Consider the following 142,368-nt stretch of genomic DNA (forward strand, 5'->3'; position numbering starts at 1 on the left):
GCAATGGAGCAATAGTCATACGGTGTGTTCAAGTACTTCTTCATACGGTGTGTTCAAGTACTTCTTCATACATGTGTCATTCAGAATGCTGACTGTTAAGTTGGTTATACTCCCTGACAAAATTCCCAAAGTAAAATTTATTGGCATGCCGGGAACGGAAAACACGGGCTATTGTATACATAGGAGTGAGAACATGCGACCGTATTCCTCGCAACTATGACAGATTGTAAGGACACGCAAGGACCTGATATTTTGCTCCATTACATGTTTGTCTTGGAGTCCTCAGCTTGTTTTCATCTTCAGTGTGCTCACCCTGACCTGCCTGAAGGTACTGCACAGCCAAGAACAGGCTTGCAAGTGTTGGTCAGCGTATCCTAGACTCAACACAGCTAAATGTCACGTCATTGAATGCCAGTATCATCAGTCAGTAGTGTGCCAAACATCGCATGTTCTGTCTCCTCAGTATCATATTATAGTAGCCAAGACTTGGTGCACAGCTGTACACAACCAGTAAAGCGTAGGTACTTTCATTCCTTAAAAGTTTTATTCTTTCCTTCACATTTGAGGATATGACTGTAGTAGAGGTGGTTAGATTTTCGAGTTTTCGACGTTTCAAGCAGTCGGACTTCTGCAGCAAAGTAGTCAAACCTTGATCCTTCTCTCACGTTTTAAATAGCACCCTATTTTCGAAATAACCTAACCATGACATAGTCATACACATGCATAGCACCGAGGAAGAGTTTCCCACTCGTACTGGCTTGTGCGACTGTATAGTGTGCACGTGTCACCAACTGGGCGAAGCAGTAAGACCTGTGTTTGCCAGACCCCCAGTCAGCAGCCAGCGGAATTCTGTATTGACCAGACCGATTATTATTTTCATGCACCAAAGTGCAGTGGATCGATTGTGCGTCCCTGGTTCAAGCGGAATCCTGTCATATCAGAACAGTTTCCCCTGCACTAAGGGTGTCTGGTTTATACAGGTTTTACTGTACTTTGAAAGTTTCCCCAAACCTCGACTGTAGTTTCGACTCTCAAACCCAGTATTCGTCGAAACTAACTCCGAAACTCGAAATGCTGACCAATAATACAACTACAATCATGTACATAGAATGTTATTGCAAAGATTCTTCATACCTTGCATGCATCCGATCTGCAGTAGAGTGGAGCAAAGGAGGAGTGCCGTCCACGATCGCCTGGTCCTTCTCATGGTCGTTCTGAGAATCACCACGCACATTAGGCAGCGACACCAGTAGATCTACGTCGTTGAGGCCAGTCACACTGGAAACACGGCGGTCATGGCAGCTCAAACCAGCACATACTGCTGGTAATTACTGATGATCGGTGAACATGCGGCCGGTGGGTCGACACTTGGCTATGCTAGCGCTAGAAATGCGCTGGGAATCGCAGGTGCAAAGTACATGAACCCTCACCTCCAGCTCGACACGGTAAACTGCCGGCGGACGGGCACAGCGTCGACATTTTACCCGTTCAGCTCGATGGAGAGCATATGCACATGCACATCCTAGATCCTGTCCACGATACGACACGACGGAGTTGGGGATTTCTAAATCAAAACTCTCGCGTTGGCCGGACTAGTTTCCTGCTTGCGGAGTAGACCAGGTAGTACTGGTAGACGACAATCCTGCACCAGAAGCAAGAAAAATAATAGAGGCCTGTAGATCCTATATACTGCGACAGTGTGAGTAAACAAGTTACTTGAAAGCATCCCATCTCCCTCAAGCACCTGGGTCTAATGGTTCTGTCAACACTTAGCTGCCGCTGGCCTGATTTGAAGTAACGAACACTGGTACTTGGCTGAAAGCAGCTGAACAGTGAACGAACTTCTGTCAGGCCACACTGTTCGGGTGGTTGTTGGTAATGCTGACAGCCACAGGAATGATCCCAGAATCGTGACCGGTGAACGATCACGATTTCAGAGTCATTTTGTTGTTGACACACCTCAGCTCAGCGCCCCCGACTGTTGGATTTCCCTTCACACGACCAGGACGGTCGCAAGCACTGAACGCAGTGTCTGAACTATTACTACATTGTAGTTACTTCACTGCAGCAGGCGAATTCCGGCCGAGTCGATCGAGTCGTAGATCTACGAGCATGTGTGTCGTGATCATGGCGCGTGTGAGCCCGCGAATCCCTGGACTGGTCACAACGCTCCGACGTCCGTGCACTGGATCATCATGATCATGGGCCGGGGTGGTATGGAACCTGGCTGGAGACTAGACACGGCGGATAGTGTAGGTCTACTCCGAACACAGTCTGCGGCATAACACCTTGACCGCCGCCGACGATGTCGGCACTGCTACGTCCCGGGACGATCCCGTCGGAATGCATGGCCAATAGGCACCGGCGGATTCTGCTCCAAAAGGTGGCAGATTCTGCTCGAAAAGCAGTGAAATAAATTGGCAGAACCATACAAAACTTATGGCGGGCAATTCCTCGAAATCTGCTCCATTTCTTTATCCACATACCAAACATGCATGAAACTTACCAGAAAAGTTCCGAATTCTGCCAATTTTTCTGCCGGCATTATCCGCCGGTGCCTAATGGCCAAGCTGGCCTGATCCTCCTCCCGGTGAATCGCGGATTATACTCACACTGTATATTTAAAATTGTTGCTGTGTGACAGCCGAGGAACTTTTATCAGTGCACGAGCCGCCAGGTTGCAGCTGGAAGAGTTGGTCAGAGTTGCAGCTGGCTGAGTCCGAATGCAAATCTCCATTGCTCTCTACATGGACTACTACTAGTACTAGTACGTACATGTATCTAATATTGACTGAGTACGAGGTCAATAGGAAATAAAAGCCGAGTAAAAGACCGAGGCGAAGCCGAGGTCTTTTACGAGGTTTTTATTTCCTATACTGACCAAGTACGAAGTCAATATTAGATTTATCACGACAAACAGTCCGTATTTCAAATTCCAGAACGATAACCTCATGAATCCCGGTTTTATGATGGCACAACCGTTGCACCACCACCTACTCATGCAGTGACAATGCTGCACTAGGCACCGTTCAACTGCGCAACCCCCCCATAGCAGTCAAATATAAGCAGTCAAAATAGCCCTAAGGAGTGAAATATGCAGGAATATTTGACTGCTTAGGTATGGCAAAAATCTATGTGAGTCAATACTAAGGGAGTGATAAATCACGGTAATGGTCAATGCAGGGCTGAGGCTACCAGTATAATCAAGAGTACATACATGTAAACCTGTATTGTACTCTTGATTATTATTAATCTATTCCACTAGTGAGTACTACTAGTATTCCAGTGGACTTACACCAGCACATTCATCTACAATTGCAATACTTCAGGGACTTTACATGCAATAATAATATTATCCTGAACAAGGACAATACACTGTACAAAGTCAAAGTACTTTGTAGTGGATGATCGGTCGAACATGCAGCGTCAGACTATTAAAGCTTCAGGTGCTTCACAAGCAACAGTCCAAAGCTTCCAGGAGTACTTTTTGAAAAGAGTACAAGTCATGCACTTCTATTCCTTCTTATCAGGCGGAATACAGGCAGCATGGGTGTCAGAAACAGCAGAGAGGTGTTAGCGACAGATAAACGGTTCAAACAACAAGGTACTGAGGTAAAGTTCTTTATTTTTAAGCAGAACGTCCTGTACATACAAATGTGGAAGCAACGGTACATACTAGTAGCCGGAGGGAGGGGGGGGGGGTAATACAATGTAGGTGACTACACTGTATCTTGGGGTTTATGATTAGAAGGAATGACTACATGCACTCAAGTACATGTATGTATGACTGCCAAGGTGCAAGATGCCAAGAGTGCAGAAACCTAGCCAACCGAATCTCTGCAAGCAGAAGCAAAATTTAATAAAATTGATGATTCACACTTGGCCTGTTACGTGCAATGTGCATGTAGGTCATCAAAAACTGGTTACAATTAGTTACTACAATTCTCCATTGGTACTTTGAAGCAGTCACAATTACATGTATAGTACTATTGTTAGGCCTCTTCACCCTTGCACTTTTCCATTCCTTTCTAGGTGCTGAATATTTTTTTTAATCACATTCCGTGTTGTTTCTAGCTACTCGTCTTTGCGCTGTTTCTATAAACTCTCTGCTGTTTAAAATTCATTGTGCTTGCTCAGTTTCTTTTTATTTCCTGTATTCCAATTCGAAAGTACTGGCACGCGTGGACGACTTTGGAATATTGCTTGTGAAGAGCCTGACGCTTGTCCCTTTCCTCAGCCTAATTTTAAGAGCCTCATTGGCTACCCAATGTACGTCGCTTTGGCTACAAGTACAACCCTGCCAAGTGCTGCAAGTGCCGGTGAGTATGTACCGTTTCTAGTACTGATTACTGCAATACTGGGTATGCTGTAGGCCTAGCCCAAATTTGCTCGGGGCGCCATTTTGCTGGCAAATTTTGGCAAGCACTTTCCATATTTTGCCTGGCATTGCCTTTCGTTTCCGATATTTTGCTCCATTTTGCTCCTGCTTTGTGGCAAAAATGGCTTCGAATGAACCGTCCACTTTGGTAAAAGTGGATGGTGACTCTGATGAGGGAAGCAAAACTGAAAATGGTGTCAGTATTACGGATTTTGCAGCATGATTTCAAATTGATGTACCCCTGACAACCTGCAAGAGCTATTTTAGCACGACGTTGGCCCAGTGAAACCAAAGAAATTTGAATAAAATTGCCAAAACACACCTGGATCCTCTGTAAATTCGATATTTTGCTCGGAATTTGCCAGCAATTTCTTTTCGTGAGAAACTTCGATATTTTGCTGGAAGAATTGCCGGCAAATTTGGGCTAGGCCTAGTATGCTGTCGGGATAGCCACAGTCTGCTCCGCATCTGAAGCAAAAAGTTGCGGGGAAATCCCAAACCCGGTGCGATTTTGCATGAGCCCAAATGTTCAAGTTACCCACAAAGACGTAAGCTTTCCAACTCTCTTTGGCCGTTGGACAGCGTACCTTATTGTACCAAACTTGTCCATCATCGTTACAGTCATCAACATGGAGTCTAGTAGGATATTGGCTTTCGGTTTGTGACAGTTCGTTTTTTGCTTGGCTTCCCCTCTTTGTGTATTTTTAGTACCTTTGAGCCTCCCAAGTTGGGTGGTCGGTTGCCTTGTAGTTAGACCGGTTCGTCCAATGGTTACTAGTCTCGTAATCATCATCCCGTAACGTTTGACATTCTTTGTTGCCGAGGGACATAGCTCGTGCACATCTTCGTGGCGCATCCCTTCCCCTCATTGGAACTTTCCGCAACTGAGCCTTCCAAGTTGGAAGGTTGTTGGTTTGCACTTCGTAGATGTGTTGGAGCTAGGTGTCAGGTCGTCGAATGTCTCAATATCCTGTCAGTTCTGTGCCTCGTTGTCGCACTATCTGACTGTATAATTATTATCTCGTTACCTTGGTTACCTTGGTGGACTGTTACCAGGTTACCATAGTCATAACCAGTAACTTATACATGTAGGTCCTTTTCTCTTGACAAATTTATGAAAATCGTTCTATCATGCAACTGTTACTACTTGATAGAAAGAGGGGTTGCGATCTGGAGTACATCAACAGTGCAGTTCAGCTTCAGAATACTAGGTTTAAAAAAAGTACTATTGTACCAAGACTCCAGAGTACAGTCATGTAACCTCGCCCGGCGTTACTTGTACATGTACATCATGAGAGTAGTCTTGGTAACATGTACTGGTGCTACATTATTAATTTGAAACATTTTCCGAAGTGACAACAACAAGAACAAAGCTACAAATGCAAGGTGTGGTGGAGAAAGATCTGAACTTAAAAGTAACCTAAACAACTGTAGTTTACTTGCTGAAGTGCAGATGCCGGTCAGAACCTAAACAAAGGTTCTAGTATACCACTCTTCCACTATCATACTTTTCTTTATCGTGTAGCAAGGACTTCGAAGTATTGTATCAAACAGACTATCAGACAGACTACTTCTATTGTCTGCGTCAACTCGTATAGCTACATTTGTACATGATTGTACATGTACTGTCACTGTATCCTTGTGACCTGGCCATAAAGGGGTGGAAATTCAACATACTAGTACAATCACAATAATGATGATATTCTTGTTTGTATTAGTTTATGTGACACCATTTTCTATTTTTCTTTGCCTGCCTGCCTGCTGGCGGCCTTTTTTCGCATGGTTCGGTGCAAGCGAATTTGGGCGAGCCCATTGACGCGGGAGCACAAATAATAATAATAATAATAGTACAATCACAAAGGTCAAAAAGAATGGTTTCACCAATTATAGAAACATACGTTGTAACACCCATTCCCATAGCGCTGCATATCACATCCGAACCAGTTCCGTTATTTTTACAACGTTTCGGCACTTGGCCATCGTCAGGTAATAACAATGAATACCGTGGAAGCCACACAAGAGCAGTATATACGCAGAGTGTAGCGCCAAAAAAAGATGCGAATTATGTCACCTAGTATGCAGAAGGGGGGGGGGGGGGGACAGAGAGAGAGAGAAAAGGCGCAACTAGCACATCACGGAGGAGAAGCAGCAGAAGGTAGCGCGCATTGTGCTCTGTGAATGGCGTTACGCAGAGTGTAGCGCCAAAAAATAAAATGATGTGAGTTATGTCACCTCTATACAGAGGGGGGGGGGGAGAGAGAAGGTGCAACTGTGCACATCACGGAGAAGAAGAGCGCGCCGTTGTCCTCTACGAAGTGAGGGTACATGCCAAATAATTATGGTGTTAATTCTAGCACAGGAGGGGAGCACGGAGCCCCATGAGTCAATGCACTATGAGGTTAAACTTAGGGACGTGACGAGGCATCAGGAACAGAATGGATTTGAGTGACCCGCCTCATATTATAATTATTCAGTGATATTGAAGTAGCAGCAGGGGAAGCTGAGAAAATTCACAACAAATCCCATCCGGTGCTTATGTTCACATGGGGCTTGGCATCACGAATCTCAATTGCCTCGCGCAGTTTGCGACGGGCTCGATCAGGCTCTCTTCCTATTACTTCAACTGCAGAGAATGCACTTTGCCCATAGTTAAGCTTACATCCAGGGTGAGTGGCACGAAAATGTTGGCCCCATGGCTTGTCGAGTTCCTGGCGTCTTGCCTCACCATTATGTTCTTCCAGGCGAGTTTCCAGAAAGCGGCCAGTCTCACCAACATATTGTTCCGGACATTCTTTGCACTTCAGCTGATATACAACATTCTTCTGTCGTCTCGCGCTGGCGTTGCCATCCTCGTCAACAAGAAATTTTCAAATAATGTTCTGTCGTACCAGTTCCACTCTGACCGAGTTGTATCTGTACGAATGGTACTCAGCCCGCGACCTGACAGTCGAGCTGTCACGGTCGTGTGCTGCTATGCCCCAACTCTTCAACGATCCACCATCAACCCTCAGGAAGCTGACAACTTCTACGAACTTCTCAACAATGTTGTATTGAAAACGAAGAACCGTGACGAATTATGGATATTAGGAGATTTGAATGCTAAAGTTGGGAGTTCGAGGCCGGGATCTGTCAGCCCTGTTGGATGCTACTCTAAACACACTACATCAAACTCAAATGGATGCAGACTTGTAGAATTTTGCGAGGACAACCGGCTGGTGCTAACCAACACACTGTTCAAGCACAGGATGCAACATCGCTCAACATGGTTTTCTGATGGTTTAGTGCATGCGGATGGAAAGCCTGTGCGGAATATGATAGATTACGTGATAGTAAAACGTTCCACCATGGCCGCGGTTCTAGATGCAAGATCGTTTGGAGGCTTCACCACGCGCTCTGATCATCACCCTGTTATTGCAGTTCTTGGCATCGCACTTTCTAAAGTCCATCCGACCGTCAAACAACAAGACCCATGTTTCAATCGCTACAACCGTCCAACCGTTGAATCGTCGAAACTGTTCTGCGACCGTCTCAAGGAGAAGTTACCTTCTCTGCTTCCACTCTCCGCAAACATCGACAATGACTCCGTGGATAAGGCGTGGCGTGGATTCGTCTGGGCTACGCATGATGCAGCGCAGGATGCATTCGGGAAAGTGCCCACTGGTTCTGCTCCGAAAGCAAGCACGAACCCTCGCGTTGCATCCTTATCCACTGAACAGAAGAATCTGCACTGCCGCATAAACGCTGAACCTGATCCAGAGCAACGTAAAGCTTTAAAGATTGAAAGATCTGCAAAACTCCACGAGATTCGAAGGATACTACAGAAGGAGGGCGAGCAATATTGGCAACGTAAGGCTGTTGAAGTAGATGCTTTACGCCCTGACCCACGGTCCTACTTCAACGCCATCAACAACTTACGCCAACTACGCTCTGGGAAGAAGGCTGCGCCTGTGCGTCTTGCTGACGCAGACGGCAGAATCATGGCAGACATCTCATGGAATCTTAATGCCTTTAATGAATATTATGAATCGGTATTTTACACTGATGGCCAGCCACTCGACCTCAGGCAGCAATCGAATGAGGAAGATCCATTCACAATCGAAGAAGTACGGTGGTGCTGTCGGTCCTGATGGTATCAGTGCTGATGCTTTGAAGTCAGCTAAAAACCTTTTCGCACCCTGGCTGACGAATTTCTTCAACGCTGTTCAAGCTACAGAGTACTGTCCTGACGACATGCGCTGCGGCCTCATCGTTCCCATCTACAAAGCCGGCAAGCCTCTAGGACATCCAAAAAGCTACCGCCCCGTTATGCTCCTTTCCGTCGTCCGTAAGATCTTGACGTCAATACTCACCCGACGACACACACTCCATGTGCAGTCATATGTGGCAGAGAGCCAAGCTGGTTTCCGCCCTGGCAGATCGACCACGGATGGTGTCTTTTACGCCAGGACGATGTGTGAGCGAGCACTACTTGGCGACTGGTCGTATTCATCGGCACTATTGGACTTCAGCGGTGCGTTTGACACTGTCATTCGTCAGGTTGCTCTGGAGAGGTTAGCCACTGCTGGCGCACCAACGTCCACCACTGCAGTCCTAGTATCAAACACAACAGCCCGCACGAAGCTTGGTAAACAACTAAGCAAACCATTTCCAACGAACATCGGCGTCGTCCAGGGTGACCCAATGTCACCAATAATGTGTATAACTTACGCTGAAGGTTCCATGCGTAAGATCCGAGAGCAAGCTCTACCCGCGTCAGACCTACCAGCAACTTTCACACAATACGCAGACGACACCACTGCCCATCAGAACGAGCGATCATCTGTGGAAGAAACCGTCCGTGTGTGTGAACCCGTTTTCTCGGATGACAATCTGAAGCTGAACGTGGCAAAAACTCAATATTTCACTGTGACCAAGGAAGATGATTCCTGGAAATCGGTGAAGCTGCTGGGGAGTATGCTAGGCACAGCAGAAGACATAGCAGCCAGAGTGTCTGCTGCAAATCGGGCATTTGCAAGCATTCCATGGAAACGCCACAACCTGAATTCCAGGCTGTGTATGTTTTCCTGCCTGATATTGCCTGTCTTGCTGTATAATTGTGCGCTTTGGACCTTATCGCAAACATTAACCGACGTCGTCAATGTATGGCACCGGAAAAAACTACGTACCATCATTGGTATCACGTACCCACAACGAATCTCGAACACAGCGCTGTATGCCAGAACCGAGCAGACCCCACTATCTCAAGTCTGCAGGCAACGGAGACTGCTGTGGTTCGGCCATGTAGTGAGGGAAGGCGAAGAATCGTCCTCGTTCCAAGCCCTCCTAATGTCAATCAACACAACAGACATACGACGACCCCGAGGACGACCACGTCTGAGATGGATCGACGTTGTCAAGAAAGACTTACAATGCATTAATCTGTCGCTTCTGGATGCTGTGCAATCTGCTTCTGATAGAGCTGCTTGGCTCGAAATTGTTAACAGATGCGTTGACCTCATGCAATGAGTGAAATGCGAACTGTCATTATTATTATTATTATTATTATTATTATTATTATTATTATTATTATTATTATTATTATTATTATTATTATTATTATTATTATTATTATTATTATTATTATTATTATTATTATTATTATTATTATTATTATTCTGCATATATACATCCTGTCCCCCGGATATACACGAGATACACGGCCCCTTTGGGCGACCTCTCTTTTTCGGTTGTAGCGGATTTGCAGCCTTGACACATAGAGGAGGAACGAGGGCGGAGCGACACAATGTGCGCCTCAGGCTACCAGTGTGCTCATATACGACTCTAACCGGAATTTTATACTTTCTGATTGCTTTATTCACTGCTTGATGTACTTTATCTGACTTAAATGGAAGCTTTAGAAATGCGCAGCATGGGTTGGCATGGCGACGACGCTTTGGCCTTATGGAGGCAGTGCGTGCCTCTTCAATGATTCTCTCTGGGTAATTGTTCAATCTTAATTGTTCATGAACCCTCGCTTCACTTTCTGCACGCATTCTGGTATTCGATGAGAGCCTCTGAGCTCTTAGGAATTGTGACGAAGCAACTGCCAATTTGATATGGTGGGGAACTGCCGAAGTATAATCAATGAGTAGACCACTAGCACATGCCTTCTGGTACAGCTTGTATGCCAGCTTGCCTTCCTGGATCATAATTGTGATATCCATATAATAATTTATGGAGCCACTCACCTCGCTGAGCTCATATGTGAAGTTGATACTTGGGTGTGCAGAGTTGAAATGCTGCACAAACCGCATCAAGCTCTCTCTGCCGTGGGTCCATAGCAGCAGGATATCGTCGATGTAGCGTTTGTAGAGGAGCGGTACTAACGGAGAATCCTGCAGAAGCCCGGCCTCAACCGTATGCATGAATAGAATCGCAAATGGTGGTGCAAGATTGTTACCCATTGCAACCGCGTCCACTTGGTGATAGATCTGATGGCCGAATCTGAAATAGTTGTGGCTGAGAACAAACAGCAGCAGATTCCGTACCCCGCTCACACTCAGCCCAAACATGTCGATCCGCTGGGAATACTGCTGCAGCATATCCACCACTGCCTGAACGCCCTCCCGAATAGGTATGCTCGGATATAACCCGACTACATCCATGGACATAACAATGGTACCATCGGGGGCGTTCAATCCCAGACATGCGTCACAGATGTGGGTTATTGCTTCCGTCGTGTTAGCCAGGTGGGCCGGGACAAATTGAATGAGCTGCTGTAGGATGCGCTCCAATACAATAGATACTCCAGTCGTTGGGCTGTCGCACGCTGCTACCACGGGTCGCAATGGTAAGTTCTGCTTATGGTCCTTTGGAAGACCGTACCACTCGGGGAACTTCGTACTGCTTGGTAGGATTGACTTTAGGAGTTTTGAATCCATGTTCTTGCACTCTGACAGTATTACTTCTCGTGTCTTGGTCTCGTAGGACTCTATGGTCAAATCTACTTTCTCATACATGATCATGTTCGATAATATGTCTTCTGCTTTCTGCAAATACAGCTCCTGTCTCATAGCGACGAGTTTTTTACTTTTATCCGATGGTTTGATGATGGTTTCTTGGTCTGTGCGAAGTCGCTTCAGCTCCACCCGCTCCCCCTGCGTCAGATTGGGCTTAGAGGGTGTGTGTCTGTCGTAAGCCCGTAACACCTCGTCGCGGAAGTTGGCCATGTTCCTTTCGTCTTTGTCGTCCATCTGTGGGGGCTGCTTAAAGCCACGCTTCATCAGCTTCCACAATTTCTTGTCCTGTCTGATCTCTGGCGGTGGGTCCTCCTCTTTGAGGTCCACACCCTGAGGCTGGGGCTGTTGCCACCGGAGGGTGAACGCCATCCTCTCTACCGATGTCTCAACATCTGTTCGTTCTTGCTTGGTGAGCCTCCCCGTCGACGGGACAAAGCTAGGTCCATGTTCCAGCAGACGCCTTGTCTGGTCGGACACACAGTCGCCCACCACCAACGCCCGCTCATGGACTGGCTCAGCATTGGTCGTATGCCCACTGGGTGACGCAACACCAACGGCGGCAACAGGAGTTGGGCCGCGGGGTGAGCTGTTGGTTCCCGCCACACGTTGATCCGCCTCTCGAAGTCCAGAAATCTTCCGATTTAGTCTGGCGTTGGAACTTATTCGTTCTTCGGTAACCACTGCACGTTGAAGAGAACGGATCAATAGGTAGTCCGACTGTGTAAACGTCCACAGTTGCTCTCTGGACTGCTTGTATCGCCTCCCGCGGTAATCTTTCTCTGCGCATTTGTCTTCGATGGACTGCTTGTATCGCCTCCCGCGGTAATCTTTCTCTGCGCATTTGTCTTCGATGGCATCGCAGAGAAGACGGCGGCAGTACTGATGTCTCCTGTGTTCTCTGATGGTCTTGTGACTCGTTGATGCTGGCTTCCGCACACAATTCGAAATGAATCTGGGGATCAATCCCTCTCGCCGGCACTGCAAAAGAAAAGACAGTTGACACTCGCTCCTCTGCAGCTTCCAAGACCATTGTACAAACCGCCACGCTGCCTCGCTCCGGGAAGAGGAGAACCAAGTTTGAAGAAGGGCTGAGGCTTCCTGCAGCTTCATCTGCGAAAAGAATTCGGGTGGACACACCCATTCCCATAGCGCTGCATATCACATCCGAACCAGTTCCAAGTGCCGAAACGTTGTAAAAATAACGGAACTGGTTCGGATGTGATATGCAGCGCTATGGGAATGGGTGTGTCCACCCGAATTCTTTTCGCAGATGAAGCTGCAGGAAGCCTCAGCCCTTCTTCAAATACGTTGTAAGGCTGCGTTTCATGCCCGTAGCTAAATGCTAAGGCAATCATCAGACAACTAATGCTTTTTGTCGCGGGATAGCTTGTTCTTATTGTGGGGGATACGCATGGGCATGTAGAGGAGGTGTGAGCTATCAATGCAGGGCATGCATGGGAAGAGCGAGTGATAATAATTACATCACTGCATGGGCATGCGCAGTAGGCGCGAACTATGCATGGAGCGTGCAGAGGCGGAGAAACCACCAGGCAGGACAAGGGTAAGCCATGGGGGCACTGGGCAGGGGGTGTGATGTGTGGCGGTGGAAGCACACTGTGGTGTCCACATTCAACAGCCGCGGGTATTCAGAGGATGTGGCGGTGATAGTGGTAGCACGCGGTGGCTATGTCATGGCAGAGTAGGTGGAGAGGTAGAACTTGTTTTGGTGTCTGCACTTTGATACCAACTCCGACCTCTTGTTGAGCAGAGTGTGAGGCGTCTTGAAGGTGATGATGCGCAACTTTTCTGCTAAACACAAGCAGCACCTTTTGGATATGTTGCTGTAGGACTTGGCCCGATCTATGACTGCCCATTTGATACTGTATCCCTCACCTTGGTCAGCCAGCGCCCATGTGTGCTTGAATAGCTCGGTCTTGGTACGGTACTTTTCATGCCGCATGCTGGTTAGATGGTTGCCATAGCGCACCTTGAAGGGCGTCTCGCACAGGCCGATGTATTGCCTTTCCTTGCCGGTGCTTGGGGTTGTGACGGAGGCCTGGTACACCACTTCCCCTCCAAGCATCCGCCGCCCAAAGGGCATGATGGCTTGGCTCGGCAGTTGCACCCTGCCGCAGATCTCTCTTCACCAGGCGTTAGTACCTTTTGGTTATGTCCCTTCATCAGGTAGGACATGTTGGGCATGCAGGAGTAGCTCAACTTCAATGTATAAGTTTCTGGTTTTGTCCGCTGGGACCCCCCCCCCCCCCTTGTCCTGCCTGGTGGTTTCTCCGCCTCTGCACGCTCCATGCATAGTTCGCGCCTACTGCGCATGCCCACGCAGTGATGTAATTATTATCACTCGCTCTTCCCATGCATGCCCTGCATTGATAGCTCACACCTCCTCTACATGCCCATGCGTATCCCCCACAATAAGAACAAGCTATCCCGCGACAAAAAGCATGAGTTGTCTGATGATTGCCTTAGCATTTAGCTACGTGCATGAAACGCAGCGTTACAACGTATGTTTCTATAATTGGTGAAACCATTCTTTTTGACCTTTGTGGTTACGCTCCGCCCCTGTGGTGTTGAGCACTGTTGAAACCTGGGTATACTCACTTATGTACTAGTACAATCATGTAGCTGCATTGATGAATGCACAGCGTGTACATGTGTACATATACTATGAAACAGTGACAAGTCAAGAATAATTTTACTTCATTGTAACCCTACCCCCTGAGAATAAAATTGGTTGAGTCCCTGAAGGGAAAAATGTAACGTTCATCCAGGATCTAGGAGGTGTAACATGTTCGGGTATCCCCCCCCCCCCCGGCAGGTAGATGAGAACGTGATTATACGTGTAGCTAATCCGCACATAATTATGTACACTAGAAAATGAGTAGAAATACTGTCCAAAGAGGATGCTCGGGGGACGTTGAACCATCTTCTGGCGCCACAAGATGCACATACGGCTCTGTGATTTTTGACTGAGGCTTCATATTCCATGGGTGCAATGGCACAGAGACTAGGTCTCCAACAAAGACTCCAAGCCACCAAGTACAATGACACTGCACTATAGCCAGTGGTTGTTGCAATAGCTCCCTTTGTGCGCTGCTGGAAGCAAATTCATCATCCCCCGTGAGTTCCAGTAGCTCTAGCCTCTACTGGCTCTAGGTCAATAACCCGATCAGCCACCTCCAAACGTTAGGGGTCACACTGACCTGGGTGGAACGAAGATGATACTTCCACCGGCCTGCCAAACTCTCACTAGTGATCACAGACAATGTGACCTGTACTCTGCATGTGCCGGGCTGAGTCCTCGCCATCACACTACATGTACAGGACTGGTTACCAGGGCAGGCTGTGGAATTGATAATAATATCCCCAGTCAGAGACTTGAGCTCACACGTCCTATGATGTGATCGTGAGTCTTGGCTGCATTCTCGAAAGTTACTCTGTAGACCCCAGTACACCTTGTTCTCATAAAGTTCTAACCAGGCAGTAGTCACTAACACTTTACTACTCCCTGGTTTCAATCCAAGCTCTTTAACCAATAGTATACTGTGTCATGCACATTATTGTACTACAGTAAGTACACGTCCACCATCATTGGATGTTATTTCAGTTGTATCCGGACTGGGACGCTCAGCAGAGAACCTGCGATCCACATGCCGCGCTCTGTGATATCCGCTGGGAACCTTCATGTACATCTTGCCTGCAGTTTTCATTCCTACTCTGATTGAGTGAAACTTTCCGAGCTACAGTACGACAGGAAGAGCTATAACAGTTGGCTGAATTCTGCCGCTGACAGATGGCTTCCAGACACTCGTATGCGGTGAAGTCCATGGCGGTGTTACTGTATCACCATGAAGGCGGGGACGCGGTCGCAGTCAGCGACCTGTAACACCATGACCACTAGCACTGCTACTGTCTGTACTGGTGCTCTATGCTGAAAGCTTGGCTTCGCGGAAGGAAGTACATGTACGCAGGCAGGAATACCCATGACCCAGCCATGACCCAGCCATGACCCAGCCATGACCCAGCCTTCTCGGCGTTGGCAAACACTGCACTTCTCCGAAATGATTAATTTTTACACACCTTGACACCAGAAACCTTGATATTAGCCGGGTAGGTTTCGTGTGATCTGGGACACAAGACTTCAACTTGTTTTTCAAGATAGTGGGCCCGGGATTGGGAAGAGCGGTGTGTGGGGGGGGGGGGGGGCTGAGTTCAGACAGCATAGTTACAATTTCTTATTTCTTTGTATCAAGGAATTACATGTAGGTATCGACTTTTAAGTTTTTGTATGGTGAGCAGACTCCTTTGCTGCCAATTAGCTGCCGGATAAGGACAACTCCCAACAGATGTGTTCAACACATCTGCAACACTGTTGGCTACTTGGCGCGATCGTGAGCTGTCGGGAAGTACGGCGGATGTGCGGACACCTGGACCAGTGCAGAGCGGCCTCAAGCACCAGCGGTTGGTTACAGTGCAGCAATGAAAATACATTGTACTGTGCTTCCAAAGCATACCAATACATGTACAGTCCTTACTACAAACACGGTACAGTACTAGTATACTATAAGTATGGCATTGCAATGATCGCCGGCGGGGAACGTCCACACGACCACAGCCATGACGATGTGATGTGATGTCATGGCGTACTGTAATGGGGGCAGACACCGGCTATACTATAGAGACATATGGGTGCCGTATACCCGCAGAGAACATCAGCATCATTGTGTTTTTCTTCTATGCCGCCGATGCATTCTGACATGTACCGGTACTAGCAGATGACCAATCCTGGGGTGCATTGACCAGGGCGGTTTTCAAACAATACTCCCACCCGAGACTTTTCTACCGTCTTCTGGACATCTACCCAGATCCGACATCAGTTAAAATCAGCGCTCTGGTACACATCGCAACTCACTTAGCGTTTGGGAATAAGAACACGATAAGTGTGTCGTTGTGTGGGTCTTCACTCTTATGAGTACGACTGTAGTGCAAGTCTGTAGTTGAGATCTTGAGAAGGTGGTGGAAGGATGGCCGGGAGTGCGCCTAGGCAGTTCTGTCGCGACTGCTGGCGCCTTGCGAGGGCTGTGCTCGTTTTGGTGATGCTCGCTGACAACGATCATTTGTTCGATGCTACTGTTAGCGCTAGTAGCAGTAGCAGTAGCAGTAGCAGTAGCAGTAGCAGTAGCAGTAGCAGTAGCAGTAGTAGCAGTAGCAGCAACTCTGAACATACTGTGTTGTTTGTCGCTCCTTGGTCGGCGTCTCTGAGGAGCTCATCGTCCGCAGAAGAATACAAAGAAGATGTCAGAGCATGTGGCTCACCGCAGACTGCTTGCCCTTCTATTTCCGACGCATTGGCCATCGCCAGCATTATTCGAAGTCGGAACGCAGCCCGATCATCTGAGGTTGACTCCGAATCGCCAAAGTCAGAGGTCGTCGGTACAAGCACCATAGTGATACACCTATTGGCCAATCAGAGGACGCGATGTCGTGTCTCCTTGGGAAGCAACAATGCAAGCTCGGCAGTGGCTGCGTGGAAGCTGAACAAACCTCTCAAACTGACGAAACTTGTGTTGGACGGTCGTAACTCGGCGGATGGTTGTGAAAGAGCCATTCTTGTGCCTCCAGCCAAAGCCAAGTCAGAAACTGACAAAGAGCGGACTGATCAGAAGGAAGGGTTCCTCTTTGTCCTCGAAAGAAGCTTCGCTGTGGTGTTCAGACGTATTGAGCTGAACGAAGAAGAAAGTCTTTTGGCTTCTACTGCGAATCGGCCTTTGGCTTTCGTACTGTTGGAGGGTTGTAAGCAGGTAGCGTTTGTTGAGTGTGCTTTCAGAAGTACGTTCGCCAGTCAACAAAACATCGTGATCAGGAATAGCTTCTTCGTGCAGTTCATCTCTTCGGTGTTTGAAGGACAGGGACCCAGCCAGTTGGAACCTGTCCACATCGCACCGGATACTCAGACATCAGTCGTGTTCGCCAGGTACAGCGAGGACCAGAAGTCAACACACGTTTCCAGCGAAGAGTTATCCTCGTTTCAAGAATGGAGGGACCTTGTGTTGCTAGCACGTTTTTCGATCGATTGCGGTGTGCAGGAGTCGGGGACGTTCAACCACCACACCAAGCGGCGGCCCTGCGGAACCCCTGCTGGTCCCACTATCTGCTTGCCACATCTTCTTTTCTTCGAATGCAGCTTCTCCGATATCCACCCGCATCGGTTTCAGCAGATTGGAGAAGTTGGCGGCGGTGGGAGCGAAGACACGGACCCGTCGATGCAGGCCGACTACGGTTCAGTTCTGTCGCTAGTTGTTTCCAACGGACCTGGCGTGACGAATTTCAGGGCAATGGTGGACACCTGCACTTTCGCAGAGAACAGTGCACGTTTCGGCAGCACACTGTATGTCAAAGTGTTGCAGTACGATGATGATGTTGCTGCTGCTGCCAATCATGGCAGTCAGCTGCCTGCAGAAGCCGCTTCATTCAGTCGTGTGCATATCAGAGACACTCTATTTTGGGGAAACTCGGCGCACAGAGGCGGTGCCCTTCACGTGAAAATCGACAATGGTGAACGCATGAGCATGCCCATGCCCAGTGGAAGTCTCGTATCTGTTGAAAACTGTCGCTTTGAACACAACCATGCGTGGGAAGAGGGCGGTGCTGTTTCCGTGCACTTCTCCACGATTCCATCACAGCCGCAGATATGCTTGCGCAATGTGACGTTCATCGACAACACGGCCAGAAACAGTGCCACACCACAGTTTGGCGGTGCACTGCTAGTGGCAACATCGAATTGCAATTCAAAGAAGAGTTCAACACGGCCAGCAGCCCGGGCCAGTACTGCCATCCCTGTTCAGGTCCACGATGGCACGTTCTTCAATAATTCCGGACTCGGCAGTGTGTTTGTGAAGTGCACCACGATGCAGTTTACGGGAAAGAGGTGAGACAGCAGCCATTATAGCACGCAAGCGCTCACACGCAGTTATTGATTGATATAAAAAGACACACAGTTATTGATTGATATAAAAAGTGTTTACTTGCCCGGTACAGTATGATTATATGTTCTGATTTGTAGGTAATTCTTACTTCAAAGTAGTTGCCGGCAGTGCCGGTCCCAACTTGCCAGGGTAAGGGTAAAGAAAAGAAGTTTTCTAATGGAAGTTTCTGGAGGAGGAAACTGTAGTTATCACCAACCCTCACCGCGCCCAGCTCACGCCGCTACCACGTGCGACCTGAGCTGGGCGCCCTGCCGTGCAGCATGGGACTTTCCTCAAGCCAGTCACGTATTTGGCAGCCCAGTGTGCTGTCTACCAGATCGCAGCATTTAGCAGCGCTCAATGCGGCAGGGTCAGCCTCAGGCTGGTCGCGTACGCGGCAGGCTGGTGGGCGACCTGCAAGGCTGCATTCGCATTCGGATCACCGAAGTGATACAGGTGCTTTGACTGCACTCTGTGGCGCATCAGGGAGGCTTCTGGGGCCCAGGCAGCCCGTAAACCCACCACCGAATCAGGTGTGCGCAGGTGGAGCAGCAGGGCAAGATGTGTGCTGGAAGCTCACCGTCATCCGGTCGACCTTATGGTTGTGTGGCTTTACACAGCCGGCGCTCATTACTTGTTATAGCTTGCAGAAGGCCAGGATTTCTTTTCTTTTTCTTTTCGCTCTTTCCCTTCTTCCAGGCACGGCTTCATGTTAGAGCAGTAAATAGCAGTTAGGGACTCAGCTGAGTCAAGCTGGACTCAGTGTGTCAAGTTGGCATACTATACAAGAAGCACGCTATCTCCAAACAGTTGTGTGCTTATTGTGCGAGTGAATGTGCAGGAGTCCGCGGTCACGTGAGGGGGGGGGGGGGTGATACCTGTGCTTTTGCACAACAGCAGAAGAACTTAGAAGTACATAGGTGCAGTAAGTGCAAGCACAAGTTTCTGCTATGTGCTAGTTTTCTTGTTGCTTCTATTTTATAGCCCTGTACTGAACATCATTATAATTGTAAACGGTGCCATTCCGGTTGGCTGAGAGAAAATGCAGAAGGAGGAGAAGAGGAGAGATTGTTGCATTACTGAAGTTCAGGGGAGAAAATTTCTGGTTGTATCATTGCAGCAACTTCACCAAGAATCAAGAGTCGGCTGTCATCTCCCAAGCGGCCCGCATCTCCTTCCACGGAACATTGCATGCAGTGTCCAACAAAGCCATGGATGGCGGAGTGTTCGCTATCCGCAAGAGGAATTCACAAATCGACCTGTCCCAGGTAAGCTCTCCGGCACAACAGTACTGAGGCTGTATTAACGCAGTTCAATGAGACGCTTTGATCCGTGAGAGTGCCTGTGGCATCTCCATACATGCAGAACAGTCAATAGGGCTTGAAAGTGCTACGTCACAGCATAAGTTAGCAACAATTTCAAAAATTCAAAAACTGGATCCACTTGGATCCAGTTTTTGTATGGATCCAAGCACATTTCAAGCGGTCTTACTCACAGCAAGGTGATGTAGCCAGTGAAACTGACTGATTTGGCTACTGGGGGCGGGGTGACAACTGGTGGCGAAGTAAAAGTCACACCTGCATACGACATGAGTGGGTTGCTATGCACCCACATACTGAGGCAATAGCGAAGTCACACCTTAGTGGATCCAAAATAGAAATCTGATGTCAACTTACTACTCCCTGGCCGTTTTTGACGTCATCACTTTCAAGCCCTATCCAGCTGACTTTCACCTCACATGAGCCATGACATATTTTTCTTTTTGACTCCTCAAGTTCTCAACATCAGTCGAAGATTCATTTTGCACTGGTGTTTCCTAGCTCTGTTTGATTCCGAATTTCTTTATCCTTTCTTTCTTGTCTTCTCTCCCTCTCTTCTGTCTGTCTGTCTGTCTCTCTGTCTGTCTGTCTGTCTGTCTGTCTGTCTGTCTGTCTGTGGACACATGTTGCCATACGTACATGCATTATATGGTTTGAATGTGTATTTGCTGCTGCAGGTAGTTAACATCACTGTTAGTGGGAATAAGGCAGTCGGTAAGGGTACTGTGGTGTATGCCGATGCGAATGCCTTCACCAAGAGAACAATGAGTAATCGTGTTCAAAGGAGGACTACTCGTTGCCCGTTTGTTCTTCCCAAGAATTGCCCGCAGAACAAAGCTCAGTGCATGGTAGGTACAAAGCTCAGTGCATGGTAGGTACAAAGCTCAGTGCATGGTAGGTGCATGGTAGGTGCATGGTAGGTAGATATGTTTAGTAGAACGGTACTACTAGAACCCCAAATGTAGAAGTCATGTCAAAGTCTCCGACACAGACACACACACACACACACACACACACACACACACACACACACACACACACATACATACACACACATGCACATACACACACACACACACACACACACACACACACACACACACACACACACACACACACACACACATCCCCATGCTCTCTGGTACACTCATGGCAGAGGTTTGCACATTGTTATATGGCATGTATATTTTGGTGGTATTCAGGAGGGTAACAGTAGCAACTCCTTCCCCCCCCCCCCCCCCCCGCCCCCTCCCCCCTCCCCTGCCCCGCCCATCCCTGTTCATCATTAGCCAAGTTGGTGATGTTTAAAAACAAATTGATACGACTTTTATCAATGGGGTAGGAGTTATAGACCAGGGAATACAATCACAGTTGCAAATGAACATGCTATGCTTTCTAGTCAGGGCAATGTCTTACCTGAACCAGAAACTTATGAAAAGAGATGACCCAACACTCGTAACAGTCCTTGCTTTCAGCAGCAATGGGGAATGGATGAAGTTAGGCAGCAGGGGCTTTCCAATGATCCAATGGGTGCTTTGATGGTTGGAGAGTTAGTGAACTAGTCAGAGAATAGCATGCTTTCCCAAAGGAATTGGATGTGTTCAACGGCAAGGTCATCCAACTGTACAGCAATGATGGACGGATGCAGCAAGCTGTAATGCAGTCCGCACCAGAGTACTCAGCTGATTGTGACCCATGATTTGGAACTGACTATTGATGACAATCCCCAGGTCTCAGTGGCGATGGTGAGCATGTGGCTAAACTCGTTGCGTTACTTCTATGTAATACCCCCCACTCCCCCCCCCCCCACACACACCCTCCCCCACTCCCCAGGCGTTCTTCACAGGGAACGGCAAAGGACACTCTGGACTGCATCTGACGTCGGTCATGTACCTGGCTCGCCTGTATCCTTGCATTGTGGCGTACCAGCAGCTGGCACACATGATCTACAAAGTTGAGGATCCTCGGTACTGTATGCCGTATGGACCAGCTCACTGGGAACTACAGAGTGGTTAGTTTCTATTGAGCCTAAGCCTATTAGCCTAAATGAGAGGATGAGTAGAATGATACTAGAATCACTTGTCTTTCAACTGCCCAAAAAAGCCATGTGGTGCACGCAATGGGAACATGCAGCAGCCATGGTGGTGGGGGTCAGGTCTGCAACGCTTCTTGTTTCACCCTGTCCATGCCTGTCTTATGTTTGCCGGAATATGATCTCCGATGAGCATGGTTTTCTAACGTTTCAACCCGCCAATCATTTCCAAGATATGAACACACACAGCAGTGTATGTAAAAGGCTTACCAGGCATGATACACTGTGTCATACGCGACCGAGTGACAAGGCAAACTGGTCCAGTCTCTCCGAACTTACACAAGTAGTTAGTTTACAGAAGTAGGTTTTACAAGCGATTCAGAGGACTAGGTAGCACAGAAGTAAGTTAGTTAGACAGAAAACAAGACTGAAACGGAAGGAAAGACTCAACTGAAGGGAAGACTAAACAACAACTGAACTGGGAACTGAAAAACGGACCTATATAAAAAATTGAAGTGAAGCTACAGCTTTGAGCTAGCGAACTATGAATAATGGCAGCAAAGAACAATGGCAGTTATGCATCACTGGTCCCATTGTCTGACAGAAGAATAATAGATACTATCTAATGTAGGTAACAAGAGACCTGATGGTGCCAGCAATGAATAGTGCAATACACAATGTTTTGTGTAGGAAGAAGTCCGTCTACTACACACTGGATGAGCCGCGTAAAACGGACTTGTCTGCTAATGGACCGTGGTGCTCCATTTCCTGCACTGTCCCTTCCCCGGCCTCGTATATTCAAACACAGTCCATTGTTTGAGCAGCATGGTCTACTGTTTGCTGAAATACAGTATACAGTACAGGAATGGTGCCCCGCCCCGCGGTGGGTATAATACCGTAACTAACAAAGGCGAGTTGAGTTGCGGCCATCAGATCTGTTTGCTACTCACTTCTCTGTGCAGAGGCTTGTGGCACCTGAATTGCAGTTGTAGTCTTCGGGGTGCTGAGTCGAATGGTCTTGGTCCGAGGAAGCTGAGATGCTCCCTTCCTCCTTTATTCCCAATCAAACTCGCGCACTTCCACCGAAACTGGGTGACTGCACCCTACTAGACGGGGATTTGTGTGCGAAATGTCACTAAAAGCGCCATTTCGTTCTTATAAAAGCACGGATGACCGCGATTGGCCCATATGTTGGAGTCTTTTGGGCGCTGAGTCGGCTGGTTCTGGTCCGAAAAGGCTGCGATGCAGCATTCGGTCCTTGTTCCCAATCGAACATTGTTGAACAAGCAGTCACGTGCTCCTGCGTACACCAGTCACCTGGTCACCGTGTCTGCAGGATACAACTTACAGCCTGTTTGGGTGCATTCTTGTCACTTGAGTTGAACTCGAGTTGAACCTTGGTGTGAAAATTGTCGCATGCTGGCGTGGTGACCAGGTGACTGGTGTACACAGGAGCACGTGACCGCTTGTTCAACCATGTTCGATTGGGAATAAGGACCGAACGCTGCATCGCAGCCTTTTCGGACCAAAACCAGTCGACTCAGCGTCCAAAAAACTACAGCATATGGGCCAATCGCGGTCATCCGTGCTTTTATAAGAACGAAATGGTGCTCTTAGTGACATTTCGCATACAGATCCTCATCTAGTAGGGTGCCACCCAGTTTCGGTGGAAGTGCGCGAGTTCGATTGGGAATAAAGGAGGAAGGGAGCGTCTCATCTTCCTCGGACCAAGACCATTTCACTCGGCACCCCGAAGACTACTGTAGTAGACGGACTTTCTACCGTATCATACCGTATGTACCGTATGTACCGTATATCGATAGATTTACCATATCGTATATAGTACGTTATTTTGTGTACGTCGTGTGTACATCATGTTGGCGCATGCGCGTGTTGCTGTAGTATGAAAAGCAGTCTTCGTCTTGAGTTCATCATGTCTTCGTCTTGAATTCGTCTTGTCTAGTTGTGTTTCGTCGTCGTGTCAATAAACAGTCTTCTAAATGTAGTTATCGTCGTCCCTTTGAATAAGTGTGGAGATGGCACGGGACTGGGAGCAGGTGGAGAAAGGCCAGTTACTACAACTACAACTGGTGAACATTTTGATTTTAGGCTTAACTTCCCCTTTAATCCATGCATTTGAACGCCCAGAGTTGTTCTTGATAGCTACAATCAATTCAAAAAATGACAAGCCAGGCGGCTATGTTTATTTTTGATCTGCACTAATTAATCATCTTGGATGCTGTGTTGACACTGTGCTGACATCGTGCTGACATCGTGCTCTGTTATGCATGGACATTGTACTACAGAGTTCTTGCAGAAAGACCCACTCTACTGCTACATAGCTGATCAATTCTCATCGGATGCACCGTGTCAGGAAAGTTGTGCTCTCCTGCTCAACGCCAGTTTACCACAGAGGAAATCATGCGAGTTGAACGACTTCAAGCAAGTCAAAGTAGGCACGAGCAGCAATTTGACCACAATGCCTACTGGCCAAACACAGCTGTCTCTTGCACAGCACTCACAAACTCACTCGGCAGCAGCAGATGATGAAGGTACATGTTGCACCAAGCATAGATGTGCATCAAAATGTAAAATCAGTGCACTCAGGGCCACGGCACTAGCCAGGCTTTCAAAAACGTTAATTAATGTTACGAGAGAGCTTTTTTCGGTTTGAAACTGTTCTTGAAGTGCCAAACCTATTTTAGCTGTTCATCAATTGTCCAAGCCATAGACAATTTGAAAACAATTTATGCCTGGACTGTTGTTCAACTAGTGTTGAACACATCTTCATGGTGTGTAGAGCCTGCTTGCTTCCCTGAGTGATGCCTTTTCTTCCATAGTCTACTTCTTCACCACTCCTAAACCTGTTCAATAGGGCTGTGTAACTTCGAAATCGAAGCATGCATCCACGTGTGTAGAATACATGTGGGTGCTCATTGCTCAATCAAGCGGAACTCAGTCAAATCCCAACCACATTTTAACAATATGTCCAGGTAGCGCAAAGTTTCAGCTGTCAGCAGCTTGACTAGTTTCAAATCCTATAAGATGAAGCTTGAGCTAAGTAGGAGAGACCAAGCGTGTTTGCACTTGTCATGCTTTGGTGTGGGATGAACGTTTCTTCCGGGAACGCAGCAATGCACAGTCACACCTGCATCTACATCTATCTAGACTACACAGAACAACTGCGGAACAAGACTTGTCGTTTGTTGCAACCGTCTGAGTTTCATGCTTGTTACAGTGCTATCGTAATGCAACATAAAATGCTTTTTTTCTATCTGGACTGACATCGTTATTAACTTGCTCTTTTGTTAGGTGCCGCAGCGGAGGAAGATGATGAGTCATCTTTTGATCGATGTCTAGAATACCAGAGGTATATGGATACAACATCCCCAACTGATTCCCACAAGGCCAGGGTAAACGCATCCATGCAAGCTTGGAGAGATACTTTCCACTCAACTAGAAGAGGAATATGTAGGGATCACCAGGAGAAGTGTCACACTCCTAATGCTTTTCTGTACCAGCCACAGCAGTTGTGCGTCAGTCATGCCCAGATGTTTGTTGTGCAAAACGAGCGCTTTGATGCACAGTCGGAGCTGTCATTCATTCCGCTAGATTCACTGACAACATGGCTCATCTTTGAGAAGACCACAACGTCGTGCTACAAGCAGATAGGAGACGATATCTGGTACTTTCACAAGGGGTGCAGTTATTCCAGCATCTATAACCAAGCATTGCTGTCCAGGTGAGAGACCGTCCGTGTATTTCCCTGCTACATGCACATATCCACGCCCACCGTCAGTGCTTTCCGAGGCTTTGTTTGGCGGCGGGATAAGCGGTGGGAATACTGTGCATGAACAAACGTGCACTGTTAGTTAGCGGTCCGCCAGACTTTGCATCTACTGTAAATATACAAATTTTCGACAGCTATTTAATTTCGGCTATATTCGGCACCGACCCAAAACGGCTAAATTAAAACGCCGATGACATTTTTCGCAGCATCTGTCGCACTATACTATGCCCTCTACCCCACGCCGAAAATAAATTGCCGCCGAAATGTCAAAAATCGTGAAGTGCCGAAATTTTGCAGCGCCGAAATTTTGTATATTTACAGTACTCGTTTCCAAACAAAGCTAGTGTGAGGTGAAGCGTGCGTTTTGCTGCTGCTGCTGACACAATGGTTTCTTTCCTTCTTACTTGTTTCACTTGATTGATGAAGGAACGGATCAAAGTTAAGTTTACGTACTATGGTAAAGAAGAAGAAAAAAGGACCAAGAAACTACAAGTTACAATGTTATCGCACGAGCTGATGGTTTAGTAGCTGGTGGTGTTAGTGGACATTAATGCGTAACTTGTAGTTTCTTGGTCCCTTTTTTCTTTACTATACATTTATCCTTGGCTCTCCATCCGAGTCCATTACGTACTAGGCGTTGTTGTTCACCGAAGTATTGCCAAGATACTGTAGGGTAGGAACGTGCAACATTGAGCACAATACTGACGGACGATATGTTTTGTTTCATTTGGCCTGTCCCTGGAGCAGCAAGCCATTGCCAGTGGCGACGGACTGCACACTGCTAGATCTGGCTCAGAGGTACGGCGAATACGACGGAATTCACCTGCTGCCTGTGCTGCCGGGCTACAAGTTTGTGATGGCGCCCTGGGCCTCCACCATTCTCTCCTGGCTGAGTCGTCCGCAACGGAGCACTGTACACTCCGATCACCGGTGTCGTGTTGATGAAGCCGGCCGGTTTAGCACAGCATCCTGGCAGCAGAGCCTCGGCAACATCACCTTGAACCCAGCGCCGGGAGAACAGTTTGATCTGCATGTCAGCGCATTCGGCGAAATGCTCAATCCGCACGATATTCCGCTTTTTGTCTCGGTAAGAGTTCCATGTGGAAAAACATCTAGTGGGTACTTGCACTACTGATTTGGGGCTGGATCATGATTGGAAGCAGACCTTTGAATCAAGGGAAGTGCAGTTGCATGCTATGCACAATGCACGATGACGAAGTGCATTTTCCTGGGAGCTGCCGGTAAGCAAAGGCCTACGCTGCCAAGGAAAGCATCGGATAGGGGACAAAGAGATGATTCTTTTCAGGGCACAACTGCTACGGTATAATTCTGGGACCCCACCCTGGTGCAAGCAAGGAAGTATCCCAGTCTGGTAAAATGTGTTTCACTAGCCTGGTATAGAGTTCCGGCACTCCTGCAAGCAGATAGAGAGTACTGGCTGGGAAGAGGACGTGTAGTAAGTTGAAGGACAATTTTCTGCTTGACTACAATGAGGCAAGCCACTAGATCCCTCCTCCAGGAATTTTTTAGTGGCTAACACTATAGTGTCACATGATACCACATTTAAGGCACCGGCAACAGTGATTATACACTTGGCTGCAAGACTGTGCAAAACCATGTCCTGATCTGTTTCACAATCTACTTAGCTCCTTTCTATGCGCAATATTCTAGGGCTAAGGGTCTTTAATTGGAATTTTTCAAAGTACTGGGCTTTTCCTGTTTGCAACTTTCTCTCAAACAAATGAATACTAGGCTGTTCTTCTTGTTTTCAGGTTGTGTCCGACCATGAGGATGTGCTACTTGGTCGGCCGGGATTCATCTTTCAGGCCACAAGACCGGAGATATTTTGGTCGCTGGCAGGCATGCACAACCTGGTTCTCTACGGCATTCCCGGAGCTCAAGGGTACTTGACAGTACGGGCTAAAGGTAGGCTAGGAACAACCATGTTCAGTGCATCACCGTAGACCACCCACAGGCGCTTACCTGGAAGGCTGTGGGGGTTGGTCCAAGTAGGGGGGGGGGGGTATCTTTGGTCGGGGTCGAGGGGTGTGGGGGGGGGGGGGGAGGCTTGTTAGCCGAGGCAGAGTTCCTTTGAAAGCTTTAGGGTATCCACCAATTACATCATGAATTACATCATGCATTAAGCACATTGCTGGCAAGTAGTTGCCAAAATTTACCCTTTCTATTTGTTAGAGAGTGAAAAAAGAAGTGCTGTACCCAATGTATGTACTAAAACACCCGTTTGTGATCGTCAGGAAAAATGCAGTCGATCCGGGAACCCCAAACCCATGACTAACTTTGTTAGACCTAAAACGTTATTGTGAAATTGTCCCCCTTATTGTGTATGGTCTGCTCTGGCCCAGGCCTATCCATGTATGGTGCCGCCCATTCCAAGCCGGTTGTACTCAAGATCCCATTTCGTCTCCGCAATTGTCACTTGGGATACACGTGGCCAAAGACATCACATGTTGACGTGAGTTGAGCAACCAAGCCAACAAGCTGGTGGTTTGCCAGGACCATAGCTATTCCCAGCCCTGTAAATGCATGTATTTTTGGTCACATGTAATTTCGGTACCTTTGGGTTGTAGTAGAACTACCCAGTGTTGTTCATGGCGGTGACATACCCCAAACTGTCTTACTCTAGTCAAGTTCATGTGGATATGAGCATGCGAGATGTTGTAGACCATATTCGTCCTTTTCCAGTGAGTTTAGTTTCCGTCATGTCCTGAAGTATTTTTTAGTTTGTCAGCATAGTGGTATAAAGAAGTTACAGAGGTTATGCGATTGCATCATCAGTTGAGAGATTTGGCAAGTCGCGGCACAGCAATACGATTTTTCAACCAAATCCGCCGACTCGCACAGTAAACATAGCGCTCGTGAGCGGTTTAGCTGATGTGCGCTCATATACATACCGTAAGCGGTTCCATAGGCACACCACCATGACCTCATTCGCATAACCCGAGGCTGTAGCTACTTGCCCTCTGGAATCCTACAGCCCGGGTCTGCTGTCATGGAATGGCCATCATTCCGTGGCATAGTACGCAGTCCCCAGCCATCCCATGCAGGATACGACTGCATGTGTAGTCGAGAGTACGCATACCGGCAAACATTGTTTGTTTGTTTTTTGATGCAGTGCTGTACTGAAACCTGGTGCAGCCTACGGAAAGAGATGCTGCAACTCAGCTTGGAAACATACGCTACGTGTAAAAATGGTAGAGTAGCTCAGTGAAGCTCAGTGAAGCTCAGTGAAGCTCAGTGAAGCTCAGTGAAGCTCAGTACAGAGGTATTTTCTGCTGATGTTGAAATGGTTGTACAGGCACAGGAATACACGAAGAGCTTCAACTCTGACGTCCACGACCCCTACTTGCAAAACCTTCGGGAGATCGTGGAACAGAAACTTGCATGTAGATGCAGGCGTGAGTTACCCTGCGTTCGTGACTGCGGCCAAGGAAAGGATGTGTACATCTCGCCTTACTGCTGGGCTGGACGTAATGATAGCTCCAGTGTTCCCGGCCAACCTTTCAACTCTTCTGCACTGGACGGTATTGGAGGCGGCTTTGTCATGTCAGAAACAGCGTTCCTCCGCGCTGGCAGTGACCCACTAGGAACATTGGAGCAGAGTCGATCGCCAGATGCCTTTGTCGCAACCTACTGTGACAAAGGCACATGCTCGCAGCACCTTGGCAAGAGTAAGTGGCTTCTGGGACGTGATGAGCCATGCAGCGTGCAGTCCCACTCACGCGGCCTACTGTGTAGTGAGTGCAAGCCAGGATACTCTCTGAGACTGGAGCAATTGGTAAGCATGGTTGGATTTCACCAGTGATGCATTCCTCTGAGTCGCCATGTTTACCTGTTGGAAACATCTATCACACGGGGCTTAGTGCCGGTATCTACTAGTTCTACACGTACAATGTACACAACATACAGTTTGGGGTATTAGTGCCGTTATCTACTAGTTCTACACGTACAATGTACACAACATACAGTTTGGGGTATTGTTAATGTTCCGCTGCAATTATGGTTCCTCTTTGTCCAACATTGATAGCCAGCAATTTTCAAAAGCAGGCAAGCAGGTTTTCCCAACCTACTTCAAAGGACTTAGAAGTTGCGTCTTCGGCGGTATTAGTCATGAAGTTGGTTGTTCCAACGAGACACAGCACTTCAGTACTTCAAAGAAGTCACATGATCTGAAAAAAATGTATCCCTCAGTTCGGAAATGTGTACACTGAGTCCCGGTTTGTCCTTTTGCCTTTCCAGAGCTGCAGTGATTGTCGCAAGCGGCCAGGATCATTACCACTATACGCCGTCATTATTCTCCTGTTCCTCGTAGTGATGTTTGTCTTCTCGCTTGCTCTGCTGTTCAACATTGGTGTCACTGCTGTCATGGACATGTGGCTATTCTTTGCCTTGGTATGTCACTTCTAGAATTTAGGCAGAAATCATGTTACCGTATTTTCCGGTTGTGAGTTGACCCGGTTATAAGCTCCCCTCTACCCCCTACCCGCAACCCAGGACCTCATTTGCCAGCTCAAACGCAGTTAGACCCCGGTTGTAAGTTGACTTCCCCTTTATAGTTCGGCTTTTAGGTCATAAAAAGGCTCACTTACATGTGTATAACCGATAAAAACGGTTTGCATAGCATTGGGTGAAGGAGGCACTTTCGCCCCATTGCCGATCTCTGTATCTGCTACAGTAAACCTGTGTTTAGTAATCACCCCCGTGAAGGTGCACATAAAGCTGGTGGTGGCGGACAAGTGGTTGCACCCTGCACAGCAGGGGCGGATCCAGGGGGGGGGGGGTTGGGGTTCGAACAAACCCCCTGATTTTTCCGACCATAGTTCGGGTGTGACCACGAACCCATGTCAGTGCGACGTGCTCGCCCCATGCTATGGCCTGCAGGCCAGAGCGGTCCGCTAGCTATGCAGCTTGGTAGATCTATAATTATGACATAATTGAACATTGTTGTCTTGTACGTAGCTGTAGATAATACAAAGACTAAAGTAGATCTGCACTGAATGTAGATCTATAGCTACGCGTTCGCTTCGGAGAAAGAGGTGCATGCATTTGTTGAGCTGCTGCGGAAACTTCGAAAATAAGTATTAGTTTCAAAAACTAGATCCTGAATAGTGGCCGTGGAGTGCTGTAATTGTCGTCATGGCCCGTGCTTTTTGAGCCCTTAGAGTTCGTCGAAGCGTCTAAAAGAGGCAGGATCAAGACCAGCTGCCATTGAATTTTGGTGACACTCCAAAGAAAGTGTCGCCACTAGTATCGAAGGTATTAAAAACAAAGAGCGAAACTTTGAAAATCACCTTCAAGTTCAACGTCCTATCGTCCAATAATCAAAATTTCTCCGAACTGGGGACAATTATGACTGAGACACGAAAGATGCAGGAAGCCTGCCTTATGGAACCTACTGTAAAGTGGAGTCAACATCAGGCGGCTCGGAGTACAACATTGTGGACAATTATTACAGACAAGCTGCTGGAGTCGGAAAGTACCAATCAGCTATTCTGCGGACCTGTGGTAAAGAAATTAAAAATGTCTTCCTTGTGCTACGTGTCTTCAATAATGTTTTAGCTGCAGAGTGTTGAAAACAGGGGTACTGAAGTTACATTTGTATAGCAGCTGGCATGCTCAAGTATTATTTGGTGCTGTACCGATAACGCAAACGTGTGAACTTGTTATACAATCATGACCTGCACAGGTCTGACTGATTGTGTAGGAGTTGCATTGTGGATGCATGCCGGTTTGGGCCCCATGCTGGATGGTTGTCCAAGAGAGGATCAAAAGGACGTACCCCGCAGTGTAAGAGCAGATATCACTGCATAGTCATGGTGTGCATGTGGAACCTAGTACCCGGTTCAACACTGCATAGTCATGGTGTGCATGTGGAACCTAGTACCCGGTTCAACACTGCATAGTCATGGTGTGCATGTGGAACCTAGTACCCGGTTCAAGAGTACATAACAAGAGAGTGCAGCTCAGGCTATCTCGAGAGCTACGATATGAGTTCACACACGGTGGACTTTTATTGCATCATTCTTCGGCAGAAGTATCATCAAGTGCACGCGCTTTCCCGCCCTTGCCTGGCAGATACGGTGTCAGTTCATTAGAACACATGAATCCGACTACCGTTTGTTGGATGGCTGAGTGGGTGGGTGGGTGAGGGGGGGGGGGGGAGGGGGCATTTGATTCACATACTGTGCTCACATGTGTAATCATCATCTGCAATAGATACAGGGCAGGTCGATTTTCTCTTCTGTGATAAGTTGATAACTGATAAGAAGTTTTACTTGAAGAAAGTTTTAAACGTACTTCAAGGTTAGCTCGAAAGGTAGCTTTTGCTCAAGTCTATCCGTTGGGGCAAGAAGTGCTGGAGACCTTTTGTTAGCGCATAGCGCGACCCACTATGTGTACGCTTCTCGTTGGCTGAATTTGAAATAAACTCTTTTTTGTCTTGCAATATGGCTGCCCGCAGCCAACCCTGCACTTGTTATGGCTGATGTGAGGTATGAGAAAGAACTGTTGTTTCTTGTCCTTCATGCTTCATGTGTTGCGTTGTGTTTTTAAAGAGGTAAAAACAAAACATATACTTGTAAATCTGTTCAAAAATGCAAACAACGGGACCAGCTGGATCGATATACAATGATACCTTATTGAATTTGGAATTAGCACTAATATCCATGAACCTTCCAAGTTGGAAGGCCGTTGGTTAGCGCTATCGAGCAGTGCTCAAGCTGACTTTCATGCCGTGGAATCTCTCAGTACTCCCTGTCAGTTTTGTGCTAAATTGTGCACGTCTGACTTTTCAAAATCTGGTTTAGTTGGTGGACTCAATCGCATAACTGGTGCCCACAATTTCCAATGTTACAAATTTTTCCTTGGCTCACCATCTGAATTTGGAACGATTTATAGAAAAGAAAAAGGACCAAGGAACTACAAGTAACGCTATAATGTCCACTAACACCACCAGTTACTAAACAATCAGCTCATGCGATACTGACCGACGGTACTGACGTTCTACAACTAACTGAATTGTTCAGTAACCGGTGGTGTTAGTGGACATTATAGCGTAACTTCTAGCTCCTTGGTCCTTTTTCTTTTCTATAAATCAATCCTTGGCTCTCCATCCGAGTTCGGAACGAATAAAGTATTCTTGATAAGTGGATCCACTGGTACTAAGTTATTGTGTGCGCTTTTGAAAAGTTTCCCCTCACCACATATCCATATTAGAAATATGTGCCACTGCTTTGTTGTCTTCTCTGCCATCCAGGGCCACTACTGCATCTATGGTTCGAATGAAAGAACAAAGGCTATGTATGTAAGCATCATAAACTTTGGCATGTCCCATATCTGCTTATCGACTGACTTGACACCGCTGCAACGGCAGACGGCCATGCTGATCTCACCAGTCATGTCAATGGTCTGCCTGATGGTTTTCTACGCAGTGGGTAGAACACGTCACGGTCGCACACTGCGTGTACTGCAGCGCCTGCAGCGCCGTCACTCCATCCGCCATGTCCTCTGGCTGGTCTTGCTCTGGTCCATCTGCCTGATCACCTACTCCTCATTCACATTGCTGCGCTGCATCAACATTCGTGGCAAGCTGGTCGTGTTCATCGACGCCACCATGACCTGCTTCAGCAAAGAGCATGCACTGTACGTGGCTGTTGCCATGATATCGGTTGTTTGTTTTGTTCTACCAGTACCAATCTTACTTGTCTGGCAACCTACTCACCGCTGGCCAACACTGATTGGTCTGCTGGATGAAGCCAAGCATATCTACGAACCATCTTGCCAGTGGTGGGCTACCTACAACATCATGAGGCGAATTGCATACAGTATACTACTGGCCATAGTCACTGGTGGACCACACAAGAGAGCTGTCATATTGGTTATGCTGGTGTTGGAGTTGGCCCTCCACGGCTATATAAGGTATGCAGGGGGGGGGGGGGCTATAATAATACGGCATGTGCCTGCGATGGGCTGTAATAGTATAAGGTATGCAGAGGGGCCATATAAGGTATGCAGGGCTATATAAGTTAGGGGCCCGCAGCATTGTATGAGAATATAACAGTGTAATTCTGTTGCTGCATCCACCCCAAACAAGTAAACATAATTACCTTTATACTGGACCACGTCCTGTTCCTGAAGTTCTCTACTAGTGTGTGTGTGTGTGTATGTGTGTGTATGTGTGTGTGTGTGTGTGTGTGTGTGTGTGTGTGTATGTGTATGTGCGCGTATGTGCATATGTGTGTATGTTTGTGTGTGTATATGTGTGTGTGTGTGTGTGTGTTTGTGTGTGTATGTGTGTACATGTGCATGTGTGTGCGTGTAGCGTGTGTGTTAACGCGACACTGGCGTGCCTGCTCCTATTTCTCCTCCCGCAATGGGATCACATAACCGTCACGGCAGTGGGTCAACAGGACAGGATAGGACAGGACAGGCATATATTATATATATATATATATATGTGTGTGTGTGTGTGTGTGTGTGTGTGTGTGTGTGTGTGTGTGTGTGTGTGTGTGTGTGTGTGTGTGTGTGTGTGTATGCATGAATGTGCACACATATTTGTGTGACAATGCCATGGCAGGAGCTAGTGTCCTGACTGCTCAGTTTGTGTCTGCCCAGTGTCACCTTGCCACTTGATTGACAGTGGTTTGTTTGTGTGGTAATTTTCACCGTCACCGTACAGACCGTATCGCCGGAATAGAACACTGGGCAAGCTGAAAGACTGTGACAACACATTGATGTTCATGCTGCTGCTCGTCCTCATCGTCGAATGTGGATTGGACATTGTACAGAATGACCTGGTCGTGGCCCCAATTCTGAGTGACCCACACTCCGTGATGCCCTGCTCAATCTTCCTTGGCGTGTCTGCCCTGCTGCTGGCCGTGTACGCGTATCGCTTTGTGGACAGCTGGCGCAGCACGATCCAGCAGCGGCCACGGCAAGCGTTGCTCTCATTGTGGAGAGGCAACGATGCCTCACAAACACTGCAGGTTATTGATACTGTTGTGGATTTCAGAAGGGACGCCACCAATGAGAGTCTTGCTCTGCAGACGCATGCAACGGCGACAGAGAATGGTGGCAGTCGTACGCGATCAAACCAGATGAATATGCCCACATGGAAAGTAAGTAGAAGCGGCGGCATTGTCCAGTCCAGACCGGTGGTGCAGTACTGAACCAGTGTTACAGGCTCGGGAGCAGCTCACCTGGCCTTCGGTCCATGAGAGCTGAATACCCCCCAATAAACACCAGCTTATTCCTACGTAGAATTCATAGGATGCAAGCAAACATAACATGCACCTTGTATAACACTGTTAGTTAGGTAGGAAGCTTTCTAAAAGCCCTTAGTGTCAAACACTGAAGCTGAGAATGTAAACACAGTCTAGGAACGTTGTGACTAGGAACCAGTCACTGTATATGTCAAAATCGATGCGTTCAACCCCTTTTATAAGCGTTCCCTCCCTTTGTGCCGTGTGTTTGTCCTCCTCTAGAATGTGGACCACTCAGAAGATGACTCTGCAAAAATAGCACTGAGAGAGCCGCTGCTCTGGGATGAGTTAGTGCAAGCAGCTCAGCAATGACGACCTCAGAGACCATGTCAGCATGCAGAAGTCACTGAAACTTGTTGCGATGCTGTGCAAAGTGATATCTGAGTGGAAGATGCACTGTCACTGGACTCTGCACTGGATAACTCACCTCAGAAGCTTAGTTCATGTGTAGCTACTAAGCAGCCGGACCCTGTCGTTATCTATTTTGAATACCTTATCCGGCCACTAAGTAATTAGTTAGACCAATTTCCATTTGTGGACAAGCAGCAGTGTCCTTTCTGTAGCAGGGCTACATGCACTCTGATTTTGAGCACATTAAAGTAGGCCTAGTTGCCCCGAGCTGCCACCTGTACCTAAGTCAGGCCTAGTTGCCCCGAGCTGCCACCTGTACCTAGTTGCCCCGAGCTGCCACCTGTACCTAAGTCAGGCTAAAGTAAACAGTGAGGTGCAAGAAGAGCATTTACTGAGAGCTTCAACATTGCTCTTAGCCTTTCTGTGATTTTTCTGCTTCTCATTCTTCAAATGGAAAACCTTACACACGCACACCATCTTCAATCTTCATTTGCTTAAAGGGGAAGTATACCCTAAAATCAAATTTTCACCAGTTGTAGTCTTCTGGGTGCTGAGTCGAATGGTCTTGGTCCGAGGAAGCTGCGACGCTCCCTTCCTACTTGAATCCCAATCGAACTCGCGCACTTCCACCGAAACTGGGTGACTGCGCCCTACTAGATGGGGATTTGTATGCAAAATGTCACTAAAAGCGCCATTTCGTTCTTATAAAAGTACGGATGACCGCGATTGGCCCATATGTTGTAGTCTTTTGGACGCTGAGTCGACTGGTTTTGGTCCGAAAAGGCTGCGATGCAGCGTTCCTCCTTTATTCCCAATCGAACATGGTTGAACAAGCGGTCACGTGCTCCTGGGTGCCCAAATCACCTGGTCACCACGCCAGCAGGTGACAACTTTCACACCAAGGTTCAACTCGAGTTCAACTCGAGTGACATGACTGCACCCAAAAAAGGTCAAACAGGCTAGTAAGTTGTACCCTGCAGGCACGGTGACCAGCTGACTGGTGTACGCAGGAGCACGTGACCGCTTGTTCAACCATGTTCGATTGGGAATAAAGGAGGAACGCTGCATCGCAGCCTTTTCGGACCAAAACCAGTCGACTCAGCGTCCAAAAGACTACAACATATGGGCCAATCGCGGTCATCCGTGCTTTTATAAGAACGAAATGGCGCTTTTAGTGACATTTTGCATACAAATCCCCATCTAGTAGGGCGCAGTCACCCAGTTTCGGTGGAAGTGCGCGAGTTCGATTGGGATTCAAGTAGGAAGGGAGCGTCGCAGCTTCCTCGGACCAAGACCATTCGACTCAGCACCCAGAAGACTACAACTGGTGAAAATTTGATTTTAGGGTATACTTCCCCTTTAATGGAAGGTTCTGCCTTCTGTCAATCATGCAGGCCGCTTCTACTACTACATGTACAGTATGGTTACTACGTCATGTACAGTATGGTTACTACGTCATGTACAGTATGATTACTACGTCATGTACAGTATGATCACTACTACATGTACAGTATGATTACTACGTCATGTACAGTATGATCACTTCGCCGAAGAGCACTTACATGTAGGCTGGAAAATGGCCCAGATCAGAACAATCCAGGCTAGATTTGCAGATATAAGAACACCTGTAGCTGTACTGCTTTATCCATAATGTGATCGCATCGCATGATGCTCTCCATGATCGCAGAATAAGAACTTGAAAACGACTTTTAAAGTTGACCATTTTTAGAACAATGCCAGGTATTTTCCTTGTTTTCAATTTTGTATTTCTTTGGCGCCCCATCTCACCTTCCCCTCTTTGGAATTATCACTGATATCCATGAACCTTGAAGGCTTCCAGAAGCGGGCCGTTGGTTAGTGCTATAGCATAGCAGTGCTCAAGCTCACTTTCATGCCGTAGAATACGGTATCTCAGTACTCCTTATCAGTCTGGTGCTAAACAGTGAGTCTTTGCATGTTCACAAGACAGTTTTAGTATCTGTGTGGAATGCATACAGTACTGTCGGTTGCAGAAGAAATAGGAGGTCAACCTCCTAGCCTCTTGGCCGTTTTTATTTTCTCTACAGTCTCAATCGGATGCACAGTTGAGTCACTCAGTGCATACCTGACTGGTATATGCTTGGTGCCGAGGCTTCCCTGATTGTTCTTCGCCTTCGGCACTCCGCTCTTGGACACCCGGCAGTACTGTAGTAGCGTAGCATTGTACATGTAGTCTGTAGCCTGCAAGTAGGGTAGTAAGGTTTATTGTGGTCACTCAAGGCTTTATTTGGGAAAACCACAAATTGTGATGTGAAATGTGAAAACCAAGCGGATTAAAAATGTTTATTGTGGTAAAGCGGGATTCACAGAAGCTTTTTTTGCGATGCGACAATGGATGCGACGCGATCTGCGACGGACGCGTGCGATGCGAACTAGCGAAATACCATTCACAGAAGAAGTCAGTGATGCGACAAAATCTTGCTGATTTGGCTACGTCACCATAATATTCGCGCGGTTTGATACAACTTGTACAAATTTATAGGCAACTCTTGAACCTTTGTACAACTTTGCTGTAATAAAGGTCAAAATCGTACGCCAAATCGCTTGTCGCATCGCATCGCATCGCAAAAGTTGAGCCAAGCTCAACTTCTGCAATGGCCTGCGATGGGCCAGTTGCGGCAGTTGCGTGGAGTGCGACAAAGCTGCGATTTGGGGTTTTCCCGGTTTCGCGCCTGTCGCATCGCAAAAAAGCTTCTGTGAATCCCGCTTAAGGCGTAGGGTGGTTGGTGTACACGTTGGCTGAAGAATATACAGTCGTGTGAGAAATAGCAGGGAAGTGATAGAAGATAACAAGTAGGGTATGGTGCGAAGGAGGTGTGAAAAAGGAAAGGTGTTTTCTCTTACAGTTGGGGCACATTGTAAAACATGTGCGCGGTGATGGGTGATATTAAAGACCAAGAAATGATCTCTGGTTACTTGCAGCAATGGTAACACTATAACCAACGTAGCAGCTGCATTCCAGCTGGTAAACACACTCAGACTCAGACATGCATTCCAGCTGGTAAACACACACTCAGACATGCATTCCAGCTGGTAAACACACACTCAGACTCAGACTCAGACATGCCCATCGCAGAAGCGATGATAGAGAACAGCTATGTTAGACATACAAGTAGCAACTTGGGCTAGGATTACACCATTCAACAGCTTAAACACGCATACACACACACACACACACCACACACACACACACACACACACACACACACAAACAAACACACCACACAGACACACACACATACATACACACATACATACACACATACATACACACACACACATACACAAACACACACACATACATACACACACACATACACAAACACACACACACAGACACACACCACACACATACACACACACACACGCCACACACACACACACACATACACACACGCACGGGCGCTCGCACATGCTCCTTCATGGGCGCCAGTGGCACAACCAAACAACAAAGGAAGATTCCAACACATCCTAAAGAGTTCGTCACATCACACATGCTCTTGTTTATCTTATTGTTAAAATTCATATGCTTTTCCGCGTTGGTATGCTCCTGGATTAGTACAATGCGTGTTGGCTACTTTTGAATACTCAGTGTTCTTCTCCGGCCTTTACTACACTAGTTACAGCTGCCAGTCAGAATACACAGGCAAATCGGACTGCATTGGTGAGTCTTTTTCAATACAACTCGTTGCAATGGCGGCTAAAAAAAATCACGGTTCGCGTGAGACTCGGCCAAAGGCCCAGTTTTCCGCATCCGCAGGAACGCCACCACCCTCTTGGATCAAGGCGCAGATGCAGCTCCTAAGCGGTGGGAGGTGAGTAGATCAGACCCATCACAAAGTGGTCAAAGACCGAAATCCCATTCACTGCATCCATGTTTCCCTCGTGCCAGGCCACGAGTTCCCAATTAAAGGGGCACTCCGGCTTCATTTTCGACGTCGAGTTTTCGATGCCAAGACGAAGGTAGGTGAAAGAGAAGACCCCTCGAACAAGAACGAGTCTCCAGAAGCGATCGAGTCGAGCAGGAAGACGACTTTTGAATTTCGGCCGAGCGAGCGCTGATGACGTAATGAGGGATTAGCTTGCCAGTGGAAATGCATCTGCGCACATACATTTCACACACTTTTTGGCCAATTTTCAATCGAAGAAGAGGTTGTTTGCTATGTTCTCCCAAAGCCGTGAGCGATCCCGTCTTCTATACCCTTCCAGGTACCCTGAAGGTCCTCCAGAGGAGAATTTATCTCCATCGAAGCGTTGTTGATCCGCTAAATTCGTCTCGAGACATATTCACCTAGTGCAGTGCTGATAAAATGTAGAATGTTGAATCTGTGATAATTGTCGACGATGGAGGGAGAGGCTGATAGCCGCTGTCGCAGGGAGAGTGAAGCTGCTGGAAGTAACAACGGGGAGCCCGTTTGTATCACCTGAACAACCAGAATTCAAAGCAGCTTGACCAAATCGGAGGGTGCCTCGTTGCTGATCGTGAATATTACACCGACATGAATTACTACAAGTATACTGGTGAGTTTTTATCTTGTTTTGTTCTTATGCTAGTACCCTGGCCTGGAGTGCTCGTTAGCAAATTCCTATTCCCTGGCGTTTTCTAAACATTCCGTGTAGGACTGAATACGTGATCAAGTATTCCGATTTGGGTAGATGTGGAATTTGGACATGTATTTTATTTAAAAAAAAATCCAAATAGACCGTTTGTAGAGAAATGGTTGCCCAAATACAACAAAATTTATTTTGCAGTTCTACAACTAACTTGTACTGAAATCCAGTCAAAGTAAAAATGATTCTTCATGACAGTTGGGGTCAATGAAATCTGATCCAGGCATAACGAATGGTGACGCCTGCCACCCCGGGAACGAATGCCCATTTGGTGGGGGATACCAAAGTACTCGAAAGTAGTGCGTGTTTCAATGTGGCATGGAAGTTTTATATGATCTCTGGTCAATGCAACATATGATAGCCATCATGAATTGCAGGCCTCGAACGCAACTCCGACCAGAATTGGCAGTTCCCTAAGTTAGATGCTTTATAATTCCATGGCCCCAGCTGTAGTTATAGAGGTTTTTTTGCACATTATTCTTATAGTCGATAGGTTTGTACTGATGGCCACAAACAACGGCAGTTCAAACTTCACTGATGTGTTCATGAGCTGAGAGATTTCTCTCCACTATTTCTGTTGTGCACACAGGTCTGTCCAATATGCATTGACCGTATTGGGTATGGTACCTGCTCTGAGAAGGGAATCGCTGGAGCCACAGTCCAACTATACAGGCTTTCAAGAAACAGAGAGGAGCCATCTTTGCAAGCTGATACCTGATGTGTACCGACAGAATTCTCACGAGATACCTTACAGACTACGCCTGGGGTATACTTCATAGTACTCCTTCGACTACTGTCCAGAATCAAGTCGACTGAAGCAAGTTCAAACAACTCTGGCTTCAAACTAGCCGTCGATTAGACAAACAAAACATTCTCTCATATACTAGAGCACTCTGACAACTCACGACCTATTCCTAACGATTGCCACCACTTATAAATATGTAGAGTACTGATTGGAATGTGCTCATAATCTCAACAATTCAGTGCTATAATTATTTGAACTATGTGTTCCTTCCATAAATGTTGTATCCACATATAATCCACAGTGCTGCAAAGTTTCAGAGTTCTCAGGGTATCAAACAAAATTATTTCAAATACAGTGAAATTGTTCGTGTACATTATAGCGTAACTTGTAGTTCCCGGGTCCTTTTCTTTGCTATAATTCTTTTCTTTGCTTTGCTCTCTAGCCGCCGGCGAGTCCAACAGCGAAATTGTTAGTTCATATTTATGTGTGTGTGGGGGGGGGGGGGAGGGTTGAACATAATTCTATATAAGGGACCTGCAACTGTAATACCACAGTACAGTAGATAGCAAATATGTAGAAAACAGAAATGCATGTTCCCATCATTGTACATGGACGGGCGCAGCAGGCCGAAGCTATCAGCAAGAACAGGATTTACAATCGCCTAGAGATACTTGAGCTATTCCAGTATTCTCCGTGAGCTGTCCGATTCCACAATGGTTCATGCCACCATTATTTCTGGTAGTATCCATGTGCATAATTCCAAGACCATCTCGGATTCTTCAGCAATTTGTGCCACGGCAAAAGACAACGCTTGACTCGGTCACTGGGGCTGTCAAACTTCGCATCACAAATGAACTTCAATTTCTCATCTGGTTCAAGTATATGTACTGCCATGACTTGACCATGCTTCATCCACAGCTAGGTGAAGATTGTGGCGTTGAATTCCATAGCGCACCTTCTTGCCGCCATGCAGGAGAATGTTGAGAGAAGTGAACATATTTTTACTAAAAAAACAACAGCCACTGAAGAGGCTAGCATTAGCAATAGCCTTGGGTGAATTTCCTGCAGGTACACGTTGTTGGTAGGTCTACTGGTCGGTCTCCATATCGTCAAGTTCAGAAATCACCTGTACTACACATCTTGTAGAAGGGATCCTGATCGAAAAATTTTCTGATCATAAAATTCACTAAACTGAGGGCGAGACAAATAGTCAGTACTCCCCGATTCCGTCTAGCTGCTTTGATCAAGTGATGCTAACAAGCTCCCCGTTGTTACTTCCAGCAGCTTCACTTTCCCTGCGACAGCGGCTATCAACCTTTCTGTCCATCGTCGACAATTATCACAGATTCAACATTTTACATTTGTCAGCACTGCACTGGGTGAATATGTCTCGAGACGAATTTAGCGGATCAACAACGCTTTGCTGGAGATAAATTCTCCTCTGGAGGACCTTCAGGGTACCTGGAAGGGTATAGAAGACGGGATCGCTCACGACGTTGAGAGAACATAGAAAACAACCTCCTCTTCGATTGAAAATTGGCCAAAAAGTATGTGAAATGTATGTGCGCAGATGCATTTCCACTGGCAAGCTAATCCCTCATTACGTCATCAGCGCTCGCTCGGCGAAATTCAAAAGTCGTCTTCCTGCTCGACTCGATCGCTTCTGGAGACTCGTTCTTGTTCGAGGGGTCTTCTCTTTCACCAACCTTCGTCTTGGCATCGAAAACTCGGCGTCGAAAATGAAGCCGGAGTGCCCCTTTAACTGTGGGTCGCAGCACGGCTGGAAAAAATCCTTCCGCTTCCAAGCGCTAAGATAATAATTTTTTTCTAAACCGTTATACTAACTTATAGTACGGGCGGCACACTTGATACGGATCCTCACCGGTCTTCCGGTCCTTGCCCTACACTGATATGGCATTGATCGCTGGTCAGGTATCCGCGCGGCTACAAGAAGCATTCTTCTTCAGCACAACGATGTTACGTAGAGCTAACAAGTCACGGAGCCCCGTCAGGATGGGGCTACCATTATTGCCTGGCTGTGCTAGCTCTTGCATTATTCAACCAAAAGGCAGCCGAGAGTCCGCGTCACTTCGGGCGGCTGCTAATGTTGGCGATCGATCGAAAGAAAGATGTTCTTCTTCCGTGATAAAGTCCCCAATGGCGGACCGAACTGCATTACCTTGCCGCGAACAGTGCTACTTGTAGTGGCCGGCTTGTTGGCGCTGCTCTTGAGCCACCCCGCAACGATAGACTGCCAGACTCAAACCACGTCTAGCAGTACGAGACCGTCTTCGAACAGCCCACAGACTGTGCTCTACGTAGCTCCCTGGTCCGAGTCGTTCGCGAAGGAAGAGTTCACGGAAGATGAAAGAAATGTAGGCCCTGGCGCATGCCGCTCGCCGCAGACTGCTTGCGCTTCTCTTTCCGACGCATTGGCCATCGCCAGCATTATTCGAAGTCGGAACGCAGCCCGATCACCTGAACTGGACTCCAAATCGCCAGACCCAGAGCCAGCAGACCCAGAGCTGGCAGAGGTCGGCACAAACACCATAGTGATATACCTAATGACCAATCAGAGCTCACGATGTCGTGTCTCGATGGGAAGCAACAATGCAAGCTCGGCAGTGGCCGCGCATCCGCAAGCGCAGTCGACCTCGTGGAAGCTGAACAAACCTCTCGAACTGACGAAACTTGTGTTGGACGGCAGTAACTTGGCGGATGGTTGTGAAAGAGCCATTCTTGTGCCACCAGCCATAGCCAAGGCAGAACCTGACAAAGAGCGGACTGATCAGGAGGAAGGGTTCCTCTTTGTCCTCGAAAGAAGCTTCGCTGTGGTGTTCAGACGTATTGAGCTGAACGAAGAAGAAAGTCTTTTGGCTTCTGCCGCGAATCGGCCTTTGGCTTTCATACTGTTGGAGGATTGTAAGCAGGTAGCGTTTGTTGAGTGTGCTTTCAGAAGTACGTTCGCCAGTCAACAAAACATCGTGATCAAGAATAGCTTCTTCGTGCAGTTCATCTCTTCGGTGTTTGAAGGACAGGGACCCAGCCAGTTGGAACCTGTTTGCCTCGCACCGGGTATACAGACATCCGTTGTGTTCGCTAACTACAGCCAGGGTCAGAACTTACAGCACATCCCCACAGATGACGACGAACGTGTCTCTCAAGAGTGGATCGATCAAGTAACGCTGGCACTTCCGGACGTTGATTTCAGCATTGGCAATCTCAACAGCCAAGGTCAGTGGTTCGAGCAGCATCACACACGATCAACCTGGGGGACTGCTGCTTCCGTCATTGCTTCACACTTGCTCTTCTTTCAATGTAATTTCTCGCGCATTGAGCCGTACCGATACCAGCTGAACGAAGAAGGCATTGGAGCGTTTGAGCATGGCCCACAGGCCGAATATGGGTCTGTGCTGTGGGTACTCATGGCCTATGCGAATACCGGTCAGTCCCTGCAACCCAGTGCTCTCATCCAGAGTTGCTTGTTTGCTGACAACATTGCACCTATGGGCGCCGTCTACATTCATTTATCCGCAGATCGAGTAAAGCCGCCCAGCAAACTAGACCGCAGTAATACTGGCGGCGCTCGGAGGCCAGCCTGCCCCCTGTGTAACGTTACCGACATCTTGTCGTTGGCCATCATCAATACAGACTTTGTCAACAACTCGGCATACCGCGGAGGCGCCCTTCACATCGATATTGAAAGCGCAGAGTCATCGGTCAATGGCAGCGAAGAACTCCTGATAGCCGACTGTGTGTTTGAGCGCAACACAGCTACAGTGTGGGGTGGTGCCGTTGCAATACACACCGACCAGTCGTTAGTGCACCCAGGTACTCGACTTGACATGAGGAACGTCATGTTCTCCGAGAACACTGCCAGAAACGGTGCAGCATTGAAGCTTGGTGGTGCCCTGTTGATCGCAGGCACATGGCGAGGTTTTGCAGGTAACCATGGCAACAGGTCTTTACTTCATCTCCACGATGCAACCTTCCTGAGCAACTCTGGCTTGGGTATTGTACTGGTCAAGTCCTCCCGAGTGCACTTCAGTGGGAAGAGGTATGTATGGTGACAGATTGCCATTGGTACTGTGAGGACATACCAGGTCCGTCGCACCGACATTGGAGGTGGGGCGGCCATGGAAGGGGGGTGCGGGCGTATGCCCCGGAAAAAATTTCAAAATTGAAGCGAATTGCAAGCATTTCCGGATTTCCGGGCATTTTGTGCCATTTCAGTGTAACTGCAATGAAAGACTTTTTGATTCTGCAACAAACCAAGAAGACGCTACGATTCTTCATTACCCTCCTCCGGGAAAAAATTTCAAAAATTGAAGCCAATTGCAAGCATTTCCAGGCATTTGATGCCATTTCAGTGTAACTGCAATGAAAGACTGTTTGATTATGCTACAGACCACGATCGGGGACAAGGATTCTTCACTATTTGCCATGTTTGGGCTGAGCTGCGCGCGATCATCCCGCTTTGTTGCTGTGTGCTCCATAAAAAAAAACGGCTGGCAAAGTGGGGCAACCTCAGCCGCCCCAGCTGTGACGGCCTTGCATACAGGATGCTAGGTTCCAGTTTCACTGCAGTAGCTAGCACCTGATCAATGTTACAAGTATCTGTGTGTAGGTGTGTGTGTGTGACAGTACTTCAGTATGACTGTGCACATGTTACAAGTATCTGTGTGTAGGTGTGTATAGGTCACGTGTGTGACAGTATGACTGTCCACATGAATACATACATGTGTTTCTTTATGCAAGTCACAGTGTGTATCATGTTGTGACACTTCAGTGTGTATCATGTTGTGACACTTCAGTGTGTATCATGTTGTGACACTGCAGTGTGTATCATGTTGTGACACTTCAGTGTGTATCATGTTGTGACACTTCAGTGTGTATCATGTTGTGACACTGCAGTGTGTATCATGTTGTGACACTGCAGTGTGTATCATGTTGTGACACTGCAGTGTGTATCATGTTGTGACACTGCAGTGTGTTCGTGGGCAACAAAAAATCAGCCATCGTCTCGGTGGCAGCGAAGATCGTGTTCCATGGCAGTGTGCATGCTGTGTGCAATTACGGCACAAATGGCGGTGTCTTTCTAGTGCTGGAGAAGTCGTCGCAGATTGACTTATGGCAGGTAAGGAAGCTCGCTATCACGTTCAATCATCCGATGTACATGTAGGTGACATATGCACACCACAGTGAAACTCTCTACTGTGCATGCCGTGGTGTCTTGTAGCGGAAGCCTGTCTCATAATTATACAAACCTTTTTTAGTTTTTTTAATACAAGCCTGATCTTCAAGGTGGACCCAGCGGCGGATCCAGCGCTCTCTACAGGGGGGGGGGGGGGGGGGTTCCAGTGTAGTCAAAACTGAGTAGCAGATACATGTACATGGACACGCATATGGTTACCAGTAGCAGTGGCGTAGCTCGGGCTATATTTGTATCTATATTTGTATGGATACTAGATATCTTTGGCCAACCAAGTCTAGATGTATTGGAGGTCCTTGATAGAGATAACACATGTTATTCCACTAGAGGCTAGGCAAAATATCTGGCAGTTGCAATATACAATACAGAAGCGTGTAATTGATAGCAAAAGTTAGCACAATGTTTCAATTTATATATAAATACAGCCTCTGTGCTACGCTTACGAGTCCACAATGGACGAAACAGTTCCGCCCGAAGAGTGAGTAAATTGCAGGTTATGTGTGCAGCGTTAGCAACAAATACATGATACTGGTTCAGAGTGGTGTGAGCCGTGGTGTTCACACAATACTTGGGAGAATGATGCTCCGTGGTTTAGTTGCTAGCGACTAGAAAACAGCTGGCCTAGTTAATGGCCAAACTTGTTTCTCTCTCCTCCAAACTATGTGCATGTGAAACAAACCCCATCACTCACACACTTGGAAACAGTCAGCCAGGCGTAGGTCTCCAGCCAGTAGCAACTGAACCTTATTATGTTCTGGCCAGGTGCTTTCGTCGCCGAGAAGCTATACCGTATGCATGGACTGGTAAATCTCCTAGGTGGTCGGAAATGGTGCGGCAGTAGCTCAAATGTCTCCCTTGAACTTAGCGGAAACTGGCAACTTCAGCCACAAGCCCTGCGCACCAGCCACTGTCCTTGCACTTCTCCCTGTTTCCGGATCATGAAACGTTCACAAAACGCCGGCATCGTCAACCAGTTGCTGAAGAAGAGCACCGGCTTCATGTCGCGCTGCAGGTTCCGGACCTTGTACAAGACAACCGGGACCATCCTCGGGTGACGACAATTCCCCCGACGTTCCAGACTGATTGAGAGTCGGAGATTCTCGGAGAGTCCACACTTTAGGGCTGCCCTGAAGCGAATTCGCCGCCAGAGTCGACACAATCGAGCACCGACACAGCGTCAGCGCTTGAAGATTTGTCTGAACACCCGCTATCATGACGCTTCGAAGAAGTCGCTGAAAACAAATCTCCAATTTTCGTTTGGTGAAAGCGCACTGAAAGAACTTGGAAATGTGGCGAAGAATAAAAAGAAAATGGAAACAAACTGAAAGCTTTCGAAACAAAAAAGACCGTGACTTTCCAACTTCCATTTCGACTCTGGTTTTGCTAGTGCAAAAAGTGGGTGTGAATCCATACTGCACCGGTGCTGCGCAGCACTGTTGCAGTGTGGTTCGCTCAGCGAATGCGAACAGCCGTTCAAAGAAGTATAAGCCTATCCTCGAGCTTCACAGATGTACATACATGTAGACTAGATGTCCTACATGTATGTACATCTGTGAACTCTTCTTCAGTCAACAGTAGACTCCAAGTGTGAAGTCAGTGCCTGTACTGTAGACCTGGGCATGAACTGGTAGTAGTGATGTGCATGTCAACATGTCCTGGCCAACCACGTATGGATACCTGACTGCAAAGTATCCACTCTGAGATCTGGCCACGCACCTGAGTAGTACGTTAAAAGGAAATTTAGGGGATTCCCCGGAACCCCTGGAACCCCTCCTGGATCCGCCCCTGGTCTGACCGTCGGCACCTGAGCCTGGTTTCAGTGATGACACACGTAGAAATACATACGGGTCTGAATACAAGCCTGATTTGAAACCTAGCACTGAAATCGGCTCAGTCTACAGGAATATGCCCGGCTTCTATAAAGCGACATTACGGTATTCTGTGTACATGAGCCTCCCAGGGCGAAGAAAGCTGTGCTGTACGTTGGCAACCTAGGCGACCAATGCACCGAGGAACGCCTCAGGGAGTTTGTGCAACACAGAGTAGCTGCGGTTGGGACATCTGCGGATGTGCACGACTGCAGTATGCACGAATCAGCAACCGGCAAAATCTCAGCGAGACTGACAGTTGACGCTGTAACAGTTTCTACAATTACCGCTGCAAACTTCTGGCCCCGGCCACTTAATGCCAGGCAATGGCGTTTCAAAGAAAGCACTGGAGCACGCCATGAAAATTCTAGCCCACCTGCCAAAACTGATGACATCACCAAGTCTGACCCTCCTCCTCAGAACAATGATAGTCTCCCACCTGCCGACCCTCTCCTGAGCAATGACCAGTAAGACGTTGAAATTGCTGGTTACGAATGCCTTTGGTATCCGTTCAAAGTTTGGCGAATTTCAGCATACCCTTCTGGCATCTGATGCTGATATTGCTGTAGTCACAGAAACCAAGCTGACCCTGGATAAGATGACGCAAGCCGAAGTGACTCTTCCTGGGTACTCCCCTCCAGTAAGACGAGACCGAACACCACAGGGTGGAGGCGTGGCTGTGTGGGTGAAATCCCACCTAGCTTTCCAAGAACTGGAAGCTGTTCCAACCCTTGATCAAGAAGTCGTATGGCTTTCTATCCGCATAAGACCTGGCCGCAAAGTTGTCTTGTGTGCTGCCTACCGCCCAGGGTCTCTTCCTGGCAACGATATCAGTATGGTAGAATACTAAGACCAGACCATTGACGTTGCCCGAGTGGATGCACAGCACCTCATCATCGCTGGCGATTTCAATGCGCACAACACTGCCTGGCTGGGCAGCAGTAGAACAACTCCAGCTGGGGAGAAACTGGAGGACCTCTGCGCACTACATCACCTCCAGCAGCATGTGACGGAGCCAACTCGTGGAAATGCCCTCCTCGACCTCATCATGAGTGACCTGGGCAACCCGACGGTCCGGCTCGGCCCCCCAATTGGTAGATCTGACCACGCCACCATCTTGGCAGAATTCAAGACAGAACTATTTCGAGAGCGCAAGACGGCCAGAACAGTCTGGCAATATGGCCGCGCTGACTGGGATAGACTAAACCACCACCTTAGGAGTGTGGACTGGGATGCCCTCATGTCTGAGGATGCAAACAGCAGCTGCACCAATATTACCTCTGCCATCATAGATGGAATGAACCAGTTTATCCCATCCCAACTTCTCTGTACTCGGCCCTCTGATCCCGCTTGGTGAAAGCCAGCTTGCAGCAAGGCCGTGAAGGCGAAACAGAGTGCCTGGAAGTCCCTCAAGAGACGACCAGACTCGCCCCAATGTCAAGCTAACTATAATCTCGCTGTCCACCAGTCTTCTGATTGCCTACGTGATGCCCAGAATCACCATCTAGCAATAGTCCGTGCACGACTCCAGACCGGCAGCCTTCGAGACAAACAGTGGTGGTCAACCATCAAGCAGTCCATCGGAACCTCCCGAAATAGCTCCATCCCGATTCTTGTGGACCCTGCTGGCAAAGGACATGCTACGAACATCGAGAAAGCAAACTGCCTCGGTCACTACTTCGCGGAGAAATGTAGCCTTGGTGCCAATGACCTGCCAGACACACCTCTGCCCCCTATTCGCCAACGCACAGGCAATCGGCTGAAGACCGTACACTTCCACCCTGCCACAGTCCAGCGAGCTCTCAAGAACCTGGACGCTTCTAAAGCAACTGGCTCTGACGGCATTCCGGCGCAAGTGCTCAGGAAGTCAGCGCAGTCACTCGCCAGCCCTCTGGCAAAGCTATTCACCCAGTGCTTCCGGGACGGGGTGCAACCTGCATCCTGGAAGATTGCGAACGTTGTCCCTATTTTCAAGAAAGGCTCCAAGTCTTCCCCCAAGAACGTGACTACCGTCCGATTTCCCTCCTCTCTATACTCTCTAAGGTGATGGAGGCCATCATCAATCGCAGCATCACTAACTTCCTGGAAAGCAATCAGGTCCTCTCCGGTCGGCAATTCGGGTTCCGACGCGGCCTGGGCATGACTGATCTTCTCCTCTCACGTCAGCATGAGTGGAGTCGGATGTCCAATGCTGGGGGTGTGTCCCGAGTCCTTGCTGTCGACGTGGCCGGCGCATTTGACAAAGTGCCGCACCGTGGTGTAGTTCACAAGGCCAGATGTCTTGGGCTAACTGGCCACCTGCTCTCATGGTTGAAAAACTACCTAGAGCCGCCAGATCCGGGCCGTAGTTGGTGGACAAACATCAGCCACACACGTCATCCGAGCAGGTGTGCCTCAAGGAAACATCCTGGGGCCCACTCTCTTCTTGCTCTACATTAATGACGCTGAGGACCACCTTCCCCAATCGACCAGCCTTGCCACGTACGCAGATGACACAACGCTCTACAAGTGTATTCGGTATCTCGGCAACCTCGCAGCTGACTGTGATGATCTCCAGACCGCCGTCAATGCCCTTGCTGCCTGGGGTGCGACCTGGCGAGTGACATTCGAGCCCACCAAGTCATACCTACTCCACGTCAGCCACCACCGTCGGCCCTGGGATTGCCCTCCGGTCACATTCCAAGGTGAAATGGTTCCTGAAACCCAGTGCCTGAAGCTACTTGGGATAGCCTTCGACAGTCAACTGACATTCTGCCAGCAGATTCGACAGTCAGCCCTGCGCGCCACACAGCGACTGGGCTTCCTGAAGAAGGCCTCAGCAGTGCTTGACCCTGGCTGCCGACTCACGGTCTACAATGGCTTTGTTCGCCCAGTCTTAGAGCATGGCATGCTAGTCTGGATGGGTGCTTCTCAGACGGTGCTGGCCCAACTCGATGCTGTACAGCGGAGAGCCCTGCATCTGATCGGCGAAGGCGTATATCTGCCAAGCCTCGAACTCCGGCGCAAAGTGGCTGCTCTCTGCTATCTCTACAAAATCCACTGCCTGACAGGCCCACAGATGCTAACCCGAATGCTGCCCCCTCCCAAGCAGTACCAGACCACGACCAACATCCTGCCAACACCAGGCAGCAGGCGTGGGTGGCGGCCGGCCACCACTACCAGCTGCAGTCTGATATCCCAGCCATTTCTCGCAACGACGTCCGCCGTCCCTGAACGAGTGCTGGACACCTGGAACCAGTTGCCTCGCCAACACCTCCTGGATCAGCCCGACCAGAAGAGGTTGCAGTCCTTCAAGTGCAGCGTCCACCGATTCCTGCGCTCGAGCCACTGGGACTGGGCGACCGACCGGCTGTAGGGACTCGGTGTGGTGGTTTGTGGACGTTACTGTGAGAGAGTGAGTCTGTGCACAAATATTATGTATGACTATGCGTCTGTGTGCATGTGCACGTGTGTGTGTGTGTGCGAGCATGTGTGTGTGTGTGTGTGTGTGTGTGTGTGTGTGTGTGTGTGTGTGTGTGTGTGTGTGTATGTGTGTGTGTGTACATGGTTGGTATGTAGTGTTTATGTGAGCGTATGATAACAATCTCTTTAATAATATTAATATCTTTATTTCAAGATTACTTAGATTACCCAACGCCGGTGAACGCCTATCAGGTTGATCTCCTATTTGAACATGCGCATATGTGTGTATGATGTGCCCAAGCTCACTTATATGTTATACACGTGGATCATGTCCATGATACCTTTCCTCTGCGCAGGTCCACCGCACTATTGTTTTTAAGATTAACAGAATTATTACTTCTGCATATGCATTACATACTATGATCACGCTGGCTCCATCCCTTATCTCCTAAGCTACCCCCCCCCCCCCCCCCCGGTGCGTCTGCCCAGTGTTGACTCCGAGACCCACGGTCGGACGAGCTGCCCAGGCCTCACCACCACTGCCGTTTCCGTGCTGCCTTCTCGATACATACGTATGTACACTGTATATCATGTGCACATTCACATGTCTGAAGGTTTGTGGTTTTTCAACAAAAAAAAGTATGTACCTGATCGCGGATGCTGATATATTATGAAAGGTATATTGTGAATGTATCAGGTCAACTTTCAGCAGGTCAAAGGGAGGGTGCATAAACCTGATTATTTGCTCTTGCGTTGAGCATGATACTAGGGTGGAGGTTGCCTTCTAAAAAACTAACTTTTTCCTTCCAATCCAGAGTAGGCCGGGTGCACATCAGACAGTTAAAAAAGAACAAAGCAGTGACACCGGAGTAGGTGTGCTGCAGTTTGTGAACTCTGGTAAACTTGATGTTGGAAATATTCTACCGGCGGGTCAAATTGTTGTGCACCCCTATGTTATACTCGTATCCATTATCCCCATTTACGTCGTTGTTCACACCTATAAGTGTATAAGTGTTCAGTAACGACTCAGAATCTATGCTGTGCGAATACAGGACAGATATGGGGTATGCACGGGTTCACTGGATTTGCACCATAGAGGACCATGGAGCGGTCTCTTATCTCATCCCCCCCCCCCTCCCCCCCCGGCAAATCACCAGACCTGGGAGGACTGGGTGTGGTGACAGAGCTCATGCACAGTTTGCCAGGGTTCCTAGTTCACCGTATGACCTACTCTGGCAGAATTTGACCTTTAAAACCAATATCAGTGATGTATGGCGGGTCCCAGGGAGAATTCCTGCAGGACTGCAATATGGTGTGCGCAGTTTTGCATGCCTGCACAATAACATGGCCGGTGTTTCTTCTTTCAGGTCAGTGACTTCCTTGTGCTAAATAACTCAGCGGTCAAGAAGGGTGCGGTGGCATATGTGGGCATCGCTGCCTGCTCTACTTCGATCCTACCCCGTAATGCCAATGCCACATGCCCGCTTGTTCTCCCAGAGAACTTTCTCCGGAACGAAACTCAGCAGAAGGTTAGTATAACTTGATAACTCGGTCACCATGCTGTGAGGTGAGAAATCGTATGATAAAAATGTTATGTTTGTGTTCGGCATGACACATGATTGACTAAGAAAGAGGAAGTATGTGAGGAAATGTAGACTGAGCAAAGCCGGAACGGTGCAAAGCCAATGCCTTGGTTGAGACCTGTGTGTGTGTGTGTGTGTGTGTGTGTGTGTGTGCGTGCGTGCGTGCGTGCGTGCGTGCGTGCGTGCGTGCGTGCGTGCGTGCGTGCGTGTGTGTGTTCATACATAGATCCTCAAACATAGATCCCTTTCTTAGGGGCCGTCCGTAAATATCGATGTTTTTTTAGAGACGATATTGGTGCTTCTCTTCCTTGACCCCCCCCCCTCCCCCCAGAAGACGCACATGTACATCTAGATCATGGAATCAATATTTTTGGATGCTCATTTTTTCAAATCCTTGTTCAGACAGTGAAGACTGGAAACTCTTGTGGAGTTCGTCCGTGTTTGTTCGCACTGCCTCTACGTCTTGAAAAAGGTCTCCTGCAGGCATCGTTCGGCCGATTTCCACAATCAATAGCTCATTCTTTTGCTCTTGAAATTCGCCATGGGCGAACAGCTTCCAATTTTTGATTTTGTTCTTGTGTCGCGAGTTTTAGCTCCGCGAACGGAAGCTGGTTTCACATTTCTTGTATAGCCATTTAGACGTCCGTGTGCAGGGATCGGCGAAACTTCAGATATTTACATCGAAAAGACGCACATGGCTCAAACCCCCTCCCCCCCCCCCCCCCCCAGACGCACCAATATCGTCTCTAAAAAAACATCGATATTTACGGACGGCCCCTTAGTCAGATATGAACTGCTGGCGCATATGGTAATGCCTTGGAGCTTGCATGACTACATACAAAACATCTTGGGTTTGATGGCAGATTGCAGTGCTTTGCCCGCACTGTTTCGAGGCATCCCTGCGCGTGCAAAGTTGTGTTCTTGTTTCTTCATTGTGCCGGTTTTGGACGACTGTGTGATAATTTGTGGCCCGGGACAGGCCTGAGATTGGGTTTCTCATAATAACCAACTATGCGTGTGTTGAAAATTATTTTTCGTAAACCCTTTCTTTTCCCCTCTACTGATCTATATAGTTTGGCCTCCACCAGCCCCATCTCTATCCTGGCGCAGAGACAGTCATGCGTTCTGGTCCATCGTATTAAACTGAACATTGTCCCCGAACATCTCAGCAAGTCACGATAATTGGTTTGCTTTCGCACGGGACACTCGCAATGGCACAGTACTTCCCAGAGCTTTGTCAACTATGTTCACCAAATCTCCTATCTTCTCTGCATACTCGTATTGGCTCAAGCTGCCCATGGAAATGAAGACAATATCCAATATTAGACAGTTCATAGACCATGTTAAATGTCATGCCACGTTGTAGGCTCGCTCGCCTCTTTTGCTAGCTTATCTCGCCGCTCTCCACCATGGTCCACATAGTGATAAATTTCACCCCACTGATGAATTCTTTTCTTCCGATTATCATCTTCTTTCCTTCTTTCTTTCTTTTTTCTTCTCTTGCCATGGTTGGCTAACGCCCCCTGCTTTGCATTGGCTTCTGCCATTGGACGGTGAAATAAAATTAAAATAAAAAATAAAAAATGCAGCCTGTGCGTTATTGGAGGCTTTGTAACCGGTTGTCTATTGACAAGAAGGAGAAGAAGACAACGACTGTGTGAGTATGCACACAGCTTACAACGAAAACAGAATGGTGGAGTAGTTGTGTGTTTGAGAATTATGTGTGATATAAAGTACCTGTATTATGTAGTGTATGTACCAGACATGTATTCATCTAATTGCAAGTACTATTGATCCACCCTAAAACCACAACCGCTTTGGCATGAACTCTCTATAGCAATTCATTGTACTGCCACCCAACACCCAACGCATCCCGCACCCGGGATACAACTTCTATATCCTCTAGCACAATCATACCTCAACGCTTCTTATTGCTTTGCAACCGTAGAATAAACTTGTATGTAAACTCTACGTGTGAACCCACAGTCTCTTGGTTAGAGACACAACAACTGGCGACGAAGATGGCCGTTGCAATTGGAGCCATGGAACCATTTTCGGTTGGAACGACGGATTGGTCTACGTACTATGACCGCGTCGAGCAGTACTTCGCTGCCAACAATGTGGCTGAAGACAGGCAAGTAGCCACCTTCCTGACCCTGATTGGTGGCTTGACCTACAAACTGTTGGCTGACCTGGTCAGCCCGGACAAACCGAAGAACAAGACGCTGAAGGAGCTGTCCGACGCGCTGGCTGCGCATTGTGCTCCGAAGCCCTTGGTGATCGCGGAACGATACCGTTTCCACAAGCGGGATCAATGCCAAGGAGAGTCAGTAAATGCCTACCTCACGGAGCTCCGACGGTTGGCACGATTCTGTGAGTTTGGCGATGTCCTGGATACCACGCTGCGGGATCGTTTCGTGTGTGGTATCAGGAGTCAAGCTCTCTGCAAAGTTCTGTTGGCAGAGAAGGACCTCACTCTGAAGACCGCCATCGAGAAAGCCAACAGCCTGGAGGTAGCCACTCGCGATGCATCCGAGCTCGCGGGCAGTGCCACTGCTGCTGGTGTACACGTTCTGGGCACATCGCAACATCGTCGTGCTGGCAGACCATCGTTCGGAGGTGCGAAGTCCGCGAACTCAGGTCAATCCCGTACGAGCTATTCAGCATGCTTCCGCTGTGGCTCGACGGCACACGGCGCAAGTGAATGTCCCTTCAAGGCATATGAATGCCGCTCCTGCAGGAAGACTGGGCACCTCCGCAAGGTTTGCAAGAAGCGCCTCGCGGAAAGATCGACAGATTCAGCGAAACGCTCAAGTGGTAGCAGCGCCTGCCACAGCTTGGCTGTCGATGTCGCGGACGACGACGAGTTCAATTCACTTTCTCTTCTAGCCGCAGACGTCCTTCAAGCACCAGCAGTCGCCACGGATGAAACGACACCCACGACCGTGCGGAAGGCACTTTGGATTGATGCTATCGTCAATGGCCAGTCGGTCCACATGCAGGTCGACACTGGAGCTGCGGTGTCAATCATTCCGAGTGCGATTTATCAAAAGTCGCTGTCGCGCCCATTGCCCTACGCCATGCGGCCAAAGGTGGAAGCTGAACTGGACAGGCTGGAAGGTCTGGGTATCATGAGTAAGGTACAGTGGAGTGAGTGGGCGACACCTATTGTGCCTGTGATGAAGCCCAACGGCTCAGTTCGTCTCTGTGGAGATTTCAAAGCCACATTGAATCCACACCTGAAGGTGGACCAGCACCCACTACCACGCGTGGAAGATGTCTTCTCCACCCTGGCTGGAGGCCAGCGATTCACCAAAATCGACCTAAAGCAGGCATACCTCCAAATGGAGATGGATGACGCATCCAAACCACTCCTCACACTCACGACGCACAAGGGCCTGTATCAGCTCAACCGACTTGGGTTCGGTGTTGCCTCTGCCCCAGCGCTCTGGCAACAGGCTATCGACCGCATCTTGCATGGCGTCCCAAGCCAGGCCTGCCTACTGGACGACATTATTGTCACCGGCCGCAACGACGATGACCACCTGGACAATGCGGAAAGCATCCTGAGTCGTCTGTCGGACCACGGCCTGAGAGTCAACCCGGCCAAGTGCACGTTCTTTGCAGACCAAGTCGCAAGACTGATGGCAAGGTCAAGGCTATCAACGAAGCCCCAGCACCGCACCGCACCGCACCGCAGAACGTGTCCCAGCTACGGAGCTTTCTGGGCATGGTGTGCTACTACCAGCGCTTCCTCAAAGACTGCTCCACGACCCTGCATCCACTCAACAACCTGCTCCGGAAAGGTCAGTCTTGGCACTGGACAGCTGAATGCGCGGCTGCATTCAAGGCTATCAAGGCAGCCATCGCCTCGGATCAGGTCCTCATGCACTTTGATGCCGACCTGCCCGTGCAGTTGGCAACCGACGCATCGCCATATGGCCTGGGGGCGGTGCTCTCGCACATCATGCCGGATGGTACGGAAAGGCCGAGTGCCTTCGTGTCACGGTTCCTGACGGACACCGAGAAGCGGTACGCCCAGATCGATAAGGAGGCGCTCTCTATTGTCTGGGGCGTCCGCAAATTCCACACGTACCTGTTTGGCCGACCGTTCGTCCTGCTGACGGACCATGAGCCGCTGACAGCCATCTTCAGTCCTAGCAAGGGATTGCCAGCCATGACGACGGCCCGCCTACAGCGGTATGCTATCTTCCTAGCAAGCATGAGTTATGAGATCAAGTACCGCAAATCAGCCGAGCATGCAAACGCTGACGGCCTGTCACGACTACCGTTGCCACACTCACCACAGGATGAGAGCCTAGACTGGGCAGACGTGTTCAACATGGCCCAGATCGACCCGCTTCCAGTCACGGCAGCTGAAATTGCGCGTCACACAAACCGTGACCCAGTTCTCGCCAAGGTCCTAACCAGTGTCAGCACCGGACGGGCCCTGTCAACAACCGACGGTGACATGCAACCGTTTGTACGACGCAAAGATGAGCTGGGCCTACACCAAGGGTGTGTCATGTGGGGAATCCGTGTCGTCATTCCTCCCCCACTGCGCCACCGAGTACTGGAGGAGCTGCACAGTGGCCATCCTGGGCTGGTTCGGATGAAAGCACTAGCCTGCAGCTTTGTATGGTGGCCAGGCATCGACACAGACATCGAGCAGACCGGCAAGGCCTGCCTTGGCTGTCAGGCACACCAGGCGGCGCCACCGAAGTCAACGCTACATCCCTGGGAGTGGCCGTCCAAGCCATGGCAGCGCCTCCACATTGATTTTGCCGGGCCGTTCCAAGGGCACATGTGGCTGATTGTGGTGGACGCCCACAGTAAGGGAGCATCTCATAAGTTCGCATTTATTTTGCAAACGTAACACATTTCGAATAGACTTTACCCCCCCCCCCCTACCTCCCCCTCTATTCGAAAGTCTTATCGCACATTTTCTTTGTTTATCTACTGTACACGTCCATGCCCCATGCTATGGTATGCTTATGTACATGTACATGGATATTAATGTTTTGCTAGAGCGGTCGTGAATGGCATACAGTAGTACCGCATTTACCATGTTTACTGAGTACAAGTACAATCAATGACATGTACACGCACATAAACATAGTTCCTGCGCAACAACTGTACTGCTGTAGCTGTAAACGCTGCTGGCCAGGTACATGTACAATCATGTACACAGTTTGATCAGGCTGGTGTGACATTTGACACCTCTGAGTAGCCTGCATGCATGCAGTGCAAGGGTTAGCTGATCTGCAAACACAGGTAGATCTCCACCTAAACACACTCATTTGCTGCAGGGATCTAGCACGGTAGTAGATTGTACAGTTCCAGAAAATGTGCGAACAGTCACTTTTCTATTCGAAAAGGGTGCTACCCCCCTACCCCCGTTTCGAAATGCGTTACGTTTAGAAACAAAATGCGAACTTATGAGATGCTCCCTAAGTGGCCAGAAGTGCTACCAATGAGCAGCACCACTGCCCCGGCTACCATACGCCGTCTCCGAGAAGTGTTTGCTCAACATGGCCTGCCGGACCAGATCGTGAGTGACAACGGCCCGCAGTTTACTGCCGATGAGTTCCGCCGTTTCACAGAAGCCAACGGCATAGCGCACACGTTCTCAGCACCGTACCACCCAGCGACTAACGGGTTGGCTGAACGATTTGTGCGTACAATGAAGCAGGCGCTCAGGTCCCATTCTGCCACAGCACCGCTTGAGTTCTTGCCTCGCTTCCTGTTGGCCTATCGCACCCCACCCCATGCTACAACGAATGCCACACCAGCATCCCTGCTAATGCACCGGGAGCTACGCACTCGGCTGTCGCTGGTTCAACCCAGTGTCCAGGCATCTGTTGCCAAGAAACAGACAGCTCAGCGTAGTGCAAGATCAGCGAACCGTGAGCGCACGTTTGCTGTGGATGACACCGTCATGGTACGTGACTACCGCACCAACGCACCACACCCGTGGATTCAGGGCACAGTGCAAGCGGTACACGGCTCCCGCCACTATACAGTGGAAGTTGGCCCAGACCAGCAATGGAGGCGCCATGTTGAACAGCTCCGGTCAGCCGACTCCGCTCCGCAATCATCCGTACCGATGAACACAGCGCCTTTGCCGTCCGTGGCAGAACCGGATCACAGTTTGTGCTTTCCGACTGCTCATTCGCCAGCTAGTGTTCCGACACCACCCAGTGTCCAAGCCGCTGCTACTCCAACACCTCCGCCTGCGCAAACACCAGTAGCAGCAACTACGGCAACGCAGCAGGTCCAGTCGCCGCTGGCACAAGATACGACTGAACCCCGCCGTAACCCGCCGAGAGCCCGAGTCCTGCCGGCTCGCCTGAGAGACTGAATTGCTTCTTGCTCACACAATTGCTGTCCCGTGCTCTCAGCTCATCCGCTTCTTCTTCTTGTGCATTAAATGTTATGCCGTATAGGAATACCTCGTAGCTCAACATGTACCATAACATTTAGGGGAGGAATGTAGTGTATGTACCAGACATGTATTCATCTAATTGCAAGTACTATTGATCCACCCTAAAACCACAACCGCTTAGGCATGAACTCTCTATAGCAATTCATTGTACTGCCACCCAACACCCAACGCATCCCGCACCCGGGATACAACTTCTATATCCTCTAGCACAATCATACCTCAACGCTTCTTATTGCTTTGCAACCGTAGAATAAACTTGTATGTAAACTCTACGTGTGAACCCACAGTCTCTTGGTTAGAGACACAACACTATACTTTTTTTGAAGTGCAACGGACCTTCTATGCTTAGAAACACACGGAACCCATTCATAAACTGCAGAAATTTTGAACCTGTGATCATGCTTTTGGTACCTGTGTTGTTCTATGACGACATGCAGGATTTCTTGGAGAAAAATGGCAGGGGAAGCTTGGGACAGCAGCTGACAACGGTCTTGTTCATGGCCAGCCTTTATCCATGCATGAAAGAGTTCTGGGCCCTATCCACCATCTTTTTCCGTGTCCAAGATCCTCGCTACTGTATGCCATATGGTCCGTCTCACTGGGAGCTACATGCTGGTTAGTCGGTTGTTCTTGCCGGTGCAGTATTGTCGGTCGCCGAAGAATTGGGGAGGGGGGGGGGTGGGCAGTCTTGTAGCCTACATGTAGACCGTTCGTATGTTCATGTCACTACAGTCTATGCACAGTTGAGGCACCGTGTATACATCGCTATGCTGTGCTTGGTGAGATTGTTAGTAAGAATAGATACACACTTCACGCCCATGTTATGGTTATGAAAATATGAGGGTTCATTCTTGTAGGCAGTATATCCTCTTTCTTTTACACGACCACTGTGGCACACTATATCCGATTCGTACTGTACTATGCTGCAGTGTGCCGGGCACTGTACTCAAGACCGATGCCGTATTTCTTTAGCTGCTATTGTTGTATTAGTCTGCGTGTATGTATTTGTGTGCACGTGTGTGTGCACATATGTGCATGTGTGTGTGCACATATGTGCACGTATGTGTGTATGACAGAGTGTGATGTACGCAAGGATCCACTCTACTGCGCTGTGGCTGACCAGTTCTCATCAGATGGCTCGTGTCACGAAAGCTGCGCTCTTCTGCTTAATGCAAGTCTTCCGAAGAGAGTCAGCTGTGATTACAGCATCACTACTCTAGTCAGTGTGGACCAGTCAGCTGATCCCAGGGGGTACTATACAATGAAGCCCAACACTGGACCAGTGCGGCAGGTAACAGCGGCTGCTACGGATGTTCTCATGCCAAACGCTACAGCAATCACTGGTAAGCTGGGTGTGAGAGAAGGAGCATTGAACACTCCCATCCGATCATGTGTTCAAAACCTGCAGCCCGCAGTGCAGGTACAGGCATGGGTCAAGGGTTGATGGAACGCATATTCTCTCTAGCTGCCTCTTAATCTTACTGATGCTTCAATAACACATGGTGAGTTACTGCAAGAACACGGCTCAATAAACGCTGAGTTCTGATGATGGCTATTCTGTCGCATTATGACATCGTATGATGTAGAGGAGACGGTTTCAAATAGGAAATAGGTTGCAAACCGGAAAGGGCTCAATATTCACTTTCTCTCTTGGTATTTTGATTAGAAAACATATGTCACAGTGAGGCTACGATGTGTTTTACTCCGAGCCAAATTTTCATGGCTCTGCGATGACCAGAAGCGCCATACCAAGCAGGTGAGTTTTTGACGTGTTGCTTCGCACTGCGACTTGAGTTTTACGTCTTTCGAAAAATCAACTTGTCGCAGGTAAACAGCGGCTTGCCTCTCGCCAATAAAGCACTGTATACCAATGAAAACTAATGGAAGCACACACAAGGCCTAATGTTGCTCTGTACTGGCCGTCGTGGAGCGATAGCAATTACCTAATTTCAGAACTCAGAGTGAACTTGACATTGATGTGTATGGTGACGTGACGTCATGGAAACCGCTTTGCCACGGGTCAGGGCAACCCTGCCCGTGAGCTCATAGATTTGTTTGAGTTTCTTGAAGAAGTTAGTTTGTTTGTCCCTTGTGTCGGCTGTGAGTGTGAGTCGGACACGCAGAGCTAGAGGCGAACATAACAGACGTGCGCTCCAAAACCTTTCCGGTTTGGACTCACCTCTGTGTGGAACGAAAAATCGGGGAACTTGGCGGCAACGGGCCAACACAAAGGAGTGGCTCAGTTCAATCGACTCTGACCTCAGAGCAAACTTCAACGTGCCAGTTCCCTTCCACAAACATATTTTGAGTGAACGATCCATGCTAATCTTGCTGTCAAACCGTTCCTATTTGAAACCATCGCTTCTACACCGCAAGGCTTTCGCAGTCCAGTGTGAGTTGTGTCTACTGACTGACTGGTGATTGTGCCAATAGTTGTGTCTACTGACTGGTGATTGTGCCAATAGTTGTGTCTACTGACTGGTGATTGTGCCAATAGTTGTGTCTACTGACTGGTGATTGTGCCAATAGTTGTGTCTACTGACTGGTGATTGTGCCAATAGTTGTGTCTACTGACTGGTGATTGTGCCAATAGTTGTGTCTACTGACTGGTGATTGTGCCAATAGTTGTGTCTACTGACTGGTGATTGTGCCAATAGTTGTGTCTACTGACTGGTGATTGTGCCAATAGTTGTGTCTACTGACTGGTGATTGTGCCAATAGTTGTGTCTACTGACTGGTGATTGTGCCAATAGTTGTGTCTACTGACTGGTGATTGTGCCAATAGTTGTGTCTACTGACACTGACTGGTGATTGTGCCAAGAATTATGGGCCGCATGACCGTACACAATGTCAGAGCCTGTTGTTCTGTGTGTGTGTGTGGATTGTGCACACAGATGGCCCGCAATGGCATGACTGTTGTTCTGTGGATTGTGCTGTGGATTGTGCACACAGATGGCCCGCAATGGCATGACAATGATGGTTCCGCTCTGTCACGGTGCCAGGCAGAGTTGAGGGACTTTCAACGCCGCCTTCCGTGCAGAACACGCCACGGCCCCAGTGCAATGAATGAACCGGTTCCCGAGCGGAGAGTTAACTCTAATTATGCTCCAAGGGGACTTTGCTCTGACTTCCAAGAAAAATGCAATGTTTCCAATGCCTTCTTGTATCAACCAGACCAGTTATGTTACAGCTACAATCAGGGGCTTCTTGTTCGAAATGAGCGCATTGATGAACATCACATGAGCATGCGTGACTCTATTGATACCATGCCAACCTGGCTTGTCTTCAGACAGGCCACGACGTCCTGTTACAAACAGATTGGTGATGACATCTGGTACTTCCACACGAAATGTCATTTCTCAGAAATCTACGAGCGTGTATTGAACTCAAGGTGAGATTACTCGGCGTACTGTGTGAAGTAGAATAGAGACCCTGATGTCGCTAATTATCGCAGCACTGAGGGAGCAGCACTGAGGGAGCAGCACTGAGGGAGCAGCACTGAGGGAGCAGCACTGAGGGAGCAGCTGTGTGTGCAGCAAACTGTTGTTATGTGCCGGGGAGGGGGGGGGGGGGTAGAGGGCAGTGCTTTGTGCTTAGTGGCCAGGGCCTAGGGCAGCATGAAACTCTTCTTGGCCATCAGTATTGTTGTGTCGTTCCCTGTTCTCCTTGTTGGGTTTTCGTGGCAGCACTCCACTACCGGTGGCAACAGATTGTATTCTACTTGAGCTGGCTGAAAAATACCAACTATCGAACGGCATTCCTCTGCTCCCTGTTCTTCCGGGCTACAAGTTTGTAATTGTTCCCTGGGCGTCAGCCATCCTGTCCTGGTCCACTTCTCCACAACAAAGTAACAATAGCCACTGTCGTTGGGATGAAGCTGGCAGGTTCAAGAAGTCAGCACAGCACAGCATCAGTAACATCACGTTGAATCCTGCACCGGGAGAGTATTTTGATTTGTATATCAGTGCGTTTGGAGAGATGCTCAACCGTCTTGATGTACCGCTACTTGTGCGGGTAAGTTTCATGGCACTGTTCCAAGGTGGTGCCTGGTGGCATGTTATTTTAAGAAGGGGGCTAGCTATTCAGGCTTTACTGCTCAGCAGCTTGACTTCACAGCGGGCCTAGGGTCAATGTACAGTAGAACGCTAATACAGTCGTCCCTCTCTAATCCGGCACCTTTTGCTACGGCGTTTTCTGCTGGATTAACGAGGGTGCTGGATTAAGAAATCCTGCCCTCTGACCCGGCCCTACCCAAATGTATCATATGTACGTCAAAACGCAGGGTTTTTCCGTGTCGACCCAAGTATTTGGTGCACGGCTTTATATTCTCAATTGTTCTCCGAGAATATACACAGTGATAAAGTGATAAAGTAAAACAGAGAACATGTTCACATTCACTCTTGCACACACACACACACACCTGAAAATTGGCAGGACACTACTCCTTGCTAAAATAAGAAAGTATGGTTGACAGACCGTTGTCTCCTGGACAACATTGACCAGACTGGCCTAGCGTGGAGTGCACCTGTGCGGTACGCGATTTACGACTGCCGGATTATGAAATCAAACTACGTGCAGTTTGAGCGATTCGTTTCAAAAAGTCACTGCCGGAGGCGGAATTCAAGTGCCGGATTAAGATGTAGGAATTGAACGAAAAAAATTGGTTTCGTCAGAAAGTGCGCCGGTTGGCAAGGGTTCCGGATAAACAAGTGCCGGATTAGAGAGGGACGACTGTATGACGTACATACCAGGGAGCCCTACACACTATATGGTATGTGTGGGGCTCTGTGCTATATATGTAGCACTCAGTTGTCCACCAGCTCTCACTCCTCTATTATGTCATCATCACCTGTTTACTTCGTGCCTATAATTATGGCTTCACTCCAACTTTCTCTATATAACTCCAGGTCATTCTCTTATTATAACTCCAGATGCGACTTTCCCTATATCTCCACTCAGGTTGAGACTTTCTCTCTACGACTCCAACTCAGATTGCCAACTTCTCCATACAAAACCTGAGTTGGAGTCATACAGTGAAAGTCTCAACCTGAGTGGAGATATATAGAGAAAGTCGCGTCTGGAGTTATATAGGGAAATACCTGGAGTTATATAGAGAAAGTTGCAGTGAAGCCATATAGGCACGAAGTAAACAGGTGATGACATATAGAGACAGTGACGACAAATAGAGAAATGATGCCATACCTTGGCTGCGTTTGATTATGCACTTGAATCGATTCATGAATCGATTCAAGTGCATTTCACCGTTTGAGCCCGGGCCCATTGAAAACCTCTGCCATGCAGTAATTTTTTTTAATTCACTCTATGTGAGCAAACTTGATTTCAAACGATTCTTTCATGTATCCTGAGCACAGAACCTTTTTTTGTTTTGGAAATACAACAAAAATTACAAAGGTTAACCCGACTGCTGCATGGACGATAAGTGCTGCGAATAGTGATCATGCGCCCTGGCCTGAGTAGCTCGCTTGGCTAATTGAAAGTCTGCCGACCTGGGCCACATTATGTTGCTAAGGCATGCACAACCCCAGTCACAGCGCGCAAGTTGGTTGAGTTTGGCCGTCAGGAGGCCAGCGCAAGGTATCCGGGGCGCGGGTCTGATTCCAGCGAGGGGCAATGTGGTACCCCGCAGCGCAAGGGTAGCGTGATACCCTAAGCCAGCGTGCGCGCTGCATGAGTAGCGTGATACTCGCTGAGCGCTTTTGCTGTTGCCTAGCAACGCGTTTCTGTCTTTCCTGGGCCCCCAACGCATGTTGGGTGGCCCTGCGCATGACTGCACGTTGTCATAGCAACCTTGGAAACCTCAAGCCGGTTACCAACAAGCTAGGAATCAGACCAAGCCGCCGAATGCCCCCGCCGGCCCCCGGCGCTTCATTGCAATTGAATTAATATTTGTCCAGAATAGTGAGCTAGGACAGATCAAGAGGCGTGGGTGGGAGGGAGAAATTGCAAAACAGTTGGATGCACGCAGCAGCACAGCTAGCAAGAGAAAGAGCCGTGGATGGGTTTGTTCCTGTTTTTGATGGCTGTGGCCATCCGTTGGCCCAGCGGTCTCGTGTGAGTACGGTGTTTGTTCGTGCTGCCAGCTCGCGCCCGGCATTTGTTTGCGCTGGCAGCTCGGGCCCGGTGCGCGAGTGAAACCGAACCGTGACAAAGGCTTTCGCTCTTTAGTGCTATTGACTGGCTTTTCATACGATGCCTATTGATGTCTAGAGACATGCTGTCTAGCCTTCCCCTAGTACGCATTCACGGGGCTTTGTTGAAGTTCGTGCCGTGAACTGCCAAAGGGAACTGTTTGAATGGTGCTGGGGCGAGTGCGACATTACGGCGTCCCTGCAGCCGGCCTAATCGCGTTTGTCGCCACAACCGATTTTAACCCGACTGCTGCATGGACGATAAGTGCTGCGAATAGTGATCATGCGCCCTGGCCTGAGTAGCTCGCTTGGCTAATTGAAAGTCTGCCGACCTGGGCCACATTATGTTGCTAAGGCATGCACAACCCCAGTCACAGCGCGCAAGTTGGTTGAGTTTGGCCGTCAGGAGGCCAGCGCAAGGTATCCGGGGCGCGGGTCTGATTCCAGCGAGGGGCAATGTGGTACCCCGCAGCGCAAGGGTAGCGTGATACCCTAAGCCAGCGTGCGCGCTGCATGAGTAGCGTGATACTCGCTGAGCGCTTTTGCTGTTGCCTAGCAACGCGTTTCTGTCTTTCCTGGGCCCCCAACGCATGTTGGGTGGCCCTGCGCATGACTGCACGTTGTCATAGCAACCTTGGAAACCTCAAGCCGGTTACCAACAAGCTAGGAATCAGACCAAGCCGCCGAATGCCCCCAAATTCCGCGTTGGTCAGCCGAATGACCTTAGTGTGGTATTCAAGCGCTTCAGCTACATGTACGTAGTTCAAATGCGTGCCCTTCGCATGTTTGTTTTCCCTTAGTGACACCGAGAAGGGTTTGAATCGCATGTAGTCGGAGCGTGCGTGCACACATGGGGTGTCCCACACCGCCATGGCATGGGGTGTCCCACACCGCCATGGCATGGGGTGTCCCACACCGCCATGGTCTGGGGTGTCCCACACCGCCATAGCATGGGGTGTCCCACACCGCTAGGTGGGAGCTATAGCACAGCAACAGAGTGGTGCAGATAACTTATCATAAGTATCAGAGGCGTGCGTGCACAGTCAGTGCTAGAACGTGAGTGCCTACGTCCGCGAATGGGCGTACCAGCGTGTGCGCAGCGTGTGTACCTGCATGCATGCTTGTGCGGTGTCAGACTGTGGGTGCGTGTACGCGTGCATGCATGTGTGTGTGCATGCGTGTGTGTGTGTGCGTGCGTGTGTATGTGTCTGCGGGTGCGTGTATGTGGGTGTGGCTGTGCGCGCTTGCGCGCCTGCGGACGGCGAACAGTTACTTTCCACAGCGTACATAGTTCTTGTAGCAGGCACTTCGCCATCTGCCGAGTTTCATGATCTCGGATTCGGTGAAGCCGCTCATTGCTCCTGTGGTTGCGGCTCCGGCTCTGAGGCCGTGCAGTGAATACTGGATAGGTGGGTACCCTGCGCTGCTCAGGAGCTGACGGATTAGACGGGTGAGTCTTTGTGCAGTTAGGAACTTGCCACAGCTGTCAACGAACAGTGGTCTATTGGGCAGGTTGGGGCGTCTTGATAGATAGGTATGCATGGCTTTGACCGGGCAAACCGTTGAGTTGGTGGTTGTGAGCCGGACGGAGTGACCCTTGCCGAGTTGGTCGGTCTTGGACTTCTTGATTGTGACCTGTATTGCCTGCGGCGTGATGGAGAGGTCTTCTGTTCGGAGGCCACCGTCTGACATGGTCGTGGCGGTTGTGGAAGTGTACTCACTTGCCCGGAGACACGCAAAGAAGCCCAGGCAAATAGCTGCCCATACCATGGCTCGGTCGGTCGCGTTGAGGTTAGACCGTATCAGGGCCCTGCGCATAGCTGCCATGTGGGGCAGGAGGATTGGCTTACTGGCGTTTTTAGTTCGGTTGGCCTGTGCACGTGCCACTCCTTGAACTGCGAGGTCCACTCTTCGCGACGAGAGATCTTTGCCGTTTTCTTTGGCAATTGCCCGGATCGCCGACACATACAGGCGGACGGTTGACGCGGCATGTTGACGCGCCAGGTAGGCTACAAACGCCAGCATGATGGTGTCTGTAATCACCTTGGTGCCGACTAGTTGGCAGAATTGGTGCAGTCGTTTCCAGGCTGTCGCGTATGTGGCACGTGTGGACGCTGACAGGCCTAGCCACTGGTAGGCCTGACCCTCCAACATCAGAGGGAGTAGGTGCGCTCGGGCACCGGAGATGGCGTGTCTTCTGCTGTGGGTGCCAGTCGGCGAAATCGGGCCATCTGAAACCGAGACAGAGAGTCAGCAATCGCATTGTCAGTGCCGGGGATGTGGGAGACTATGACGTGAAAGTTGTGTCGGGCAGCAATGGCAAACAAAGTGCGTACCAGCGCCATTAAGTCGGGGCACTTTGTGCGTGAGCGGAGCCAGATGTCGCATACGCTACGGTTGTCGCAGTGGAAGCGGATGCGCTTCAGATGCAGCTGCGGTGCCCATGTGGATGCTGCGGCCACGATGGCAAAGAGCTCCATCCACGCGATGGATCTCTGGGATTGGTGCCTCTGCCACCGGTGTTGGAGCCACCGGCCGGCGAAGAAAGCACCATAGCCGATGGCTCTAGATGCGTCCGTGTAGAGGTCCATATCGGCGGCGGCTGACCACGTGGGTTCTAGGAAGAAGGCGACGCCATTCCAGGCAGGGAGGAAGTCAAGCCACCACTGGATGTCTGCTTTGGCGTCTTCTGTGATTCTGATGTAATCATTTGGATGCGGGACCGTCGTGCTGAGATCAATGAGGCGGCGCAGAAACATGCGGCCCGCAGGGACCGCCTTGCAGGCAAAGCTGAGGTGACCTATCAGGGACAACAATTCAGACTTGCGGGCGGTAGGGCGGGTATGTTGCCAAGCCTTGAGGGCAATGAGAAGGTCTTCTAACTTGTCGGATGGGAGGCGGATTTCGAAGCGCTCTGTGTCCAGCATGACACCGAGGAATGTCAGGGTTGTACTAGGGCCTTCCACCTTTTTTGGATTGACCGGGAAGCCTAAGTCGTGGCAGGCTACCAGGGCACGGTCAAGCTGGTGCTGTGCGCCGATAGAGTCCGTCGCTCCACCAAGGTAGTCGTCTAAGTAGTGGATGACTGGGGCTACGTCGAAGTTGTGCGACATGACCCACTGGAGGGCGTCTGCGACTTTGTTAAACAGCGACGGTGATGAGCGAAGGCCGAAGGGTAGGCATTTGTCCACGTAATATTGCCCGCGCCAGAACAGGCATAATAGTTCCCAGTCCTCTTTCCGTACTGGACAAATGCGAAATGCGTCTTGGAGGTCGACCTTCCACAGATGGCAGCCACGGCCTAGGGACCGTGCGAGGTTTACGCCGTCGTCGACCGAACAGTACTGTACAGAGAATTTGTCGACAGGGATACCATCGTTCACTGAGTGGCCCTGTGGTGCTGACAGATGCATAATCAAGCGCCATTTTTGCACCGACCGTGACTTCTTGGGAACCACACCCAAACCGGAGACCTGTGTAAGTGTGAAGGGGGGCTCTTGGTAGGGACCGGCCATGCGACCTGCGGCAATTTCACGACCGATGGCAGCATCGACAATGTCAGGGTGCTCAATCGCTGATTTGAGATTACGAGAGACTCGGAAGGTACGGGGACCAGCAAACCCAATATCGAACCCGTAAGACAAAGAATGTATTACGAATGAGGCAAAAGCCGGATCAGGATGCTGACACAAAGCGTCCTGCAGGTAAGAAACGTTAATGGGGGTTACAGGCGTGTGCAAATGGATTGGCTCGTGAGCGAGGGTGCGTGTAGGAGAGATGTGAGCAGCTGGGCAGAGTGTGTGAGTGCTATTGGCCTGGGTGAGTGTAGAGTTACCGGTTAGTGACTGGAGTGACCGAGTCTCCAAGCTGGGCAACTGCGAGCTATTGGTCGCGGCTGGCGGCGGCTGGCTTTCCTGGGCATGACTTGGCGGGGTGGCTGCCAAAGCATGTGCTGCACTGGTGGCCGTAGCGACAGGCTGCGCGTTGGCAGCGGCCTTGGTTGTAGTCGCGGCAGACAGCTGGGGCGTTTGGGTGAGCGGTAGCCCCTGACCGCTGTGCCGGAAAGGGGCGTTTGGCTGCTGGCCCGTCAGACAGTGAAGCTAGGCTACGGGCGCGGGGGCAGCGAACTGTTAAATGACCTTGCCGGTTGCAGTGACGGCAGGGAGGCAGGATGGAGTTTGTAAACCACTCCGACCAGAGTTCCGGATCTGACGTGGCAAGGCTAGATTTGCTGCGTGCAGCTCTTGCACGGAACGACATGTCGAAGCCAGACCACGCACCGAATGTATAGCGTGCGGCCGCTTTCACGATTGTGCTTTGGTACTTGAATAATTCCGGACCTCTGCCGGGGTCGTGGTGGAGGGCTACTTGGGCGAAGGCTGAGAACGCCTCCAACCACGATGTCAAGTCTACAACTTTCTTTAGACGGGATGACGACGACATGGCAGATGGCACAAGGGTGATGTGGTCCCCCGTCCCCTGCAGGGTGAACCCACTGTCCGGACCCATGCTCGTATCAAAAGCCAGCTCTCCCAGTACCCTACCAAAATCAACGTACTCACGTTTGATAATCTTGTCCGTGAGATGGTCGCTGAGGGCAGGTAATGGGATGGATGGTGGACGCTCTGGGGCGAGCAAATCGCCGTCCAGGAAGAGACTCTCCTGGTCTGGTCTTAGTGCTGAAGCCAGTGAAGGCTGGACATATTCAGGCTCAGAGTCAGGCACCACAACATCACCAGAGACTGGACCAGCCCGCTGTGCTGCTGTTGCTGCTGCTACAGTTGGCTGTGCATGTGGAGGTACCACCGGTAGACCCATCGAAGTTGTCAATGACGTCATGCAGGACGCCACTGCATCTTGCACGACCCGAGAGATCTCGGCAGATTGCTGCGACGTGAACGCGGGCGACGAGTCAGGCTGGGTCGCGGCCGCGGGGCTTTGAGTGGCCGGGACTGCAGGACTAGCCCGCCGACGCGTGGTCTTTTTTGCGACCTGGCTCGTAGACTTAGCTTTGTTTCTTGCCTGGGCCGACAAATGCTCATGCAGACGGCTCACCTGGGCTCTAAAATTGCCTGAGCAAGAAAGCCCCAGTTCTCGCAGTCGAGTTTCAACTCCGTCGACTTTGAGTTGGCGGAGATCGGAAAGTGATGGCACGGAGCTCATGGTGACGGCTCAGGATCTCCTGCGACTGCGGAACTTTAGAAATTTCAAATCTCGCCGAGTAATTGCAACAAGGAAGAAAGAAATTGCAAAACAGTTGGAAATTGCAAAACAGTTGGATGCACGCAGCAGCACAGCTAGCAAGAGAAAGAGCCGTGGATGGGTTTGTTCCTGTTTTTGATGGCTGTGGCCATCCGTTGGCCCAGCGGTCTCGTGTGAGTATGGTGTTTGTTCGTGCTGCCAGCTCGCGCCCGGCATTTGTTTGCGCTGGCAGCTCGGGCCCGGTGCGCGAGTGAAACCGAACCGTGACAAAGGCTTTCGCTCTTTAGTGCTATTGACTGGCTTTTCATACGATGCCTATTGATGTCTAGAGACATGCTGTCTAGCCTTCCCCTAGTACGCATTCACGGGGCTTTGTTGAAGTTCGTGCCGTGAACTGCCAAAGGGAACTGTTTGAATGGTGCTGGGGCGAGTGCGACATTACGGCGTCCCTGCAGCCGGCCTAATCGCGTTTGTCGCCACAACCGATTTTATGGCCGTTTTCAGAAAGTTAGTTATACACGAATTTGATATTTTGAAATGTATGCACGCGCATGTAACTCCAGTTCAAACTTACAGAGCGACTCGCATTCTCTGTCCACCCTGCACTCACTCGTTGCGCACACATCCGCACACTCACTCATACGTGTACACCACTATTGAACACGTGAACATTGCCAGTGGGGGCCACCACAGCACAGCGCCCCAACTTATTGTCTTTGCACACAATTCCGTGGTCATGACTATACAGAACCATTGCCTTGTCTAACAAAAACTCCAGTTACGTACAACCAGAAAACCACACCCGACCATTATGCATCCGCACACTCTAGAATAATCAAATCACTAGAATAATCAAAGCGATGATGTATGAAATTACATGATGATTACTGGGGTGGGTGGGTGGGCACTCTCACTCAACTCTCCGCACAAAGACAAAAGAGGCCGACCCTGCACTCGTCACCTCCTTTTATCCCACACCATGCTCCCTCGTACCCGTTCCCGGGTGGACAGAGAACACTACTTCTCTGCTAATTCTTATACTGTGACGTCAACCGCAGAGAAGTGACATTTCTCTGTCCACCCTGCACTCACTCGTTGCGCACACATCCGCACACTCACGCATACGTGTACACCACTATTGAACACGTGAACATTGGCAGTGGGGGTCACAGCACAGCAGCAAAGCATAGCCAGGGGCCTCTAATATAGTGCCAGCTAACGGCACTAGATGGCAAGAGCATATTGTCCAGACTCTCTTTGATGTAGGAGTTGACTGCTTCACTGTGCCAGCCACCATGCCGTTTCAACAGTCGCTGTGGAACCTTGGCTGCGGCCGCTGCCGTCGTACCCCCCCCCCCCCCCCCCCCGATCGGAGGCTGTGCAGGCCGAACATCTCTGCCTGTAGGCCTGCTCCTGCCACTGCCTCCAGGAACAGCTCCCTTGCTCTGGAGTACTGGAGTGACCCTTTCTTCGTCTTCCAGCCAGACTTCGCTTTCACCAAGTTACTCAGCAAATGATCATCAGCTTGAAGGTTCGTTTCTTCGATCAGCCTCTGCGTCAGAGCTACCGCTCCCAGCTCACCAGGCTGCGTGCTTATGAGGACCAAGCTGCATTCTCTGAGCTGGTCATTCTTGCGCTTATCCAAACGAACCTCCATGTAGTCTCGACGGAATGCAAGGTCCCGCACCCGGATTCTCGCCAAATCGTCCCACCTCATGAAGCCAGCAAATCCAATGGCAAACATAACCGCTGTCCGCAGCTTCAGACAATCGTCGCTCCCGGCAAGTTGACCCACGATCGTAGCCAACTGCTTCTTGTTGAGGGGCTCTTTCCGCCTGGGGGTGCAAGCTAACCTCCTTTTTGCCGCTGCTGCAATCTGCTCCACCATGGCATTGACAGGAAGCTGTACGCATGCCTTCTGATGAGCCCATTTGATTGCGGACAGAGCTGCAGAAATTGGGCTTGGGGATGCGCTCGTCTCTACGAGGTGGATCAGATACAAACTGACTGCCACTGGTGTAGCGGGTATCGCCACAAACCCATGCTCCATAGCCCAGCTTTTCCAACGCGAAAATGCCGACTTGTATGTCTTCACCGTAGATGACGCATGTGTCTCCATGACCAAGTCCTTGGCTCGTTCCGACAAACTCACTAGGCCCTTGCCTTCAGCTACTTCCTGTAGCTCCTTCCAGCACCCCTGGTCCCAGATCTCTAAAAATTGTAGCGAGCACATGGAAAGAACCACAATATAAGCCTCGTTATTCAGACCGCACAAGCTTGTGCTCCAGCTACAAGCCTCCTCCTATGCCACGTTACATAATAATGGCTAACATGCACCAACCATACACAACCACATGACCTGCCAAAAAATACAGCTAACAACAATAATAATAATAATAATAACAACGACTACACCATAGCTCAGCAGTTAGAGCATTGCTAGCTACAAGCGAGGGTCCCTGGTTCGAGTCCTGGTGGTGACAGTCAATTTTTTCTTCAGACTTTTCCCGTTTGTCTCTTTCCCTCAAGCTAGTGTAGATTTTATGACTTGGGGCTCCCCGCGTGCTAGAGTGTACGTGAAGTGTGTGGGTACAGTGAAGGCTGCGTCCCACTCGCCTATGTGGATTCACAGGAAGTGTGAGTTACGAAGTCTAAAGAGAATGTTGAACAGTCTCTGCTGGGATGACGACTACACCATAGCTCAGCGGTTAGAGCATCGCTAGCTACAAGCGAGGGTCCCTGGTTCGAGTCCTGGTGGTGACAGTCAATTTTTTCTTCAGACTTTTCCCGTTTGTCTCTTTCCCTCAAGCTAGTGTAGAATAATAATAATATTAAGCAAGAACCTAAACAAGACTTCCCTGTGTTGATATGTTGACAGCTCCATGGTGCAAGATCCACCTACACATTCCCCCGGACCCTGCAGCCTGCCTCAGGCTATGCACCCTGTGCGTCTTACAGAACTAGCCTCTAGATTCTGCAGCCAATCAACAACACATAGCAGAACACAGAACCTTCTGCAGATACCTAGACATCGTGTCCCACAACGCCAACACCCCATGATACTACTGGACCTGGTTGCCATGACTTCACACCTTGGAACATGCAAAAACACAGCTAACAATAATACAAGGCAAGTACCAAACCAGACTTCCCTCTGTTGGTATGTTGGCAGCTCCTTGGCGCTGGATCCACCAGCACAGTCCCCAGGACCGTCCAGCCTGCCTCAGGCTATGCACCATGTGCGTTTCGCAGAACTAGCCTCTAGAATCTGCAGCCAATCAACAACCAACACACAGCAAAACACAGAACCATCTGCAGACACCTTGTCTTTAAGTTCAATATCATTCCCGACATTCTGTCTCACAGCACCGACAGCCCATGATACTACAGAACCTGATTGCCATGACTTCACACCTTGGCACCTTCCCATCAAACCAATTCCATTGGCAAGAGCCACTGTCAAACAGACCTGATATTCTAGGCAGGAAAATAAAACTCCTCACCAACGTGGAGCTTTCAGTACCTTTGAATAAGCATGGCCATCACCATGCAGATGTCCATTTTGGGACAACCAATGTCCCATGACTGACAATTACTGAAATTCTGCTAATAACGTCTCCGATAAGGTAAATGGGGGGGGGGGCACAACCATAAGTTCTCCCCTTCCCAGCACATCGTGAAAGCATCCACGGCCAAACATCCTGGATTCCACCAACGTGAGCAGAAACGAGGCAACTGTGCCGACTCTGCACTGGCAGAGCAGTCAACAGTGTGCGGGCCCCACAAACCGTCTACCTCATCGAATACCTCAGACGACAATTTCCAGTCATCAGTATCCACTACCTTGGATAAAAAATCTGCCAGAAAGTTCTCCTCCCTTGGAACCCATTTTGGCACAAGTCGAATGCAATTTTGCCTGCAAAACTTGAAAATCCGACATGCAATCTCTTGCAGTTCTAGAACTTTGCTGCCCACCTGCAGAATACGAGCTGCCGCCTGATTATCCGTCCGGTGCCTACATTCCTTGCCTGCCAATTATTGGACCACCGATTGCAGCACCAACTCGGTAGCCCTCAATTCCCTCCACGTAGAACTCTTCTGAGCCTCTAACACCTCTTCCGGCCAATTCCCTCTTGCAATCGTTTCCCCGCAGGACACCGCAAAACCTCCCCAGGCTACATCGCTAGCATCTGACCACGTGTCTACAACTGCTGTTATCTTGGGATCACCCACAACCAATCTTCCATGAAACTCATCGAAACAATACCACCAGAAGCTCACTTCTGCAGAAGCCTCATCAGACCACTCCTGTCTATGACTTGAAACCAGCTTTTCCTCCTGAGAATCATGTCATACATTGCCCTGGTTCTCAACCTTGCACCTGGCCCAATGGCGAAAGACATTGAAATGATGAACCCAGCCAGCCTAGCACACTCTTTGGCATTCGGTCTCCTCTTGCTATGCAAAACCCTCAAATGCTCCAAAAACCTCAGAACTCTTGCCTCCGCCACACTTACTCTCCCGTGAACCAGGTCCAACACAAAACCCAGAATGGTAGGCTTCTGAGAAGGCACAAGACACGATTTCTCCACATTGATCTTCCAACGTTTCCGTGAGCACACCTGCTACCCTCAATGTCTCTTCCACAGTGCCCGCTCCTGCAGAGCCATCGTCAAAGAACATCATGCACTTAATGCCCTGAGCCCTCCAGTAACGAACCATCACACGGACCAGTTTGTTAAAAAGATACGGAGCAGTGGAGAGCCCAAACGGCAATGACTTGAAACAATAAAATTCACCTCCCCATGAGAAACCCAAATACTTCCAATGGTCCCTTGCCATATCAACATGGTGATAACCACTCTTCAAATCGAATGTTACAACAAAGTCGTCTTTCTGAAAAAGCTTCACTGCCATCCTGATATTATCCAATTTAAACCTGAATTTTGCCAAACATTCATTCACTTGCCTCAAGTCTAAAATCAGTCTCAGCTTCCTAGCACCTTCCACGACTCCCAGCGGGCTAACACAATTTAACTAATAATCCAAGATGAAGCCCCCGTCTCCCTCCAAAACGGTATGCACCGCTTCAATCTCCCATGCATCACAGTTTCACCCTCTGCCCAGATTTCCCCTTCCCCTTCCGCACCATATCCGCTTTCAACCACAACATCTGAATAAGTTTGAACACTCTTTTCATCATCCTCATCCTCATCATCATCATCAACATGCACATCAAACTTATCTTGTTCATCGTGGCTGCTGTTGCTGCTGCACCGGGAATGACCTGGCAGGTGCTGGGCCTGGGGCAGGCTGCTTGCAGTCCCGCTGCACGTGCCCCTTCCCTCCACACCACCAACAGGCCAGCTCCTTGAACGGTGCGCAGAATCCGGGTGGCTTCGGTGCGGCCGGCATGGTCTGGGCTCGAGCAGCCGCTCCGAGCCCGACCCCGGCTGGGCGGCCTCCTGGAAAGGGCTTGCCACTGCTCCTCTTCCCCTCCTTGGCCTCCGCCCTGGCCCTCCTCATCCTCCGCTCATCGTCCGTATCGGACCCGCTGTTGTGTATCCACGTACACCCTACATGCAGTCTCACACGCAGCTCACCAGAGTCAACCAGCCGGCATGGATACATGTAGAGTAAGACCATGATCAGAGCATGCGCAATGAGTATATACAAATGCATACAGAGTACATAATATATTACATCAGAGTGCATATATAACAATACCCCGCACTCCATTTTTCCGTCATATATGTTTGCGGCCGACCACCCTTCGGCGTCCGCAAACAGCAATAGCTTGACGCGCCGCTGGAGGACGCTCTCACCTTCCTCGATGTTTCTGGCGATGTCTTTCTCGCCTCGACGCTCCGCCTTCTGCCTTGCCTTGGCTAGAGGCTCCAACGCCTTACTGATCACGCAGAACTGCTCCTTGTGGGCCTTGGCCTTCCAACTTCTCTTTCTTGCCGCCGCCATCCTCTCGTCCTGTCTCTCCCTCTTCACCTGCTTACTTTCCTTGCTCCTCTTGCTCTTCTTGCTGTTTCTCCTCTTGCTACTTCTACTCCTGCCACTTCTCCTGCTCCTGCTCCTCTCTGACTCACTCTCACTGTCACTGTCACTCCTATCCTCTCTTTTCCTCTTACGACTAGACTTCTCCAACTTCCTCTCCAACGTCTCCAATCTCGCAGCCATCTCTCTCATCCTCCCACTCTCCTCAACATACCCTTCACTCTCGCTACCACTACCACCCGGCGACACACTTCTTGACCTCGACATTCTTTTCACAAACCAAAACTTTCAAATTAAATAATTCACAACTCTCACTCAACTCTCCGCACAAAGACAAAAGAGGCCGACCCTGCACTCGTCACCTCCTTTTATCCCACACCGTGCTCCCTCGTACCCGTTCCCGGGTGGACAGAGAACACTACTTCTCTGCTAATTCTTATACTGTGACGTCAACCGCAGAGAAGTGACATTTTTTTACTGTTCTCGTACATCCTAGTAGTACTCTGTGCAGCGGTACAGCTCGACGCCAAGCCACGGAAGAAGTGCGGAATCGCTGTAGTTCCGTACAATACTCGTGACGTTCTAGAACGTCACGCGTGTCACAGTGGCAGTGGTCATGACGTGTCAGAGTGCTCAAAAGGTTAAATTAAGAAAGGTAGCAGCCTACGCATAAATTTCATATGGCATTCAATTGACCGTAACTTTGGTGTCTCTCAATGGATTTGAGTGAAATTTTCACCACACACTCCTGCCACTACAGTATGCTGGCCCTCAGGACATGATTTAAAAAGTTCTTGCGCCTCACTGACAGGCTTTCCAGGCCGGAAAAACTCAAAATTCCGGCATAGTGCCACGGTGTGCAAGCCACCCAGGAGCCAAAAAAATGCATTTACAATTTCTTCACATTTTCTTGCCCATTCTGTCCGTGCGCGGGATATAAACCTAAAACAAGTCCAGAAGCAGCCATGGGTGGTGGGATAGGGCCCCTCAACGTGGCCCTGGAATCTGTCACAACGGCACGAGTGGGTGTTCTCTCACTGACTCCCATAGACTGAAGTCAATTTTTGATTTTTTTAAGGTTTAGGGTGCTACGAGGTCGTACCTTTGATACAACATCCAGTGCTGGGACCTCCACGACAAGCCATTTCCACAGTGCTGCACACCAAACCCAGGATACCCTCAAAAATCGGCAAAGACTACCACTCACGTTCCACTACTGCCTAGTACTGAATCTTACCTGACTTCTTGACACGACTCAAACTTGCCAAAGTCACTAAATCAACGTCAACTACAATAATCAAGCCACATTTATCTGCAACGTCACGAGGGTGCTGGCAAAAGTCCTGCTTCGCCCACCGCCGTGCAGCCCAATACATGGCTAAAAAAAACGTGATTTTTGGACTTGGAGCAAAATTCTGCACACTTTCGCGTGTTTCCATGATACGACAAGTTGCGCACGGTCTGCTCAGATTCAAATACAGTGCTACCAAAATATGACAGCGTGCAACAAAAAAATCGTTCCTTGCAAGGGCACATTTTCGGCCATAACTCTTGAACGGCTGGTCAGATCGAGACAACATTTTCTGAGATTTTGCAGCTATTCATGCTCTTTCAACTGATGTAGCACTTGACATGAATTTACAAATTCGATTTTTTAGGGATTTGTGGGTGATATGCCACCTTAAGTCGTTCGATTTTCATATCCATGAGCCCTGGAATCGATTCGGAATCCATTCACCCTATTCACATGGGGTGATGTGAATACCGCGAATCTATTCATGAATCGATTCGCGGTATTCATAATCGAACGAACTCACTGAGTGTAACATATACCCCCATGAGCAGCAAAAAAACTGTACAACTCGTACTCAGTGTCCGAGAAGTCTATTGTCACCAATGCACCACATGGCTCTGCTTTGCCCTGTCCTTTCCAGGTGGAATATGAGAGCAAAGATGTGCTCCTGGGAACCCCCCAGCATATCTACCAATCAACCAAAAATGCGTTGCTGTGGTCCGGCTCGGCAGAAAAAAATCTTGTCCTATATGGGCCGCCCGGAGCTCATGGGTACCTTGAGGTTACCATACAAGGTTAGGAGGACACGGTCACACATTTCTAGGGGTTACTACTCTGATCAGGCAACCACCTGTCTCAGGGGACCACTACCACCAGGACCGTAGGGTGTGTATGTGGGTGGGGGAGGAGGAAATGATAATGGACAAAGGGACCGCATGTGCTAGACTGCACAAGGATAATGTTGTTGGAGTCCCTTGGATGGTTGCATGGCTTAGACAGGTTGCACTATGATTGCTTCTAGAGTCCCTCCACCCTTCCCGGTCTCAGAGCAGGGAGTTTGTGGATCAATACGACCTGGATTCACATAGTACTTCCTCTTAGTCTTCTGCTCAGGTGTGCATCCATGTCCCAGTCTTAATATGGATCAAAATTTGACCAGGCTTTGACCAGGCTCACACATACCAACCATCCAGGGTTTCCCGGAACAGTCCAGGGAATAGGGTGTTTGTCCCGGGGTCCAGGGATGTCCTGCAAAAGTCCAGGGATATGAGATGGAACTTTTGAAATCGAAGTTCTCCTTTTTGTTGACGCTTTTTCAGTGTTTCCTCGAACTTGTAGATCTGCTGTAAGTACACACAGCACAGCACAGCACAGCACAGCACAGCACAGCACAGCACAGCACAGCACAGCACGTAGTAGACAAAAAATCATGTGAAACTGCAACGGATCGCCGGTATAACGGCATAGTAAACAGAAAGTTCATCTGTGCAGTTACAGCCCAATGCAATGACATCCCTTTTGCTTGAGCAGCAGTCATGAAAAATGCATCTGCTAATGATGGATGCGCTAAAAAATTGGTGTCCAGGGAAAACGGTCAAAATCAAGGGCATTCAGCCTCGTTGCCCAGGGAACTCAAGTCTCCAGGTTGGCATATATGCAGGCTTTCCAGTCTACCAGCTTATTTTCCTGGCGAAGAGGCGAAAGTGGTACGAGAAGATTTGAACGGGGTGTCTTGTCTTGGCCAGGCAATCTTCAGATGTGTGGTCAATCAGTGCACAGAGAACTGACTCGTTAGTCCTTACACAGATCACGGTGTGGTCAATCAGTGCACAGAGAACTGACTCCTTAGACCTTACACAGATGTGTGGTCAATCAGTGCACAGAGAACTGACTCGTTAGACCTTACACAGATGTGTGGTCAGTCAGTGCACAGAGAACTGACTCCTTAGTCCTTACACAGATCACGGTGTGGTCAGTCAGTGCACAGAGAACTGACTCCTTAGACCTTACACAAACATCCGTTAGTAAACATGCACGTCATCAGTAACTGTGGAAAGTGCCGCACAGCATGGCGGTGCAGATGTTGGTGCAGTGGCTTCCTGCACTGACGGCGGTCGAGCATCAGAGATGAAAATTGTTCTCTTTCCCGTTTGCCCAGCTCTGTCGACGTATGGCTCCGCTCAGTCCAAGCCAATAGAGCTCAAGATTCCATTCCGTTTGCGTGACTGTCACCTGGGATACAGATGGTCAACGGCAAATTCATCTCAGGTATTCCAGTTGCACTGTATTTGGCCCCTAGTTACAAATGAACCTTTCCTGCATCCAAATGCGCATGCGTGCATGTGCGTGTGTGTGTGTGTGTGTGTGTGTGTGTGTGTGTGTGTGTGTGTGTGTGTGTGTGTGTTTGTGTGTGACCAAAGGTGATGATATCCACAACATTCTTTTCACCAATGAAGCGTATACTCCTGCTTGACCAACATTTTTATGATATTCCTTTGTGTGTATTGTGTGTGTATTTCTTTGTGCATGCCTTAAATTCCTTCCGATGATGTAGGCACAGGAGTGGGTTAGAGAGTTCAACGTACATGTACACAAAGACAGCGAGGCTAATTTCACAGAGCTCCAAAAGCTGACCATGGAGCGACTGTCATGCAAGTGTCGAAATGATGAATACACATGCAACATAGCATGTCGCGAAGGAAAACACATCTCCGTCTCATCGTACTGCTGGGCTGGGCGCAATGACAGCACGACTATTCCTGGGAAACCGTTCAATTCCTCTGCACTCGACGGTATTGGCGGTGGCTTTGTCATATCGGAAACAGAATTCCTTGGCAATGGGAGTGACCCTCTGGGAAGATTGGACCAGAGTCCATTCCCGGATCCCTTCGTGGTGTCTTTCTGTGACAAAGGCACGTGCTCAAAGCATCCTGGCAAGGACACCTGGCTACTGTGGGAAGATGACCCCTGCACGGCAGAGTCCAATGCACGGGGTCTGCTGTGCAGCCAGTGCAAACCAGACTACTCTGTAAACCTTGACCGAGTGGTAAGCACAGATACATGCACCGCACATGCTGTTTGATGCACGCAAGCACACACACACACACACACACACACACACGGTGACACACACACACACACACACACACACACACACACACACACACACACACATACACACACACACGGTGACACACACACACACACACACCCGGTGACACACACACACACAAACATGTTGAACATGTTGCCCGCATATGCCAGAATTCCAGATGATGATTGTAGTATTATTCTCAATATGGACAAGGAGACATGGACGAGTAAACTAATGAGGAGCAGCAAGAAATGCACAACCAGTAGGTAAGTCCAAAACAAGAGAAGTCCCGAGCCAGTGAACATGGTGAAGCACATCAAAGTTCTGGCCTACGGGAAACGGCCTGTGTGACGTACAGACAGCATGCAACGCATACAGTCATAAGTGTACAGTAGTGTACGCATAATAGAGTCCAGATATTACGACATCTCCCCTTTCAGGGTGCGCAGCAAGAGAGCGATAAGTTAGCAAAACAGGAATAATGCTGAAGACGAAAGAGTAACGCTAAATGATTAACGGAATCTGATGGGAGTATTAACGGCACGTCCGGAACGGGTAACTCTACAGGAACGCTCAGGGACGGGAGTACCTGGAGATGGACGTTGGGCGGGTGACGCTGGCTCACCATTGTCCTCAGCGTTAGCAGGACCTGCAGGCGGATCGACGATGAGGGCACTGCGGTTTCGGCGGAGAACCGAACCGGACGGCGTCTCCACGATAAGCGACCTGGTGGAATGCTCGGCAGTGACAATATCAGGCTCTTTCCTATCCGGAACAAAGACAGCGGTACCCGGGACCAGTGGCGGGGCATCGAGAGCGCGATGGCGGGAGTTGAAATCCGACGCTTGCCGGGACTTCAGAGAGGCGTCTTTGGCGGCAAACGCTGTGCGATCTACGAGGTATGGCCGTCGAACGTCTGCCGACATGGGTAAACGCGTCTGGACGCGGCGGCCCATGAGGAGCTCCGCAGGACTGAAGCCATGTGCTAGTGGACTGGCACGATAGCTCTGCAGAGCAACATACGGATCACCTCCCCTCACCAGCAAATGCTTTAGGGTCTGCACTGCGCGTTCCACTAAGCCGTTGCCTTGCGGATGAAGTGGGCTGCTCGCGCGCTGGGTAGTTCCTTGCTCTTGAAGCCATGCTGAAACCTCTGCACTTGTGAATGGGGGACCATTGTCCGAAACAAACACATCTGGATTGCCGTGACGCGCAAACATGGACTTCAGTTGCGTGATGAGAGAAGCTGCAGAAGTAAGGGACATCTGAGCAAGCTCGATCCATCGGGAGTAGTAGTCGACGGCAACTAGGTACTGAGAGCCTTGGAACTGCATGAAATCGGCAGCGACTTCCTGTCACGGAAACTCGGGAAGACGTGAGGACAGCAGGGGCTCCATTGGCGTTGGCTTGTCACGAGCGCAGGCTTGGCAATTCGACACGATATCAGCCAACTGGGCGCTTAGACCTGGCCACCAAACTGACTGGCGAGCCCTTTCGCGGGTCTTCGTGATGCCGAGGTGACCAGCATGGAGCTGCTGGAGGACTTCTGGACAGAGCTGGTCCGGGATGACGATTCTGGAACCGTACAGGAGCAGGCCATCTGTGATACAGAATGACTGCCGGGATGCGTAGTAGGGCTTAACGGACACTGGAGCAGACTGTAAACTTGGCCAACCGGACAGAGTGTACTGCACAAGATGTTGACACACTGGGTCTTGAGCCTGCTGGTGTTGAATCTCACTCAGTCTTGCATCGGACGCAGGGAGATGAGAAACCACACTGTCGAGAAAAGCTTCTGCGTCGTCGAGGAGGCGGACGTCATCGGCGGACAGAGGATGCGACGCAGGTGACCTAGATAAGGCATCAGCAACGATTAGATCTTTGCCAGGGATGTGTACGATGTCGAAATCAAATCGCATCAGGTTGAGCCTGAACCGAAGTACACGTGGAGGGATAGAGTCGAGAGCACTAGTGCTGAACAGGGGCACCAGAGGCTTGTGATCGGTTTCCAGCGTGAATCTCTTACCGATGAGGTAATCTGAGAATCGGTTGCAAGCCCAGGTGAGGCCAAGAGCTTCTTTTTCTATTTGAGCATAGCGATGCTCTGCCGGCAGTAGTGCACGAGACTGGAACGATACGGGTTTCCAATCGCCGGACGGCTGTTGCTGCTTGATAACGGCACCGAGACCATAGCTCGAGGCGTCTGCAGAGACAATAGTTGGGTACTCGGGAGAGTACAGAGCAAGAACAGGCGTATACGACAGAAGAGCCTTAGTCTCTTCGAATGCCGATTGCTGAGGGGGTCCCCAGGACCAAACATTGCCTTTCTTGAGAAGGTCGCGGATCGGCTGTGAGACGGAAGCAAGTGAGGGAGAGAACTTGCCAAGGTGGTTGACGAGGCCGAGAAAGCTTCTCACATCCGAGACATCCTGGCATGGCGTGAAGTCTTGAATGCCCTGCACCTTCTGGGGATCAGAGTGGATGCCGTCTTGGTCGATGATATGATCCAAGAACTTGGCAGAAGTGACTTTGAAGAGACACTTGTCCGGGTTGAGTGTGACGCCGTTGTCGCTGAGCCGTTGTAGCACCTGGTGCAGCCGGTTATCATGTTCCTCTTCAGTGCTACCGAACACTAGAGCGTCGTCCATCTGACATGCGGTACCAACCACACCGTTCAAGATCCGAGCCATTCGTTTCTGAAAATGTTCGGGAGCCGAACAAATACCGAATGGTAGACGCGTGAACATGAAACGCCCAAACGGGGTGATAAACGTGGTCAACTTCAGGGATTCCTTGGCCAAGGGCACTTGGTAAAACCCAGAGTTGGCGTCAAGCTTTGTGAAATACTTGGCACCGTCCAACTGACCCAGCGTGTGGTCTACCGCCGGCAAGACGAACTGCTCACGACGAACGTGTTGGTTGAGACGTGTGTAGTCAACGCACAGACGGACTGCCTCCCATCCAGGTTTGGCGACAACAACAAGGCCAGCACACCAATCAGTTGGTTTGTCGACAGGGACGATGACGCCTTGCTTTTCCATCTTCTCAAGCTCCGCTTTAACAATCGGCATTAGCGGTATTGCCACATTGTCGCGCGGGCAGGACAGAGCAAATGGTTTGGCGCCTTCTTCGAGGCGAATGCAGTGAGGCTCTCCAGTGAACGTGCCGAGAGGTCTGAACAAATCGGGGTATGCAGCTCGTGCTGTCGCGGTGTCGCGAATACCGCTCGATACTTCAGAGATGTCAGCCTTGACGTCCAGGAGGTCCAAGGCGACTATTGCAGGGCGTCCTAGGAGGGCCTGCTTGAGGTTGTTGGCAACGAAAATCTCTTGTCGAGACGACTTGCCCACATGTGATACCATTGCGTTGAACACGCCAGCTACGTCGAGGACGCTTGAGTTAGCAGACATCAGGGTACGACGACTGGGTCGCAGGGCCTGCACATCTAACAGGCGGAATACACTGGCTGGAATTACAGAGACATCGGCTCCGGTGTCGATCTTCATCGTGACTGGGGAATTGTTGACTTCCACCGACACAGACCAAGGGTCACGTCCGGCATCGACACTGCCCAGAAACATACCAGGGGCATGCGCATCTGGCGGTACAGTATGTACAGCGTCACAGGATCGTTGCTTCTTCTGGCACACAGTAGCAAAGTGCCCTTGTTTCTTACAGAAATTACACTCAGCCGATCGAGCTGGGCATACTGCACGATCATGGTCTTCCTACCCACAGAATTGACAACTCTTTTTTTGTTGTTTTTTCTTGAAATCCTTGGATCTCTTCGGAGCAGACTTTTTAACAAAGGATACGTCAGCAGGGCTAACACTGGCGGAGCGAGACCCGGTTAGCTGAGCCATCTGGGTAGCTGTAGCTTCATATGTCCTCGCAACTTCCAGCCCTTCGTCAAGAGACGACAACTGGCCGCCCTTCTCCAACAGCTTCTCCTGTACCGTTTTATGTCGGGTGCCGACAATCAGCTGCTCTAGCAAACGGGTGTTGACTTCACCGGCATCGGCAAATTTGCACTTCACTGCCAAGTTCCGACAGCGACAGAGAAAATCGTCAGTGGTTTCCCCCACATTTTGCCGTTGCTGTTGAAGCTGGAAACGGGCCAGCCACGCGTTTACTTTCGGCTGCAGGTGAGCCTGAAAACGGGAAAATAATTCGTCCACTTTGAAGCGGTCAGCTTCGTCTGCAAATGTCCAGGAATTGTAGATGTCCACGTAGAAGTGGGCCACTGGAAAGAACTCAATGCGACTCTTTTAACACCAATCGTTGGATATAAGACGGACTCTGGAGTGTGTTTGATTGGGCAATGTTGCATGGCAACTTCTTCAGATCGAAGCCATTGGACGGAGGGCTCTGAGGACTGCAGGTTCTGAGGCTTCCATGAGCACAGTTCTTCCTTTTTTTGTTCTCCCTATCTGTATGATTTCACTGCACCATTTGAATACCCACAAAGATGTCATAGGCTCAAAGCCGAAGTACACAGTGCACGCAACTATGAATATGACATATTCATAGTTCCGTGCACTGTGTACTTCGGCTTGTACAAAGTTCATGACATTGTCTTGAATGTTGTATCCGATGTGGATTGGTGTGCGTTGGTGGGTGTTGGTGAGCGTTGATCTGTTTGTGAGCACGGGTGTGCGTTTGCGTGTATGTGTGTGTTGGTTTGTCTGTCTATCTGTCCGTATGTCTGTCTATCGGTCTGTCTGTCTGCCTTTTTACCTGCGCGCCAACCCACCCACCCGGCCATCCAACCGTCCACCTGCCTGTCTCTGCAACTGTCTGTCTGTAGGCACGTACGAGTATGTATGTAGGCTGCCCATTTTGGAGCCATTAGTTGCCTGATGATCGTAACTACGTGAAACTGAAACTCGGAGTTGCATGCAATACAGCTTCCTCTCTCTCTCACTCTCTCTCTCTCTCTCTCTCTCTCTCTCTCTCTCTCCCCCCCCCCCCCCCCCGTCTGTCATGTCCTGGGCATGGACCATATGTATATAGTGCGCATGCTCGCACGTGAGCTGGGTCTTTTTCGGATATGGAGTTTGAGATGTACTGAAATCTGTAATGGCCTCGAGTGTGTGTGTGTGATCGAGCTGGATGAGTCCGAGTAGAACCCCCTGGGGTAGGATACAACAACTGGCGACGAAGATATGGCTCGGATATCATCGCTTCAGCCGTTTACCGGCGGTGACTTTCAAGAGTTTGAGGAAAGACTTGAATTCTATTTTTTGCCAATGATATTGGAACCGTGGCTGCTTCGGCCAATGCTGCAGACAAGTTGGCTGCCAGCAAGAAAAGGAAGGCTGTATTAGTGAGTTTGCTGTCTGCGGAAGCCTACTCGATTTTGAGGAGCCTCTGTTTGCCAGCGAAAGTAGCTGACAAGAAACTGTCAGAGATTTGCGATCTTTTGAGGAAGTATTTTCAACCTGCAATTTCGCAAGTTTCGGCGACGTTCAATTTCCATCAGTTGAAGCAGAAGGAAAATGAGTCGACTGCGGATTTCATCATTCGTCTGAAGAGATTGGCTGTGAGGTGTGAGTTTGCTGATCACCTCGATCGAGCGCTTCGAGACCAGTTTATTGCTGGCTTGAGCAGCTCATCCACTCGAAATTTCTTATTGACGAAAGAAGATACTTCGGCACAGTCGTTCAATGACATCCCCCTCCCCTCTCTCTCTCTCTCTCTCTCTCCTCCCTCTCTCTCTCTCTCTCTCTCTCTCTCTCTCTCTCTCTCTCTCTCTCTCTCTCTCTCTCTCTCTCTCTCTCTCTCTCTCTCTTCTCTCTCGCTCTCTCTCTCTCTCTCTCTCTCTCTCTCTCTCTCTCTCTCTCTCTCTCCCTCTCTCTCTCTCTCTCTCTCTCTCTCTCTCTCTCTCTCTCTCTCTCTCTCTCTCTCTCTCTCTCTCGCTCTCTCTCTCTCTCTCTCTCTCTCTCTCTCTCTCTCTCTCTCTCTCTCTCTCTCTCTCTCCCTCTCTCTCTCTCTCTCTCTCTCTCTCTCTCTCTCTCTCTCTCTCTCTCTCTCTCTCTCTCCCTCTCTCTCTCTCTCTCTCTCTCTCTCTCTCTCTCTCTCTCTCTCTCTCTCTCTCTCTCTCTCTCTCTCTCTCTCTCTCTCTCTCTCTCTCTCTCTCTCTCTCTCTCTCTCTCTCTCTCTCTCTCTCTCTCTCTCTCTCTCTCTCTCTCTCTCTCGCTCTCTCTCTCTCTCTCTCTCTCTCTCTCTCTCTCTCTCTCTCTCTCTCTCTCTCTCTCTCTCTCCTTCTTTCTCGTGTTACATGCATGTACATGTATGTCCATATGTCTGTATGTCTCTCTCTCCTACTCTGTGCCTTAGGGTTGCTCAGACTGCCGGAAGCACACCATGCCACTTTCCATCGCCGTAGTCTGCGTGCTCTTGTTTGTCTTGGCTGTTATCATCTTCTTGCTTGCACTGACCATCAACATTGGTGTGACGGCCATTTTAGACACATGGCTATTCTCTGTGTTGGTAAGCATGTGCCCACCTGTACTCATATACCCACCTGTATTCATATACCCACCTGACCATCTGGTGATCCATATGACCACTTGTATTCAAAGACTGGTCACCTCCGAAGGCCGCAGTCCCTAGCTCTACACGCGCCGTATAACCAGAAACAGAGGCTTTTTTAAACCGACCCGTACCTTTTGCCGAAAGTAAAGGGGAAGTCATAGTTTTTGTAGAATTGTGGGAAATGAAGAAAGGAGATAGTACGGGGGCCCGGCCCGGGCTGAAAAAAGTACTTCTAAAAAAGTTTCTAGAAAAGACTCCAACAGCCTTCCAACTTGAAAGGTTCTAAGTCATATGATAACATAAGAGGGTAAGGTGAGTGCAACCAAGAAAAGCACGAGCTGAAAGTCTCAGCTGTGCCACGGTTACCATGCGTATGCACGAAACTTCAACGGCTAATTTCAGTACCGTCCATCAAGTTTCTAGAGTAAAACATTATATCGTGGAGCTCCTTGTGGTCCCCCTCTACACATTGGAACACCCAAAAAGTTGTGCGCTCTCAACTGCAACGAAAGTAAACATTTTGGGCACCTGGCTCCCACACTAATACAGATCCTTGCTGATGTTAGTCTCTTGTGTGCTCCCGGTATAACACATGATTAGGTGGACATCAACCAACTGTGTGGTGCAATGCAGGTTAAAATAATGGTAGTCAGCTAATTATTTCTCCCTTAATTAAACGCTGTTGCATGGTGTACTCCTAGCATAAAGTAATAGCTACTTAAAACTCAGATGTTGAGCCAAAGTAATCATGGATGAAAAGAAAGGCCACAATATAGTGTTACGAGTTATGACGGACGTATCTTTTTTTGCAATCATCGCTTCGACTATACAGTCAACTTCGCGAATAACGACATTCGGCGGGGCATCAGAAAGGTGTCCTTATTCGCGAAGTGTCCATATAACCGAAGTCCCATTTGAATGTATGTGAACCCATATTTTGTATAGTATGACACGCATATCAAAATCAAGCTCTTTTCTTGCTCTATGTCAATGTGTACTTTATTTTCATATTGCAGTTGAAAGGAACTAAAAATTCAATATGCAAGGGAAATAAATTGAAAAATATGCCTTTTTGAGCCATCTACCATGATCTACAGGGCCAGGGCCTAGGGACAATGATGTACATGTACATGTATGATGATTACTGTACAATCATGTACAACTACATGTAAGTGCATGATAGAATCCAACACTGGTAAACCAGCATTAGATAAACCTTGTTGTAGTTCACGCAATTGTTAGATTGACAGCATGAAACAAGGTGGAGGACACTCTGTGTTCGAAAACAGTGACCTTACTACAACCTTCCGCGGTTGGCAGAGCCCCGGTCCCTGCGGTACCCATAATATGGTTCAAATGGTCCGCAGGGACCGGGGCTCTGCCAAGTGCCAACCGCGGAAGGTTGTAGTAAGGTAACTGTTTTCGAACACAGTGTCCTCCACCTTGTTTCATGCTGTCAATCTAACAATGTACATGCATGTAGGTGTGCTGGTAAGTCCAACACTTTTGAAGCAAAATAAAAAAGGAAGAAAAAGCCCCCCCCCCCCTTGGCTGCATTTTCTTTTCTTTATCCATCACCATAGTATAGGTTCTGGTACTTCTGCATGACAGGTACAGGTACATGTGCATGTGCATGTACTTGTACATGTACATGTACATGTACATGTACATGACTGACAGATACTTGAAATAGCTGTCAAAAGCCCAGAAAGTCGTTATTCAAGCAGTGAATATGACCTCGGGGCACTGAAAGCATGTCGCTATTCGCGAATTGTCGTTATTCAGATAGTCGTTATATCCGAAGTTGAATGTGTACAGTTAGATGGGACTTTGCTCCGGGCATGGAAATTCGGTCGTTATTCGCAAATTGTCGTTATATCCGCAGTCGTTATTGGCGAAGTTGACTGTAGATGTGTGTTGTTGTAGTTGTCATTGTTGTAGTTGATGCTGCTGCTGCTGCTGCTACTGCTGCCGTTCTTCTTCTTGTTGTTCTTGTTGTTCTTGTTCATCTCGTTTGTGTTGTTGTGGTTGGTGCTGGTGCTGCTGCTGCTGCTGCTGCTGTTGTTGTTTTGATGGAAAATGTCAACTTATATGCTGGTCTTCAGATCCTGTACTGCATTTTCGGGTCCAACGAGACGGTGGCAACAATGTATATCGGTATCATCACCTTTGGTCTGTCCAACATCTGCTTGTCAAACCACCTGACTCAACTGCAAAGACAGATGGCCATGCTTGCCTCGCCCTTCATGACCGTTGTCTGTATCATTGCGTTCCTCATCCTGAGCCGAACAAGGCATGGGCGCACACTCCGCTTCCTACAACGGTTACAGCATCGTAATTCCATACGCCATGTTCTCTGGCTTGTCAACCTGTGGTACATTACTCTGTTTACTTACTCGTCGGCCGTACTGATGTACTGCATACCTATCGGTGGCAGGAGCAGAGATGGCAAGAGGGTGGTCTATATTGACGCCACCGTGACCTGCTTCAGCAAAGAGCATGCACTGTACGTGGCTGCTGCCATGATATCGGTTGTTTGTTTTGTTCTACCAGTACCAATCTTACTTGTCTGGCAACCTACTCACCGCTGGCCAGCACTGATTGGTCTGCTGGATGAAGCCAAGCATATCTACGAACCATCTTGCCAGTGGTGGGCTACCTACAACATCATGAGACGACTGGCGTACAGCATACTAATGGCCATAGTCACTGGTGGACCGCACAAGAGAGCTGCCATATTGGTTATGCTGGTGTTTGAGCTGGCCTTGCATGGATATGTCAGGTATGTCTGTTCCCCATTCAGCTACTATGTTGTCAAGAAATGTTTCAAATGAATGTTAACTGTGGATGGATTTGTAAACCTCACTACATGGTCAGGGCCGGCGCCACTGGTACGGCCAGTACGGCCATGGCTGTTAGATAATCACGACCGCCCCAACTCACTCCCGGACACGCACTCGCAACAACGTCCACCCCGAGTTCTTTGGCGAACAGTGTTCATATAATTATTGGAGAAGAAGCAGAGAATGTGGGAGAGCGAAAAAACACAAGTTTGTTCCACGGCCAACTCTAAAAAACTAACTGGAACTGACGTAGTTCTTCGTTGTACGCACTGTACGCATGAGAGCACGCCAGTTGCATGCCAGCGCGCAAGCGAGCAATAGATGAACATGAAACGGACACCAGAAGTAAAAGGATCTGGCGGTGACACAAAGTCAAAGGGAATGTATTACATGTCGGGAGACCATCAATGAGCCATGGTAGCCGGCGGGTGCAACAAGGAATGTAAGACAGAAGTTAGAGCAACGAATACCATGCATGCTCTCACATCACCCCTTAGTGACTCATGTCACTACCGAATAGCTACAACATAATCATGAATATCGAGCAGGTCGCACGAGCGTAGACCGGTCGCGCAATGATGGGCCTGCAGCAGGCGGCGGCGTGACCGGGTCAACGCTCAATACCAGAGACGGAACAGGGCCCGACTCGGCTTCATCGCTGGTACCCGGAGCGACGGGCGGCGGCGGCGGCAGATCATCCTCGGCGGCACGCCTTAACGATCTTGTCACGGCCGGTGCCGTCGACCCAATGAACCACCACCGTCGAGGGGCCCACGATCGACATAACTTGCCAACCAGGCTCGTACGGGGTTAGGCGCTTCTGGCAGCGCTGAGGCCGGCGAAGCATGACCGCATCGCCAACAGTCAAGCGGCTCGGTGTCGGCTCGTCGATGAAGTCGAAGCGGCTGAGCGCAGACTCGATGTAGTCTCGCATCGCCGCTGCCCGCTGCTGGAGGTCGTCTACCCATGAGCCAGCCGAATACGAGTGCTGAGGCCGATCCTCACATGGCCGTACCAAAAAAAAAAAAAAAAACTTCCAAAAAGTCGGTCCATGTGGCCGTGGAACGTCCAAAACTGGGGAGAAAAAGTTTCGATGTATGATTTTGTACAGGGAGTCGCCCAGAGTGCAGGATTTGCCGTCTAAATTCCAAAAAAATTCTCGGGGAGGACCTCCAGACCCCCCTTAAATATGGCCCTTCGGCCGCACCACTCCGCGGAAGCTGCCTCCGGCCCTGATGGTGCAGGGTTCTAGCCAGGGAACGTCAGGCGAAATTACTGGTCAGTCGGCGTCACGCATTTTTCACAAAAAAATGCGTTTCACCTGCTGGGAGAGTATGCGTGTACTTGAGTCTCATCCTGAGCACGTTTTTTTCTTTCTTTTTTCAGCTCCAGTATAGCTGTATTTTTCATTGCAAAGCCGTCCTCGATTGTTGTGTTCGTTGTTCAAACGAAGTGGACATTCAATCATGAAGGCAGAGGACATAGGAGCCTGATTGGAGTTTCTCGTGGCATAGGACAGCCACACAGAGACACTTTGGGATTTTCTGAATATAAAATACCGTACGCACGATGCTGAGATCAATTTGTGCGATATCAAATTGTTTGTGATCTACCACATCGAGCAGAACGGGATCCAAACACAAGCTTACCGACAGTTAGGCTGCCGACCTGACTGGACAAATGATCCCTGGCTTCACCAGACGCCAGAAGTCGGACACCATGTCCTTTGCCGCGACGTCCATCTCCAAAAAGAACTCCATCTTCGTCGTGAAAAGGCTTGAAATACTCAATATTCAACGGAGATTCGCGGTCTCACCCTTTCTCAGATCGAATCATTTTTTGTTGTAGCAGTTGCAGGGCAGATCCCCGCCACTACTTCAACAGAAGATGGCTCCAAAGCATGCCTGGAACAAGCCATATCGAGGTTGCAAGCCACCCCTCTCATCACTTTTTTTGAAGAAATTCGAAATTTCAATGGTGGAAGATATACTATGAAGAGAATTTCAAAAAGTATGTTTCGCGGAGCGATCGCTCAACCTACGTCATTCAAACTTTGCAGGATGGTTCAGACGTACATGCTAGGCATGGAACCACAGAAGATGATATCATAGCTGACACACAGAGTCACACACACAGCAGATTTGTGTGCACAGATACTAAATTAGTGGACGTCTTCATCTTCTTCCCGCTGATCTCAAATGTACTATGACGTGCTATTTCGCCTGACGATGTAGCGGTAGCTGCTTAGAGTAGTTTCGCCTGACTGTTTATTGCAAAAGGGGGAACATTATCGGACACGGAAAAGCACAACTAACTGTAAGGAGAGCAGAAACGAAGAGTGCTCTACACAGGAATCACTGTGTAGAGAAGACAGAGAGCGGAATAGACTACGGCGCTGCGTGCACACAACAGCGACCGGAAGCAGCGTGCCCAGTACGGGATGCCATGTATAGATGGAGCCCGAGGGCAGTGCACTCAGACATGAATACGCACGCGCACCCGAGTACTGCATTCAGTGCGGGGACTGTGCCATAGAAGGGGAAGGGTTAGTGATGCGCAGCCAGCAAGTACAGCGGTACATGAATGCATGAGTCTATGGTACAGCAGGCAGGGTGCGGTTCTTACACACGTACGCACGTTAGATCAATGCGAGTGAGTGTAGGGAGTAGAAAGGAGAAACCAGGAGACAGACAATGCTATGCCTAGGGATAGAGTTCTGTCATGATGCTACTCATTACACTACAGGAAAATTATAGGGGAAACAAACAGTTCACCCATTTTTTTTATTCTACTGTTGCCACAAATGAATGCAGCGCCCCGGGTGCACAAAGCAAACGGAACGATCGACTTGTGGCCGCATGTTTGCTGACACAGTTTAAGCAACTATCCCTTATGACATTGCCTGTGCAATAATTCTTTCTGGCCTCACAAGAGAATGCAAAAGTCAAGAAGAAGGAGTTAGAAATTTGGCCAGGTTTTACCAAATCAGGACAGGCATACCATAGCAAAATGCATGTCTTCATGTTTGCTTCCACATGTACAGGCCTTTTCGAAGAACAGCCACGCTATGGAAGCTGAAGAATTCCGACAACGTCATCATGTTTGTGATGCTGTTCATATTGTGTATATCTTGTGGCCTTGAGATCGCTCGGCGAGAACATATGGTGTCCCCTCATTTATTCGGCCCGTCGTACGTTCTGCCGGTGAGCCTCTTTGGTACGGTAACTTTGATCCTGCTTGCACTCTATCTGCATTGCTTCATCACCAGTTGGTGGCATACACTTAGTAAGCAGCCTCGCCAGTGCCTGCGCTCGCTCTGGACTGATGATGATGATGATGGTGGTGACTCGCCACAAGTGGAGCCCGACTCTGAGACCTTCATTGGAGCTGAGCAGGGCTACCAGAGGGCCGGCATCAGCAGCATTGCCACCACCGCCGACAGCACTCCTCACAACCAGTCACACCAGTGTGCTGCCAGTCCACGCGCCATAGCTGGTAGTGCCATAGCCGGTAATGCGGCGGCCTGTCGACTTCATTCCCCCCACCAGGGTCATGAGGTACCAGTGAGGCAGGTGAGTGCGGGCCGGCGTTGGTAACTTCCATACAATACGAACATTGCGATGTTTCGTATCTATACGTCTAGCCATGACATTGGTTCGGCTTATTGACCATTTGACTATAATACAAAGCAACAGCAATAGCAAGTGTGACTGCAGATCGTTGCAGACATCACACCGAACAGGCACACTGCAATGTGTTCGGTGCACCACTGCCACTGCGGCCACAGATAAATCCCTGATTACTATAGTTGAAGCCCGGAGTTTGAAATTGATATCGGGCAAACGCAGTTGATTTAAACCAAAGAAAGTACGATAAGTATGCACGATTCTGCACATGATGCCCATTGCATGTGCAACATATTTCCTGTGTGGAAGGAATCCACACGTCCAGTACATAGTTGTGCATGTGCGGTGCTGCTCAATGAAATTCTTTTTATGATCCGATTGTGCTGCGATTGTCAAGTTTGCCGTGTCGTGCGCCAGTACACATCCCAGTGTGCGCAGGTCTGGGGCTGGACAGCGCGCTGCGCCGGGTGACTCACGCAATCAGTGGGTTTCATTGAGCAGCACCATGCATGGTTGGTTTGGTTTGGTTGCCCGGGTTTGGTTTTTATTTTTTCAGTTCGTTGCCTCAACGGTACAAAGTGCAACTATTAAGAGGGACGAACGAAAAGAGAAAGGTAAAGCAGATCAGAAAGGAAGATGCAACTGGAAGGAAAGAAAAACGGAGAGGGGATGTGGACTGGGCAGATTCATGAACAATTGTATGTACGACTAAGGTGGAGTGCATCGTGCATTCCAAGATAACGAGAGAGCTTGGAAGCTCAGGGCCCTACGCTATGCTTTTTTGCCTTGATGACCTAGACAAAAAAAGCATAGGGATGTTATAAATTCTTTAAAAAATTGCTTTTTTTTAAGACATAACCTGGGATTCGAACCCGCACTATCGCGCGCCCTGCATGCATCCCCCGATACACTTCGCATACATACTAATTCTTCCAAGTTGCTTCACGTTATGATCTTGCATTTGAAAGCCCTATTTGAATATGCATTGTGGCCAGCCGTCTTTGATGGTACAGTACGGTACGGGATAGGTACAGGACAGGTACGATCGAGAGTAATACGACACCGTCTACCGCCTTGATGACGGCAAAAAAAGCATAGGAATGTTATAAATTTTTCAATTCTCCTTTTTTTTTTCAGGCATATCCTGGGATTCGAACCCGCACTACCGCCCCACATGCATTCCCCCATACACTTCGCATTCATACCCATTCTTCCAAGTTGCTTCACGTTATGATCTTGAGTTTGAAAGCCCTATTTGAATATTGCGGCCAGCTGTATGTGGCCAGCTGTGTTTGATGGTACGGTACGGTACGGGACAGATACGGAATAGCGCCAGGCGTGACACAAACAAACAAACAAACAAACACACAAATACCAAATTAAAGCTGTGTGGACCCTGGCTAGCGCCAGACGTTACTGAAGTAACGTCTTCTGCATAGCTACGGGAATAATATTCTCTTGATTATGTTTTCTGCTATGCTCAAATGTAGCTTCATAGAGAACACTGCTGTATCAACATCCACACAAAGTTTGAAGAAGTTTTCTGAACGGAAGCCAGTCCCCTGGCCCTGCTATAATATCCCGGCAGGTTCACAGGGCCAGTGCTACCAAGAGTATGATAAGCTCCCAAGAGTGTGGAACTCCTGATACCCTCTCTATGGGGTACGCCAATGGCGACACTCACATCACACGGTGCAGCGTTCTCGTTGTATGTTTCCAGACCGTTTTTAGGAAGCAGCTGAGTGCTAAATTAGCACTCCCCGCCAGAAACTCACTCCGCTTTATCCAACTCCCTAGCATGAGTATGGCAGATAGTCGGATTGCGCGCACGCTAACCTTCATTGTACGTATTAAAAACCGTACTCGGAACAAGTGATGTGAGTTTTCGCCCTCGCAGACCTCATATGCAGAGTTGCACTCTTGGGAGCTTATCTACTCTTCCGGCTACTACTAATAGTCTGAATACTGTGTACACAAGAGAGTGGAACTTCGATAAGTACACCCAGTCTGATGCCAGTGGAGATCAACAAACAGCGCAGAGCAGCACCACAACCACCAACAGCAGCAGCAGCCGCACGGACGACAGTAAGAGCGGATACGGCGTGGATTGCGATATCCTAGATGACACCTGTGGAGCACCGGCCGGGACTCCAGGCCAGAAATCACGGGGCTATCAGCGTGACTCGCCGCCCGAGACGCAAGCTGCGAAGTTTAGTGTCACTGTTGGCAACGCATTTGCATCTCTAAGTCAGGATGTGGATAATATATCTGTGCAATGACTGGAAGAAGATTAGGCAACGACCCTGCTGCTCATGAACTGAATATGCAAACGCAAACTCCAACAATTCGAATTTTACTGCTGAACATTAGGAGCCTGAGGAACAAAGTTGGAGAGCTGGCATGGCTTGCCGACCTTCACAGTCCTGACATCATCTGTGTAAACGAGACCTGGCTAGACGACACCGTGTCTGATGGAGAGATAGCTTTGGATGGCTTCAACATACTGCGCTCAGACAGAAAAGATCAGGCCGGTGGAGGAGTCTGCCTGTACTCCAAGGCATCCCTCCTGGTCAAGCCAAGAATGGACCTCACAGAATCGGCAATTGAGAGCTGCTGGGGAGAAATCCATTGCCAATCTGGAACTTGTTTGATAGGAACCATTTATCGACCTCCATCTGAGCCAGTTCGATACTGGGACTGCCTGGACGACCATCTCCATTCAGCTATAATGCCCGGGAAGAACGTGATTATTTGTGGTGACATCAACATAAACACCAATCCAACAGCACCTCCAGATCCACAGCTTCATTATCTATCTGACCTCGTGGCCAGCTACAGTTTTTATCCCGGAGTTCACCAGCCGACTCGGTTCTCAGCAAACTCTGCACCAACCACACTGGATCAATTTTACAATACATTCGACCCTCTAAATATGGCTACTGTTATCCCCATCGCGTTCAGTGACCATGCAGCAGTTCTCAGTGAATTTCAACTCAGCCCAGTAAGAAGTACTGTAACTTCTGGGCTACGGCGACACTACCGAAACATAAATCATGACCAGTTCAAGGCAGATTTGGTCCAACAGGATTTTTGTGAAATTGACAGAAGCCCAACTGTCATGTGGACTGAGTGGGCCAGCCGCTTTCTACAAGTGTTAGACAGACATGCTCCTCTTGCACCAAGCCCTCGACGCAAGAAAAAATCAGTACCATGGATGAACCACCAGTTATTACACCTCTTGACCAAGCGCAACCGGCTCCATAGGAGGTGGCTTAGTGATGGAACAGAACATTCCCACTCAGCTTTCAAGGCTGCCAGGCGGGAAGCTACCAGCGATAATAGGCAACAGAAAGAGACCTACTACCAATCCAAGTTTCGAGCTGCGTCTGGCAATACCAAACAGACATGGCACACGATCAAAGAATTGAGTGGTAAACATCGACAATCTCAGCCACCTCAATGTTCTGTTGATGCCATCCGAAACACCTTTGCAGAGATAGTAGAGGACGCCAGCCGCCCAGTGCATCTCTCATTTCCCTACGGGCCCGCCTCAAGCACTGATCTGACAGCCTTTGCGCCAGTGTCTATTGCCAGAGTGAGGAAGCTCCTCGAACGTTTAAATCCGGCCAAGTCCAGCGGTGATGATGACATTTCTGCAGCCCTTCTCCGCGCACATGCAGACGTACTGGCGCCATCCCTGACTTTGATCTTTAACAAGTCCCTGAGAGAGGGCATATTTCCTGCCCAGATGAAAAGTGCTAGGATATCGCCACTCTTCAAAGGCGGAGATCCGAGCATGCCAAAGAATCATCGACCAGTGTCCTTGTTATCGATTGCATCCAAAGTGTTGGAAAGGATAGTCCACGAGCAACTCACACGATATCTAGTCCAGAGCAATTTATTCCCGCCAACTCAATTCGGCTACAGATCCCACCACTCTACATCCGACGCACTAGTGCTAGCTGTGGAAGGTATCTGTGAGGCCCGTATGAACAAACTCAACACAGGTGTAGCCTTTGTTGATATGTCAAAGGCATTCGATAAAGTGAAACATCAAACTCTTGTGCAAGATCTGTTCGAACTTGGCATCTGCGACACGGCACTCTGTTGGCTGGTGGATTACCTCTCTGATAGAGAACAGTACGTTCAGGTTGGCCAGACTAGAAGTCTCCCGTACACCAGTTACTCAGGTGTCCCCCAGGGGTCGGTACTGGGCCCACTGCTATTTATTGTCTATGCCCACGGCATAGCAGAAGAACTATCGCCGTTTAATGTAGGAGCAATCCAGTTTGCTGATGACATCTCTATACGATGTAGCAGGGAGTCTGCGGAAGCTGTTTCTGCACACCTTTCAGCTGCTGTTCAGTGTTGTGGTTCGCATTCAGCCCGCACACTACTCATACACAGTTCCACTGATACACACGGCTCGGAGAGTTTAGAAATACATTGCATTGAAAGGGAACATGGAAGTAAAGGTAAAACCAGAGAGGAAAGACATGCAGCACAGGAAGCCAAGATGGATCCCAGGAGAAGCACATTACACACATGCGCACACTCTAGATACAGTGAGTGCTGCATAGCAACAGTAACTACGCGCATGGCAACAGTAACTACGCGCATGGTAACAGTAGCTAAGATAATCTGATAATGACGTCACACATAGCATGCATGTAATCTAGGACTGTGACGTTGCACATAACATGCATGCAATCCATAACACTCCTCCCCCCTAAAATGAGAAATGGGGAGTATCCACATTTGACCAAGGAAAACCGAAAACGATAGAATAAAGAAAACGAGAAAAACTGAGAGCAAACCGTCACATATTCAAGGAATAGGAACAGTGTAAACCTGTGTAAACAGCAAAGTTGCACAGTACAAAGAAGAGTCTACATCTCTTCAATCAGGCGCTTCGGAGCAGCACGCTCACGGCCAGAACGACGAAGAGGCGGACAGGGGCTAGCAGCTGGTGACGCTGGACTAGGCACAGCAGTACTAGATGACGGAAGAGACGGCTGAGGACTCGAAACTGCAACTGGACTAGTAGGTTGTGACGAAGGAACAGGCAGTACCGGAGAGGATGGCTGCTGCGGAGGCAACACAGGCACAGGAGCCGTGTCTGGAACTTGTGGAGAAGTCGACGGAAACGTGTCGACACAAACAGAAGTACCATCCGACTGGCACGCGCGCAAATGCTCAACGTGTATAGTACGTTGTCGACCATCATACTCAACGGAGTAGGTCAGGGGGCCAAAGCGCTTCAGGACCACACCCTTCAGCCACTTTGGACCACCACGGGGCACAGGATTCAGGAACCAAACTCGATCGCCGGAAACAAAACCACGAGACGGCGGACCAGAAGACATCGTTGGCTGACGCATCGTGTCACCAAAGGATGGCTGCAACATGGAAAAACGGGACGTCGGGGTGAATCGCAATACCAAATCAGCAGGGGAAACTCGCGTGGTACTATGCGGAGTAGTACGATAGGCAAACAAAAAACGACACAACTGAGCAGCAATCGAGACAGTGGGCGGACGTGTCTTCAACGATTTTTTTAGCTCTTGGACTATGCGCTCAGCCTGACCGTTAGATGCTGGATGGTAGGGAGGCGTGAGCTTGTGAATGATGCCATTTTGTGAACAGAATGACGCAAACTCGTGGGACGTGAACTGAGGCCCATTATCGCTCACAATAAACTTTGGGATACCAAAGTGGGAAATCAATTTCATCAAGCAAGAAATTGTCTTAGACGTAGTGGAATCACGGCCCATATCAAATACTTCGACCCATTTTGAGTAGGCATCCACGACAACAAAGAAGAAACGGTGCTCAAATTCGGCAAAATCAATATGCACACGCTCAAAAGCTCGGCTGGGGTAAACCCACGGGTGTGTAGCCTCCTTAGAGGGAGCTCGAGCAAATTGCTGACACAGCTCACACGATGCACACAAATCAGCAATATCAGAGTCCAACTTAGGCCAGTAAAAGAATGAGCGGGCAACTGACTTCATTCTGTTTACGCCAAGGTGCACAGAATGTAATTCCCGCAGGAGAGCTTGTCGAAATGTACTGGGAATGATTACACGGCTTTTCCAGAGCAAACAGCCTTGTTCAATGGACAATTCATCCCTAATGCGGCTGTACGGTACGAAACGTTCTGCTACATCACTAGGCCAACCAAATCTGAGAAATCGCATCACATCCGACAATACCTCATCACCTTGAGTTGCCTTGGCGACCTCTGGTGCAGACAGAGGAATGTCACCACATGGATCGGCGGTAAATTCGTTCATAGCATGAATGAGGACAGACTCCTGCTCTGCCGACAAAGGCTGGGGTAGACGAGACAAACAGTCAGCAGTCACATTGTCAGTACCCTTCACATGCTCAATACTGTAATCATAGCTGGCAAGAAACACAGCCCAGCGTTGCAAACGAGCAGCAACAGTGCTACCAATGCCAACATTAGCACCCAGAATACGTAATAACGGCTTATGGTCAGTACGCAACACAAAATGACGACCATACAGAAACTGATGGAGGCGCTTGATAGAGAATACAATAGCGAGACCCTCGCGGTCTATTTGGCTGTAGTTCTTTTCGGCAGCGGTGAGTGCACGAGATACAAAATAGATTGGCTTTTTCTCACCCTGCTCATCAATGTGAAATAGGCAACCTCCAATTCCGTACGGAGATGCATCAACTTCTAGCACGACAGGCAGGTCATTCTGATAATGTGTTAGGATAGGAGATGAGGTCAATGCATCTTTCACACTATCGAAAGCACTCTGGCACTCAGCCGACCATAACCAAACAGTTCCTTTCTTCAGCAGACAATGCAAAGGATGCAACATGGTAGACAGGCTCGGTACGAAACGACAATAGAAATTTACCATGCCAAGAAATGACTGTAACGAAGCGACATCGTGCGGCGGTGGAGCAGCAGAGATAGCTCTCACCTTGTCGTCGTTCGGGGCTATGCCGCTCTTAGAAACGGTATACCCGAGATACTGAACACTGTCCTGTAGGAAAACACACTTTTCCCTACTAACACGAATGCCATACCTCCGGAAACGGGCTAAAACTCGCCTCAGGCGGATGTCATGATCTCGCCGTGAACCTGCAGCAATAAGTAAGTCATCGAAATATACAGATACACCATCAAGACCCTGTACGATTTGTTCGATGACGCGCTGCCAAATCGACGGGGCACTGGAGACACCAAATGGCAACCTTGTATACGCATACAAACCACGATGTGTCGAGATGACACATAGCTTCTGGCTTTCCGCGCTGAGCTTCAGCTGCGCGTACGCTTGCCGTAAATCCAGTTTAGAAAAAACTCTGCCCCCACCCAGAGACGACAACAGATCTGTGGGATTTGGTATGGGGTACTGCTGTGGATCAATGTGTTTGTTGATGGATACTTTGAAATCCGCGCACAAACGAATGTCTCCATTGCGCTTGCGTACAACTACAACTGGTGAAGACCACTCTGCAGCCTCCACCTTCTTAATAATGCCCTCACGCTCTAGACGATCAAGTTCACGATCTACCTGGGTACGTAACGCATACGGTACCGGACGTGCAGGGATACATCGGGGCACAGCCCCATCTCGCAAACGAATTTCTGCTATGTGTTCAGAAATGCAGCCAAGAGTGTCAGAAAACACGTCTGAAAACTCACTAAACACTTCTGCAGACTCTGGCTGCTGATCGACTGTGTGCAAAGACGCTGAAATGGCTTGCCAATCGAGACGAATATGTCTCAACCAATCTCTACCCAGCAGTGCACAAGAGCCCTCTTTTACAACGAGTAGAGAACACTCAACGACCTGTGCATTACACTTCACACTAACACGGGCTTCACCAAGAACAGGAATGTCAGTTCCACCAAATGCACACAAACGAATATCCGATTTACACAACGACACATCTGACCACTTAGCTTGCCACAGCTTCTCCGGAATGACGGTGTGCTCAGCTCCTGTGTCGAGCTCCATGAGAAGATGATCTCCATTTATCTCCAGATCGACGAACACTGGTTTGTTTGAGCTACTACCCACTCGGCCGACATTGTACATTTCGCACGAGTAGGAGTTGCTGGCTGGTTCACTGGCGCTCTGCTTGCTCTTGTCCTGTTGCTCTGCGTCAGCAGACAAATCATGCACTCTGCGCTGCTGTCCTCCCTTGTCCTTCTTCCTCTGCGACCGACAGACAACAGCAAAATGTCCAACTTTCCCACAGTTTGAACATTTTTTTCCGCGTGCTGGACACTCAGGGCTACGTGAGAAATGACCTTTCCGGCCACACGAAAAACACTCCGAGTCAGCATTCCTCGTTGCTGACTGAGTCTGTGTACCACCTCCACGTGGTCCCGCACCAGAGTGACGATGTCTGCCTGACGAGTGCGCGTGAGGTCCTGACGACGACGATCGTTGCTGATGAATGGACGATTCTGCAGAGCTGTCCATGCTCCGTGCTTGCACAGTCGCCAGTTCCCGCTGTCTGGCTTTCACCAGGGCATCTTTCAGTTTGATATTCTTCTCCTCCAGGAGTTTCTGGCGCAGCTTCGGGTCCGACATGGCTTGGATCAGTTGATCTCGGATTTGGTCTTCTTCGTCAGTGAAATTACAAAATTTCGCTTGATTCCTGAGTCGAGTTACGAACTGGGCCACAGTCTCTTTCTCTTTCTGGGCCATCTGTCGGAAAATGTGCCGCTCGTAGGGCTCGTTGGCAGTGACGGCAAAATGTCCATCCAAAGCGTCTGTCAGCGCCTTCAGCGCGTCTCCAGCAGTTTGGTCTATGGACGACTCCAAGGTATCGTATATGTCTTGAATTCCTTCTCCGCCGAAATGCAGAAGTAAGGCCTTAGCCCGAGTCTTGTCCGTTATGCCCTTCCCTACGACATAATACGAGAAAGATCTCTTCCATTTCCGCCAGCGCTCTGCCACGACATGGGCAGGACCGGTGACATCGAGACGCTTCAATGGCTTTTCATCTCCGGAATCAGCCATCGTTCAACTTAAATCGCGGCCTGCAGTTTATCTTCGTCGCCAATTGTTGTGGTTCGCATTCAGCCCGCACACTACTCATACACAGTTCCACTGATACACACGGCTCGGAGAGTTTAGAAATACATTGCATTGAAAGGGAACATGGAAGTAAAGGTAAAACCAGAGAGGAAAGACATGCAGCACAGGAAGCCAAGATGGATCCCAGGAGAAGCACATTACACACATGCGCACACTCTAGATACAGTGAGTGCTGCATAGCAACAGTAACTACGCGCATGGCAACAGTAACTACGCGCATGGTAACAGTAGCTAAGATAATCTGATAATGACGTCACACATAGCATGCATGTAATCTAGGACTGTGACGTTGCACATAACATGCATGCAATCCATAACATTCAGCACCTGGCCACCTGGCTGAAGGGCCGTGGTTTAATTCTTAATGAAAGAAAGACACAGATATTGCCTATTCCCCCATCCCCATCTCAAGCACTTGAGCTGCATGTCATTTGTAATGGGCAGACGCTGCCTGTTGTGAAAACGGCCAAGTATCTTGGCCTACATTTCGACTCAGACATGAGCTGGAACACCATGACAAGCCATGTTGCACGCCGCGTTGCCGCTAAGATTGGGCTACTAAATCGAAGTGCAGCATGTTTGCCTTTTTCTTGCCGTGTTCAGTTTTTCAGGTCCTTTATACTATCAGAATTTGACTATGCATCTGCTGCCTATGCCCCTTTCTTATCGTCTTATCAGGATAAGCGCCTAAATAGTTTGTTCAAACGTGCGGCTCGCTCGGTGTGCAGGGCAGCCCCTCGCACTCACACGGCTCCCTTACTTGAACGCATGAATGCCCATACCCTCAGCATATACACCCACATGCACATTCTTGTATTCATTTGGCGCTGCCTGAACAAATCTTCAAGTACTCTGTTTGCAAGCTTTTTCACCCGTAGTCCCTCTCTCCGAACACGAGGAGGGAGCAGCAAGTTACTCATCATTCCTGTCTCCCCCACTGCATCCTCAGCTAAGCGCATTAGCCATGCTGGAGCTATCCTGTGGAACCAGCTCCCAGACACAGCACGCCTCGAAAGAAAGCGCTCCACTTTCAAATCGCTAAGCCTGGCCTTTCTGTTAGGCAGTACCGTCAACTAGGATGAACTCATCTGCTTCACTACTTCTCTCTCTCTCCTCTCTCTCTCTCTCTCTCTCTCTCTCTCTCTCTCTCTCTCTCTCTCTCTCTCTCTCTCTCTCTCTCTCTCTCACTCACTCACTCCTTTCTTCCCGGTTGCCGTGCTTGTGACTTTTTTTCCCCTGCTGCCGTGCTCATATTAGTTATCTAACTACAGCTGTATCCTCTTCTTGGTTCTGTTTGTCCGCTTATTATTATATATTTTTCTTTTCTCTTATTATCAGTGGGACCATTGTCATTAGGTTTAGGCCTGTTTTGGAACTCCACTTTAAATAAAGCCAAACAACAACAACAACAACAACAACAACAATACACAGCTGAAAGAGGTGGGGAAGAGCCACCAAGAGGTGGCACCGTTGCCCGAATACGCTGTTGAAATGTGCACTTAGAACGACAAAGAACAGGGCTAGTTAGCTGCTACAGTCAGACCTCGCTGCTACAGTCAGACCTCGCTGCTACAGTCAGACCTCGCTGCATGACATATGCTGTAAATCGGTAACCAATGATTTCCTCTGAACGACGAGGGATCCGGATAAAAGGGGATCGGATAAGCGAGGTCTGCCTGTACTCTGAGTGTCATGCCTCATATGGCGGGGGGGGGGGGTGGGGGAGGGGGGGTAGTTGAAATGTGTGTAGGTGGTAGCATAGTACACCAACGTCTTGCAAGCCCCAGCTTATGCCATGACTTGTGGAACCTGTACTACACAGTACAACTTGGCACCTAGCAGAGTGCGGCACATACACTCCCATTCACGGTGCAGCTACGTGACCATGGTGACTGATTTGCACTAGACTGAATGGCCGTGTCTGACTCGGCAACAAACATACATGTGGTATTCACTGCCGCCGCCTCTGTTGTTCCCATTTTGTGTATGCAGCGTACCAGTCAGTGGGGCAATGATGACACGGTGCGGGAAACGAAGCTCAGAGAGCCACTGCTCTTGGATCATCTGCTTTCAGCATCTGAAGAGTAACCCTGTAACTGTGTTTGCTGCCCCTGTACACATGTACAGCGATGCTGCACAATTGTATTTACATTTGCGAGCACTATATTTCCATTTCCGAACACTATATTCGCATTTGCCATCACGGTATTCACATTTGCCGACACCGTATTCACACTTTGCGGACACTGCATTCACATTCTACTAATAAATTTCCAGACACACGAGTTCCCAATCATGCTATATCCGACAGCCGGACACTAACTAGAACATACGTTGCGTATCCCTCCCCCGAGTCTACCCGCCCCAATGCTGGCCACCTGGATGGCTGCTCCGTCCCGGCCCTTGGCTACCAGTGGCTACTCCCTGCCCTTAATCATCAGTGGCTAATTCTTTGCCTTGGCCCAGAGTGACTTGTCCTCAGTTCCCCTGGCCAACCAGTGGCTGCTTTGATGGCAAGCCATTGCAGCTGGCAATCCCGGTGTCGGAGTTCCTACATTGTTTCCATTCATAGTACCACTACAGTGTACAGTGTATACATCTGCTGATGCTTGGCCTTGACAAGCTAGCAATGCCAATCTTGTGCTATGTTCAAGGTATAAATGCACCGGCACTGTGGCCCATCTCAATCTGCCTGCTAGAATACCGCATTCCGATCCGGGCAATTCGAATCAGCCAAATTGCATCATTACCAGTACTAGTATATCGGTACCAGCCAGCCCGGTGAGTGCTGAATGCTTCAAGTTCCGCACCATGCACATGTACAGCCACAATCTACACAATGCACTGTTTTGTTTTGGTGCCGGTCTGTCGCGAGCCAAGCGGCTCACGGCCTACATGTGTAAGCTGGTTGCAAGCTGGTTGTGTTTCCAATCGATAATCCTCTTGAACTGAATACAATTTTGTTACTTTATTCTCATTTTTGGATATGCCGCGCACCAAGCACAGATTTCTGTTTTGAGTGATGACTCTGAGCTTCGCAGAGCACTGACTTGAATCAGTGTATCCTCGCTCTCATGTCTGGGCCTCCGGGATGAAGAAGATGAGTTTGAGTGACACAGGTACTGCGGGCAGAGCTCTAAAACAAGCCGCACATACAGAAAGGTTTTGTCGTGCCAAGGACAAATGTCTGATTTGTAGCGACGTACACTGTGTGGAGTCGGTACAGAGCGGGGCGGTCAGAACTACATATCCGCTCGTTGTCATGTTTGGCCGCTAGGGCTCAGGGAAAGGGAATCATAATACTTATTATGATTGTCTATTGCCAGCGTTTTTCATTGTTTGGCCCGTTTACTTTTAAAAGCAGCTATTGTGGTCAGCCAGTTCAGAAAACTTGCAGCAGATTAGAGCGACTCCTGAATTGAAGCTAACCGTGAGTGTGAGGTAACTCTCTGGCTTTTGCCAACACCTCCACAGGCTCAGGGTTGTTCTCCTTCAGCTGCCATGATGAATCAACGTGCAACAACAATACACATATAATAATATTATGATAGTTCATGATGGACTCGAGATAGTGGGAAAGTGTTTCCGACCACACTGCTACCAAGAGTTCATTACCCCAGGGGGTTATGAACTCCTGCTGCTACTCCAGCTGTCCGGAGCCTGATTCGGAGTAGATCTACTGACTATGAATGTATGCATGCTGAGGTGCGCTTGCCAGGCGCTAGGCTGGCACGCGACGTCGCAACCACGCAATCGCGGGTCACGTGTGCATGCATATTTTGGAACACTGCATCACGGTGACGTAATGCTTGGGCTTGCATCATTTTCTTGCAAGGCTGAACACGAAAAAATGGCGTCATGACATGATGCACGCGCAGCAGACAGCGCAATAAATACACGGACAAAATTATTGTCATCAACAAAGGCGTTCGTTCTCTTGTCTGATTCTTTTTGCAACACAGTTTCTTCTCCTTCCCTTTGGTTTCTAGTTTCTTCCTGTTCTTGTTTTCATAATGGCTGTCCGTGCTCAATATGAGCACAGTAGTGATATTGGAGTGTTTGCGAAGCTAACGAATGCGTATTGCCTTGTGGCCATCGGTGGATCAGAAAACTTCTACAGGTAAAAACGTCACTTCTGATCAAGGACTACTCTCTGCTTCTGGTTCCCATTTTCATTTTATCGTCGTTGGGTTGAAGTTGAAGATGGGCGACTTCTAGTTCTCCTTGTAATGATAAGATTAGGGTGGACAGTGGTCGGCTCAAACTTGAGTTTGAGGTGACGAAGGTGTTGATTTCTTTTTCCTCAATGAACAATTTGTATTTGTTAATTGAATTTGTATTTGTTAATTGATGTCGCTACGAAACATTGCATGTGCGCATACCATGATTTAAGTCTTCTTTATGTCATCAGCGACTTTGGGTCAGACTTTGCATGTGGTAACCGATAATGTCGCTGGACACTTGCTTTGAATGCTGGTGGATTATTTGTACATGTGTGAGGACAAGCAGATCTGTCCTGGTTGGCTGCTTAGCTCACTATCTGCTGTGTGTTATGTCTGTCTTTATGCAGTGTATTCGAGACAGAACTTGCTGATGTAATTCCAGTTGTTCACACATCCATTGCTGGATGCCGTATCATTGGGCGGCTTACTGCAGGTGAGTCACAGGTTTTCCATAGGGCTGGTCGGTGATTCTGTCACACGTCGTAACTTGACGATGTCCCACTGATCTGCCACTATTGTACTAGGTTTGGGTAGCACAAACCTAGATAAGTGCTCCAGGACTCTCACGCATGCTAAATTGTTGTATGAACACTGGGGTTTTCACCCCATGGCCCTATCCGGACCACTGTATCACCTTCCTCTATTCCTTGCATGGAACAGACTGCTTCGTACATGTGTCAGCCCATACGAAATCACAATCCAAGACGAGTCGTAATTTTCGCACGGTTTAGTACTGTTTTAAGTGGTTGTGACGTCACACTGACTACCCCTATGTATTGAATCAACATTAGTCTCCTCAGCAGGATGGCGATGGAATGCTGTGGCACGAGACCACCTGCGAAAATTCCCACTTTGCAATCATCATGCTGGGTGTTTAAGGATTGATGACTTTACCTTTCTGGGGACAAATTTACGCAATCCAGCCAGATTGTGTAAGCATGCCATGTGTATTGTAAACCCGGCAACCTTTACGATCCGGAATACTTTGCTGTTTTCGCGATGGGTGTGAAATCGTGAAATGTAGAACTGTAGTAGAGAAACTGAGGGAGATGACTCCAATCGCAAACATCTTCAGGTGCCAAGTTGTCTATGTTCAAAACTCGCGAACTGAAACGGGCGCAAACGTTTCCGGGTTTACAGTATACAGAATAGGCATAGTAGTACGTCTTCCAACATACACTGTCATTCTGAATGTCGTAGTATTGCAGCGCTGCTTTGCATCTTCCCTCTCTGTTCAATGCTCAAGTTTCTGCTGTTTTTTTTTTGTTCAATTCCATTTTGCAGGTAATCGTAATGGCCTTCTGTGCCCAAGCTCCACTACTGACCAGGTGAATAATTATTTTCCTAGCTGCATTCTGGATTTATGCCTCTGAGGAAATTTCTTGTTTTTGATAGTACTAGCTGGTCTCCTTTCCAGAGAAGTAGCCAATGCCCTGTAATAATAAATAAATAAAATAAATTCGACGGGGTTCGCGTTCCGGGCAGGTCAAGAACAAGGAGTCGTATAACTCCCTGGTCAAGAACCACCTTTCCGCTTCCGTTGGACGCCACCACCCCATGATCAGGCGTCAGATACGGCTCCTAAACGGTGGGGGAGGATAGATCAAATCCACCAACCAGAGGCCAAAGGCCTCGATCCCATTTGCCACATCCATGTATAATGCCCTGTAATGCAACCCGTCAACTGGTGGAAAGCAGCACCGTTGATTAGGCCCTTACCAAGCAGCAGCAATGCAGAGCAGAACTGACAAGGTTGAAAAAGACCATTGCCTAGTGTTTAGTACATACCGTATTTTACCGGTTGTAAGTCGACCCCGGTTATAGGTCGACCCCCGTATCCGGAGGTCTCAATTCTGCGTTTAAAAATTTTCACCCAACGAAGCACTACCAACCACTCCCTGCTACTAACACATCAACAAATCATGTAAACATTCCTTATTGGAGGGTATAACGTCCCAATCCTTGAAAAAGGCCAATAAACTTTCAAACCTGTGTACACATGGTGCACTCATGTATGCAGGACAGGTCATTTTTTGTAAGATTCTGATAGTTCCCGGTTATAAGTCGAATCCCGGTTGTAAGTCGACCCCCACCCTTTCTCCTACAATTTTTATTGGTAAAAGGTCGACTTACAACCGGAAAAATACGGTATTCTTGTTCCTCAATGCCGGCCAATTTTTTTGGAGAAATTACTTGGCTGCTAGTGTCCCTTGCGTTGCTTTACCTGTCAAAATTAAAGAGGACTTAAGGCCGATTCTTACTTCATTTCGCGTACGGGAAAGTCATCGCGCGACCGTCGCGCCATGGCTTCCCCGTACGCGAAATAGTTGAGCTCAGATCAACTTTTTCGCGACGCGTTTCCCGTACGCGAAATGAAGTATGAATCGGTCTTTAGACTAATAGATCCAACCCTATTCTCTAATGGAGTCCTGTCCGGATAGCGCTGTCCAGAATTGTTCACGGCACATTTGGATCGAAACCAGCTTGGTGCTGCCCATTAGATGTTGATGTGGTGAGCACGTAGACATTGTTTTTCCTGCTTGCTCCTGCTGCCATTTACAGGAGCTGCAGCATGTCCGTAACTGCCTGCCCGATTCCGTAGTCGTTCGCCGTATCGACGAGAGGCTATCGGCTCTTGGCAATGTGGTCGCATGCAACGACTATGTAGCGCTCGTACATCCCGACTTGGACCGGGTAAGTGCTAGTTTGAACACGAGTCTTTGAGCTGGTCTATCATCTTGCTGCTACCCAGGGATATATGGAATGACTTTTAAAATATTTCTTGCAGCATTTTTTCTTCTTTACTAGAGTGTGTACTGTATAGCAGCAGGTAGTTTAACCCTTTGGAGTCCGTAACTTTTTGCTTCCGCAGAATTTGTGGCAGTCACGAAAATGCGCACTCCATTTCCAACATAACTTTGGTTCTACTTCACCGATTTTGAAGATCTTGGGCTCGTTGGAAAGCTCTTCATGAGAGAAATACAATGAGCCCAAACTCGCCAAGAGCACTGTTCATTGTTCGCCACAACGCGCCCCAAACGCAAGTCCAGCTCCAGATCTGAGACGAAATCGGTCTCCTGTAGCCATTTCACTGAATCTAGCTCAGAACTGTTCAAACCTTTTCGAGTAGAAGCTTACCTTGCCGTGACTTCGCGCCGCGCCGGTCCTGGCACGTGCCGCCTGTCATAAAGCTGGGAAAATCCCTTTTTTCACGCACTGGTGACTCGCAGCACGCAGCGCAGAAAATTCGAAATGTTTGATCGCACGCCGCTCACTCAAACTTCATCACAGAGACTTCGAACCAGTTGGAGGCGATAGCTGAGAGTTTTCTCTACCATCTAGACCCTTCGATTGTTGAATTTGGTCAAGATTTGGCCGAGAACCGAAAGTTTGACTGCGCCCACATGCATCCAAAATGCCCATGGTTCGAAATCGAACCATGGACTCCAAAGGGTTAAAATGCGACAATAGCGTGCGTGCCATTTTTGTATAGGTTTTGTAGTAACTGCAGCACTCTGCGCAAGTCCGATTTATACTTCTGTTGTGGTCGGGTGCCTCTCACCGCACGCTTGCCGCAACTTTATAGTAGAGTCCAACTTCTTGCGTGTGTATGCATGTATGTGTGTGTGTGTATGTGTGTGTGTGTGTGTGTGTGTATGTGTGTGTGTGGATGCGTGTATGTGTGTGTGTGTATGTGTGTGAAATTGCTGTACAGGAGAGTGAGGAGATAATCGCAGACACACTAAAAGTAGAGGTGTTCCGGCAAACAGTAGCGGACAACGCACTTGTCGGCTCTTACAGTGCATTTACTAACCAGGGAGGGCTCGTCCACCCTCAGACTAAGGTTGAGAGCTTGGACGAATTGTCGTCACTGCTTCAAGTTCCACTTGTGGTGAGGCTTCTTCTATGTATTCCCACTTTGAACTTTGATGTTGAAGCAAAAGTGTGATGTTCTTGGTTCTTCTTCTCCATGCATTCCATCCACTCATCCTTGTAGAATAGCATAGACCAGGGCAAACAGACTTGCAGACTCGCCAGATACAGGATGTAGTATAGTGGTTGACGGCTCTATCTTTACTTCTCTACACATGTAGTGTTCCTGCTAACACTCCGTATTGGTAACCCATGTGGGATCGTTCATTTCTCGCGTGCCAATTGATGTGATCCTGATTATTGTCCTTGCGGTCATTTCTAGCCTGTTAGGTTGTATCCTGTGCTGTGCGTATGTCGCTCTCTAACAGTTTCTGATTGTTGTCTTCATACCGATATTTGTCCAGGCTGGTACAGTAAATCGTGGTAGTGATGTGATCGGCGCTGGACTTGTCGTGAACGACTGGTGTGCCTTCGCTGGCCTAGACACCACGAGTACCGAGATCTCGGTCGTGGAGAATATCTTTAAGCTGGGTGGCCATCAGCCATCGGCCATCGCTTCATCCATGCATCAGTCGCTTGTTGACAGGTAACACATCTGTTGTTTCAAAGCTTTGTTCTCACGATAGTTGCTGCTGTTGTTGTTGTTGTTGTTGTTGTTGTTGTTGTTGTTGTTGTTGCTTTGTAAATAGCAAACAAAGCTTTGCCATCATCACGAGCTTGCTCATCGCCCTGCATGTCAGCATTATATGATGTGACTTTTGTAACCGGTACATTCGTACTCTCCGCCTTCTCCGTTAAATAAAAAAATACGACCAACAGCATGTGACTTTTGTGAGGACGTACAGATTCTTCTCAGTCCTGTTCAGTCTTGTGGTGATTGCATGAAGACTTCTAAGTATTTCCCCGTACGTTGACATGTACAGTTTTGTTCGTGTGCTGAATATCACCTGTTTGCTTCCGAAAAGTCCCGTCCAATACACCATTGGCATCAAGCGTCGTCAGAGTACAGTGTCCCCTGCTGTTTCAAACCAGACAGATGATATGCCTGTTTCACTTGCGTATGGTGTATTCCAAGATTGAAGGGAAAGTGGCAAGTGTGTTTCTGTGTTTTCCTGTTTTTCTGTATTTATTGTACAGCATGACGTAAAGAGAGCAAGACCCCTTTTGAAACCCGGACCAAGTTTTCATCTCAACATTGCCACGTGGGAATCAATAAAATGTGAAACGATCAAACTTGCCACACCCATGTACTCATGATAGCTCGACTAACACTCCTAGTTTCATGGAGCTGTCTTCAAAGTTCAAACACAATCCTCATGTGTGTCCAATGTTTGTGTTTCGCTCTCAATTAAGGAGGCTCCAACCCTTTGGGGGTGATTTTTTTTCTTCATAAACCCTCTCCTTTTTGTGGATGAGTGTGCTCTATATCATCCCATGTTACTCCACAAAAAAATTCAGGGGGTGTTTCCGCGGAGATAAGGATGTTTGAGGTGTATTTCTAGGGGTGGGTGTATTTATCGATTTCAGCCTAAATTTGCTTGTTTTGGGGTCATATTTCAGATTTACCAGTTGCCTGGCTTCTCTTTGTGATTGCAAGTCCTTTCACACATCACAGTGAAGCATTTGAGCAAGAAAATCTGGCAATCAGCATTGACTACTCAGAAAAATAGTAATTTTGGTACAAAAATGAACTTCGCAGAAATGCCCGTCCGCAAAGTACAATTGGGTGCACAGCTTCATATTTTCTTCATGGACATGCCCTTTTTATTTTATTTTTGGGATCCTCATACTTCATAGAAACTAGAAATATATAATTTTAGAGGGGTTACCGTGCATTTTAGACCTCCAAAAATAAAAATAGGACAGAAAATTGGCCGATTTTCCACCATTCTTGGAATTGCTATTTTTCAGGAAAGGTGATCATTCTATGCATTCCTTGTGGTATTACTCCAATTTTTGTGTCAAAAGCATTGAATTGTCCCCCAGCTTGTTATAGTATACATGGAGACTAGATGAGGCCATGGTTCCTGGGCTTTTTAGCCCTTGATCTGGATATCGGCATGATCCATGCACAACGTTATTCATGATCCAGGCCGAGGCCTACTGACCCTGAGCACAGTTCAGACCAGCTTTGCATCACAACTCCTGCAATAGTTCACTCCTAGTATTTCTCATAAAGCAACAGGCAAAGAGCTTGAGGAGGATAACAATTATTATTATATTCTGGGGGGGGGGGGGGGCAGTTTCATGTTTGTAGTACATGTACAATGTAGATGCAGGTTCAACTCAATATTGGCAATGAACGACTGCTAGTAATTGTAGCACCCATTAGGTATAATCATACACTATTCCCAATAACATGGAACAACCACAAGTGTATGTGGGTGCATGCGCATTACACACATTGATACATACATGTACGCTTACATGCACATGCTCACAAACAAGTACCCCTTGCACACACAAATACACGTACGTCATATACGCGCACCCGCAATAGCATACACCCACATGCAAAATGCATGCTCTTGAGCTTAGTTACCATATTCTGCTGTCCATGCACTTGTGCACGCGTGCGCGCGCACACACAACATGCACTGCGCGCGCGCGCACACACACAAACAACATTTAGGCTCACACGCGTGCCTGCGTATGTGCATGCACATAGTGCTTATGGGTAGAGGTGCATGCATTCATCATAATAGAACTGGTGCGAGTAGTGTAGGAATATTTTCAAATCACTGGTGCTGTACAACACAACATTTACAAAATACTTCACACACTGACAATAGAGAATAGTACTGCAAAACAACATACTCAATTTTCAGTGCTGCATTTTATTCAAGTGGACGCAGGTGATGCATCGATGACTTACTGCTGGCGACGTTGGCAGCTGACACTGTCACAGCTTTCGTAAATAGCCCAAGTCACTGAGCAGTAGCTCACCAACGATTTACCACTCACTCAAGACTGCAATGTTTTCAGCGTGGCAATATATTTCGCCACTTGAGAATTAGAAGTGGGTCCACTTACCAGAGTCTGTGCACCCACTTCAGTCTCTCTCTCCAAAACGCGCTTACAGTAGGTTTTGGTCCCTGGCCTGGTACATGGTGTTACACAGCCATCGAGAAGCTTGGCTCCGTTCTCCTTGTTCATTTTTTCGTCAAGCAAAATTATTCAGGATCTCGAGAAATCGAGCTGTAAAGTCGACTTCTTGCTCACACCAGCGATGCTTTTGAAAACATGCCCTGATACCCACTGACACAACGGAGGAAAAAACAACAGGAACCTCGATGGGGCCCAGGGAAGACCACAGGTGAAGAATGAAACAATATTCTCTGATAAGACTGTCGATCGCGGAGTTCAAATTTTAGTAAGTTGAGATGGGAATTTCCCAACTTTTCGCACTTATCGGCAAAAACAAGACTTTTGCCTGCAAAAAACAGAGCGCCAGACCGGCTGCGCAGCGCAGAAGGTTGGAGCCTCCTTAACTAGACATGAATTAGTATCTTGCTAATAGTATTCAAGTCGAGAAGCCATGAAATAAATAAATATCTAGTGGATGGCTTTTGCGGCGGCGGTATATATGCGCAGAATCTATAGCTGGATCAAGTGCAATAATATGAGAATATAAGTTAATTATGAGAATGTGAATGTGCTATGCATGTTCGGTAAGCCAGTCGTCGAAGGAGTAGTGTTACCTTCCAGTCGGATTGTCCTTGTGAGCTTGCGAAAGGATTTCCCAGAAATCTTGTCAGGCAGCACTACCAGTTCATGTCTTGTCCTTGTGGGCTGCTGTTCTAGCCTTCAGACTGTTCGTGGACAACAATGAGAACACCAAGCTGGCCCAGCTGCTTGCGTTGCTTTTCAACACACTGTTTTCTGGAGAAAGAGAGAAAACAGGCGCGTATACAATTGTGTTACATTGTAGTGTTGACTACTAGGACGTGCTCGACGATACGTAGGGGAGTGTAGCGAGAAGGAGTCGCGAATGTGTGTGATCCCTGGTAGCCTGATCGGCAGGGCACTGTCCAGGAAAGACGGGGGTGCTGGGTTCGAATCCCGCTCGTGGATTGTTCTTTTGCAACATTGGTATCCAACGTGGGGCTCGAACCCACGGCCCTGCATGCTCTACCGCCTGAGCTAGCCAGGCCTGTTTAGTAGTGATTGGGGTGCTGCATGTGCCTGTAGGCTGTAGTGCACACCTGCACAAAATAAACCCCACCACTGGCCAAAGTACTCACAGCTCAAATACATGGACATCTATCCAGCGGGTGCTAAACTTGTCCCTCTCGAGTCATAATTTCATGCATGTTGGCAAGAGTAGGTTATAATAATAACACTACGGTATATTCGGTGAAAGTAAAGGTCGTGCATGTGAGTTGCAGCCAGTAGATTAGGATGTTTTACTTGTGCCAGTCCACCGCTCTAGCCTCTAGGTCTGCACCGCACCCAGCACGTACTTGACTCACTCTGTACATGTACTTCCCTTTGAGCCAGGGTGTGAACACTGAAAATGGACACAAAAGTGTGTCTTCCGCCGTGTAGCATGCACTTGAAATGTTTGCCTGGTGTAATGTTCTTGTTACATGTACTGTACTGGTAAATGTAGTTGTGAAAGTTCACCAACTCAATAAAAGTCTGTACCGTGAAAGGCAATTTCGAAGCTCAAGGTTGATGCATATGCAATTTACAACCTATGCACAGTTGAGTACGCCGTGTATGCTGTGCTTGGTAAATTCTAGCCTGGTCGTTCTTCAGCGCCTGGCAGTACTCTAGGCCTACATATATGTACTCCAACGCATAGCGGCATTACACATAGTATTCACATATGAGTCACAGAGTACCACGCGACTGGATTGTTGTAACTCACGTCAATCACACAATCCAGCAGGTGCGGAAGTCAGTAGGTGCGCTGTGGCGGAGCCACCGAAGCCTCACCCTGGCGTCAAAGATCCTGTTTTACAAGTCGATGATCCAGGGTAGGTTGTCGTACGCTTCCAACGCCTTTTATCCGTCACTTCAGCAACATGGAGCCCCTCACACGTCTAACGAAGTGCGCTATCCGCGGCTTCTTCGGTCTTCCACCGTGGTCGCGCATGAGCCCGATCTTTGAACAGCTCCGCCTCACCACCCTGGAGGACATGTTTAACATTAAGCCGCTCCTCATCTTTGTCCATCGTTGTCTGTTCTCCCGAGCTAGCTCCGTCTTCACCAGCTTCTTCGTGAGAGTTACTGGTGACCGCACTCGGGGAGCAGCACATCACCTCGTTCGAGTACCATTTTGGCCCGATCCTGCGGGTCGAGCGACCATGCAGTTCATCGGCGCAGTCCTGTGGAACCAGCTCCCACCTGATCTCCGTTCCGAGCCCAGCCACCTTCAGTTCTGTGCCCTGCTAAAAGCGCATCATGGCTCCGTTTAAATGCTTTTCGGCTAGTGTGTCTCTGTGGTATAGTGGACTGAAGAATAGTAAACGTGTTTTGCAATATATGTATGAAGCTATTTTGTATATAGTATGTTCCCATTCCGTTTTTGCTTTGGTGTAGCCCTGAGGTTGATTTGCTTATTTATTTCTACCCTTCCTCTCTCCGTACTTCTGGTACACTTTGGTAAGCGCTTATCCGATCGCAGCACCTCCCTCAACAAGCGAACGGAGCTCGTGTCAAAGTGTAGGCACTCTGCCAAGTTCCTGCTTGGTAGGTACGGAGTCACGTGACTTGCAACCACATGACGCGCGACAGCCACTTGCACCCGTCTGCAGCCGTCTGCAGCCCTTCTAGAATTCTAATTATGGGTGTAGTATCTTGCATATAGCCTCGCTTGACGTCATGACGTCGCGTCATCATGGTCATTTCCTTTCATTTTCCTCAACTATTCTAAGCACCTATAGCCATCACAGCGCGTGGAAATTTGCACCTTGCACCTGTTTGTTGGTACATTGAAGGGCAAGTATCTCCCATCCTCCAAAGCATTTGAAGCGCTTACCAAAGTGTGCGGCATCTTGCACCTGCATGATTGTGATTGCAGGCAAGCCACATTATCATTCTTTCACGCAGCCTTGCTGGCCTTCCTGCCATATCATATTTCTTTTCTCACTCGCGGACTATGGAAGTTTGGCACATTTTCCCTCCAGTACTTTTGCACCCACCAGACCTCAAACCTTCACAGATTCCTTCCTATGCCAGTGTATAAAATACCATACAAGCTGTGCATCACTGTTATCAGTTGTCTGAAGATTGCCATCTGGCATGAACCTATTAGTTACAACAATCCAGACGTGTGGTACTCTATGACTCGTGTGTTACTGCTCTGCTTCCGCATTGAGCACTCTATTGAACCGGAGGACTCCGCTCTCTGTAGTATTCACATATAATTATGTAAGTGCACGTACAGCTCCTTGTTCTCTCTGGACAGCATTGTCAGTGCTTCCTTTGCATCCGCCATCCATAGCTGGTGTGATGCTTTGCACCGAGCCTCCAACTCCTCTCGAAGCTTAACAGCAATAACAGTGATACCAACAACACAACCACCACCGACAACAACAGAAATGCATACAGTCAACTCCACTGTATGAGGAACTCGCATGCAGGGATTTCCCCTTATAATATAGCAAACCATTGTCCATATCACAATTAACCCATTGCAGCGAACTATTTTCATTTAAAACGAACCATATTCTGGAGGGGATCATGTTAGCCAAGTGCACTCATACAGCCATGGTGCGCATGTTGCGTGTATGGTGTAATTGCATTTTTTTTGTTTTAAAGAACTTCGGCTATCAAGAACCAATTATCCTGCACATTGGTGTTGTTTTTAAAATCAGGAGTAAAGGCGCTTTTGTGACACTGTGTTTGGAAGCTGCAGTAGATTGTAGTTCAGTACTTCTTGAAGTAGTTTTCTCATGTACATGTATAATCAGTACTTCTTGAAGTAGTTTTCTCATGTATAATCAGTACTTCTTGAAGTAGTTTTCTCATGTATAATGCAGTCCACAATGTGAGTATTGTGATTAGCTATAAGCAGCACCATACCAGAATTTCACGTTCCTTGAACTTCTTCTCTTCCTGTTGCACTTGCCCCGCTAGATCATTGAGGCGACGTGCGACTTCATTCTTCATGCTGGTAAAGGGTTCGTCCGCAGGTTTGGGCTGGCAGCGGAGCTTGGCTTGGAGGTCGGCCACGATGCCGCGGAGACGGGTAACCTCGGCCTGTGCCACCTCAAGCAGCTCCCGACTTGCAGTCTGCAGTAGAACATGCATGGCAGCTAGCAGTGCACTCAATGCCACTCTACGTGTATGCGTGCACGTTGCGGGAAAGCCTCCGCTGCATGCATGGCTGTTCTTCCAAAGCAATCAATGATACAGGTACACATCCAAAGGTACCTCCTGTTTCGTGCACTAGCTGTTCAAAATAAGATCCAGAGACCAGTGCATTGTAATTCAAAGTACATGTGTATTCGTCACTCCACACATTCCTCCATATACAGGTCACACACACACACACACACACACACACACACACACACACACACACACACACACACACACACACACACACACACACACACACACACACACACACACACACACACACACACACACACACACACACACACACACACACACACACACACACACACACACACACACACACACACACACACACACACACACACACACACACACACACACACACACACACACACACACACACACACACACACACACACACACACACACACACACACACACACACACACACACACACACACACACACACACACACACACACACACACACACACACACACACACACACACACACACACACACACACACACACACACACACACACACACACACACACACACACACACACACACACACACACACACACACACACACACATACGTGCACGTACACACATAGTTGTGTAAAATGCGCCAATTCGGAAGATTCTAAAACATGCGTGTACCTTTGGTCTTGCTCGTCTGGCCTCCAACCGGACAGAACTCACTTCCTCTTGGTGAAGTCGCTCCATATCCTCAGTTCTCCTGCACCATTCTTCCTCCCTGTTTCGTAGCTGGAAAAGAAGAAATTGTATCACGGGAAAAGGCTCTGGCAATAGGTTGGAAGTGACGGCAGCAGGAAGCAAACATCACAAGTTTAAGTTGGGGAAGTACAGCAAATATACCGCTGTCCGCTGATGATGATGTGCGGTACACATCTACAGCAGCTCTAGCACTGTAAAGTACCGCCAGAGCGCCTCGTCTCGCCAGAGCGGCCCACCTTGATTTTACAGCCAGGGAAAGGAAAATCGTATGGCAAAATGCAGCGAAGTTTGTACGGTGTGAGAACCTTAGTGTGCTAAGGTCACAATAAGCAGGTTTTGGGTGGAGCTCGTGTCCGCTCTAAGGTACGGATTGTCTGCACAACTTGCAATATGTGTACGAAGTTCGTGTCGTATGACCTTACAGACAGGAGACCACCTCCACAATACGACCACGAAAGGACGAGATGGTGGGGCGCTCTGGCGGTACTTTACGGTACAGGTCATGCCAGGTCATGGCGTGCACAGTCAATTTTGCCATGTACGGTTGCCATGTGCAGTGCATGCCCTGGCCATTGCGTAATATGGTGAAGGGAATTGGCTCCGCGCTTGGGACTAACGACGTGTATATGGCACACAGATGCAAGCAAGCCACACACATAACAGGGCAGGTGCAGCGACTGAAGCTACATGGCATGCGGTGCGTACTTGGCTACCCGGTGATCATGAGGATTTCATTGATCAGCACCATAGATGCATGCACATGACCGGCATCCCCACCATTGTCTAAGGACATTCTTATACATACATGTACTTATGCTTCTACAGCCACTCACCTTCCTCCTCATATCTTCCACCAGGGTCTCGCACTTGCAAGCTCCTTCTCGTCGTTGCCCGTCGTCCTCGACCTGCTCTCGCTTGACAATGGTCTGCATCTTGGCCTTACGCAAGTCATCCAGTCTGGTACGCAGCGTGCGTGACTCTTCCCGTAGCTAGGCATTGCGCAACACACCACCACCACCACCACCACGGTCAGATAACCAACACAGACTCAAGGAATTGGCTATCCACTTACTGTTAACCTTCGCTAGCTTGAAGTCATTGCAACAAGACGTCTTTAACACCTCCTGTCCGTTGTGCCAGACTATGAACCACATGCATGTGTTTGCCCTAAGAGTCCTCTGGTGCATTGCCAGTGCTCTTCGCAGTGTTCGGTTGGCATTTAAAGCACCCAATGGTACTGTTGTGTTGCCAACGACTATGGCCTACAGTCGCCGCTCATACAACTACTGGCAGCCATTGTAAAGACGTTGTTATAATTATTATGGTTACTTGTGGTGACACAGCGTTCATATCAGAGTAGACTCTTCGTCTAGCCCTATGGAATACCATCATGGGATCAGTAACATTAACAGAATCTCACCAACTGACTAAGAGCACACAGTCATAATAAATATTTGAAAGAACCCTCGGTCTCGATTCATTACCTTCTGTATCTGTGCTCGCAGCTCAGATTCGACTTGCCTGCTGCGCTGCAGGCTGTCAAAGAGCTCTCGCGAGTTTCCAACGCTATTCTTCATACCCTGTGCGGTCCTCTGACGACCGGTGCGAGGTCGTCTACTGCCATTAGTTGTGCTGATTTCCAGGCCTGTTTTGCTCACCGTTGCACCGTTTGATCCACCAAGGGGCGGCAAGGTGGACATAGCTGATCTACAACAGGGTCGAGGATAGCCAGCCAAGCCCCCTCGTCCTCGGTAACCTTCGTTCTCCTCGACTTGGCTCACCTCACACCACGAAGCAAGAACGATGGAAGACCAAGATGGCCAGTGTGAGCTAATACTTGCTTACTCAGCTAGTTAGGTGGATTCCACACCGTCCCAAACGCATTCCATCAGGACATGATTACACGTCTGACGAATCGTTCACACCCGGCGGGGGCGATCAGGAAACATCAATGGCGCGAGGCAGACTCTCAACTGATTTACTCTCGTCTTACTTCATCTTCTTGGACCAGTTGAGGGCAAGTGCACGTGCAACAGTTACTACGTGTGTGTGTAAGTCAACAATTGTGTTGTAGACTTCGCAATGACATTACATTGTAATATCGCTGCTACTAGTGCTAGACCACCAGCAAACATAGTCTGTCGACTGCTATTACATCGGTGGAAGAATCCGGTCCCGTACACAACACTGCCAATCAGACCAACGCGTCCAACGGCTAGACCACAGTCATACTGTACAGACAGTAGACCAGCTACGGTCTACAAGTACAAGTCTGCAGACACAGACAAACTGCGATGTCAGTACTACTACTAGATGGTCATTATCAGACTCGGTCAGGGTCACCCTACAATGACTGGCTATGGCCTCCACTACAGTCTACACTGCCGCCTGTGGTAGATCAGACAGTAATAGATTCATGCCAATCATGGCTCTGCATGCAGTAAGCATGGTAATTATTAGACGAGCATGTGGTTGAGATCCTCAGAAAAGATTATAACCGGGTGCAGAAGAACATCAAAAAACTGCGGAAAATCATCAAAACACACGAGCAGGATCGCGAAGCACAAAAGCAACGCTCTGCTTTCCTCCGAGACCCCCATAAGTAATTAGTTCGCCAAACGGCTACCTCGGAAAGGAACGCCCGTCAATCCTGAATTCTCAGAACAGACTTGTTTTGATTACTTCTCCAAGTTGTATGAAGACCCGGAACGTGGTCAAACTTTCTCCCTGCCGGATTTTTCTCCAGCCACGGGCAAACCATCCACTCCGTTAACTGACGGGAGTCCAACATGGACCCTGTTTCAAAATACCCTAAGAAAATGCAGGAACAAGTCAGCTCCTGGTTCAAACGGCATTCCGTACATTATCTGGAAGCGATGCAAATGCCTGCACAAAATCCTTTTCAGCATCTTCGAAACAGTTTGGAAGACTGGTGTCATCCCGCGATCTTGGCAGTGCGCCTCGGTTACACTTATTGCTAAAAGTGACAATGTGTCAGATCCAGCAAAGTTCCGACCAATTGCTCTCTCCAACTGCGATGGTAAGATCTTCTTTGCCATGCTGTCCAAGATACTAACTCGCCATATGTTGGTGAATGAGTACTTTGAGGGCATGACACAGAAAGGTTTCCTGCCAGGAATGTCGGGCGGTGTGGAACATGCTACTCTGTGTAACGAAGCCATGAAAGACTCGAAGAGGAACAAGCGCTCCATAGCGATTGTGTGGATAGACCTAAAGAACGCGTTCGGATCAGTAAAGCACAATTCAAGGGGCATTACATCGGTACCATATCCCACTGAAAATCAGAAGACTTGTATTTTCTTACTACGAGCATCTCACTGCTTCCGTACGAAAGCCCCAGACCCGGACGTTCCGGTACAGTATCGGCGTGTTTCAGGGATGCCCACTGTCCCCGGTACTGTTCAATATCACCTTCCAAGTCCTCCTCGATGCCCTCCAGGCAAAACCGGGCCCTACAGAGTACAGGCACTTTCATACAATTTCAAGCAGACGGATATCACTGCTTCTAACACTGGTTTCCCAGATGATTTAGCCGTTTTTAGTAACAGAACCCATGGCGCACAAAAGAAACTAGATGTTGTGGACAAGTTTTTGCCCTGGTCTCAAATGAAAGCTGCCCCAAATAAATGCAGGACCTACGCGGCGAAACTAATCAACAACAAGTACACCTGTTTCGACCCCGGCTTTACAATATCCGGCAAGGATGTACCGCCGCTAAATGGTCGGCAATTTAAATTTCTGGGGAGAAATTGGACGGATAACATGAAAGAGGAGGAACAACGCAAAGATCTCGTTGACCTTACTAGATACCTCTTAAAACTGGTGCATGAAACCCACCTTGTCGGTCACCAGAAACTCTGGCTCTATCAACATCTGATCATCCCGAAAATATCATGGCACCTAGAGATACTTGACCTGTGTCACAGTTTTGCCAAAATGCTTCATCACATCAGCCTTTCCTTTATTAAAAAGTGGGCAGGCCTACCCAAGGCTGCAAACACCGCCATCCTCTTCACCGGAAATCGAGAACGGCCAGGCCTCCGGCTCACGTGTATCACAACACTATGGAAACAGCAGCAAGCTATTAAATGCCACATTATCAAGCACAGCAAAGACCACAACATCGCTCAACTGTATTGCCATCACAGAAAACAAGAATAAACGTTCACCCGTAGGTTCTCGCCGGTTGTGGAATTGGAATATGCCGAAACGGCCGTATCGGAAACGCCTGCTTCGCGACCGCCCAGAGCCGGACTGGGTTTCGTGACACCAAAAGCACCCGTGGTAAAACCAAGGAAACAAATCCTCAATACAATCAGAGAAGGCGACTGCCAGGAGCAGCTCCGGCACCTAAAAGGCCTACAAATGCAAGGGGCCTGGACCAAATGGGCAGACACAATGTTCGAGGACATGACATGGCGGAAACTTTTATACGAGGGCTATGGAAGGACGATATCGTTCCAAATGAACTCTGCCTTCGCCCGACAATCTGAGACGATGGGGCAACTCTGTTGTGGACCAGAATTGCCCTTTTTGTCAGCGAACATCAACACTGAGGCACATTCTCACCGCCTGCCCTTCCTCACTCCATCAAGGAAGGTACACGTGGCGTCATGACAACGTCCTCAAACAAATCAGTAAATTCATGACAGAAGTAGTATCAGCAAAGCAAACGTCGTCAAATACCGAGCAAACTCCCACTAACCGTACATACCTTCTGTAAACCGGGTCAAAACATCCCCCGTGGCGAGTTACCTCAGCGGAAAGGTCTGAGCGATGGTTTTTTGTCGGGATCACATGATTGGCAGCTTCTTTCAGATCTGGACGAGAGGCTAGTATTCCCACACTGTATTGCACCTACCACGTGTCGTCCAGACATAGTTCTCTTCTCGCAAGAAATTGAGAAGGGTGCTTTGGCTGGAACTCACGGTGTGTAGCGAAGACCACATCCTCCAGTCCAGGGAGAAGAAGCTGACACGGTATCGCCACCTCAAACAGGAGTGTATGAAGAATGGCTGGGAAGTCGAGGCCCTCACAGCGGAGGTGGGGGCTAGAGGAGCCATTTCCAGCAGCCTGGACGGTTTGGCACGAGCATTGGGCTGTTGTAAGGAAAAACAGCGCCAATTAAGAAGAAACTGCAGAAGCGCAGCGCTAAATAATTCCAGCTACGTTATCTGGCTGAGGCGGCGTGAGAAGGCTTGGCGTGACTGGCCACTGTTTTGAAAGTCCACGAGAGGCAGTTTGTTGGCACTTGGTTGGCGGACAGCCAACCAGCGAGGATAGTTGGGTACCCTTCAAATCTTGGTTTTAACTCGCCACACCGGCTTCTAAAGGGCCGGGGGTGGGTGTTCGCCAACCAAGTCGAGCTTTCGTTCGTTTTTTTCTTTCTAGTCTACTTGCTTGTGCTGCGCCGCGCTGGAGCGAGTCTATCTGTAGATGCTTTCGCCGCATAGAGCTACTATTGCACAGAGCCACAACACCGCGCGCTGCTATTCGCTGTATGCTTTCGCTGCACCTAGCTGCTGTTTAATTAATTGCACGACGCCACAACACAACTTCACTACAACAGTTTCGTCCACAACTTCACTACAAGAGTCTCGTCCACAACTTCACTACAAGAGTCTCGTCCATATTGCACTACGCTGAGTACTGGCCTGCTCCAGCTCTGAAGAGCTTTTTAGCATTCACCGTTTTTGCTCAAACCCAGGCATTGGCCCACAGTGGCAGTCGCTTCCCTTTTTTTTTTTTCTTTTCTCCTTTTACTTTCTCCGTACCCGTCACTGCCTAAAAAACAGTCGAGACGGTTTTTTACCCACCAGTTTTTTTGGTGCGAATTACTTTCCTTCTTCTTCGGCAACTATAAGTCATAATAAAATTTAAATTAATATGAAAATGACTGTGAGAGTACAGTGTACATGTAGTAGAAACTAAGTTACTTGGATCAGTTTCTCCAGTTGCAAGAACTGGATAGCTTCTGATGGCGGAGGCTTTTGGTCGTTTTGGAATACATGTAGATGTTATAATGACGATATTGTACCGTCATCGCACCAGTCACCATGGTCACTCAGGAACCCTTGCTCTTCAGCAGTTCAGGCACATTTCCGTTCCTCATTTTGGTTTGTGGTTAGCCCCTAGGGAGCATGTCGTCTGTGCTGTCTGGTCTGGAACGTCTACAAGAACATAATACTATTATTATTATGTTCGACTTGCTCGGCCACGAATCTCAGTGCATGCAGCTACTTGTCTACGTAGTGCGCTCGCGAGATCGTCGCCCTTCACTTCAGGCTTCAGTCGCAGAAAAAAAGCCACCCTGGGACACTCCTCATCGCGGCTCACATTCACACTGCGAGAGATGTCTACCGACCGGTGTAGCCTAGGTGTACTAGCCTAGGATGTCGAACGGGCCGCAGAGCTCACGCCACTGCACTCTGTACTCAACTGTACTGACATGATTCACACTATAGATCTTCCGACCGACACCATGGACACGGCGACTAGCAATGCCCACTGCGCCATGGTCGTCTTGATGGTAGTGGTGATACTTGTAGTAGAATAAAAGATGGTGTGCCATGGATTGCAAGTAAGAAAGTATTAGTTCAACTGCTGCACGTGTCATTGTCAGTCGTCTTCAGGCATGCAGGGAGCATAGGTCTCGCACTGGAGGGAGATAGAGAATCTGGACAGGACCTTGCAGTTGCTGGACTGTCACTCAGTGTCAGAGAGCCGTAACAACATCGTTGAACGCATGTCGTTTTGTGCGGTGTCCCATCTAGAAAACGATAGTTATTCTGGCGAGCTCGCAGTCGGCGCCTAGTCCTTACACTCCGTCTTTACCATGTTTGCAGCCTGATTTCAGCTCAGCTGACCTAGCTCGACCTGGGCAACGGGATGGCAGGTAAAGAATGACAGGCACACTGCATATGGCTACAAAGCAGTACACACACTGAGTCTGTCACTGACACTAGTCATCAGTGAATAGTCACCACCCCGTTTCGCAAAGAAACTCTGCAATTCATTTTACAAGACTGCAGGTGCTCGCTCGTTGAAGTCCGTGCTTTCCCAAGCACTGTGGCCTTGTGTGGGTGGACGCTGCATTTCATCGCTGCATGCTTCTCTGCTTCAGCCTGGTTTGAGAGAGAAAGAGAGTGTGTGTCTATTTGACCGGTTATTCGGCAGGCAGCGAACGGAACACACAGGCCGTGAAATGTTTCGGAGGAAGAAGAACAAGAAGCGAGCGCGTGAGGAAGAGGAGGAAGATGACGCGGTCTTTGCAGATCTTCTCACTGTGGACGAAATGTCCAAGTCCACGCTCAAGAGAGTATCCGTCATATCTACAGGTTTTGGCCCTGCTTCACCAACAAGCGGTGGAAGCCAGGAGAAAGCGGACTTGGCCAACATTCGTCGTAATTCGCTGCGTCGAATCTCCACTTCACTGGGAGTCCAGGCTTACAAACCGTCCCTGACGTCGCTCCAGGCTCGTCCAACATCGACGTCCAGCAGCGCAGGAAAGCCAGCGGCTATCAAGATTCGCGATCTGGTCTTGTTAGATGAGATATCACAAGAAGAAGTCATGGAAGTGTTGAAAGATCGCTACATGGAGGATGCCATTTACGTAAGGCTTGCCAGCACTACCATAACTTTACTATTAGTATTAGTATTACATGACTGCGCCACATTGTGTGTATGTCATGTAACATCATTTTTGCGTTTTCAAGTACTGGCTCTGTGCAAGCATAGATGTCGTGTAGCATAGTAAGCGATACGTGTTAGGCCAAAGTAAAATGTTGATGGTGAACAGTTACTGCGACTGCATGCTAATCTTTGGAGTGTATTTTCATTGGGTAGGCCAGTAAGTTAGTTGCGCAATTGGGATATCAAGTCGGATGCCTGCACCTAAGCCTACAGAGAGCGGCCCTCTAATCTCTAAGGTCATAGAGATTATGCAATTACATCATCAGTTGAGGTGTTTGGGCAAAGTCGTGGCACTAGCACTAGCGACTCACACTGCATGCACTCAGTAATACAGCGCCCATGAGCGAATGAGCTGACTCGCGCTGTATACTTAGCATCCATGAGCGAATTTGCTGAAAAATCACTCACATAACCTCTAACCTCTATACGTACTTTTGTTTCTCTTTTTTTCTTCCCTCTTCGCTACCTTGTTATTGGGAAGAAAGTTCCCGATTGGATTGGCGAAATAAGTAAAATTAATAATCCAAAAAAAAATCAACCAGTCGCTGGGTTCCACTCAGGACCTTCTCAAGTACTTTGTTAAGTCAAACATACCAAAGGTCAAATCTACCCGTATAGGATGACAATGGCGATCTACTCTTCCAGTCTTGAAAACCTTCTTCGTCTCTTTCTCCGTTCCTTCTTTGTCAACAGACATACATCGGCAGTGTAGTCATCTCTGTCAACCCGTACAAGCAGCTGCGCATCTATGACAGCGCCACCATCAACAAGTACCGCGGTAAGAGAGGTGTAGTCAAACAGTCAAACAGCTGTGCATGTACTAGAGAATGGGATAATACACAGTGTTTCTAGTTGGTTGCAGTTGGTCACAATAACTTTGGTATTAGTATGTCGTGACCGGCAATCATGGACCGACCCGGTCATGCATGTGAATGTACTTCTCTCAACTCACCATCAACCCCTCACTGGCCTCAGTGACCCAGTGATCACATGATTCTTGTTTGCCTGATCTCCCGTGTGTTCTGTGGAAGGTGCCAAGGTGTTTGATATGAGTCTACCGCCGCACTTGTAAGTCCTACTCACTGGGAATTAATTTTAAAACACAACCAGGCGTGTCGCCTGCATGGGGCACGGGGGGGGGGGGGGGGGGGGCACATGCACACCCCCCCCCCCCCTAGAATTTCGACCTAATAATCATGAATGACATGCACCAGCCATCCTGCACATACATGTACATGTATATGCGGCCGTGCACCTCCCCCCCCCCCCCCCCCCCCCTCTAAAAGGGGACCAGCAACGCCCCTGACAACAGATCATCAAGTACAGTAACTGTTGTGTCGAGTGAACATTTGGACCAGTGTACATGTGTCGTTCAGCACCACAAACTGGTTTCACTCATCTCTTCCCAGGCTTGAGGTCGAGTGGTAATCGTCACTGCATGTGTATATCGATCTAGATTGCACTTGTCACAACTGTTCAATGTCATACCGTACTGAGATCAGTGTTGTCAACCTAGGCAATACAGCATTGCAGAGAATGTACAGAGTCACGGTTGCCAGTATTGCGCTGCCTGACGGTTGGTTTTGGCCATAAAACTCCAAGTTGCAGCCCTAGCCTTGTTAACCCTAGTGTATGTTGGTATGTTTGACTATTCTTTCTACTGAAGCTCTTCCCGGCCTAGGACATTGAAACACTGTCTCAGGACCTAGATACTCTGCTGTGTTGCGGTAGAGAATGTACAAGGTAGTTCCTAGCCAAGTTACTCGTATGAATGTGTTACAGGGACTGGACATCACTTGAGTGAGCCCACTCGTTTCCCAGTTTTAGCCCAGGGCCAGGCATAGTTGCCTAGTATAGTACATACTATACTGTATATGTCTATTAGATGCCTGCCACTCAATATTCATAGCATGCCCCTTACCATCACAGTGATGCACGGAAGGTGCACGTCTCTAGAATCCGTTTCCTTTCTGAATGTCAACCGCCCACCATTCTCTTCACTTCAGATTTGCCGTGAGCGACTCTGCTTACAGCGACATGTGCTTTCGCATTCGCTCGCAAGTGGTCGTGATCAGCGGCGAGAGTGGTGCGGGCAAGACAGAGGCAAGCAAGCAGATCATGCAGTACATCGCGGCCGTCAGCGGGGGCGGCAAGGAGGGCGATGCCATCAAGACAAAGCTGCTGAAAACGAATCCTGTGCTCGAAGGTGAAATCCTTTTGCCTGTTTTAGTGCTCTCTATGTGTCTGTTTTAAACTCTTTAGCTATACCAGCATGCTGTGGATGCAGAGGGTAGTCTGCATAGCCGGGGACAGTAACTAGGATGATCTAGTAATGACTTTGCATATAACACACATGCATGTAGTGTATAACACTTGTACATTGTTTCTCCCCGCCCGGATCAGAATCTACTGTAACGTCCCGGCATTGCCATCAGAATGTACTGTAACGTCCCGGCATTGCCATCAGAATGTACTGTAATGTCCCGGCATTGCCATCAGAATGTACTGTAATGTCCCGGCATTGCCATCAGAATGTACTGTAACGTCCCGGCATTGCCATCAGAATGTACTGTAATGTCCCGGCATTGCCATCAGAATGTACTGTAACGTCCCGGCATTGCCATCAGAATGTACTGTAACGTCCCGGCATTGCCATCAGAATGTACTGTAACGTCCCGGCATTGCCATCAGAATGTACTGTAACGTCCCGGCATTGCCATCAGAATGTACTGTAACGTCCCGGCATTGCCATCAGAATGTACTGTAACGTCCCGGCATTGCCATCAGAATGTACTGTAACGTCCCATTGGCATAATATATAGTGAGGGTCTGACTCTCTTGATATGTAGTTTCATCACTCACTTTCTCTTGTGAGAAACAAGGTATCATGTGCATCGGTCTCTGTGTCAAGTAGTCTCTGTCTAGCATAATAAATTGTCTGCTTAAAAGTTACTTGTACAACCACCTATCTGCACAGTTGATGTTGGTGAAGAAAAAAAGTTTTTACTGTACTAATTTTACAAAATTGATAAAACAATGCATTGCCATCCCAAGCCGTGTGTGTGTGTGTGTGTGTGTGTGTGTGTGTGTGTGTGTATGTGTACACGCACGCATGCGTGCGTGTGCGTGTGTGTGCATATGTTTGTATCATTCTTGTTTGGACAGCTTTCGGAAATGCCAAAACCATCCGGAATGACAACTCCAGTCGCTTTGTAAGTTAAACTGTGCGTGTGCTGAGGAAAAGCACCTACACAGGCAATGAGGAGAGATAGATTTTGGAGGAATACCCAGTTTCACTGTACATGCATACACACGAGCACATGTATCGGATTCTGTAAATATACAAAATTTCGGCGCTGCAAAATTTCGGCACTTCACGATTTTTGACATTTCGGCGGCGATTTATTTTCGGCGTGGGGTAGAGGGCATGCCGGATTGGTATAGTGCGACAGATGCTGTGAAAAATTTCATCGGCGTTTTAATTTAGGTGTTTTGGGTCGGTGCCGAATATAGCCGAAATTAAATAGCTGCCGAAAATTTGTATATTTTTAAATGATTTTTGCGCACGCGCAAAAATTTGTTAAAACACAGAAGGCGCATGCTCTGTTCCCAACAAACTCTCACACGCTCATTGTTCTCCGAAGTCCACTGTTCCTGACTTCAGTTCTTGCTTTGTCCGCATTGGCAGTGGATTTCTTTCTCGAGTGAAATTTTCACCACACACACTTGCCACGATGCTGGCCCTCTGGACATGATTTAAAAGTTCTTGCGCCTCCTGACAGGCTTTCCAGGCCGGAAAAACTCAAAATTCCGGCATAGTGCCACGGTGTGCGAGCCACCCAGGAGCCAAAAAATGCATTTACAATTTTTTCACATTTTCTTGCCCATTCTGTCCGTGCGCGGGATCCAAACCTAAAACAAGTCCAGAAGCAGCCATGGGTGGTGGGATAGGGCCCCTCAACGTGGCCCTGGAATCTGTCAGAACGGCACGAGTGGGCGTTCTCTCACAGACTCCCACAGATTGAAGTCAATTTTTGATTTTTTTAGGTTTAGCACGTGCTACGAGGTCGTACCTTTGATGCAACATCCAGTGCTGGGACGTCCACAGCAAGCCATTTCCACAGCGTTGCACACCAAATCCAGGATACCCTCAAAAATCGGCAAAGACTACTACTCACGTTCCACTACTGCCTAGTACTGAATCCTACCTGACTTCTTGACACGACTCAAACTTGCCAAAGTCACTAAATCAACGTCAACTACAATAATCAAGCCACATATCTGCAACGTCAAGAGGGTGCTGGCAAAAGTCCCGCCGTGCAGCCCAATACATGGCTAAAAAACGTGATTTTTTGGACTTGAGCAACATTCTGCACACTTTCGCGTGTTTCCATGATACGACAAGTTGCGCACGGTCTGCTCAGATTCAAATACAGTGCTGCCAAAAAATGATGGCGTGCAACAAAAAATCTTTCCTTGCAAGGGCACATTTTCGGCCATAACTCTTGAACGGCTGGTCAGATCGAGACAAATTTTTCAGAGATTTTGCAGCTATTCATGCTCTTTCAACTGATGTAGCACTCGACATGAATCCACAAATTCGATTTTTCAGGGATTTTACGACCAGTCTGCCCCCTTAAAAAGCCTCTTATGTCTTCAGGTTTGAACTGGCTTTGTCTTTTTGGGTGAATGCGTTTCTTTTTGCAGGGAAAGTTCATGAACATCAACTTTGATTATCACGGGCATCCAGTCGGTGGCACCATTACCACATGTGAGGCAGCTGGAAATGTGTGTTGGTTTTCCTTGTAAAAGCCGTAGTGTACTGGTATCAAAGAGTCTTCCATTGGAACTTGTCCTCAATGCTATCATTCAATAGGCTTCGCACGTAGTTGTCTCGGCAGGTAACCATGGCAACGGTGGAATGGCAGTTCCCACGTGGCTGAGGGATCGGAGGCTGGGATACATGGCGTCATTGTCCTTGAGGAGGAAGCTTATGTAAAATATTGAATGGCACTTCATGCCTCGGTGTCTTGTCCTCGAGAAGGATAAAATATTGAGCATGCCAGCAATACTGGCCGATGCTTAACAGCTGCTTTTCATTCTTCAGATATAACTACACCGGCTTCACATTAAGGTCATAATTATGACCACCATCAGGAATGAAGTGGACATGGGAAAGGAGAGGTTATTGGTTGGGGGGGGGCTTTGTGTCAATGGGGTTCACAGTAGGAATTAAGATGACGAACAAACTTAACAGGGCAGGATAGGAAGTTAACAGGGCAGGATAGGAAGTTAACAGGGCAGGATAGGAAGTTAACAGGGCAGGATAGGAAGTTAACAGGGCAGGATAGGAAGTTAACAGGGCAGGATAGGAAGTTAACAGGGCAGGATAGGAAGTTAACAGCAGGGCCGGCGGAACCGGTCAGGCTGGTCCGGCCATGGCCGGACCACTTTCCCAGCTGGATGGTCCATGTGATTCGTGCAAAACCGGTGTAAAAAATCCAGAGGTACATGACTCGACTGTATTTGCCGACGTGTGATGTGCTTGAAAGTAGCTCAGGACTCCTTGACCGGCACTGTATGGCTGATATGGATAAAAAAAGTTGTGTTTGTGTTCATTTACTATAATTTTCTGCATTTTCTGGAGCCTTTGGGCATGTTCGATTGGTAAGGATCGGGATCCAGATCTCAGATCCGTCGGATCCTGCAGAGTCAACTGGACACTTTTTTTGGGCCTCGACTGTTGCCATGTTGACGAAAGTAATAAAAAGTCGTACTCACCGCGCCAGTTGCACAAAAAGTCAGCAAGGTCTATCTCGATCCACGTGTGCGTACCACAATGTGTACAAAAACGATTTTTACCCGCCATACGCACAAAGGTCACATTTGGATTCGTTGGATCCGGTCAACCCTGCTCCGCGAGGTGGGTTGACCGGATCCAAATCCGAAGGATCCGGATCCAGATTCGACCAATCGAAAGGGTGCGAATCCAGTGGATCCAGTGGATCGGGATCCCGATCCTACCAATGGAACATGCCCCTAGAGATGCCCAAATTCGCTCTATTTCACGTAAATTTTAAATATTTCTTCCAGGGGAGCTCCCCTGGACCCCCCTCAAAGGTTCGCCGGACCACTCCCAAACTCCTTCCTCCGGCCCTGAACAGGGCAGGATAGGAAGTTAACAGGGCAGAATAGGAAGTTACCAGGGCAGGATAGGAAGTTAACAGGGCAGGATAGGAAGTTAACAGGGCAGGATAGGAAGTTAACAGGGCAGGATAGGAAGTTAACAGGGCAGGGTAGGAAGTTAACAGGGCAGGATAGGAAGTTAACAGGGCAGGATAGGAAGTTAACAGGGCAGGATAGGACTACTAGGAAATATGCAACAAAAATTAATTCAGCGCTAGGATTAGCTAGGATGGCAGCAATGTCGCAGGACAAGCCCTGGATGAGCGTATTTATGTCCACAGCGCAAATACCCATTGCCAATGTGAGTCTCAGCCTTCACGAATGATAAACAGGAATGAAAGAATGTCTATGGTTTTTTTCATATTATGGAATGATCTGAATTGCAGGCGTGTGAAATCAATATTGCACATGATGTTCTGAGCATTTATTTCCTGCTACGTCTAAACTTTCTCCAACGGTAGTGTTGTGTGATGCCAATGGTCCACACATGCAATACCTGTTCTCTTTTGCTGTACATGTATATGCACGACATGTTGGGTTGTCCTATCCACTCTCGCCTTGACTGTGATCGTGGCCATGATTGGACATACCAGACCTACTGGAAAAGGTGAGAAATCTGAAATCTGAGGAGAAGACGAGTTGTGAACCTGTAACCAGTGAAGCATGGGTGCAGGGCACTTGATCAGAAGAAGTCTGCTTAGTACACACACTAATCACTGACCAGGCGCTTGCCCCGTATGGGTTCCTGGGTGCCCGGAACCCCCTTTTCTCGCTCAAAATGCAGGATTTTGCTTCATTTTTTGAAAAATTTCCCGGGGAGGCCCCCCGCAACCCCCCCCCCTTGAAGGGCACCGGCGCACGCGCCTGCTGACTACGTTAGTAGTAACAGACAATGTACTAACTTGTTAACTTGTTAGACCTACGCCGCCTCCCAGTCCCAGGCTGGCTGTGCATGTACAATACCTGTACTGAACGAGAGATTCTAAACATCTCAGGGAATAGCAAAGGAACAGCTATCCCCTGCTCCAGCAAGCATAACATGATTTCACTTTGTAACTTGCATGACTAGAAGACGTGTATGCTGCGTTGCGTCCCCAGTGTATACTTTGTATCTATCCATGGTTACAACACAGTGCTGCAATGCCGCCGCACGTTGGTATCTTGTTCATCAGCTAGTGATAGGCCCTGCCAGGCCTGCGCCAGTCACTACAGCGTGTAGCAGGGTACCTGGGCTGTGTATTACCACACACACAGCGTACATCTACCCACCACACACGTCAGCATAGGTATTCAGCGTACATCTACCCACCACACACGTCAGCATGGGTATTCAGAATTAAGACTACCTCTAACGGCCACACGTACATGTACATGTACATGCATATACTCAATGTGTTCATCTTTGATTTGCTGATTGGATTGGGCGGTCCTACTATCGTGTGTGTTGGCTCGGGCAGGCTAGAGTCACCAGGCAAGCAGAAGGCGAGCGCAATTTCCACATCTTCTACCAACTGTGTGCGTCTGGCCAGCTCAGTGAGTGTTGATTGTATGTTGGTTGCATCCTTCTGGTATACTTGGTCACGGGGGTGATGCCCCTACTCCCCCCCCCCCCCCCCGGCTACATTGATGATAGCGCTTGCATGACGTCCTCCCGGTAGGACCGGGGATCTATGCAAGCTATCATTATGGCTCCTGGTCCTCAATATTGCAGCATCTCCCCATGTTGCTGTTGCTATTTTTTCCTGTTGTGCTTGCTGTTGCTGTCACTGCTACTGTTTCTGTACCTGCTGCTGAGGTCATGGGTTTCCGCAGTGGTTCAGGTTGTCACGTTGTTTTTTGCAACAGCACCTCAATCTTTGTTAGACCTACAGTAACTCATTCTATACAGGGGTGTTGGAATACAGGACAGGGGTGTTGGAATACAGGACAGGGGTGTTGGAATACAGGAACCTGGTTGCTACTAGTGTATTCATGCACACGTTGAGCGCAGGCATGCTGTTGTCCCGCTCACATAAGGAATAAATATGGTGGGCATGGCATTTAAACACAGAGCTCAGTATCTCATGAGCGCAGCCGGTGTATATGTTGTTCATGTCCTCCTTTTCCTCTCACTACCACCATTTCTAAATGTACACAGAGCAGTTTGGCATTTCTGAAGATCCAAAGCGATACGCCTACCTGAATCAAGGGCATGCTGAGCAAGTCAAGGGTATAAACAACAAAGCAGAGTGGACTGAAGTGATGGTAGGTTAGCCAAGTCTGACCTGGTGGTTTGCCTAAGAAAGGTTCTCAGATGGGAATTAGCTCATCGCATGGATATTTTTTTGTATGGGGTGGGAACCAGTGCCACTAGTTTGCATGGAATGGAAAACACTGCTTGTTTCTATTTAGAAAGTTACATTACAAAATCACGGCTATGCAGTGGTGACCCATGCAAACTGAGCTGATTTGTATTGAGATGTGAGTGGTAACCCAGTGCGTGTGTCACTGCTCTACCACTCCGTGCAAAGCATCTCAAATGGTGATGTCATCACATAACCTTTGCTGGAGACTGAAAAGGCATCCATTGGCCTTCTACTCAATCTCCCTCTGCTTCTAGCGCCTTCAATCATATTCTGCTAGTGATCTAGTGTGTATATGTGTGCGTTTTTTGTTCATGCACATGTTTGTGTGTGTGTGTGTGTGTGTGTGTGTGTGTGTGTGTTTGTGTGTGTGTGTGTGTGTGTGTACATGGTGTACATGACGTGTGTGTGTGTGTGTATATGTGTGTGTGTGTGTGTGTGTGTGTGTGTGTGTGTGTGTGTGTGTGTGTGTGTGTGTGTGTGTGTGTGTGTGTGTGTGTGTGTGTGTGTGTGTGTGTGTGTGTGTGTGTGTGTGTGTGTGTGTGTGTGTGTCAAAACATCCGCTTCTCTCTTGCCCGATCAGAACTGCCTCACTTTCCTTGGCTTTGGCAAGGAGCATGTCAGTGAGATTGTGAAGGTACTCGGCGGGGTTCTGCTGCTGGGCCAGCTTGAGACGGACACTATGAAGGGGAGCTTTGGTAAGCCAGCATTGCCACAAGAGAATGAAGTTGAAGACACCACTGCAGCTGTACTTATGGTTGATAAATATGGTGGGAAAGACACACCTGGCAATATGGCGCCATATTGCCAGGTGTGTCTTTACCACCATATTTATTTGCCACAAGAGAGTTCAATAAAATAGTTCTGAAGTTTGCTAGCTGATGATTGCATTCTTTTAAAATGAAACTGAGCATCACAGTGTACGTGTATCTACAGCATACTCTGTAGTCTGTTGTTGTGGCAGATATGGGGTTGTGCACTCTTGGGGTTGTGCACTCTTGGGGTTGCGCATTCTTGGGGTTGCGCACTCTTGGGGTTGTGCATTCTTGGGGTTGTGCATTCTTGGGGTTGCGCACTCTTGGGGTTGTGCACTCTTGGGGTTGTGCATTCTTGGGGTTGTGCACTCTTGGGGTTGTGCATTCTTGGGGTTGTGCATTCTTGGGGTTGTGCATTCTTGGGGTTGTGCACTCTTGGGGTTGTGCACTCTTGGGGTTGTGCATTCTTGGGGTTGTGCATTCTTGGGGTTGCGCACTCTTGGGGTTGTGCATTCTTGGGGTTGTGCACTCTTGGGGTTGTGCATTCTTGGGGTTGTGCACTCTTGGGGTTGTGGACTCTTGGGGTTGTGGACTCTTGGGGTTGTGCACTCTTGGGGTTGTGGACTCTTGGGGTTGTGGACTCTTGGGGTTGTGCATTCTTGGGGTTGTGCACTCTTGGGGTTGTGCACTCTTGAGAGTATCCACATGGGGTTAGGATTGAGTCACGTGCGCTTCAGTTCAATCCTACGATTCGTTCAATGTACTCATGCTGGCTGTGCCTGGGCTGTGCATGTGCATGTGCCTGCCTGGCTATGCAGACTTGAAGAGTGCCGCCAAGCTGTTGAGCATGAGCAGCGAGGCCCTGCTGGCAGCCATCACTAACAACACCATAGTAGCACAGGGACAGATGGTGACGTCGCCACTGGATCAAGAACAGGTAGGAGGTGCTGATCTCAGCAGTACATGTATCATGCTGCTGGTGTGTGAGATGTCGTGTCAATGTACACAGATGGGAGGGTGTTGGTCTGGTGAAGAGACGTGCTTTCCTCAGTACCCTTTGTTACCATGCCAGTGTGCAATTGATGGCTTTGTCTACTGCCCACGTACCCACAAAGAACATTCTGCTATGGTGTGGAAGTTGCTAGTCTACGTATTCCGCCTACATTCAGCAGAGTGTCATAGCATTTCCCCAGGCTGCTGGCTTGGCACTGTCCTTGCTGGCATGAAATCAGTGCCATGTGATGTGCATTATCCAGGTGGTCAGCTTACATGAAGTCGTGTCCAGTGGAGGGCTATGTGGAGGGCTATGTTGATGTGTTCCGAGTTCAAGTTGTGTGCAGATGACCGTGACCATCATTAGTATTCATAATACATGACGAATTCCTTCAGGGTTCGTGCACAGTCCAGGTATGTACCACACATGCTGCTCATCATGTTATTGGTTCTCTTTACCATGCAGTCATCGTATGCACGGCACACCTTGGCCAAAGCGTTGTATGAGCGCCTGTTCCGGTGGCTAGCAGAGAAGATGAATGAGAACATTCAGACCGATCTCGACGATACGCTCTGCATTGGTGTGCTGGATATCTACGGCTTTGAGATATTCAATGTGAGTTTTAAGTATCAATGGTACATGTAGCTAAGTATCAATATACTTTCACTGTCAACTACTGTAAAAGCAGAAATTTTCGGTGGTGTAATATTTTCGGTATTCTCCAAAATCGGCGGTTCGGTGGAGGGAAATTTTCGGTAAAACCCGTTTTCCAGGTAAGTGCACTAATACTACATGTGAGCCAGAGCACGCTAAAATATGACCACAGACCAAAAATTCGATTTTCAGTTTTTGTTCAAAAATGATCTAACACACCTAATGTTCACTGTTTGGAAGTTTTGGATTGATCGGACATGTCTAAGTGTTGCTACAATGGTATTATATGCAGCACTGTTGAAATGGTGAAATTCTATGTACAGCAATGGGATTGTCATTTTTGCACACCCCTTGGTTCATCCTTTCCGGGTCAGTTCCTCTGTCCAGGGTCTTATAGCATGAGCTGACAGGTACTTAGCCACATCCAAATAATTAATTGTCTATGCAGCTGAGCTGGGTGTCCGAAATACCTCCTGTTTGGAGCACCACTGGAGAACCGCCAGCGAAAACACGGTCAACATCTGTAGATGGCCGAAGAAGTCGGCACCCCATGTCCCCTCCATCACACTCCACCTGTACTTTCAGATATACAGTATACACTGCTGCACACAGTCTTCCTCAACATACTAGACGTCGCACTCATATTCCCCACACCGAAGCCCATCTGCACACGGTTTTCTCCACTCGCCAGAGAGTACTGCTTTCGCTGCATACTGCTCGTGCTAGCGATGTTCTGCATAAGGGTACTCAAATTATCGACTTGAGGAAGTTGAGGGAGCAGCAGAGTCCATTGATTGTTTTTGCACTTGCAACCAATACTGGCATTGTCCCGGATATGTGCAGCGATGTCCATTCTGGCCAAATCATCGGCCGACTCACCTTCCAAGTCAGTGTCGATGCCAATCGCTTGCCAGGTTGTCATCAGAGTAGAATTCCTCGTCACTGCAGATCGTGGGACTACCAGCATCAATTCTTTTTACGCTCGATGAAAGTGTCGCCCTCAAATGACTTGTCGCTGTAGCCATCATCGTCTTCCTTCTGTTTCCGACCCGAATCCTCATAATATTTTATCCTGCGCATGGAGTGCGATGATGTCGTCTTCTTCCGCTCCGCAGTACATTACTACTACTAGGCTCTTCTGTCGATACATCGATGACGATCAGTTTTAGGCGACTCAGCGCAACATGGAATACAAACTCAAACAAAATAGACTTACTTGCAACAAAGAATTGCATCCGGAACAGTCCAGTCAATCGAGGAGAACAACAGCGACTCGCGTTGCACTGCACTTCGTATTTTTTGCCGCGGAATTCAAATCGCGATTATCTCGGCTTTTTCAAAAAAAAGCTGTGGTCATGTTTTAGCGCGCTCAGGCTCATGTATACAGTACCGGTTGTAGGTGCGTTTTATTTCCGGTAAAAATTGTCGGCACCGAAGTTACCGAAATAAAACACCACCGAAAATTTCTGCTTTTACAGTACATGCTGCATGGTTTTGTATTTGTGTGTGCGCACATGTGTGCGTTGGTGCATGCGCGGGTGCTGGTGTACAGCACTGAAATGTCCCTGTCCGATTGGAAAGTTTGAGCAGGCAATAGAAGAAGTGATAGATGGGGGGGGGGGGGGAGGTGAAAGACGAACTCGTGGTGATTTGAGAGAGGAAGTTTTGACAGACTAGGTCATTACAGTCATGCTGTATTGGTTTTAAGACAAAATCGAACAGTACAATAATATTTTCCGGGGGTGGGGGGGGGGGGTGGTAGCCGCACTAGGGTCTAAGCCGCACCCCCCCCCCCCCCTCCCCATTCAGGTCCAAAATTTATATTTTGTCGACATTTGGTGCTATAAGCCGCACGTCAGACTTTGAATTTTTCGGCAACCTAACTAGGTATTGGTACATACGACCTAACTAGGTATTGGTACATACGACCTAACTAGGTATTGGTACATACGACCTAACTAGGTATTGGTACATACGACCTAACTAGGTATTGGTACATACGACCTAACTAGGTATTGGTACATACGAGACGACGCTAGCAATGATTAGCACTGTAGTACAATGATGGATTGCAGTACATGAAAAGTAACTGAATGACACATCTTTTTCATGGAACACCTCATCAAAATCAAATTCGTTACTTGTAGTACTCCCTCATTGATTTGTTTCTGTCTTCTCTTTGTGCTTTGTTCATGATTGTATTTTCCTCTTCCTCATTTTCTTATCATTATCACTATCTTCATCATTTTGCGAGAACTGTGACAATACGCCCAGTGAGAAGGCAGATTTTGCCTGTGCTTCTGGTGAAGTAAAATAAAGCTACAGAAACAATGACACCATAAATGCCGTGTCTGTAGCCCTGGTCAATTCACATCCAGCATTCGGAGCCTAGGCCGCAGGGGCAATTTTTGAGGTTTTCCACGCGTCTCAAAGCGCGGCTAACACCCTGGAAAATACAGTAGTGTATGTAAGTATGTGTGTGTATGTGTGTGTATGTGTGTGTGTGTGTGTGTATGTGTGTGTGTGTGTGTGTGTGTATGTGTGTGTGTGTGTGTATGTGTGTGTATGTGTGTGTATGTGTGTGTATGTGTGTGTATGTGTGTGTATGTGTGTGTATGTGTGTATGTGTGTATGTGTGTATGTGTGTATGTGTATGTGTGTGTGTACATCTATGCATTGTTATCACGTCTGTACGGCCTTGTGTGTCTGCTCATCTATGCCTGCATATGCCTGCGTGTGACAGGAGAACAGCTTTGAACAGTTCTGCATCAACTACTGCAATGAGAAGCTACAGCAGTTGTTCATCGACGTCACACTGAAAACTGAGCAAGCAGAGTATGAAGCCGAGGTGAGCCGCGTGCGCACATGTGATGAACTTGACAGACATGGAGACTAGTGCGAATGATCAGAGCAACCGGTATACTGACTAAGTCACATCCGAGGCTGATAGAATTGTGTGTTGATAGTGCATTCGATTGGGGGGGGGGGGGTGTTGGAGCAGGGCGCCTGGTTTCCAGCACCTTCGCTTACATAAGGCTAAATGGTCTTGTTACGGCAATCACATTCTTCCCTACTCATAAAAGTATAAATTCATGTAGTACCATTCTTTCTCATACCAGCCATAACTAGTGCAGGGCTGGCTGGCTGGCTGCAGACAGCCATACTGCACGACTGGTGGTGTCCTATGCCAGTACAGTAGTACTGTGTACCGGGATGACTGTCACGACGGTAAGCTATTCGGCCAAGCCCACTCGCTAACCATGGTGCACTATGGCATTAAAATGCTTCTGCTTGCTGCTTCATGTGTTCTGTTTAGGGCATCGACTGGGTGTCCATTCCGTACTTTGACAACAAAGCAATCTGTGACCTGATCGACAAGGTAACTAGCACTAGCTACCCAAGCTATGCTGAACAACCACATACACAGTTACAGCTTATGTGTTTGTGTTATGTAAAGGAGATAGATTACTGCACTGGCAAATTGGGGCTATCAGCATAGCATATGATCTGTGTATTTGTCTTCATAGCGACCGAATGGCGTGCTTGCCATGTTGGATGAAGAATGCCTCCGTCCTGGTGACCGATCAGACCAGATCTTCTTGTTGAAGCTGGACGACACTTTCCACAAGAACGACTTCTACAGCAGCAGGATGGCATCAGGTCAGAAGTCGATTGCCGATGATTCATTTGTCATCACTCACTATGCAGGAGAGGTACGTGTAACGGTGTTGGTGCACTGGTGTTACTCTTCTGCTGTTACTCTTCTGGTGTTACTCTTCTGGTGTTTTGCTTTTTCACTCGTTCCCGTCTGTCATACACAATTTGCATCATTTTAAAAGTGATGCTGTTGTCAGCCTACTTTGTATTGTACTTTCTATAGAGCTTCCAGTAGACTGGAACTATTCATGTGCTGTATACATCAGTGCTATTTTCACTATTGTTATTGTCAGATGCAGTTACATGTCTGGCAGCCATTCACAATTTGACTGCTTCTATCCAGGACACCCGAAAATGGGTTGTATAAAGTCTTTAAAAAAAAGAGTTATGGTTTGCCGCTTTAATATGGCCTAGACCTAGACCTAGACCTAGACCTAGACCTAGACCTAGACCTAGACCTAGGCCTAGGCCTAGGCCTAGGCCTAGACCTAGACCTAGACCTAGACCTAGACCTAGACCTAGACCTAGACCTAGACCTAGACCTAGGCCTAGGCCTAGGCCTAGACCTAGACCTAGACCTAGACCTAGGCCTAGGCCTAGGCCTAGGCCTAGGCCTAGGCCTAGGCCTAGGCCTAGGCCTAGACCTAGACCTAGACCTAGACCTAGGCCTAGACCTAGACCTAGGCCTAGGCCTAGACCTAGACCTAGACCTAGACCTAGACCTAGACCTAGACCTAGACCTAATGTTAGACTCTTCTGTGGCATGAGTATAGTGAGCTCTGCCTATCAATGTTCAGTGGTAGGGTGGTACCGTGGTATGGTGGTACGGTGGTAGGGTGGTACGGTGTACTTTCTACACAAATGTTGTCTGGACACGTGTGTGTGTGTGTGTGTGTGCTGTGTTGTGTGGGTGTGTGCGTGTGTGTGTATGTGTGTGTGTGTGTGTGTGTGTGTGGGTGTGTGGGTGTGTGTGTGCGTGCGTGCGTGTGTGCGTGTGTGCGTGTGTGCGTGTGTGTGTGTGTGTGTGTGTGTGTGTGTG

At 48.7% G+C, this 142,368-nt stretch overlaps 7 protein-coding genes and 1 long non-coding RNA gene across 8 annotated transcripts in view; 5 read left to right on the forward strand and 3 right to left on the reverse strand.

The window, feature by feature from the left end:
- Positions 1 to 2,595, reverse strand: part of LOC135820583 (uncharacterized) — a 15,396-nt gene extending 12,801 nt beyond the window's left edge. Inside the window, exons 1-2 of the long non-coding RNA XR_010554124.1 lie at positions 2,507 to 2,595; positions 1,135 to 2,393 (exon numbers count right to left, since the gene is read on the reverse strand). This is a non-coding gene — a long non-coding RNA (uncharacterized LOC135820583). The remainder of the gene's footprint in view (positions 1 to 1,134; positions 2,394 to 2,506) is intronic.
- A 13,820-nt stretch (positions 2,596 to 16,415) lies between these two features.
- LOC135824764 (uncharacterized) lies at positions 16,416 to 35,621 on the forward strand. The gene is made up of 14 exons (XM_065337503.1): positions 16,416 to 18,319; positions 19,477 to 19,624; positions 20,353 to 20,523; positions 21,509 to 21,686; positions 24,014 to 24,259; positions 25,020 to 25,449; positions 26,245 to 26,584; positions 27,270 to 27,423; positions 27,861 to 27,970; positions 28,814 to 29,293; positions 29,755 to 29,907; positions 32,771 to 33,432; positions 34,193 to 34,631; positions 34,998 to 35,621. The coding sequence occupies exons 1-14, from the start codon at positions 16,416 to 16,418 to the stop codon at positions 35,085 to 35,087; spliced, it is 5,505 nt and encodes a 1,834-aa protein (XP_065193575.1). The 3' UTR covers positions 35,088 to 35,621.
- Positions 35,622 to 42,521: 6,900 nt separating this feature from the next.
- Positions 42,522 to 105,929, forward strand: LOC135820618 (uncharacterized). Its single transcript, XM_065333664.1, has 14 exons — positions 42,522 to 44,578; positions 45,511 to 45,658; positions 52,371 to 52,532; positions 59,469 to 59,646; positions 60,108 to 60,374; positions 61,984 to 62,422; positions 62,718 to 63,045; positions 78,323 to 78,476; positions 79,841 to 79,950; positions 80,237 to 80,728; positions 87,116 to 87,268; positions 89,419 to 90,095; positions 93,200 to 93,728; positions 104,873 to 105,929. The coding sequence occupies exons 1-14, from the start codon at positions 42,651 to 42,653 to the stop codon at positions 104,966 to 104,968; spliced, it is 5,661 nt and encodes a 1,886-aa protein (XP_065189736.1). The 5' UTR covers positions 42,522 to 42,650; the 3' UTR covers positions 104,969 to 105,929.
- On the forward strand, positions 58,045 to 59,056 carry LOC135820591 (uncharacterized protein K02A2.6-like). The gene has a single exon (XM_065333652.1). It carries the CDS (start codon positions 58,060 to 58,062, stop codon positions 58,945 to 58,947), a length of 888 nt encoding a protein of 295 aa, XP_065189724.1. The 5' UTR covers positions 58,045 to 58,059; the 3' UTR covers positions 58,948 to 59,056.
- LOC135820605 (uncharacterized protein K02A2.6-like) lies at positions 98,170 to 102,189 on the reverse strand. The gene is made up of 2 exons (XM_065333657.1): positions 100,745 to 102,189; positions 98,170 to 100,117 (listed from the first exon to the last, which is right to left on the reverse strand). Exons 1-2 carry the CDS (start codon positions 101,867 to 101,869, stop codon positions 98,672 to 98,674), a joined length of 2,571 nt encoding a protein of 856 aa, XP_065189729.1. The 5' UTR covers positions 101,870 to 102,189; the 3' UTR covers positions 98,170 to 98,671.
- An 860-nt stretch (positions 105,930 to 106,789) lies between the features above and the next one.
- On the forward strand, positions 106,790 to 112,287 carry LOC135820631 (eukaryotic translation initiation factor 6-like). The gene is made up of 7 exons (XM_065333669.1): positions 106,790 to 107,000; positions 107,451 to 107,536; positions 108,388 to 108,431; positions 109,666 to 109,797; positions 110,819 to 110,995; positions 111,381 to 111,562; positions 112,114 to 112,287. The coding sequence occupies exons 1-7, from the start codon at positions 106,894 to 106,896 to the stop codon at positions 112,121 to 112,123; spliced, it is 738 nt and encodes a 245-aa protein (XP_065189741.1). The 5' UTR covers positions 106,790 to 106,893; the 3' UTR covers positions 112,124 to 112,287.
- A 2,006-nt stretch (positions 112,288 to 114,293) lies between these two features.
- LOC135820643 (golgin subfamily A member 6-like protein 22) lies at positions 114,294 to 121,198 on the reverse strand. The gene is made up of 6 exons (XM_065333675.1): positions 120,513 to 121,198; positions 119,862 to 120,017; positions 118,951 to 119,058; positions 118,009 to 118,218; positions 117,369 to 117,469; positions 114,294 to 114,858 (listed from the first exon to the last, which is right to left on the reverse strand). The coding sequence occupies exons 1-6, from the start codon at positions 120,726 to 120,728 to the stop codon at positions 114,777 to 114,779; spliced, it is 873 nt and encodes a 290-aa protein (XP_065189747.1). The 5' UTR covers positions 120,729 to 121,198; the 3' UTR covers positions 114,294 to 114,776.
- A 4,652-nt stretch (positions 121,199 to 125,850) lies between these two features.
- Positions 125,851 to 142,368, forward strand: part of LOC135820656 (unconventional myosin-Ia-like) — a 31,822-nt gene continuing 15,304 nt past the window's right edge. The window contains exons 1-15 of the mRNA XM_065333682.1: positions 125,851 to 126,661; positions 127,435 to 127,519; positions 127,773 to 127,809; positions 128,748 to 128,947; positions 129,907 to 129,953; positions 131,449 to 131,512; positions 133,521 to 133,534; positions 134,385 to 134,460; positions 135,065 to 135,171; positions 135,853 to 135,967; positions 136,843 to 136,961; positions 137,484 to 137,633; positions 140,416 to 140,520; positions 140,989 to 141,051; positions 141,200 to 141,385. Of these exons, the coding sequence (XP_065189754.1) occupies positions 126,254 to 126,661; positions 127,435 to 127,519; positions 127,773 to 127,809; positions 128,748 to 128,947; positions 129,907 to 129,953; positions 131,449 to 131,512; positions 133,521 to 133,534; positions 134,385 to 134,460; positions 135,065 to 135,171; positions 135,853 to 135,967; positions 136,843 to 136,961; positions 137,484 to 137,633; positions 140,416 to 140,520; positions 140,989 to 141,051; positions 141,200 to 141,385 (1,776 nt within the window). The 5' untranslated portion in view covers positions 125,851 to 126,253. The remainder of the gene's footprint in view (positions 126,662 to 127,434; positions 127,520 to 127,772; positions 127,810 to 128,747; positions 128,948 to 129,906; positions 129,954 to 131,448; positions 131,513 to 133,520; positions 133,535 to 134,384; positions 134,461 to 135,064; positions 135,172 to 135,852; positions 135,968 to 136,842; positions 136,962 to 137,483; positions 137,634 to 140,415; positions 140,521 to 140,988; positions 141,052 to 141,199; positions 141,386 to 142,368) is intronic.

The sequence above is a fragment of the Sycon ciliatum genome, chromosome 1 (assembly GCF_964019385.1).
Source record: "Sycon ciliatum chromosome 1, ocSycCili1.1, whole genome shotgun sequence".
In the NCBI taxonomy this organism is placed as follows: Eukaryota; Metazoa; Porifera; class Calcarea; order Leucosolenida; family Sycettidae; genus Sycon; species Sycon ciliatum.

What these genes read in the sequence shown, in the direction of transcription:
- LOC135824764 (XM_065337503.1), top strand. Translation starts at nt 16,416, where the DNA reads ATGGCCGGGAGTGCGCCTAGGCAGTTCTGTCGCGACTGCTGGCGCCTT. An exon ending in AACCAAGCATTGCTGTCCAG is followed by an intron (nt 25,450 to 26,244) that starts GTGAGAGACCGT and finishes TCCCTGGAGCAG; the next exon opens with CAAGCCATTGCCAGTGGCGA. An exon ending in ATATTCCGCTTTTTGTCTCG is followed by an intron (nt 26,585 to 27,269) that starts GTAAGAGTTCCA and finishes TCTTGTTTTCAG; the next exon opens with GTTGTGTCCGACCATGAGGA.
- LOC135820618 (XM_065333664.1), top strand. Translation starts at nt 42,651, where the DNA reads ATGTTCTTCTTCCGTGATAAAGTCCCCAATGGCGGACCGAACTGCATT. An exon ending in GTGCACTTCAGTGGGAAGAG is followed by an intron (nt 44,579 to 45,510) that starts GTATGTATGGTG and finishes GTGACACTGCAG; the next exon opens with TGTGTTCGTGGGCAACAAAA. An exon ending in CAACGGCAAATTCATCTCAG is followed by an intron (nt 79,951 to 80,236) that starts GTATTCCAGTTG and finishes CCGATGATGTAG; the next exon opens with GCACAGGAGTGGGTTAGAGA.
- LOC135820591 (XM_065333652.1), top strand. Translation starts at nt 58,060, where the DNA reads ATGAGCAGCACCACTGCCCCGGCTACCATACGCCGTCTCCGAGAAGTG.
- LOC135820605 (XM_065333657.1), bottom strand. Translation starts at nt 101,869, where the DNA reads ATGTACAATGTCGGCCGAGTGGGTAGTAGCTCAAACAAACCAGTGTTC. An exon ending in TAGCCCCGAACGACGACAAG is followed by an intron (nt 100,118 to 100,744) that starts GTGAGAGCTATC and finishes CGTCTACCCCAG; the next exon opens with CCTTTGTCGGCAGAGCAGGA.
- LOC135820631 (XM_065333669.1), top strand. Translation starts at nt 106,894, where the DNA reads ATGGCTGTCCGTGCTCAATATGAGCACAGTAGTGATATTGGAGTGTTT. An exon ending in GGATCAGAAAACTTCTACAG is followed by an intron (nt 107,001 to 107,450) that starts GTAAAAACGTCA and finishes GTCTTTATGCAG; the next exon opens with TGTATTCGAGACAGAACTTG. An exon ending in CAAGCTCCACTACTGACCAG is followed by an intron (nt 108,432 to 109,665) that starts GTGAATAATTAT and finishes TGCCATTTACAG; the next exon opens with GAGCTGCAGCATGTCCGTAA.
- LOC135820643 (XM_065333675.1), bottom strand. Translation starts at nt 120,728, where the DNA reads ATGTCCACCTTGCCGCCCCTTGGTGGATCAAACGGTGCAACGGTGAGC. An exon ending in TGGAAGATATGAGGAGGAAG is followed by an intron (nt 119,059 to 119,861) that starts GTGAGTGGCTGT and finishes CTTCTTTTCCAG; the next exon opens with CTACGAAACAGGGAGGAAGA. An exon ending in CCAGACGAGCAAGACCAAAG is followed by an intron (nt 118,219 to 118,950) that starts GTACACGCATGT and finishes GTTCTACTGCAG; the next exon opens with ACTGCAAGTCGGGAGCTGCT.